Source organism: Salvelinus namaycush, chromosome 20 (genome assembly GCF_016432855.1).
Source record: "Salvelinus namaycush isolate Seneca chromosome 20, SaNama_1.0, whole genome shotgun sequence".
Lineage (NCBI taxonomy): Eukaryota > Metazoa > Chordata > Actinopteri > Salmoniformes > Salmonidae > Salvelinus > Salvelinus namaycush.
This window is the reverse complement of record NC_052326.1, coordinates 32,954,747-33,098,925: the sequence shown is the minus strand read 5'-3', so window position 1 is coordinate 33,098,925 and position 144,179 is coordinate 32,954,747. Positions and strand designations below refer to the sequence as shown.

The 144,179-nt window shown below is 40.6% G+C and overlaps 6 protein-coding genes and 1 non-coding gene across 9 annotated transcripts; 5 read left to right on the top strand and 2 right to left on the bottom strand.

The window, feature by feature from the left end:
• The first annotated feature begins 22,867 nt into the window (after positions 1-22,867).
• On the top strand, positions 22,868-24,947 carry LOC120064585 (homeobox protein Hox-C9a-like). The gene is made up of 2 exons (XM_039015178.1): positions 22,868-23,411; positions 24,703-24,947. Exons 1-2 carry the CDS (start codon positions 22,871-22,873, stop codon positions 24,945-24,947), a joined length of 786 nt encoding a protein of 261 aa, XP_038871106.1. The 5' UTR covers positions 22,868-22,870.
• A 5,025-nt stretch (positions 24,948-29,972) lies between these two features.
• On the top strand, positions 29,973-31,357 carry LOC120064584 (homeobox protein Hox-C8a-like). 2 transcript variants are annotated; one of them, XM_039015177.1, is made up of 3 exons: positions 29,973-30,408; positions 31,005-31,219; positions 31,256-31,357. In XM_039015177.1, the coding sequence occupies exons 1-3, from the start codon at positions 29,973-29,975 to the stop codon at positions 31,355-31,357; spliced, it is 753 nt and encodes a 250-aa protein (XP_038871105.1). The 2 variants fall into 2 exon arrangements, with proteins under 2 accessions (XP_038871105.1, XP_038871104.1); XM_039015176.1 differs by having other exon boundaries at positions 31,005-31,357.
• Positions 31,358-48,518: 17,161 nt separating this feature from the next.
• LOC120065271 (homeobox protein Hox-C6-like) lies at positions 48,519-49,841 on the top strand. 2 transcript variants are annotated; one of them, XM_039016134.1, is made up of 2 exons: positions 48,519-48,918; positions 49,465-49,841. In XM_039016134.1, exons 1-2 carry the CDS (start codon positions 48,519-48,521, stop codon positions 49,761-49,763), a joined length of 699 nt encoding a protein of 232 aa, XP_038872062.1. In that variant the 3' UTR covers positions 49,764-49,841. The 2 variants fall into 2 exon arrangements, with proteins under 2 accessions (XP_038872062.1, XP_038872063.1); XM_039016135.1 differs by having other exon boundaries at positions 48,519-48,915; positions 49,465-49,763.
• A 2,588-nt stretch (positions 49,842-52,429) lies between these two features.
• LOC120065270 (homeobox protein Hox-C5-like) lies at positions 52,430-54,197 on the top strand. Its single transcript, XM_039016132.1, has 2 exons — positions 52,430-52,937; positions 53,905-54,197. The coding sequence occupies exons 1-2, from the start codon at positions 52,430-52,432 to the stop codon at positions 54,117-54,119; spliced, it is 723 nt and encodes a 240-aa protein (XP_038872060.1). The 3' UTR covers positions 54,120-54,197.
• Positions 54,198-65,040: 10,843 nt separating this feature from the next.
• On the top strand, positions 65,041-66,533 carry LOC120064583 (homeobox protein Hox-C4a-like). The gene is made up of 2 exons (XM_039015175.1): positions 65,041-65,549; positions 66,119-66,533. The coding sequence occupies exons 1-2, from the start codon at positions 65,111-65,113 to the stop codon at positions 66,508-66,510; spliced, it is 831 nt and encodes a 276-aa protein (XP_038871103.1). The 5' UTR covers positions 65,041-65,110; the 3' UTR covers positions 66,511-66,533.
• Positions 66,534-93,544: 27,011 nt separating this feature from the next.
• trnar-ucu lies at positions 93,545-93,634 on the bottom strand. Its single transcript is given in 2 exon segments — positions 93,545-93,580; positions 93,598-93,634. It is a non-coding gene; the product is annotated as a tRNA-Arg (tRNA).
• A 13,942-nt stretch (positions 93,635-107,576) lies between these two features.
• smug1 (single-strand-selective monofunctional uracil-DNA glycosylase 1) lies at positions 107,577-109,954 on the bottom strand. Its single transcript, XM_039015173.1, has 3 exons — positions 109,920-109,954; positions 109,411-109,711; positions 107,577-109,081 (listed from the first exon to the last, which is right to left on the bottom strand). The coding sequence occupies exons 1-3, from the start codon at positions 109,940-109,942 to the stop codon at positions 108,554-108,556; spliced, it is 852 nt and encodes a 283-aa protein (XP_038871101.1). The 5' UTR covers positions 109,943-109,954; the 3' UTR covers positions 107,577-108,553.
• Positions 109,955-144,179: the final 34,225 nt, after the last annotated feature.

Here is a 144,179-nt window from a genome sequence, read left to right as displayed (position 1 = left end):
AATATGTTTAAACAGTGAAAAACCACCAAAATAGCATTCTGAAATCACCACTAAAAATGACATCACCATAGTCTCCAGGCCGTGCCGAGTTCAACGAGATGCCCCGCTTGACCGTAGCTTGCTCGGTCTGAGCGCAGCGACAGTGACAAGAAGATGACCCTTGACCTACATTTCAAGTCTTTTGCTTTTGGGAGACAGAGGGAGAGCTGTTAAGGTTTAGAAGCACAATTTTACCTCAGGAACGTTCCTAAGGTCTCTGTGCAAGCCTAACCTTGACCGTGTGGCATTAACCCTTAACAGTTAAAAGAAGGTGTTTACATCAAACAGTTTACAATGACATCTCACCCCATAGGAGCTCATTGCCTGCACCCTTAAATTCAACCTGAAGCCTATGTGGGTTATGAATGTCTTATGAACCTGTCTTCAATGACAATCCACCAAGCCACTATGAGGTCTACCTGTGTTGATTCTAAGCTTCCTGGAGCAACCGGAAGTGATAAAATCACCCTAAAAGTGTTGCCATACCCAACCAGCAGTTTGTGATATATAGTGCATTCAACCCTGTGTAAATCAGTCAGTTCTTAACGTATAGACTTAAAACTCAGGATTCTGTAAAAGCATACCCCGATCAGGATATGTATTTACTTATAGCTTCCTGTGCCAACCGGAAGTGCCTTAAAATGGGGTCATAGGTGCTGTTTCGAAGGTTTAAAAAAGTCAGATCTTTCCAAAACTTTAAATGTGTGAATCGGTCAACCCTCATGAACTGTAAATCAGTCATTTCTCTAAACAGATGTCAAAGAAAAGCTCTCTCACACACACACACACACACACACACACACACACACACACACACACACACACACACACACACACACACACACACACACACACAGCAAGGATGGAGTGACAAAGTATGGTGCTTAAAGACACACAGAGCCTTAAATTCTTTTAGGGGGGATCCAGACTTCCATACCCGCTCTGGGAGCACTATACTACCGCCCCAAATCAATGGGTGCTGGCCTGAGTGATTTATGGAGGTTTTCAAAAAATATTCAAACTTTTCGTGCACCTGGTATTTTTTTGGGGTTACCAGGCGTCATTTTTCAAAACGGTTGAAATTGCTTTTAGGGGGCATCCAGAGTGTCACATGACCGGATGAGGTAACTATTCTTGTTCTTCTTGTAACTTTCCGGTAGGCTAGAAGCTTTCCGGTGTTTTGCTGCTCCACACAGGTCGACGCAGGTATTGCACTTGATTTATCGTTATCGTAACCGTAGGTGCAGCCAAGTGGAAATACGAAAGGTTTCTAGCTATTTCGCACTGACGGTAATTTGAACACAAGAACGTTTCTAGTGAAAAGGTGTTTACACTCAGAGCCATGTATTTACATTCAGCCACCCTAGCCTTATTACGGGTTAACGTTTTGGTAATTTTGGTTGGCCAACAAAATGTAAGACTACAATAACTGCATACGTTTCCCCAAATGTTATACGAAAAAAAAATGTTTTGTTATTGATGGACAATGGCAAGGCTGCCATTGTATTTTCAGTTACATTCTGGTCAATAAAAATGGTTTACACGTTTGTTTTTTAAGAAATACATGGAACTACAACCGAATAAAACACCATTAGCCATCATGCATTGCATGATTCATTCTATACTGAAGTCTGTTCAGAAAAATCGAAAACAGTACATATAGGCATAAAACCACAATGTTTTAATAGGGATTAAATAAAGACAATATATATATAACCTCTTATGGTTATATGGTTAAAAAAAAGACAAAATATCTATATATTCATAACGTAAAATAAATAAATACAGGCGATCGCGTCTATGGTTGTTGCAACGGCTTGTGTGTCGCCTACTGGTTAAATTCGTGTCTTTTCGCACGAATTAAGTAGCACAGAAATTCGTGTATTTTCGCACGAATTAAGTAGCACAGAAATTCGTGTATTTTCAAACGAATTGAACCACCCCAAAAATGCACAAAAACGCACGAAATCTGCTGAAATACATTTTGTACATATATGCGCGAATTGAATGTGAGGCTGGGCTGCACTCAGTCACATAACTTCTCTTGCTCCTCACTGTCAGCCCATCCTCTTTAAAAACGTCATTGATATCAAGTAGGCCTACGCTCCAGAAATGGGCTACATACCCTTTTTTGTGATCTTAAGAACCAACCTCTGAATGTAATCCAGTTCCTGCTATTAAACTCAGATAGCCTCTAAGCCTACTCACCACACTGAACGAGGCGGGATCTCTTAACAATCCTTTTTTAAGATTGTAAAATGAAGCCTCTGTGCGCTATAGGCAGGCCGGCTATAGGCCTAGCTGTTTTGTTTTATTTCATATAAACATAAGGACGCGATATTATCAATTGTAACATGGACAGCCACATCACCATTTTGTATTGCTTTGAAATCAAGCTCACTCTCAAAGGGCTGAATTCTTATTTTAGAAACGGCCAAGTACGGGTTGTTTCGCATAAATCATGTCTCTTTATTGATATAAATGGGCGATTTAAGATGCGTGCAGATATAGCCTAGCCCTACAGTTATAGGATTCGACCAGCATAGCCTACATTCACTTTCTCTCCCCCCTGATCCGTGTTTAAATCGTTAGGCTACATCATAACATGCTGTGAAAAGGCTGGGTCATTGTCAATGACCTCTCTTTCGGCGCCATTGAGGGCAAAAATCGCAGGTAAACAAACCAGGTAAACAAACCAATAATTCTTAGATGGTAGGCTATAGTTTACTCATTTGTGGATTACATTTATTTTTAATTGCAAGGCTCTCTGGCAGATTATGACAGCGACACGTTAACTGAGAAGTTAGATCAAATATAGGCTTATATGCATATCTGGAGAATGTAATGTTATGTTGTATTTTCTAAATCTAGAAGAAAAAGAAACGCACACCTATTAGGCGAGGTGCTGGCTAGCGGAGTGGAAAACTTGAAAATAAAGGAGAGCAGCACTCTCTAGGAGCTCAGATGCAAAAATTGAATGTCCAACGTTTCGACAGCCAAGCTGTCTTCATCAGGGTATGATCAAACACTGCGGTATGACTCGTTTATATAGTGTCAAAAGACACAGGTGTCTGTAATCATGGCCAAGTGTGGCCTAATATCATTGGTTAATTATCAAATATTAAAATGGCATACAAAGAACAGCATACAAAAAAACAAATGGATAGCATACGATCATAGATTCATTTTAGACTACACAAGCTTACAAACAATTACAATGGCAGTCACAATAATCACAAGAATGGCTTCAGATCAAAGTCTACATTTGAGACCGAAGGGAGCAAGGGTCTTTAAATTAAATATCCAGGCAGCCTCTCGTTTTACCAATAAATTATCAAGGTCACCCCCTCTCCTAGGGAGGGTGACATGTTCGATGCCAATATAACGCAGAGACGAAATCGAGTGGTTTGCTTCCAAAAAGTGGGCCGCAACTGGGTAAGTAAAGGTTTTGCACCTAATGGTGCTACGATGCTCTGCGATACGTACTTTTAATTCGCGCTTTGTTTTAGCCACATCATTTTTACCACAAGGACAAGTTATAAGATAAATAACTGCCTTAGTGGAGCACGTGATAACACCTTTGATTGGGATCGTATGCTATCCATTTGTGTTTTTTTGTATGCTGTTCTTTGTATGCCATTTTAATATTTGATAATTAACCAATGATATTAGGCCACACTTGGCCATGATTACAGACACCTGTGTCTTTTGACACTATATAAACGAGTCATACCGCAGTATTTTCTAAATCACCATGGATTATGTAGGCTAGGTCAACAGGAAGATAATTTAACTAAGTAAAATATGAACGATTCGGATGCACAGTATAGTTCACCATATATAATACATGCCACCAGCAGACTACATTTTGTTTCTGTAAGTGATCTTTGCGGGAATTGAACCCACGACCATAGCATTTCTAGCAGTGTGCTCTGTAGGCTACTTACTGAGTCACACAACACAATTAACACTTACCTGATTGAATCCAATGATTAAGAATCAGCGAAGAAAACTGAACACTCAATTGCCACTATATTATTTTTTATTTACTTATTCCAAAGTCTCTTCTGTAGGTTTTCTCATGCTATGGGGAAACAGATAACTCTCTATGAAATTGCCTCTCACACATTTCCTCAAACAAGTGATGGCAGTAAGTTTTACAAGAATTGGAAATAGATTAACCATGATAAAATGGGTTTATTTAAGCAATAAGGCCCGATGGGGTGTGGTATATGGCCAATATACCATGGTGACGGGCTGTTCTTATGCAGGATGCAACGCAGAGTGCCTGGACACAGCCCGTAGCTGTGGTATATTGTCCATATCCCACAAACCCCCGAGGTGCCTTATTGCTATTATAAACTGATTACCAACTTAATTACAGCTGTAAAAATAAATGTGGTATGCGTGTGGTATACGGTCTGATATACCACGTCTGTCAGCCAATCAGCATTCAGGGCTCGAACCACCCAATTTATTATTAAACTGTATAATGAACATTACGTTGGTAACCAGTTTATAATAGCAATAGGGAACCTTGGGGGTTTGTTGCCAATTTACCACGGCTAAGGGCTGTATCCAGGCACTCCGCATTGCGTTGTGTTTAAGAACAGCCCTTAGACTTAGTATATTGGCCATATACCACACCCCCTCGGGCCTTATTTCTTAATTATATCATGGCATTGATGAAAAATCTTTCTGATTGGATTGAAGAGCATTCTAGAGTGCTCGTTATTTCCCTGTAACGCACGGTATATCAGTTAAATGGTTATAGTTCATTCTTACATGTTCTATTGAGCTGCTTTTGAAAGCAGAAGTCGAATTGAAAACATTTTCTGGCATTGAATTCGATTTTCATAATAGCAAGCTAGGACTGATAGTTTGGTTAGCTAAACTAGCAAGTCTGTTTGTTTAGTTACCAAGGCAACTACTGTAGCTTTCAAGTAAACTTGCTAGCTGCTTCAGTGGATGTTGACCACATTTCTACCTGTGAACAGTGCTTGACTTGGGCAGGCGCTCACTGGAGCTGAGTACAGGCACCTCAAAGTGTCTACTGCTTGAGCTCCTGTTTCTCTTATAGAATCTTAGCTCAAAAGTATTGTGGAGCTCCCGCCCCTAAATATAAACAGTACCTGCACCCAAAATGAGTACTGGAACCTATTTCAGTCCAAGTCAAGCACTGCTTGAAAATGAACACATTTCTAGTGACAAATGTGTTAAATTATAGCCATGGTTTAAAAGGGAGAATCAACTCGGGGTTCCATGCATCCTCTGGAAAATATTGAAACACCGTGGAAGGTGAGTTTAACTCCCGTAGCGCATCGTGGAACACACCTTCCACGTCGTTCATTATTTTCCTGAGAACGCATAGAGCCCCGAGTTGATTATCCTTTACATAATTAAATAATATCATGATGCAAATGTTTGCATCACTATTATAGCCACTATTGTAGCCTATAGCCTATATGTGGTTCAACTATATTGATATTTGATTAATGCCAAAAAATGTCCAGTAAAATTAGATTTTTTTAAAACATAAACAATTCAATGGTTTAAATAATTGTAATTAAAAAAAGGCAAACAAAAGGGGTAGTAGTCTTTTGCTTACTTTTGAATTACTTGTCAGACAACGACTGTCTAAGTGTATAAAAACAAATATAAAGGTTTGCACACAAAAAAAGAACAGGCTTTTGATAACAGGTTAATGCATAGTAATGTGAGAAATTCTCTAAAACACATTACAGTACCTTTTGGCTATCGATAATAGTGTTTATAAACCTTACATCCCTGATACACTTTCTCATTCCACTCCTTTCTTTATCACTCTGGCACAGCCTATAAACAAAGCTACTGCGTTCATCAATTGTATTGTTCTTTCTCTTTTATTATACCCTACTATTACATGCCATTTATAAAACTCTATGAAAGAGACCTTAAGTACTGCCATGTCCAGTTTTAATGAACTACAAGAAATATAAACAACAGATAATGTTTCGTTATTACCTTTAGGAAACATAGTTCTAATAAGATCAAATCATACAACTATTTGGCAGTTGATATTTCAAGAATCATTGTCAAAACGTTTGTTTTTGCTCTTGATGCTTTTAAATGAAATAAATAGCATGAAATAACAATAGTCTTATTTTTTTGGAGTGCAGACCCTCTACACAAGAATCAAAGACAGCACTTATCATGATGTAATGTCAGCCTACATGTTGTGCAATTTACATAACATTACATTTACGTCATTTAGCAGACGCTCTTATCCAGAGCGACTTGCATACATTTTATTACATTTTTTACATACATACATTTTTTACACAAGGATATCCCTACCGGCCAAAACCTCCCTAACCCGGACGACGCTATGCCAATTGTGCGTCGCCCCACGGACCTCCCGGTTGCGGCCGGCTGCGACAGAGCCTGGGCGCGAACCCAGCTCAGCCTGGGCGTGAACCCAGAGACTCTGGTGGCGCAGCTAGCACTGCGATGCAGTGCCATAGACCACTGCGCCACCCGGGAGGCAACATTACATATCTTCTTAAGGTTTATCCTCTTCTTTTTTGCCAGCTCCATTTCTCACTTTTGTTTTCTAGAACACATAATTCGATAGAACACTATTTTAATTAGTCTCTACTACTGTATGTTCAAGAACTTGCGTCTGTACCCTATCTGTATCTGTCCTGCTAGATGGCGCTCTTACTCTGTCATAGAGCTAAAAACTCGACAACTTGCCCCTAGTGTCGTCATGGCAGTCTGGTGCATCACGGCCACTTTCAAACACCTATTGGTCTGAAAGTCACGTGGCATGCCTCGTACGTCCATAATTATGTTGATTAAGTTTTTTTGATGCTCCACGCCCCCGACTCGAATATGTCAGATTCCTACCCGACTATAATCCTCTACGAGGGCTCTGAACAGTGGTATCAACATAAGAAATATAACAATACAATGGAATGTCCAAATAGAATCCCAGCTTCTAAATTCCATGTGGAATAGTTGGTAGGAGGATCCTCTATGTGCAGAGATAAGGGCTATTTTGGCAGTTCCGGAATGCAGGCTCTTAGAGGTTTCGACTGAGTATGACTGTTCGACGGTGAGAGATGATGGAATCGCGTCTTCGCCTCTTTCCAAAGGACCAGGTGCGCCATCTCTGACAAAGACGGCTCTCACCACCTACCATCACCAACATTACCTAACGCAGCTAAATGCTTTTGGGGCTGAAGATAAAAATGCATCCCAGATAACACAGCCTGTTATCAGACCACTGTTTCCATGTTCTTTCCCATCAGAAAGTGTGAAGAAGGACTCAATGTGCGTCCTATATAGCGGGGATCCAAACGGACGCACGTAGACTGTTGTTTGACCTTGTTCCTACAAGAGGATGGCTGACAGACGCCATCACAGTCAAATGCACGAACATTCTCGTCCGGAATCGCCTACAGCCAGTCAACGGTACCTGAGAAAGAAGAATGTGCATGGCTTCGGCCCATATAGTATCTTCTCTGTGGTCGAAACTGGGACAGAGAATCCAGAAACATTTAACTACACCTGCGAAACCAATCAGGGGGCGTATCTGGCAGACAGTAAACTCGAGGAAAATGACAGACCAACGAAACAACTGTCTGAGAAAGATATTGTCCTCAATACGGACGGAAGCACAGACAACTCAGACAGTGAGGTTAAAGGTAACATACACACGGATTATATCACATAAACAAGCATTATCAGACCACGCTGATTAAGTAGACATTTCCCCTAAATTGAGTAGCCTAAGCCATACACTTCCCTCCCTACTCCATCTTTATAATTATAGAATCTCCGATTCTTATCTCTTTCCTAAACATCTCCAAATAACATTCACACAATACCGGTTAAGCACAGGCCTGCCTGTAGGCTACTTTTCGTTGTTTATTTCACTGGACTACGAGGGTGATCTGGAAGGGTAGACTGCGTCTGCTCTTTACATAGCCCATTTAAGCAACTTTATTTCGTTCCCAAAACTGCCATGCCATTGCCAATTTTCTGGGAGGAACATAATCCGTTAACCATTGAACTACATTTTTGATTTTGAGAAATGAAATCGCACACTGCATAGCCTCAGATACTTTGCAGTTGAGATGGAGCTCATTCATTCTTATTTTGAGAAGGTTTAACAAATGAGATTTGTTATGTCTAATTGGTGGTCATGACAATAATAATAATCAGATTGGATAGACCTACTATAGTCCCGATGTCTCGCTTGGATTTTTTATAATAAAATAATAGGCTACTAGTAAAATGGGAGGCCTATCCAAATGAATACACAGTAATTATATAGTTACGGCAATTAATAAAATAAAGCATAATTCACGTTGTTATGTGCTTCTAATGTAGCCTGGTTTATATCTCATTGGATTTAAACAGAAGATGCTGGTTTCCCAGACACAGATTCCTAGACTAAAAGCATGTTCAATGGAGACTCACTGTTTAAACTGTATTTAATCTGTGCCCGGGAAACCGACCCGAGAAACCGACCCGAGAAACCGACCCGAGAAGACATAGCCTACAGACAAACTGTGCAGACAAAAAAACTAAAAATATAGGCTTTTGCTTATGAAAGTTTCCTGGGAGGTGAAGGGTAACGGAATGGGTGCTTGTATGATTGCTTATGTTTTTGCAGCTTGTTCGCTTTTGAAAGTATAAAACAACAAATATAAAACACATATAACCTCAAGTTATGACATTTTATTTTGTAAGTTCAGGAAAGAAAAATTGTTATAAAAACAATTGTAGGACACACTGGTGATTGGTTTATTATTATTATTAGGACTATTATTAATATTATCATTATTTATGTATTCTTCTTAGGCCTGGTATTGAGCATATGTGACCACGGCATGTGCATCCGAAATTCACGCCAATGCTTGCACAATTAATGTTTTATTTATTTAACTCTTGTTTAAATCCGGCAGATATGGTGCTTCTATTTCCATGTAATTAAAAACAACGTAGAATTTAGGGCGAAATATTAAAAGTTGCTTCAGTCCTTAATTTCTCTCTTCCTTAAATCTGACAGATTCGTTACAATAGGCCCTACTAATAACTTGCTATTAAAATATAGCAATATATACTTTTATCCCACATTCTAAAAGACTAATTCATCAGTAATTCACTGAAAAATGATAAAAACACTGCGCCGTTGAATTACTAGCCTTTATGATTTCCAAGTTTTGTTTTCCCCATGTGAACAGTGTGATTGTTTAATTATTCGTGCCCGCTGCGCTGCACCATGTAGGCCTAATCAAGACAGAAACTCCTCCGGACTCCTTTATGGATAGACTCGACTATACACCCCGGACATCGTCCGTGGTATACATCCCTCTTACCAAGACCTGTATTGCGGCATTAACTAATATCTACATTTAATGTATCTCTTATGCTATTTATGAGGGGATTGAAAGAACAGAATGTAATTCTTATCGCCAAAAAATACACAAGTTACCCATATGAATTAACAGTGTATTTTTATTAGCCTATGTGCCTGATGAGATCAACTCACATTTTTCGTGGACCCTGTGTTGCTATATTGTTAATTGTTTCAATTGGCCTTGATTGAGCGTAGGCTTCTCCAGATACGCAAATAATGCAGCATTAGTTAAGCTATATTCTCTGAGAAGAGGTAATTTATCATCTCACTAAAGACTATGATTAGGCAATACCTCCGTGCATTAAGGCATCAAAGACAACTACATGTTATGACCTTTATATAACCTTGAAAGAAAACAATTGGAGTTGAAATTATATATATTTTTCCACTGAGTTGCATCATTAGCAACTCCATTAAGCTATAGGCCTACAGTGAAGTTGTAAATACAATGGCCAACAGATAAAAATCCTGTAATGATATTAAATGACATGGCATTCTTGGTAACCTGATTTAGTTCGTGTTTTATCAGTGGTCTGAGCAATGCTTTTCTACACATTTTGCCATGAGGCTGAGAGAAAATGTTGCTTTTTTAAAGCAAATTTCTTGTAATTCTCCACATATTGCCATGGGGCAGAGAGAAAATGTTGCAGTTTTATAGCTAATCTCATATTATTCTACACATTTTGCAATGAGACTGAGAATTGAGCATTTTTAAAGCTGATTTCCTGCAATTCTACACCTTTACTGTGAAGCTCAAATATAATGTTGCCGTTTTATAGCTAATCTCCTGCTATTCTACACATTTTGCAATGAGGCTGAGAGAACATTGTGAAATTTTAAAGCTAGTTTCCTGTTATTCTACACATTTGCCATGAGGCTGAGAGAACATTTAGCACTTTTACAGCTAATTTCCTATAATTCTGAACATTTTTGCCATGGTTTATGACGTGTGTGGGTGGGTGTATGGGGGAGGGGGGCTACCTCCAGGGGGTCCCCAACCCTAAATGCTGCGGAGGTGTAACGGCAGTCTAGCTCTTCCTCCTCCTCGGACGAGGAGAGGAGAGAAGGATCGGAGGACCAATGTGCAGCGTGGTAATTTTCCATGAATTTAATAAACACAAAGACAAGATACTGACAAACTAATACAAAACAACAAACGACCGTGAAGCTACAAACGAAAGTGCAATACACAAGCTACTAACGTTAGACATAGACACGATACAAAATAACAAACGAACTAACCGTCACAGTCCTGTGTGGCACAAACACTGACACAGGAAACAACCACCCACAATCCCCAACACAAAACAAGCCACCTATATATGATTCTCAATCAGGGACAACGATTGACAGCTGTCTCTGATTGAGAACCATATTAGGCTGAACACAGAAACAGACGAACTAGACACACAACATAGAATTCCCACCCAGCTCACGTCCTGACCAACACTAAACAAGCAAAACACATAAGAACTCTGGTCAGGACGTTACAGGAGGTGTGTGGCATATGCCAGTGATTATTATGTTCTATCACAAATTAGGCTACGTTTAGGCTATAAACGAATAATTATGTTAATTCAACTAATTCCTTTTTTTTACAGGGGACACCAGATTGGAGAATTGCATTGGAAACTGGATCATAGCTAAAAGTGGACGGAAAAAGCGTTACACCAAACATCAGACTCTGGAACTGGAAAAATAGTTATTGTTCCACATGTATCTGACGCGAGAGCGCCGCCTGGAGATAAGCAAGAGTATTGACTTATCTGACAGACAGGTGACTACACCTGGTTTGACTACACCTTATTTGAAGAGAAAAACAACACTTAGGCTACACATAAGCTAGCAGACTAAACTCCACTCCATTCTTAATGAAGTTTGCTACACATATGCAAACAAGGCCCAGCTTTGCACACGCTACACGCATGCAGGAGAAAGCATCTAGAGCAGGTTATAAATTGAGTTCATGCATGGTTTTGTCAAATGTTTCAGTTTTTAGGACTTGACAGTGAAATGCTATTAACCTCTCCAGATGCACATTGTTTTAAAACGCTGGACATGAATTGTTTAGAAAAATGTCTTAAAGTGACAGTAGTGCGTTTGAATTGTTTTCCATACACTTTTGATGAATTTTGATGTGTTTACTTGGTCTCTGACTTTCTTTCGTTTATGTTGCTTTGTGTTTAGTTGTTTTTTGTTCATCTGAACTTGTCCTGTGCATTACAGCATCATAAAGTCAATGTTCTTCCAAATAATTATCGCAAACAGTATGTCTGGACGTTTTGTAAAGATAGAAGATAAGCATATACAAAAAATAAACAACATGTGTATGGAGCATAATTTCCCCTTGCTGTCCTTCTCCTTCGTTTCCTTTATCGCTTGCTTTGAGAAAGAGAAGGGATAGGGAAAGGGCGCAATAGTGGGAGTTTTAATGTGAGTGGAAAGACCGACCATATAGCGGTGATTTAAATAGCCAGGTGACCACAATAATTCAAGGTCATAAAATAGTAACGTCATGATGGTCGGAGTACAGCGCTAGAAGTGGTTTTTATGATCTGCAAGTATAATGTGCACCGCAGCAGTAAAGATGCGTTTAAAGGTGAGGAGGAGGAGGTCTATACCCACGGAGCCGGGCTAAAATGGGGTTGGTTAAACGGGCGCACGCCACTTCTTTCACCAGATGAGGGAAATGTGACCTTCTCCAATGGATGATGGAGCAAATGATGGAACAAAAAGAGACCGGGTGATAACTTTAAATGAATGGATATGATGGAACAGAGTCAGCAACTACACGACTGCAGGAGCATGGCAACGGATCCCCGCATGCAACCTGCGTTGAAGGTAGGACTAGCCGCTGGCATTTCCCTTCTTTGCTTTGATCACGTCTGGCTCTGTTCATTTGTCATATTTGCAACAGGCAGCACATTCATTTCCATAACACCGAAGGTATCTCGTGTTTTTCTGTTGCTCTATTTTAACCTCATGCAGACATTCCAGATCCGACCAGTGATTGGATGGACAACGATGTTTTGTCATAGAATGAACAGACGACTGTGAACCTGAATGTGTTCATGGAGCATGCTATCCTATTAACAAAAAATAGAATATTACAAAGAATCTTACAAAATGTGATCACTCCTTGCTGGATATGCATTCAAGTCGTGGATATCATAATATTAGGCCTATCTTGCTATTTTCAAATATGACTAATATGCGAAACGACATCAAGCATATCAAAGGAGTCATTCGTCCAGTATCCTATTGTCGAAGTTTAACAGGTAGGCCTAGATCTAATTGATGAACATGGAAACGCAGCATAGCCTAGTATCGTTAGTCCTTGTCTACATATGCAGCATTTTTGTTATTCTTTTATTTTCTATAGATTTTTTCCCCCATCGGTACATAGAAAAACATTTGACTATGAGATACGTTTGATATTGTCTCTAATTCTCAATGGATTGACCTTTCACGTTCATCTGATGCGTGGTTTAGGTAGTTTCATGTTGTTGGGATTGACTTCCTGGCTCGGCAACAAGAAACTGCCTTGATTACGTCAGTTAGCCTTCATCAAGGGCGTCCATTTCTGCAAGATTACACACTCGGCTCAGGAGTCGCCGCAAATGGCATCAATATCCACGACGAGACCTTTTTTCTTAGCTCTTTGGCTTTATGTGGTGGACACTAAAAGGTCTATTGGTGCAGTGGGAGAATTTGGGTTGTAAACATCACGGGGTAAAAAATCCTTTTCAGCTTTGTGTTGTTGCGCAGAGACTTTAGAGGTCTAGCCTTGTAGACGGGATTATTGACCGGAGGTATTTTAGGGATGGTACTCAGCATTCCAAGAGAGTCTCCAGGTGCCATGGGACATCTGCCAAGTAGTAAAAATCCCAGTCTAATCTCTGGACTCATGCTTTTGTTGTAATATACATATTTTATTATATTACTTGTATGATCATTGAAATATAATCAAAGAACATCAACATGACCATTAGAGATTATAATGGTTTGTTTTAGGCCTATATTGTTCGTCATTATGGTGGGCTTGCTTTCTCTTTTGCACTTAATCTCGGCTCAAATATAGCCTGCACAAAATGTTTGAAATTTAACATGGATTGCAATATAAACCATTTTGAAACATTAAATTCAGTCGACATCACAATACAGTATATTGTTTATCGAATGGTCACTGAACAGAAATGTGCAGCACGCTAAAACGTGCCACTGGAACCGATTTAGTAGCCTAGATCTGGGCCTTTCTGTTTTCTCAAATTTACCGTTATGAATTTACCTCAACATTTTTGCTACATATAGCTACTTATCTTCGTTAGATATGCCAGTAACTTGATGAGAAGCTAGAAAACAGGCAGAATGCAAATTATTTCGTAAAATGAGACATTCATAATTTATCCAAAAGGCTAAACCTTGGCTATAGCCTGTAGATAGGCCAGTTGTAGTTGTAAGTAGCCTAGCATATGTTACATTTGAACAAATATATGTGTATTTGTTTATTATCGCCTATTAAAGGGCTATTGTATTATGCATTATTTTGGATATTACTAGCGTAATGGGTTCAAAAACAATTACATCCGGTTTGAGGCCGGTAACACTAGCCTAACTTCAATATTTGCCATTGCATGATATCAGGTACTCGCTCTTTTGTCTTAATCACCACTAACATTACGTAGACAAAATGTAATTAAAATCCTCCATGAACGACATACATAGAAATTGACACAAAAATGTTAGCCGCAAGAGCAAATCTTAGCCCATGAGTGCACATGCATTGATGTATTGTCTCTTCCCTGATCTGTTTATTTAGTATTTTGTGTATGTCATGGCTCACTTGTAAAATAGGCATGTGTCTCAATGTGACTCCCTGTATAAAATAAGTATATAGATATAGATATAGATAGATATATATGGGTCCACCTTTACCTACGGACCACAATCACACATAGCCCTACGCAGACGCTGTCATTGACAACATGGCCTGTCTATCTACAGGTTTGCAATGCCAACGCTAGGACTCAATATGACTCATTGGAATATTATTAGGCCTTTACTTAATCCGCCGTGTATGGTGGCCATCTCCGATGTCAAATATTTTTTTGCAAATATATAGTCTTCAAATTTGAACCCTCGTAAGAGAAGGTATAGGCCTAGGCAATACTGCTGTCGTAATAGGAATGCCTTTACGATCAGAGCTTTAATCAAACGTTTCCAGTCAGTAAGGCCTTTAAGTGGTCTTTAAATGTGTTTACGAGTTCGCAATGTTACTCCAGTCCACTCCACGAAATTAACGTCAGTAATAAACAGTATTTTTCCAATCCGACTACTCTCAATTTTTAATCCCACGGCATAGGTATAAATGTATGTTATGCACTCTATTGCTAGCAACATTTTATTTAACTAGGAAAGTCAGTTAAGAACAAATTCTTATAATACAATGACGGCCTACCCCGGACAAACCCTCCCCTAACCCGGACGACGCTGGGCCAATTGTGCGCCCCACGATCACGGCCAGTTGTGATACATCCCGGGATCGAAACAGGGTCTGTAGTGACGCCTCTGGCACTGAGATGCAGTTTCTTAGACTAGGCAAGTCAGTTAATACAAACCCTAACGACTTTGGGCCAATTGTGCACCGCCCTATGGGACTCCCAATCACGGTCGATTGTGATACAGCCTGGAATCGAACCAGGGTCTGTAGTAACGCCTGAGATGCAGTGCTCGGGAGCTTAGTCCCCTGAGCCTTGATATCCAAGAAATAACGTAATATTTGTATTTATATTTTTGGCTTTTTGAGAGTTTATGAAAGCTTTAACCAATATGGCGGTGTTGAATTAGGATAGGCATATACAATTGAATTAACGGAGAAATAGCTTTATCTTATTTTTACGTCCTTTCTCACACACACGTAAATCACCTTCAAGATTAATTTTAATACCACCTGCGCTGTCAGTCTCTTAGCTCGTTTGTATTCATGTTCTTAATGTTATTATTAATGGCATATATATATTTTTATTGGAAATAACAAGAGTATTGATGATGTTATAAACATAAACAGCATTTTTTTCAATCCTCTTACACCGATAAAGGTTTTGTGGGCTGAAACGTCTATATTTTTTTATTAACTAATGAACGATAGTCCCGCCTATCTTTGCAAATAGGCAGGAACCTAGGAAGAAACCTAGAGAGGAACCAGGACCTGAGGGGTGGCAAGTCCTCTTCTTGCTGTGCCGGGTGGAGATTATAACAGTACATGGCCATTTAAGGCCAGTATGTTTTTTTAATGTTTTCAATAACGTTTTCAAATGGCTAATGTTTTTTAAAATTCATTATGACCATTATTCAGTGATCAGTCAGTGTAGCCTATACTTTACAGCTTAGCTGAAATACAAGTAGGCCTATATACCATTAGCCTACTGCTGGCAGTGATGATGTCACCTTAAAATAGGCCTACTAGGCAAATGATGAGCTTAGATCGCCTGATTCGCATTGATCAACATTCGTATCTATGTGCACATTCATATGGTTCTTGTTGTAGGCTAATTCTTCTTAGCACGTTGTTGAGTGTTTTAACACTCCCAAGTTACTAAATAATAAAGCCAATATAGCTGTAACAGTGAATAGAAGTCAAGGCCCCATGTTTACATGCCTTGTACTAGACTGTGGAACAGTGATGTCACCGGAGTGGACCAGCGTTGCATGCAGTGTGGCTGTGTGTCATTTCCATTTTCTTAGCAACCGCATGGTGCTCAAATGCGCTTGACGTGGGTGATTAATCAAAGTAAAGCCTCCTATGTAATTTAAGTGTATTGTTGTTATGTAAGTCATAAAAAACGTTGTAAAAAATAAATACAAAAATATCTTAATGGAATCAATCAGTTGCAACTGGTCTACATTGTGCGTGTGTGTGCGTGTGTCTGTGCGTGTGTCTGTGTGTGTTGGTTCAATTGGATCTTCCCAATATTATGTCAGGGTTGTTTATGTCAATTTCATTTCAGATACATATATTTTATTCATTAAATGAACTGAAATGTAAAATATCCATCCCTGAAACGTATATTTTAGAAGATCTAGGATATTTTATAATGTGAGTTGTTTGAAATGGAGTCAACACCTATTTTGACTTATTTCAAGAAATTACAATGGACACAAATGCTCAATCATCATTGTTTATTTGTTCAGTTTCAAGGTAAAACAAAGAAAAAAAGCTGGCGTGGAAATGTGACAAAAAACATTTGAAGGCTTACATTGATGTAGATTCGTCCATAACTAGAATATGGATGATGTTATATGAGTGCAAAACTAGTCCTACACCGTTACAACTCAATAAAGCCGTAACTAGAACACGGTACCCAAATCTCTCCAAATACGCCCCAGAGCCGAACGTGTAAATGTGGGATAGGCCTATGCACAAACATCTGTAATTCTATATCCTAAGTAGCATTCTCAAATATTACACACATGTTGATTGGCCAATTTAGGGAACATACAATTTTAAAGGTTGAATCATGATTTATATGTAAACTACTGTACACTTACCAATGAGATGGTAATCACGCTGATTCCTAAGAAAGATTGTTCGATTTGGCTGTACCGAAATTAGAGATGGAATTTATGGATTTCTACGGAAGTGCTTTGCTATAGTTGGCACTAAAATAACAAAACAAAAAAAACGATATAGATAAGGATTGCCACTACAATAGAAACAACTAATCAAAGAGAATGGAAAGATAAGCATGCAAAAAAAACGTATAATGTATCCTGTATATAGTTTGGCCTAGTTTGAAGTTGTAATGTGCAACGTCAATGTGTAACCAAATTAGTAGACACAAAAACATACAGGTCGCAGTCTGGGATATATTTTTCATTATTTTGTTGCATATTGCTGATGCAGAGGAACGTATGGATAATTTTCAGTATATATTTATTTACCACCTATTTATGATTTGACAAGTATATGTTTATAGAATATCTGAAATATCCCTAACACCAAGATCATGAAACAGAATATCATGATAATATAGTCAAAGTTTAGGCCTATAGGAAATGCAAATAGCCTAGTATACTTTTACGCGTGACATATAGAGTTTGCGCACACGAATAGTAGCACAATTCAAAACCAACGCTCATGTTAAATGTTTGGCTTTGAAATACATTCTTGTTTATCTATAAATTAAAAGTTAATCCAGATATTTTGATGTTGTAAAAATATATTCTCAAAACGAGCAATTCAATTATCGATAATAACATAAAATTGAATATAGGCCTATCAAAAGTTGCATTTTGATTGACTATTGACGGTTGCATTGAGAATACTTTTGAGATGATCTTATTCATAAAAATATACGTAGTAATTTCTTGTCTGTGTTAGTGGTTGGGTGTGTAGGCCTACTGGATGTCTTCTGGCATTAACATTGGTTCTCAGACGCCAGCAATAGATAGCAAGAAAAACGAGTATCAAGGCTATACAACAGAACACCCTATCGCCTCTTGTTATAAACATTTCCATACTTATCCATTTGCATATAAGGTCATGGGCACCCCAGTCCGTGACCTATATATTCGAGCCCATGTATACGTGCAATTTGGATAAGAATCTAAACCAAATTCTAATGTGTAGGCAGGCCTACATTTTATTGTGATTGATAGGTTCACCAAATGAACATAGCCTACAGCCTAGACCTACTTTTTACAACATTTTGTGTTTTATATACCAGTTAACATAGCTTTTTGATGTTCAGCATGGCACAAGGCTGCATCATTTCCAGCAAATTATATTTGAACATGGATCTTAGGCTGATCATATAACAAAGGAGTCTGATTCAGTTTTGGATTGGAGACGGCGCAACAAACAGTCTATTTGTTTTCTCAACAACAGTCACAGAGTCATGTAGCTAGTCTGTAGTTGTTAAATGTATTGAATCGATTAATCCAAGTGGCTTAATTCAGTCAGCCATCTTTTCCATTAGGTTTCAAAAGACAGCATTGTAAAATCTTAAAATACAGGTGTTATTGCATTTTTAGTATATTGCATGTGTGAATAGAATGTGATTTGAGCCTTGGTACCCTATTCTCAGCGAAAAGAGAAAAACGCAGGTTGAAGTGTTGTGGCAAAGGGCTTAACCCAGACTGAACGACAGAGGCTGCGTCGAGACAGGCAGCCGAATTCTGATATTTTCTCACTAATTGGTCTTTTGATCAATCAGATCAGCTCTGAAAAAGATCTGATGTTAAAAGATGTGATGTGATTGGTCAAATGACCAACTAGTGGGACAAATATGACAAATGGGCTGCCTGTCTAAATGCAGCCCAACTGAATGACAATGACTGGTCATCCGACGCCCAGACACTGCACTGCACTGCAGAGTTCCCTAGTATGCATGCCTCTTCATCTTTGGAGAAGTTATATATCCAATTTCCTAAGCCAATATAGGCTATACATATCCCAATGGATCATCATGTTACTAACTTTCCAGATTTAGGCTACCCATACCAAACATTTCTTAAAGAGATAATGTGGCAATTGTAGGTTTCTTATTTTGGTAAGGTTATTTAATTTACTCTTGTAAATTGTTTTTGTGCTTGTTTTTATATGAGACGATTTTACGAGTTTCCCTGACGACCACAATTTAAAGTTTGAGGTTGGGAGATGGATAGAGCATGCACATACTTTGTGGGGAGGTTGTTCTTCTAAACTGACATGTTGTTTTAAGGTGGTCATACTATGGATCATTTAGCTATTTGATTTTAGGACACCTGTAGGTATCCCCAAAAATATAAAAACATTATTTGATCAAATATTTAATTTGGGCTTTACTACTATAGCCCATAGAAACGCATTGAATAACACATAAATAAATGGAAAAACAGCCAGTAACAAAAAAAATCATAAGGAATAAGCTCAGGAAATATTTTCGTTTTTTGTACACATATGTAACCCTTTTTTTGTTGGCACAAAACTACCTCCATAATTCCATTCAGTTTTTAAACCAGTACATGGTTACCTTCAGACGAGTTCTGTGAGAGTTGTGGGGGGTCGTAGAGCAACACAGACAACACCATCATGTTCGTGTTCATAGTAGGGTCACATTAGTTTGTAACCCAAATGGTTCAGACGCTACAGAGAGAAGTTGGCATGTTTTTTTATTTTTATATTTGACTAGGCAAGTCAGTTAAGAACAAATTCTTTATTTACAATGATGGCCAACCCCGGCCAAACCCTAACCTGGACAACGCTGGGCCAATTGTGCGCTGCACTATTGGACTCCTAATCACGTCTGGTTGTGATACAGCCTGGAATCGAACCAGGGTCTGTACTGACGCCTCTAGCACTGAGATGCAGTGCCTAACACCATGCCCAGACCGGACGCGCACTTGCGCCATCGTGCGCCATCGTGCGCAAATTGATTTTGTCTCCCTACACCAAACGCGATCACGACACGCAGGTTGAAATATCAAAACAAACTCTGAACCAATTATACTAATTTGGGGACAGGTCGAAATGCATTAAACATTTATGGCAGTTGCTAGCTAATTTGTCCTCTTTAGCTAGCTTGCTGTTGCTAGCTAATTTGCCCTGGGATATAAATGTTGAGTTGTTATTTTACCTGAAATGCAGAAGGTCCACTACTCCAACAATTAATCCACACACAAAATGGTCAACCGAATCGTTTCTAGTCATCTCTCCTCCTTCCAGGCTTTTTCTGGTTTGGACATTTTATATGCGATTGGCATCTAACTTTCATAGTATTACCACAACGACCACAATCTCAGTTCATCTTTCAATCACCCACGTGGGTATAATCAATGAGGAGATGGCACATGGGTATCTGCTTTTATTAACCAATGAGGAGATGGGAGAGGCAGGACTTGCATCCTTTCAGCGTTGCAAATAGAACTGACTTCTATTTTAGTGCTTGGCAACGCAGAAGCTCCATGGCAGTGTGGGTACAATGATTGAATAACATGTATGTGTACATTTATTTTGCAACACGAGTGGTGTGGTCACCATGTTAGACCGCTGCGCCACTCAGGAGCCATGTGTCCTCAGTCCGACTTCAGACAAACGCCATTGTGTTCATGAGAGTCTCATCATATTAGTTTGTAGGCTGGTTCAGACTCTCCAGAACGATTTTCAGGATGTCTCCTGGTCTGACAAACAGTGCTGTAGCTCTGACACTTCTCCACTGCAGATGCGGAAGGCCAACATAGGCGGGACCAAAAAAAACATATACTGTATCTCTAGCTTAAACTATTATATTAATTAGTTTGACGCGCGGGTGCATCAGTAGACTCTTAAAGATTTGTGCACACCAGATAGACCGCAGTATTACCACTTAAATCCAAACTAAACTGGGTTTACTCCACATGGCAGTTTGTCATATTATTACTAGTGCAGAAGTACGAGACTGGAACATTAGACTGCACATTCCTCACTCAGTAGATGCGCAATTAAAGGGGAATTAAAATAGTTTTTTTCTGGTCTTCTGATGTGATTTAAGCATTAACATGGACTCAGAACATCCAATCTCGTTTTTTCTCTATGAACAATTGTAATTTTGAGAGTGAAAAACAAAAAAAATCTAAAACCAGGAAAAATAAAACTGAGAAAACATAATTTTGGAAAAAATAAAACTGAATTTGGGAAAGACATCACAGATTTTATTGGGCCCCCCTTAGAGTTGTTTGTTAACCATTATTTTACCAGGTATATTGACAGAAAATATAGTGCACTACTTTCTCTTGTACACTAAGGACCCAGGAAGAGTTACAGGTGAGAGGAGAAGAGAAGAATGTACCTATTTGAATGCTAGAAAAAAATAGTAGCTCGGACACGTTTAATTTTTCTAAATGTAGAATGAGTGCTAGAAAAGGTTGGAGACCCCTGGCCTACATGATCAAAAACACATTGTATTGTGGTAGGCCTATAGGCTACTTGCTGTTATCACAACAAGCTCTCAAAGCCTCACGTCAGAATTAGACGTTCATCCATGTTTCTCAAACATAACATTTCGAAGTGTTTAAGGTTAAGTTTAGGCATTAAGTCCACATTTTTTAGGTTACAGTTAAGTTTAGGCATTAACTCCGAATTCTTATGGTGAGGCATTAACTACGAATGGTTAAGGTAAGGGTTCAAGTTTGGGATAGGCTCAAAACAACATGTGAACATGCAACCTTTTGAACCAGAGGCAGATGCTAAAGCCCATCCGCCATCCACAACGCCCTAGCAAAACAGCGCTCACTGTTGCCTCTAGTGGGCGGTTTCCACGTCATCTCCCGACATCCTGAGACATGGATGGACGAATACTGACTTGCATCATGGGTGACCTGCCTGTTTATAAAGAGCTTTATCCTTTAAAAAAAATATATTCACCCACAACTATCCAACCAACTTTTCATTGTAGGATATGTCTATAGGCCTATTTCTACTTTTGACTGTCGCTCAGACCAGTGATGCCCAATTCCATTCTGCAATATGGGTTAAGCATGTTTTTTTCCCTGCATAACATTTTTGTTGAATGTTGTTTTTATATAACTCCTGCCATAGTTGTATTTCGCATCTTGCTCTTTTGGTAATATGTTCGTTTTATGTTTATGTGATATGAATAACTCGGTTGAGTTTTTTTTAATTAACCACACGTTTATGAACAATCAAATGGTTCTCGTAAACATTTATTGAGGGACATAAAACATGAGCGACCTCTCTCCGAATTAAGCTGCAGTGGTGAGCAAGTGTTCCGAATCTCTACACAGTCACAAAGTTTTACAATATGCACCGTGTATTATGTGTTTCTACAATATAAAAGCCTCATGTGAATCACACATTTTGGGTATATTATTATATTCTTCGATCTTTAATCTATTGTTGCTATTGTGCATGTTACAACAATGTTATACCCATCGAAGTCTATACAATGCATTACGATTGGATAAAAACTCTAAAGGAAAAAGGAATTCTTATTTTCCAAAACTGTTTTACCTCAAGAATTATTCAAATTGTCGACAAAGACAAATTACATCGATAAAAAGTCTTTCATGCATGCACTGTGATCAACGTACCTCATTCTCCAATACGAGGGGATAATCCGTTTTCCATGCTTTAAGGACAACAAGGAGAAACGAAAACATTATAGGTGGTGAATCCTTCTTAATGATTGCTCATATAATATCCTTCTTGTACATAAATAGCATTCAAAGGTCTGAGGTACACACACCCCTGACCTGTGACTGCTTGCGCATTAATCCACTGTAACATTTTGGGGTAAACATAATCACGTGTTCAACAGTGGCCAACGAGAGTCAAAGACCCCGGGATAAATAATTACCTGCCTTGATTGTTCTAGGGGTAAAATAAAAGTACGCATACACTCCATATAATAATCTGATGCATGTAAAAGAGACCAGAGCATCGCCATGTCGACCACGGGTCCCATACGCAATTATTATGTGGATTCTTTGATAAACCATGAGAGCGAGGATGTGCTGGCGTCGCGGTTCTCAGCCCCAGAGCTTCTCCCCATCCGCTCGCGTCAGACGACAGTAGTACCAGAGTGCTCCGATTATCCCTCCTGCAGTTTTGCGCCGAAACCTTCTGTCGTTACCTCCTCCTGGGGCCCAGTTCACTCCCAATCCTCAGTGGTCTACCACCCATACACCCACCAACCTCACGCTGGAACGGACTCGAGGTATGTTCGCTCATGGCTGGAGCCCATATCTGGAACAGTATCCTTTCCAGGCTACCCGGCTAACTGCAGACACTACGGACTCAAACCCAATGGTTTCCCTCAGCCCAGTGCCAGAGACTGCATCACCTCCAACAGTCGCGGATACCCAGACTATTTCTACAACACCTGCGTGGACATCCGAGACAAGGCCCAGCAGATCGTCCCTTCTCCAGCGTCGGAGGTTTTGGCTTCCGGGAAGCACAAAGACGACAAGACAGAATTCGACCCAAGTAAGTGGAAGCCATGCCAGTCTATAAACGGGTATAGGAGTCGTGTGTGTGTGTGAGGTGGCGGTGTTTGTCATCCATGGGGTTTTTGCTCGTGGTTGTTGTCCCGCTATAAAACGAAATGGTCGTCTCTTTTCTCTTCCCTTTGAACAAGAGGGGAACTGGATGGGCTGTTAGACAGTGTTAGCCAGGACAAACGCCAATCCCCTTAAGGTTGTAAAATATGAATTAGCTATAAAACAGCTATACAATGGGGAAATTGGAAGCAAGCTTTTCATTGGCGAGATCAGATTCTCTAGTAAATTCCACTCCACTGTCTTCTTACATGGCCAAAACTTGTGCCTAAAAGCATTTTTTGTGCGTAAAAGCATATTTTATTTTACTTATCGAGACATTTGATGTTGTATAATTTATACACAAGAGGTGTGGCCTTATATAGGCTTTGTGTTATAGTGGATTATTATTATTTTATTATTTGTTATTATAGCCTTCGATTTAAATGCACACCCAGAAGCCTAAAATCAACCAACAAGCTAATTCACATGATCCATGTTTACAGAAAAGTTTGCAGAAACCACCAAGAGTCACCATGGTTTTTATCTGCAGTATGATTATAATGGCTAATTTCATTTCATTCAATGTAAACCTATACTTATTTATTGCCCCGTGTTATTTAGTCAATAATGGCTGATTTTTCACGTGATTATTCAACTTTTTGCTACAACCGAAGCCGAGCCAATCACAAAACATAACTTTGCTCAAATACAGCCTATTCAGCAAGGACCAAAACCATTGATATGGAAGTTTCTTCATATCAGTACTTATAAAAACATGACAACACCGAGCTAACGCCCTACAATAAACACAGAAAATAATATTTTAGGCCACAACAGGAATACCAGGGTGAAATGCATCTAGCTGGCTCGGTTGCAGACCTGCGGAGACTTGAAGTTAAAGGCTTTTAAAATATTTTATGGGCCAATAAAGCAAACGGGTGCACTCACAATTTTATGACTCGGTCCTTTTCTAGCACTGTTGAAGATGGATCATGTCTATAAGAGAGATGATTATTTATAATTATTAAGGAAAACATTGATGACGCATTTGACAATGTACATGGATTATATTGAACCAAAGACTTATTCCCCCCAAAAATGTATAAGAGAGTAGGCCTGCTCTCCGTTTGGTCTGTTGTTTGTCGAAGTGTTTATGATAATGATTTTGAGTTATACACTGGAAAAGGTCAGCAAAAGTGCTCAATGTATTTACTTTTTTCTGATTTATAATTTTACAGGCAACCCGGTGGCGAATTGGATACACGCTCGTTCAACGAGGAAGAAACGGTGTCCTTATACAAAATATCAGACTCTCGAACTCGAAAAAGAGTTTTTGTTCAATATGTACCTTACCAGGGACCGTCGATATGAGGTCGCTCGGGTTCTTAATTTGACTGAGAGACAGGTCAAAATTTGGTTCCAGAATCGGCGAATGAAGATGAAGAAAATGAATAAAGAGAAGACAGAAAGCAATGAGCAGTAACGTGCTGTATGGTCAAATTGACTTGTACACGTTCAGAAAAATGTCACTCGTGTTCTCTCCTCTCCAATGGTCTCTCCTCTTGAGAGCTACTGTTTTCCTTTTAGATCTGATATAATTGACATCTATAGGCCTATTCTTGACAAAGTAGCACATTGCAAATTGGGGCCACGTCTCTCTGTGACAGTATGCAGCTTGTTTTGACTATTTATCCTTTATTACTGCTTCATAGTCAAGACACGAATAGGACATTAGTAAAGAAATGTATTGGGTCAAGTTGGATAACTGTGTATAACAAAACCTGTGTATTTTTGTAGATGTTACATCTTTGGCCTACTCAAGTTTAAATGAATGTTTTGTACACGAAGTACATGGAACGAGTGTCTTGTGTTTCGTCTAGGCCTATGTGGATATAGATTTTGTTGTATGGTTTTTATATTATTTTCTCTCGACGCTACAAGTTTACGTTATACTGCAGATTGTGCTCATCTTTCTATCCGAAATAATCTCCTTTCCTGTCTTTGTTGGGTCATTATTAAAACGTTAGAACCTTACCTTTATCATAAATATTAACACTTGCAAAAATGACATTCTGAGATGGCTTGACAAGACAGTAGGGTACAAAAATATAATTCGCAGTTGTTGTTGGGATATTAGTAATTCAACAATTCCAATAGGCTACAGACTAGCATTAGATACGGACTACTCCTTATTGAAAGCAGATGTGTCTTTTAACTCATTAATCTTCTTTTTCTATTTCCTTTTATAAAGGACGTTTCCTGACCACTTCCAGCCGCTGTGTTTTCTGAAATGTGAATGGTTCTGGGGGAAATAAGGTCACATTTGAGGCCTTGTGTAAACGCATTGCATCGCGTTGTTTACATTATACGTGTTATCCAATCATAATCATTTAAGATTATTGTAACTACTGTATTTCAAGGAAAAGCTTTAGGGTATTATTCTGACACTGAAACGTTTTCAGTCCGTAATCTGTCCAGGCCTGGCCATATTTCTAATTGGTGGTCATTTAACAAAACATGCCACACATAATAACTTGATTATTGCGATTCGGTATAACGGAGGTGGGCATTGAGAGTGCATTTCGTGCAACAATGTGGCATAGGCCTATCTCAACGTAGGCCTATCCGTGCGTAGTTCTAAACAACGTCGGCTAGTTTACCACGTGAGGTGTTTTATAGTTTTTACTTAGCCTTCTTGTAGCCTAGACACTCCACTATTTTATAATACAAAATGTCGTCTATATGAGTGTTAACACTGGGCACACACTGGTTGAATCAACGTTATTTCCACGGCATTTCAATGAATTTACGTCGAACCAACGTGGAATAGACTTTGAATTGATGTATTTTCCCAGTGTGTTGTTTCCATATCATAAATCGCGAATATAGGGCCTAGGCTACACATTGTTGACGTTACGAAATAATTTGTAATAGACTAATGCAAACTTTCGGTCACTGATTTGAGGCTGTTGTGAGCCGAGCAGTGCGCTATATTATTTTGGTCTAGCTGAGTTGGTGCTCTATGTTGTATTTTAGATGGGTCATGCTGGCCATGTGTCGTGGGTATGTAACCCACAGCAAACGGCGATACAAGTGTTCCCCTGTGTCATGGTGCTATTTTTTGGACACCCTCTGGACGCCACACTAATTTGCCGCGTAATCTTTTGCATCTTTTAGCCGATCAGTTCATTTGAGGTGTGTGAAGTATCTTTTCTGGCGTTTATTTTTCTTTCTTGGTCGCTGAACTAAATACGCTTTCCCTTAAGTGTCAAAAACAATACTGACAGGATGCAGAGATTTTAGAGCCCAATATAGTTGAACATTTCCGTTGTGGTGCACAGAGAAATGTGGGGTTTTACGACCCTGCTTCGGGCAGCACTGTTCGTCATGAATGCAATCTAACAAAGCAAATCTAGCAGAACTGGCTAGACGTCTAGGCTAAATTACTTTATTGTTCTTATTTCGAGGTATGGTTTGCTGGTTTCAAAGGAGGCTTATTGCACTTGTTTTTGTCTGCTGCAAACGTGACTCCATCCTCCTTTATTTACACACTCTGAATTGTGTGGCAGAAGGGGAAAGAGGAACACATGAAAGGCCCCAAATTGAACTTCCTTTATTCCAAATCTATATGAACAAAAATATAAACGCAACATGCAACAATTTCAAAGATTTTGCTGAGTTACAGTTCATATAAGGAAATCGGCCAATTGAAATCCATAAATTAGGTCCTAATCTATGGATTTCACATGACTGGGCAGGGGCACAGCCATGGGTGGGACCTGGGAGGGCATAGGCCCACCCACTCGGGAGTCAGGCCCAGCCAATTAAAATTATTTTTTTTCCCACAAAAGGGCTTTATTACAGACATAAATACTCCTCAGAACCCCCCCCACCCCCATCCCGGATGATCCCGCAGGTGAAGAAGCCCGGGTGTGGAGGTCCTGGGCTGGTGTGGTTACACATGGTCTGCGGTTGTGAGGCCAGTTGGACATACTGCCAAATTCTCTTATGGTAGAGAAATTAACATTTGATTCTCTGGCAACAGCTCTGGTGGACATTCCTGCAGTCAGCATGCTAATTGCGCGCTCCCTAAAAACGTGCGACATCTATGGCATTGTGTTGTGTGACAAAACTGCACATTTTAGAGTGGCCTTTTATTGTCCTCAGCACAAGGTGCACCTGTGTAACGATCATGCTATTTAATCAGCTTCTTGATATGCCACACCTGTCAGGTGGATGGATTATCTTGAGAAAGGATAAAATGCTCACTAACAGGGATGTAAACCGATTTGTGCACAAAATTGAAGAGAAATACACTTTTTGTGTGTATGGAAAATTGCTGGGATCTTTTATTTCAGCTCATTGTAGCACAGTGCAACAATATTCTATTGGAACACTGGCACTGTCCCCTGTCGAATGGCAATCTCCATTATTCTAAAATTGCCTCGATTCAATCCAACCCATACCCATGTGTCTTTATGACTTTGTCTTAGGCTATATATGACTACTGTATACATGTCCGTCATTTCAAGTTTTTTACTATTGGGGCCATATGGCAAAAATTATGAGGACCCCTGCGATTTATAGAGATTTTATTAGAGTTGTAACAGATATAGGTATCCTCATTGCTCATTATTAAATGGTTATTATTTCTACTTTCACTATTAGGCTATAGTATTCTTATACTATATCCCTTACGAGGATTGGCATTTTAGCAAGCTAGCAGCACTAGCAGTAGGCCCAGTAGTGGCAGAAACATTCTGTTCATATGATTCATAGTATGTATTTTAATTATTGGCTACTAATTAGGCCTATGGTTTAAAATCTGTCGCCGATCCAATCTTCCACTATCATGATATGCCATACAAATGTGTAGGCCTAGCATATATCTCACGAAATAATAGCCTCTCATGGTTATGTGAAAGTACTGTAGGTCTAGAACTAGTCCAATTAGTGTAGTACAAATCACAAAAAAAGGCCACTGGATGTCGCTGTTGACTAAGTATTTAACATTTTCGAGCCCATGTAGCCTGTTTACCTTTTGTATGGGAACTTTTGGGGGACTGGAGAGAGAAAATGTTCTTAAAGGCTGTTCTAGGGTTACTAGTCACATGCGTAGAGCTGAACAACCAACAACGTCCGTTTTCTCCAAAACCTATTATTAATCGTCTGCATATAACTTTTACGGATAATAATTATCTTTCTTCTCTAGCCTACACTATAGGCAGTAGTATATCTGTAATATGGGAATATTGTATTATTTTTTTAAGTATCGATATTCCAATTTATTTAGCCTATGTCTATCTACACCCATTTATTTTGTCAGTGGGTCTCTATCTCTGTCTTGGTGTTGTATTGTTATGAAGAACAATTATATTAGTTATAACTGATCAATTATCTTTTACCGTTGTGTTAATCGATAGCCTATGTTTAGTGTTAAGTAGCATAAGGTAGGCTACATCTACTATAGGGCTCAAAAGAACATCAGAACATGTAGGCCTAACTTAATGTCAAAATGTATAGTCTGTAATTGTGAAACATATATTCATATTTGTATTATGTTTGCTCTAAGTAAAGACCAAAAATTCAACCAAACGCGTTTATTTCACTTTTATTTTCATTAATAATCATGTAAATCATGTACAATAATTAATCAATGTCATCAACGACTATTAAGCATTCTAAAATAATTCTGGTAACATAAAAAACATATCAAACCAAATATCTAGGCTGTATTATTAGAAAATACAATTTTGCTGCATATAAACATTTTCGATTAAAATATTTTAATTCAAATAGGCTAGGCTACAAAACATTTCACAGCCACTGGGTGTGCGCGTACATGTGTGCGTGAATGGAAATCATTGACGTAATGCATAAACCTTGCTTTCACATAGTCACTTTCTTAAGGGCAATCAACGGTAGGCCTATTAACTAGGGAGGAAGGTCTAGAACACTACTCTTTCAAATAGACAATGTGTATAAGACTAAACAAAATGATAGTCGACACCGAGTCTAAGCTACATAAAATATTCAAAATGTTATTGTATTGTAAAGCAAAATGCACAGTCCCTTCCCGTTTGCCTGTTTCATGGTTTAGACGTCTGAGTTCTCAATGAGAATGGGAGGGGGTTGAAGGTTGGTGGGGAGTGGGGAGGGGGTCGATGTCGTGAAGGGGGGGGCAAAAACGCTAGTAACTGTGTTGTCGGAGGGGCTAGCCGCTTTAGCTATATAGCACACATCAACCATGCATGACATAAGAAGCTGATTTGAAGCTCCAAAATGAAATAGCCAATAAAAAGCAAAGGACTTCCTTTGGTAGCAGGGCAGTGTTTTAACAAGGGAGAGGTGGATAAGGAAACAGGCTTTATTATCTTATTCCTTAAACCTGTCTCTATGATTTCGTGGTTTCGTTCGTTGTATGTGTGGGGTTTGGAACAAAACTAAGGCAATACTTGGAATTGTCGTAAACTAAGTTCTTCCACTGTAACATTGTAAACCGTAAAACATGAGCTCCTATTTCGTGAACCCTCTCTTTTCCAAGTGCAAAGGCAGTGAAACGTTGGAACCAACTTACTACAACTGCAGGTTCCCTCAAGGAGTCACCCGGAGACACGCGCTGGTGTACGGTGCGGGAGCGGCGACGACGGGATTTCAGCACCCGCCCCATCACGTCCAAGACTTCTTTCACCATAGGACGCCGGCGATCTCCACACCAGGCTACCAGCAGAATCTATGCGCCTTGGCTTGCCATGGAGATGGCACTACATTTTATGGATACGAAGCCCTTCCAAAACAAACGCTTTATGGTACCCAACAAGAGGCAAGCGTGGCGCTATACCCAGACTGTAAATCGTCAAATGGCACTAACCTCGGAGAAGGACAAGGCCACCTAAATCAAAACCAGTCTCCTAGTCTCATGTTTCCATGGATGAGACCCCACGGTTAGTAGGCTACTTGTTTATATGTGCATTAGTGCAATTATATTGGCTCTAACATTATAAGAGTAGGCTACAGTTAGGCTTCTTGTGTGGTTATTTTGTTGTAGTTTTCATGGCATGTAGCCTACATCCGGTAACATATGATAACGTTTTCGGAGCTTCACTTATCACTCAAATTCGTCGCTTAACCGTGGCACAATGAGTCGCTCTCATCAGATCTTAGCTACTGTGATTACAGGCGTATACATACCAGTAGATCTGCGTCAGTGCTGTGCCATTAATGGCGGCTCAGTTGATCGCTAGTAGATGAGAAAATAAGCAGAGATTAATAACAACGGTAAAAACGAATTCAGTGAAAGTTCACCAGAATCACTTGGCATGGCGTTTATCTTCACACACATCCGGACAGCTATCCAAGGGTAGAGGGTATGTATAGTCAAACACACAAACATACACACACACACACACACACACACGGGCACGCACACACACAACGCACACACTCAAACAATTTATCTTATATTTCAAAAACAATAGTGAACCAGACACAGTCTTGCAACAATTCCTGCTTAATTGTAAGTTCTATTTCCATTCTATAGCCCCCGGAAGACGGAGTGGCCGACAGACCTACAGTCGATACCAAACACTGGAGTTGGAGAAGGAATTTCTATTCAACCCTTACCTCACCCGTAAGCGTCGGATCGAGGTGTCTCACGCTTTAGGACTGACGGAGCGGCAGGTGAAGATTTGGTTCCAAAACCGAAGGATGAAGTGGAAAAAGGAAAACATCAAGGACAAATTTCCGTGTCAAAGAGTAGAGACGGAGAACGAGGGTAATGGTGATGGTGAGGGAGAGGGCAAGGGAGAGGGCGATGATGAAGGCAATGATGATGGTGAAGGAGAAGAGGGAGACAAAAAGGAAACGGGAGATGAAGAGGAGGCGAATGAGTGATTTTTATTGCTCTTTCTTTTTATGGTTATATGGCTTACAAGTTGAAAGATGGTCCCGGGAGAAGGAGATCACATTTTATCACCACCGTTTTATTGAGTCAACAAGATGAGAGAAAAAAACTGTTCTGGATTCCAGCAAATGGCTCTCTCTATGAGGATAATAACTACTAATAATGTTTAGCTTATACAGTCTCCAAACGCTGCAAAGGTTCTCATAACATAAAGACCTAAAGCACTTGCAAATCATATTGTTACGCATATGTCCATATCACAGAATGCACAAGAGGATAGGATGGCTGGAAATGTTTAAATGTTCCATCAATGTTGTCATTCGAGGAGAAGGGTTCATTATTAATACAAATTCTTTGTACTTTTTTTTCCTCGAGTATTTTTTATGTGGATTTGTGTGTGTGTATTGGGATGATGGGACTTTTATTTGATTCATAACTGCCAGTTCCAAAGGTGGGAAAATGGGTGGCAGTTGGCTCAGTGGTTAAATTCGTTCGGCCAGTAAGGGATATTTCATGTTGTTGTTTCTCAAATTTCAATCTATACGCCTATTATTTTCACAAATATAGGCCTACTATTGTGTATTGTAATGTAGCCTATATTTTGTAAACATTGTGAGCGCTGTCTGTTCTTTTGATCGCAAATGGTCCCGGGCCTATTCAATCTGATATCAAAACAAAACAAATCGGAAATTCGACATATGTAGAATATTTCTTGATTCTTGACCTGATTCTGAAAAATGTAAGATTCTAGAAGGCAGTAATAAGTTATGTTTATGTGATTATTAGCCTATATTGGTTTTAATAGACCGGGAACTCTTTACTACCTAAGATGCACTTGGAGGCGATGTTAAAATCTACCAAGAAAACGGTTTTGTCATTAGCAATGTTGATCTATCCATTCTCACTGAAGGGACAAGCCAGTGCAATGATAGGCCTATAACACATTATATTGCATTTGATTGCACAATACTTATGGTGTTACTTGTGGCGGTATAGTAGGACCTATATTGATCTTCGAAACAAATGTCTCTGCGCCATACTACCTAGCCAGCTAAAAGACGGTGTAACAACAATTGGTGTCCCAACAACTTAAACTGCCTTAAGTAATGCACATTTATTTAACCAATATGTTATAATTGAACAAAGAATTGTACTTCAGCTTTTAAATACCATTAGCCTACAATATTGTACTGATGCAATAGACTCGTTTTTTATTGCACTGAATATGACCTCTGTATGTCTTCGTATTTCTTGTTGTATGAATCAGCTTGATTTCTTATGTTTCAAGTTAAAGGAGGGGAGGTTGGTTGCGAGTGCACACACACTTGATTTCTTATGTTTCAAGTTAAAGGAGGGGAGGTTGGTTGCGAGTGCACACACACTTGATTTCTTATGTTTCAAGTTAAAGGAGTGGAGGTTGGTTGCGAGTGCACACACACTTGATTGGCATGAACATGTTCAAATAAATGGAAAAACATTTGAATTTCTCTTCCTCATTCTTGATACCATTTCGCAATTTCTCCGAATTGCGATAGACCAAAACACACACACACACACACACACACACAAATTAGGTAGGCAATCCAAACATCTAATTATGGCTGTTTTGTAATTTTATGATGTTTACCTAATAACATCAATGAATTCTAAGAACATTTAATCACAATATCTTACACCCAAACAAAATGACATTATAGAAAATATTTTTTATCATGACTTGTTTTCAGTCAGACCAATGGATGAAGGAATGGATACGCCTGTATTGATAGTGGTTCATAGACATTTTTAGTTTTGAGACACAAACGCCTGCAACGTAGTTTATATTTGATAAGGGAAATATCATGTATATAAGGAGTTATTTTACCAATAAGCAGAGTGGTTTTATGATGTAGAAGCCCCCCCTTACCTAAACTATTTCGTAGGCCTACAATTCGAGTGCACGTAAATATGCGATATCCATTTGAGTACTTAATTTATTATATTTATTTTACCTTTATTCAACTAGGCAAGTCAGTTAAGAACAAATTCTTATTTACAATGACGGCTTACCCCGGCCAAACCTTCCCCTAACCCGGACGACGCTGGAACAATTGTGCGCCAACCTATAGGACTCCCGATCACGGCCTGTTGTGATACAGCCCGGTATCGAACCAGAGTCTGTAGTGACGCCTCTAGTGCCTTAGACCACTGCGCCACTCATACTTCCAAGCTATCTTATAGGTGCCCAAAATACAGTATAAATGATTGTACAAGTTAGTGTGTGTGTGTGTGTGTGTGTGTGTGTGTGTGTGTGTGTGTGTGTGTGTGTGTGTGTGTGTGTGTGTGTGTGTGTGTGTGTGTGTGTGTGTGTGTGTGTGTGTGTGTGAAAAAATGCAATCCAACATGTATTTTTTTTTATGGAAAGAGAAACAGGTGAGTAGGCTTCTATGTGCATCTTTAATCTCTTGTAGTCAATACGTTATTATGCAACGATTAGAGTATGCTACAGTGCCTTCAGTATTCACACCCTGACTTTTTCCACATTTTGTTATGTTACAGCCTGAATTTAAAATTGATTAAATATAATTGTTTTACTGGCCTACACACAATACCCCATCATGTCAAAGTGGAATTATGTTTTCGAATTTTTTTACAAATTAATAAAGAATAAAAAGTTGAAATAATATGAGTCAATAAGTACTCATACTAAGCCTAAATGAGTTCAGCAGTAAAACATTTCTTAACAAGTCACATACTAAGTTGCATGGACTCACTCGGTGTGCAATACAAGTGTTTAACATGATTTTTTAATGACTACCTGTACCCCACACATACAATTATCTGTTAGGTCCAGTCCCTCAGTTGAGTAGTGATTTTCTAACACCGATTAAACCACAAACACCAGGGAGGCTTTCCAATGATTCGCAAACAAGGGCATCTAGTGGTCAATGTGTATAAATAAAATAAATACAGACATTGAATATCCCTTTGAGCATGGTGAAGTTATTGCACTTGGTTAATTAATACAGGCGTCCTTCCGAACTCAGTTGCCAGAGGAAGGAAACCACCCAGGGATTTCAGGGGCCTTGTTCAGGGGCAGAACAACAGATTTTTACCTTGCCAGCTCTAATCTATGGCAAGGCCTGAAAATGGTTGTCTAGCAATGATCAACAACCAATTTGACAGAGATTGAAGAATGTTGAAAAGAATAATGAGCAAATGTTACACAATCCAGGTGTGGAAAGCTGGTAGACACTTACTCAAAAAGACTCACAGCTGTAATCACTGCCAAAGGTGCTTCTACAAAGTATTGAATCAGGGGTGTGAATACTTATATAAATGAGATATTTATGTATTTCATTCTCAATACATTTTTGACAAAAACACATTTTCAGTTTGTCATTATGGAGTTTTGTGTATGGATGGTTGAGATTTTTTTCTATTTAATCCATTTTGAATTCAAGCTGTAACACAACAAAATGTCGAATAAGTCAAGAGGTATGAATACTTTCTGGAGGCACTGTACAAGATGTTTGCGATGTGTTATTCTAGGTTATTTAAATTCAATCAAATCATACTCAGAGTAGGCGATGTAAGAAATCATATGCACATAGGCCCATTACAGTCTGCAGGTTACAGGAAATAAGAAATGTTCATATTTAAATGTTAAGTCCTTTGAGGCCTATCGGTCTTGTCTAACATTTTCCCGAAACCTTTCAGGGATTTGTTATTTTATGGAGGCTAACCCTTAAAATAAGGTGACCAAATATATTCGTAACCAGCGCAGTGTGGCAATTGGAATATGGTGCATATCCTATGCATATTTAACACCACACAGGCCTAGCCTAGACTCAATATATTTTTTAAAACCATCTCTTGGAATAAAATAAAAAATGCCACATATAGCCTGCATTAGGTCTAAGTAACATGACTACAAACAACTCAAGAACAGCTTGTACAATGAGAAATAAAGATATCCCGAGTGGCGCAGCGGTCTAAGCCACTGCATTTCAGTGCTAGAGACGTCACTTCAGACCCTGGTTCGATTGCAGGCTGTATCACAACCGGCTGTGATTGAGAGTCCCATAGGGCAGCGCACAATTGGCCCAGTGTCGTTAGGTTTTGGCCGCGGTAGGCCTTCATTGTAAATAAGAATTTATTGTCTAGTTAAATCAAGGTAAAATACAGAACAATATCCTTAACATGTACATTTACAGAATAAAACTCACCTTGTCAATCAATGCCGCCACAGTCAGATGTTCAGATGCCTTCTTACCTACACTGGGCCCCTTATAGAAAAAACTCTCTTGACTTGAATGTCTCCGGCTAGATTTAGCCAATTCTATATGCTGTTTACTGCCGAAATTCCGGAAGTTTTCTGGAAAGTGACAATTGTCTGTGAGCATTGTCTACCTGTCTCCCTTTGTACTTTATATTGTCATGAGGGGAGACCACTTCCGTAATAAGGTCGTAACCACCTGTTAACTTTATGGACGGCAAATAAACTCGACAGTGTCTCTGTGTTCTGACACACTATAGCCCTCAAGCTCAACTTTGGACCTCGAAGCCAGTTCCACTGCATTTTTTCATTGTTCCCCTCTAATCACGGAACGATTTAGACATGGGACACCAGGTGGGTGAAATTTATTATCAGGTAGAACAGAAAACCAGCAGGCTCTGGACCTCATAGGGTAAGAGTTGAATACCCCTGCACTAGTATACTGGTGCTTTCAGTGTAGACCTCCACAAACAATACGATTGTCTGGTTTTCTCTTCTTTGACCAGTTGTTTAAAGAGGAAAACCTAATACACAGCCATATGGACAATTAAGTCTCATATTTGTTCTTTAAAAACTTTAATTATTAGATAGCCCAACTTTAATGTATTTTACCGACTTATTTAAAGTGTACTGTGTATAGGCTACATATTCAATTGCTAGAAATGTTAAAAGGAAATGTAGTAGGCTTACACGCTACAATGTAAAGAATTCATAGAATTGAAAAATAAATCGAGGCTCAACTCTCTAGGTATAGGCTATCCATTATTGTGTTAAGTGTAAACAATGATGGCCAATCTTGAGTTATCCTCCATTGCTAATTAATTGTGCACACCAAGAATGTTCTCCATTATGGCGGACATTTTTTTCCAATAACTAAAATGCAATCCTCAATTATATTTTAGTGGAAAGAGGAATATGCATCATGTGAAGGTGGCTTGCACCTTTATTCCGTTGTGGGCAAGTGATCACCCTCATTACATCGCTTAATAATAACAGGTAGCCCTTTCTTGCAGTCAAATGACCTTGTAGCCTCATTTGTGGAATGTTATTAATATTTTTCATAATTTCATAATTAATAAAAAACTAAAATAATTAAACAGACGATAATCCGTGTTTCTATGTCAAAAAGTTTTGTTTTTTTCAGTCTTCTGTGATGTATATACAGTGTATTGTGATGTATACAAACAAATATATACATTTTAACTCTATATCTGATATGGTATAGGTGTCTTCTTCTTTTTAAGCCCATAATTATGTGTGTGAGGTGTATACTTTTGTTTCAAAGTAGATTTTTGTTCAAGACTCCAGCCACCCTAGTCATAGACTTTTCACTCTGCTAGTGCACGGCAAACGGTACCGAAAAAAAGGTTTCTTAACAGCTTTTACCCTCAAGCCATAAGACTCCTGAACAGCTAACCAAAGGGCTACCCAGACCCCTCTTTTACGCTGCTGCTACTATCTGTTAATTATCTATGCATAGTCACTTTAACTCTACCTACATGTACATATTACCTCAATTACCTCGACTAAACGGTGCCCCCGCACATTGACTCTGTACCGGTACCCCCTGTATATACCCTCGCTATTGTTATTTTACTGCTGCTGTTTAATTATTTGTTACTTTCATTTTCTATTTTCTACTTAACATTTTTTTTCTTCTTAAAACTTCTTAAAGCATTGTTGGTTAAGGGTTTGTAAGTATGCATTTCACAGTAAGGTCTACCTACACTTGTTGTATTCAGCGCATGTGACAAAAAACATTTTGTGTTCACACAGCAAAGATCTTGAAAGTCATCAGCCACTTGTTAAAATAGTCCAAACCACAAGGAGGCAGTAGCGTTGTTTTTTTTATATATATATATATATTTTTTAAAATACATTTTATCCCCTTTTCTCCCCAATTTTTCGTGGTATCCAATCGCTAGTAATTACTATCTTGTCTCATCGCTACAACTCCCGTACGGGCTCGGGAGAGACAAAGGTCAAAAGCCTCCGAAGCACAACCCAACCCGGCCCGCCACAGGAGTCGCTGGAGCGCGATGAGACAAGGATATCCCTACCGGCCAAACCCTCCCTAACCCAGACGACGCTAGGCCAATTGTGCGTCGCCCCACGGACCTCCCGGTCGCGGCCGGCTGCGACAGAGCCTGGGCGCGAACCCAGAGACTCTGGTGGCGCAGCTAGCACTGCGATGCAGTGCCCTAGACCACTGCGCCACCCGGGAGGCCTTGTTTGTTAACCTCTTGACGCTAGGGGTCAGATTTTTTTTTTAAAATAACGTTCCCAAGGTAAACTGACTATTTCTCAGGTCCAGATCGTAGAATATGCTTATAATTTACAGATTAGGATAGAAAACACTCCAAAGTTTCCAAAACTGTCTAAATATTGTCTGTGAGTATAACAAAACTGATTCTGCAGGCGAAAACTTGAGGAACTCCAACCCGGAAGTGCTTTTTTAAAATCTGTGTTTCCTTGCCCGTCTTTCTTCCATTTAAAGGGGTATCAACCAGATTCCTTTTCCAATGGCTTCCTCGGGCTGTGACCAGGCTTTAGACATAGTTTAAGGCTTTTATTTTGAAAAATTAGCGAGATTTTTCAAAAGTAGTCAGGTGTCCTTTGATTAGTTCCTGCGCGCGAGAGGGGTAGCTCTCCATTTTCTTTCTCTCTTTTATTGAATAGGTTACGGCCCGGTTGAAATATTATCGATTATGTTTTTTTTTAAACAACCAGAGGATTGATTATAAAAAACATTTGACATGTTTCCACGAACATTACGGATACTTTTTGGAATTTTCGTCGAACGGAACGAGGCTTTGGTTTTCTGAACATAACGCGCAACCCAAATGGCGTTTTTTTGTTATAAAAGTAATATTTATCGAACAAAAATAACATTTATTGTGTAACTGGGAGTCTCGTGAGTGCAAACATCCGAAGATTATCAAAGGTAAGCGATTCATTTTATTGCTTTTCTGACTTTCGTGACCAAGCTAACCAAGCTAATATAACTCTTACTGTTCTAGCATTGATTGATACACTCACAAAAGCTTGGATTGCTTTCGCTGCAAAGCATATTTTCAAAATCTGACATGATAGGTGGATTAACAACAAGCTAAGCTGTGTTTTGGTATATTTCACTTGTGATTGCATGATTATAAATATTTTTAGTAATATTTTTGAATCTGATACGTTTGGGAATTTTCTTCTGCCTTTCAGGACCGGAACGAGGCTGTAGTTTTCTGAACATAACGCACAACCCAAATGGCGTTTTTTTGTTATAAAAGTAATATTTATCGAACAAAAAGTACATTTATTGTGTAACTGGGAGTCTCATGAGTGCAAACATCCGAAGATTATCAAAGGTAAGCGATTCATTTTATTGCTTTTCTGACTTTCGTGACCATGCTAATTTGGGGCTAACTGTTCTAGCATTGATTGATACACTCACAAAGAGCTTGGATTTCTTTCGCTGTAAAGCATATTTTCAAAATCTGACACGATAGGTGGATTAACAACAAGCTAAGCTGTGTTTTGGTATATTTCACTTGTGATTGCATGATTATAAATATTTTTAGTAATATTTTGCACCCTGCAATTCAGCGGTTGTTTAGGAAAATGATCCCGCTAAAGGGATCCGTAGCGCAGAGAAGTTAATGCATATCCGTGCGTATTGCTTATGGTAGATTCCAAGCTATCTGCTTTAATGTTTCTATTTTGTAGAAAGCCTTTGTTGATACTAGCCAGATGGCCACAGCTAGTTAACTACCTAGCAAGAAGACAAAGAAACAATTTAATTCACTCGCCATAATCCCATACTGCCAGTGCCAGCCCATAGACAAATGTTTAGCTAGCTAGCAAACGTTTGCATATTCACTAGCACAACATAACTAGCTAGCTAACTTGGCACCTAACACAGGCAGCTGTTTCATGGAAACTAGCTAATCCATTGTGATTTAATTATAATGTCAATACTAGCTACAGTGGTTCACTAGCTTGTAGGAAGTATTTAGTGTTGTGTACATTGTGTCTGTGCACTTAGCTAGCTACCATCCCATAGCCTACATTGCATATGAAGTGTGACTGGCTCATCCATGGATGTATGGAGAAAACACCCTCTTTTATCCTTTTTTTGGGGCTCCCCCAAGTGGGGGTTCATGCTCTCCAATTGGCTCAAAGTCAAGTTGGTGGCCACTGACAAGCATTGTGTTGGTTCGTCACTAACGTGTCTGCACGTAGCAAGTACTGCTTTTGTTCTGGCAAGAGAAGGTACAGCCTCCCACTGTGATAAGTACCTATCGGCAGTTTATCTGCAGTGAGATTCTCGGTGTGTTTCATGTTTTAGAGCTGTTTGAAAAGACCGCATGAAATTTCAGCCTGTTTTGGTGGGATGGAGTTTTGGCCTTCCATGGTGACATCACCATGCTGTAAATTAGTTAATAGACCAATAAGAAAGATAGTTCCAAACCTCTCTGCCAGTAACAGCAAGTATTAAACAGCTGCATTGGACCTTTACGAGCATATCATAGCCTATTACAATGTGCTCACATAGCCAACAACATGTAGAGAATGAAGACAGGAACGAATACCAGGGCGGTCTCACATTAATAAGCAAACTATGCTGTCATCAGAATTATTTTAAAATGGTATACAGACCATCTTACAATGTACTCAATAGGATTATAATCAAATCAATTGGGCTATTTCTATTGGCAGAGTTAGACAATCTAATCCTGTCGTCAAATCAATTGATAACATGAATGTGTCTCTGTCTTGGAAATATATGTTTTCATGTAAACAAAGGTCTAAAACATGTTTTATAGATATATTTTATAGCTGATCTCCATCATGTACAGAATGAGCTGCTGCTGCTGACCTGGGATGAAGGTACAGCATGCGCGCGCACATGTTTGGTGACGCTATGTTTACCCGCATGACTGCGCATGTGGAGGAGTGGTTGGTGCATCTGCTGGATACATCCGCCGTGTAAATGCTGTATTACGCCCTGACTAAAATGTAGGCTATGTGACTGATGTTTTCAGATGCAGAAGCAAAGAAAAACAGAACTATATTTATCGATGGAAATGTAAGTTGGCATATAGGACTCTACAATTGCGTAAAGGGAGGCACATCAGTATGGAACGAATAAGCAAATTATTAAGTAGACTAGCTTTCATCGACACATACTGAATGAGATGTGAGTTTCTGGAGTTGTTGACCTTATTCCATAGATAGTGTAGTGTCCTTATGCAAAATGAAAGATATAGAGAATGGGTCGGCCAGGCAGGAAGGAGGCGCAACGCATTCCTGGTTGTTTAGTGGAAAATTTACAGCTGAGTAATAAAACTTTACGACTGAATCGGAAATTGGATTGGCTGTAACTTGACATGTGACTCTCTCTCCATGAACATGAACTTTATACTGTTGTCTCCCCCTGATTACTATCTTTCTCAATCGGTACACGACCTGGCCGTTTAAGCGACAGCATTTTCCGCGTTCTATACAGAAATGTGTTTTCTTTTGCAGCACACCTACATGTTTGCCATTCCATTTGACTGCTACTCCTTCTCCCCTCCCTCTCTCGCTTTGTGTCTCTCCGTCCCTATCCAGTGCTCCCCCTCACTCTCTCTCTCTATTTCTCTCTCTCTTCCCCTTTCGCGCTCATCGCTGTTAGTGGAAGTGGAACTTGAGTAGATTACTCGGATCCAGGTTGTGGATTGTGATACTTCAGAACCTGAATACCTTTAATTTCGTTTTACAGCATTGAACAGAATACAAGCGACATATTGGATATTAACAAGTTGGGTTCCTCGGTCTCCTTGGTTTCCCTCCAGCGCTGGTAGCTGCTGGACCAGTGGATGTACGTCACTGTAGCAGCAAGGAGAACGTGGGTAAGTTTGGGTTTCTGCGTTCCTTATTGGTTTACAATTAATCGAATGGTCTGTGGCCTTTGGATGTATTTAAATATGTAACATATATTTTGCTTATTAACGGGGGGAAAAATTCAGAAGTTTACCAAATCATGCATCTAATGTATCTTAATGTATACTTGTATTGACACTGTAGGTCTATGGTCTATGGACATAATGTTTTCCCCTGATATAGGTATAACTATTGTAACGTCATTAGACCTGTTTGTGTAAACATCAAATGCACAAAATAAAGGTATAGTGTATATATTATTGTTTAGTAATAAGCTACACACTCTGTCATTGTAATAAAATAATTGATCGTCTAAAGGCTTTATCTTGTTCTAGAATTTTGGTTAGTGCAGGTAAGTTGCCTTTTTAGGACCTGAGCCTGTGTTTGTAAATTTAGTAATAGGCCAAGCTATATATTCTGCAATTCATCTACAAGTGGGACTGGGGAACTATTCCTGATATTAGTAGTAGCTCGCTGTAACCCACGTGAGCAATCATTTTGATTCTGACAGAAATAGGCAAGAGGGCCTGTGTGCATCACCAGGACTAGCTTGTGGCAACGCTTCTTGTACCAGACCATGTAATATAACTGGTACCTGTGGGGTATAGAGCCTGCTGGTTGGTGCATTGATGCCTGGCATGATTTACTGTAATGGTTCCGATCAAATTTGAGCTATTTCATTTATTTAACTCTTGAATTGTATGTACATGAAATATCCAGTGTGATACATTATGATACCCAGTCAAGCATTCGATGTTAAAAAAGGGAACATCTATTTCATTACTAACCATACCTTACTACCAGGCCAAGGTTATTGTTTTGGCTTTAATGTTTAGGACCGATGTCTCTGTGTGACAATGTATTGCGATGGGCCAAGCTGTAGCCTTTCTTATAAACCTTACAATGATATTATACAGTTAGGTAAAGCTGCTCCACATGCGTAAATCAAAGACCCATTGTTCAGTTAGTTACTTATCTGAACCATATTGCAACATGAGCAGGCAAAACAAAGTTAGTATTGATGGTTGGTTGTGCTGACGGTTGTGGTGGTGTCATCATTATAACATTGTGCAAGTATTCGTTTTGTTTATTGAACTGGTACACTAATGTATAATGTGTATAATCTACATATCAGCCTGTACACTAATGTGTATTGTGTATAATGTACATATATATATATAAATACACACTTCATCATCATGGATCACCAACGCAAACACTTTATTTAGTTACACAATGGATAGCCTCACGCTTCGAACACACCGACAGTGTATTGTGCAAAATAGTATGCAGCATCATCTGGATATGTACGCCACAAAAGTTAAAAATGCACTTTCTGCTACCATTTCTGTCAAGCCGTCTACTCAGACAGTTTGACGCATACATTCGATAAATCCAATGTATGCACCACACCGAACGCACTGCAACTTCCTCTGCAACGCAATGCTGCAAGGCAAACGCAGCTTTTCATTGGAAATGAATGTAATTCTGGTGTAACAAAATGCAACAGCACTGTCGGTGTGTTCGACGCGTAAGTCAATAACGCATCACAGCAATATAAAATCAAACGTGTGTTTGTCATGCACAGCATTTGGCAATAGACTACAAATTCAGGCTCAAACTTTGATTACCTCTTTTCCCACACCTAATATGTATTACAGTCAACACTGCCATCTAGTGTTAGATCGCAGCACCTCAAAATCCTGTCACTGGCAATACTACTGTGTGATCGATAATGCGAGAACATACATACAGTAGGTCTATGTCAGTAGGGTGTGTTCAGTCACTTTGGTTTTATCTAATTAAATGTTAGCGTTGACACAATATAGGACAAAATAGCAACATTATGTTGTTTGGATAGCCCACAGTAAGCTGCACGCGGTGTTGTTCGTAATGCGCCATACATATATTGTGTCATAGTAGGGCCTATTGTAAAGATTCACTGTTAGGAACCTATATGACACGTGGCAAAAACTTTGTGACCACACTGCAGCAACCAACAACCCAATGGCTTTACCGTACTAAAGTGCCATTCCTCGCCAACATTGAGGGTTGTAGACTTCTTTCTATTGAAGATGTATTATTAGTATTATTATTATAGCTTCTGTTGTTGCTGCTTTCCCGGTTCTCTACAGTGAGAGCCAGGTGTCGCTTGGCTTTGTTTGGGATTGACATTTTATGGATGCATAGTCAACAAGTGAGGAAACTCTTTGTAGGCCTATAAGTGAACATCTTTCATCACAAAAGGCTGGCATGCATGCCTGGCCTATAGTGAATTTAATCATAGACAACAGATGTGTAGGCCTATAGCCTACGTGTGAATAGCCTACTAGACTACAACATTTCATAAACATTCTAGCTACTCAAGCTCAATATGAAAAATGAAAATCAAGTACAACATTAAGACTAAATATTTATTCGAGTCAGCAAATTTCATGCCACGATAACATTTTGGGCGTCTAGACAGAACCTGTGCGTAATATTTGGTTGAAACCCAAAACGCTGCACCTAAAATGCACGGGCCTACTAGAAAAGCCATTGATTTTCTATAGGCGCACTCTGTCTATACTGTGGTTGTTTTCATATCAGTTTAATGTTCATTTATTTTGCTGTAAAAGCAGGTAGGGGGTTGCAGGAGAAAGTTAACTGGTAATGCGCTTGTCTTGTCACCTTCACTGGCACCTAATCAGAACATTTCTAAAAACTGCTGAGGGTTTTAGAGAATGGCATAGGGTAAAGTCACTTTTAAAAGCTTTATACTTACAGGTGTAGGCCTTCGATATGTTGCTTTATTTGGTGATACAAATCTTTGAAACTACAAAAAAAGTGGTTCAAAGTATTTAGAGATTATTGGGCATATCGCAAATGTAGGCCTGAATCTCTTTGGTAGGCGATTGTCCCTAACATTCTGAAGGCTATGTTGCACATTCTGCTTTGTGCTTTATTAAAATGTTAGAAATATTCTGAATAATTATGTTCTACAATAATAATATGAAAGTGCATTGAAACAAAAGCCTTATCGTTATAATGTGAGAGAGACTATTGTAGCCAACTTATGTGATCATTTTGGACAGCTGCTTTTCTTAATTTATTTTAAATAGCCTACGTTTAGGGTTGTTTTGCCCATATAAGATAATATTGTAATTTAATGATGGTTTTATATAATATTTAATCTTAGACCAGTAATATTGAATATAACCCATAACCCTGATACCATAATTGTTATTATTAGTGTAGTATAGTTATTTACTAACCTATTCTCTTCGTGCTACTGGCGCATAAGACAGAGTTAGAGTTGCAATAGTTTGTTTTAGAATGCATCATTTTGCTACTCTTGTATGCTTCTAAGGCTTTGTTAGACTTGCTGTGTCTGCCATAGAACACCATTTTAACATTATCTGTAACGCTCGTCGTTAGGTGGAAGAGAGGAGGACCAAATCGCAGCGTGGTACGTTTCCATATTTATTGGAACACTTATTAAACACGAACAAAACAATAAACAGAAATGAAACCAACAACGCTACAGACCTGAACATGTGAACCTAGTGAAAACAAAGAACGCAATGAACAGGAACAATCACCCACAAACAAACAGTGAACACAGCCTACCTAAATATGGTTCCCAATCAGAGACAACGTAAAACACCTGCCTCTGATTGAGAACCATATCAGGCCAATCAGACACACCTAAACCAATGAGACACAAAACATAGAATATACCCACCCAGCTCACGTCCTGACCAACTAAACAAAGACTAAACAAAGGAAATAAGGTCAGGAACGTGACATTATCAGGACGACATGGTTTTAGTCCGATTCGTTTTTTGTCTGGTTCAAATGTTAGCATATAGGCCAGTACCTGCAGACCTCAAGACCTCCAAAGGTTATAAGTGACCAGTTGTTTTTGCGTGCAAATGCCAGACTGTCTTCCACAAAGGGTGCAATAATACACTTCCTCATACACTTCCACTTCCATAGTACAATAAAACCGCTCTCTACATCTCCCCAAACCCAATTCACGTTTCCTTCACAGGTAGCGCATCAACAACATATGTTTTACGCGAGGACTAGAGAAGCACTATTAAAGAGATAGATATAGGTTACTCAACGTGTATAGTCTAATATTGTGTGTATGAGGAGGGGGGGGCTCAATTAATACATGTATTAATTATGTAAAGTTGCATGACAAACAAGGCTTACAGAGATAAAAGGTTCCATGTAAGTTCTCTATTCAATTTACAGAAAGGCTCACCGATAACATCCTACTGCATTCCAACTGCTGCGTTTGTCATATGGCCCGCATTAAAGCAATAGCCTTTTAAAAGCGTTCGGATTTAGAGATCAAAGGCTGTTTGGGGAACACCACGTTTGTATCCGACAACTTCTGCCAGACCCGTGAGCTCATTAGTTCGATTAAACTGAGTGCTGAACTTTTATTTGGAAGGCAGAGTAAGATTGATTAGGCTATGTGGATATCAATCGAAATCATCAAACTTGTCATAAAAGTCGGTTTTATCTTTCCCATGTTACTCCAAAAAGAATAGTCTACCAATGTCTTGTCATACAAATAACGTTAGATAGACCTACGTTGTTTGTGTGGAAGTCTAATATTCTGAGTTTGATATCGAGGCCAAGACAAAACGCCACAGACCCATTTGAAACACATATTAAATATGTTTAGTGGATATTTGAAAATCAAGATGTTAGCTATATTCTTTTTTCATTCTTTATTTTGTATTGCATTGTCCTACAATAGACCTATTCCGACAATGATTCATATTTTCCATCTCCACACTGGCTTCGCTATTTCATCAACAAATTTCATCAACATATTACAGTTACAACCCTCTAATGTTGCACTGCAGTACTGTAACTTAGCCTAGCAATAAATGTTGCTCTCTTGCTGTTGCATTTTATGCTGTAAGGTTTAGGCCTGTAGCCTTCTTTGTAGTAATACACGTTCTTTTTAAAGGCACCACTAAATGTCTTTAATTAAAGTGTATCTTCTTTCCATGCTCTAACGCTAAAGCCTTCCATTCACTAGTGCATTTAATTTATTTGTATGGGCGAGGATTTCCCACACGCGGATACACACAGTGCATGCAGGAGAAGAGTATAGACTAGAATCCGTCATTTGTCTGGTTTTATGACTTCTGTTTTATGACACAGGCGTTAAGACATTCTTTCGCTGTAAAACTGCCATAACCCCCCCCCCCCCCTTCTGCCGGAAGAATAATTACTGAATAAAGGTGTAACGCAGCTAAAAGCCTCTTGTGCCAATATAAGACTTTTCTTACCTCTTCGAATACGTTTCTCGAATTTTGTGCACCAGGTCTAATTTAATTCTTTTAAAACGTTGCATATATCGGGCAACCTCACACGCTATCAAATGTAGCCTAGACCTGTTAGCTTTTTGATGGAGAAGCCCCAAAAGTCATGCCCGTCTATCCACAACAATATATACATAACTTATTTTTATGGCTAGCATTAGCAATAAGAGGAGGCTTCTCTTGCCATAAGCAACAGTGAACCCTTTGCATTTTCGTGTCATTCCAACTCTAATGAGAAAATAGGTGTGTGTGTGTGTGTGTGTGTGTGTGTGTGTGTGTGTGTGTGTGTGTGTGTGTGTGTGTGTGTGTGTGTGTGTGTGTGTGTGTGTGTGTGTGTGTGTGTGTGTGTGTGTGTGTGTGTCGCACACTCCTGTGTTCAGTTTTCCTGCCAGCCTGTAGCCTTCAAACAAGCCTGTGTTAGGATTTATTTTATGTCAAACTGGATTAACGCAATACTTCCTATTTGGAAGTATTATATCATTGTGTTATGGGCCTTCATATTATCAGTACATCAACATTCAGTCCATTCATATTAGGCTAAAGCATTCCCTATCTATCTATTTGTTGTTATTATAAATAATATAATTAAAAGTCACCCAAACACGTTTTTTTGACTCTATTTTAACAACTGGATTAGGCCCGCCTAATCCTCTTTTTTCAACATAAATCATGCTTTTTAATCCGTTTAGAAACTATGTAACTCACACCGAAGAAAAACATATTCATCGATTTAAGAGGGCAATATTGTCAAGCTTTTTCGAACTGAATAATTCGATCACACTGTATTGCGGTTATAAACCCTAATCATGTTTTCTCAACCGCGAGGGGTATAGAAACATAACTCCCGCTCTTCTTTAAGGTCCAATCTTTTTTTTTAATTACAAGAGACTGGACTCAAGTCAAATAATTTAAATAGAGCATGCTTGTCTAGCGATGGCATTTATTTCTCTCAATAATTAAATTCCACATTTAGGCTAATTCATTATTGTGAATGTTTATTGCTAAAGGCCTGTCTGATTTAATTCATTCACACACTGAATCTTCTTTATACCTTTGTGAACAGGAGTGTTATTACGTTGCTATGGGATAGTACTGTACAACAAAGAATATGCGTTGCAGGAGCAGATTGGCAAGAGGTGACGTGTGTGTGCGTGTGTGTGTGTGCGTGTGTGTACGTGCGTGCGCGTAAATGCTCCCTATGTATGTATTCCTTATTCGTGTATGTGTATGTGTATGTATGTATTCCTTACACCTGTGTACATGTGTTAGCTTGCGATGGCGTGTGTGTGCGCGCGCATATGCGAGAGTAGTTTCGACTGAGAATTTTTTTAAATTAAGTTACTTTTTCTCCCTCAGTCCCTCTACTCCCTGCTTTTTATTGGAGGAAATTTGGTCAGCTGACATTGTCATCTTGTCCATCCTAGAGTGAGGCTTTAGCAACAACATTCGGCGGTGCCTTGTGTCTTTATTGGCGTCCAGAAATACATTATAAAGAAATCATACAGCGTGCCTGTATTAAAATATAGACTGACAGTGAAAAAAAGAGATTGACTTAATGAGTGTGAGAGAGGGAGAGAATAAAAAGAGAGCTGATATTGAAAGGGAGGGAGGGAAGGGAAAGAGAGGGAGCAAGGGAGAGAGGGAGGTATGAATTCTTATTTCGCAAACCCGTCGCTCTCATGCCATTTAGCTGGTGGTCAAGAGGTTTTACCAAACGTGGCCCTAAACTCAACTACCTATGACTCAGTTCGACACTTCTCCTCCTACGGAACCGCTGTAGCCCAAAACCGGATATATTCCTCGCCTTTCTATTCTTCCCAAGACAACGTTGTATTCGGCTCGACCAGGGGACCGTACGAGTATGGATCCAACGTGTTTTACCAAGACAAGGACGTGCTGCCCAGCTGTAGGCAGAGCAGTTTGGGACAAGGTTCACAAAGCTCGCTCGCGCAGGATTACCCGTCTGATCAAGGCAGGAACTGCTCACAGGAACAAAAGGGGGACATTCAGATCTACCCGTGGATGCAGCGGATGAACTCTCATAGCGGTGAGTAGGCCTATTACAAACTCCTAGATATGAATTAAACGAGCTGGTCCGTTTTACGACTGGGGAAGGTACTTTTTATCACCCCATAAACCATTGCTACAGCAGCACCCTGTCACATGCAATAAAGGCCTTTTATCTTCGTAGGAAAAAGTCTCAGTCACAGTCCATCCCCATGTCCCTCAAAACAAAATAGTTTATATATTTTAAGCTAATCCTTTTGTCACCCATATTAAAGAGTTCACGGTATTTCAATACGAATAACCTATAATATCTTCAAATATCACTCAGTGGACTGGGTTCCCCTGATAGCGAAAGTGTGTGTGTTGCGTCAGTATGCACCACCACTGTTGTTGATTATTTAGATAATTGCAAAACATAGGCTAGCATGTAAGAACTGACACGATTAGGCTATATCCTAGACATTCTTTCCGTGTTTTTTTTTTGTGATTATGTTTGCGCGTGTGTTCGGCTAGTGACATTGCATATCCTACGTAAAAATATTGATTATGCCTGATTATGATAATTCAAAATTGTGTTTCCATTCAGGAGTTGGATACGGTTCTGACAGGCGAAGAGGACGCCAAATTTACTCCCGATACCAAACTCTAGAACTCGAAAAGGAATTCCATTTCAACCGCTACTTGACGAGACGCAGACGTATCGAAATCGCCAATGCACTATGTCTCTCCGAACGTCAGATAAAAATCTGGTTCCAGAATCGCCGGATGAAATGGAAAAAGGAAAGCAATCTAACTTCTACTCTCGCCGAAAGTGGTTCGGCCGGGGCAAGTCAAGACACAGGAAAAGAGGACACAGAAGAGGCGACAGAAGAGAAGAAAGAATGAACGACTTCATATCTTAGCCTACTATATGCATCAATCCGCCGTGATGTGAGAATAACTTAACTACCTAGCAAGTACCTAGCAACTATTTTTTGGTACAATAAAAACACTAGTGTATTCAAAGATATGGCTGCGTTAAATGCGATGTGGATGCAAGATATCTCCAGACGTCAATGTTTGCCTTTTTCATTTTATTCTGTATTGATATGAACTTTTCACGGTGACCACAGAATTTCTTTCCTTACTTGACATTCCCTCATATAGCCTACCCAGACTGTTTGTAACGCGAAGACGTTCATTATTGTATTTTCATAAATGTTGTTGGACAACGATGCAAAACACATGGTTCTCAGATGTCTGTACACCTATGACGAATATGTTTTTCCCAAAATAATTGTCAAAAGAATATGTGATTGAAACTACAAGCGTTACATCCACTTGTGTGAAGTATTTATGTTTTTTGGTTTTGCTGTTCTGTTGTACGAAAAGACTATGCTGAATAATAACGACCCACACTACCTAAATCGTTTATACGTTTGTATATATATATATATGTGTATCTGTTATACATGCCTTAGCCCTGTGAGAGCGTTTGTGTGCAACCCGCAACTTTTGTTGTAGTAAGTAGGCCTACTTTATTTATGTTTAGATATGTACCAGTAGCCTACATTGAGTATGTGGTCAAATAATAATTGACCGATGTGGCTTAGATTGTAGCGTTAGATGAAAATCTAAAAATAAACAATAACAGTGATGTATGACATTTACGTCAAGTCATATTTAATAAAACTGTTAATAAAAAAGTTGTCCATGTCTTTGCGCCCACCATACCAAGTTAGTCTCGTTCTCAAACAGCAGCATTATAGCCCTCCATGCAGGTTAAATGTGTACACATGTCATTGTTCAAGTTTTTTATCCGTCATATAATAGACCCAAAGCCAGCTACCCACCCATTAATGTTTTTTTGACGTTCTTTTTTCTTATTCAAAGCTTTGCCATTTAAAATAAATGAATGTTCTGTGGATCTCTGATATTTGTCTGTGGCTCTCTGTGTTAGGGCTCACTGAGATGTTAAAGCAATTCAATTTACCCACATTTTTTCAAAGCCATGCAGTGAAATCTTTGAATAGTCTAGTCATTTCAAATAGCTACATAAATATTGGAAAATGTGGATGGGGAGAGGAGAGGAAACGCAAATCACACACAATTCGATAGAAAATCACTGTGTGAGGCCTGTCTAATTTCCTAGTCTGAATATACTTCCATTTCATCTTACACTGTATGGTTTACGGTTGTGATTCGTGTTATTAGGTAGGCCTATATGTAACGTAATACCAAGCATAATACTAAAAGGCCTTCTCAGTCACACACAAGCCATTTCAAACCATTGCCAGGCGATGTTACGCCGTTGTTTACGGAGGACATTCTGTTTGCCTTTGTCTTTTCAGATAAACCAGTGATGCAACTTCAATAAAGACAACTTGGGGTTTCATTTACTCTTATGAGAATTATTATGTTGGCATTATCATAATGTTGGCATTATCATTCTAAGAGTCGTTGTAGGCTATACAAGTACTCAAACTTATGAACGACTATTTCGATTTCTGCCATACCTGCCATATCGAGAAACTTGTTGCTAGTGATCAGTCAAGCCATTTAGAAAACAATTCCAGATACAATTCAATATAAAACATATAGCCACAGTGAAATAAATGCGAACTTACAGTATAGCGACCCAAAAAAGTAAGCTCAAGTATTGCTAGTACGGTGACTGCATAACAGAAGGCCAAAGTCATATGCCATAGCAATTGATTGTTTAGCCTTCAATTATTATCATTATTATTATTAGCAGTTTATGGTGGAAAAACAATTAAAGAAACCCTACTGACAATTGCGTAAAACTGTGGTCAGACATTATGTAGCCTGACAATTCTATTATAAAGGAGGTTGAAAATTGACCTTGTATTGTTTGGAGACCGACTGCCTGCTCTACGCTACACACTTTTAAGGCTAATTTTAAACCTATAGAGTCATTTTACTATTGTTGATTATGGTGGTAATCAATTAGCTGGTCTGCAAGATTAGGCCATCAATGCAGTTCTATCCTACGAAATAACAATATTCTATGTGCGCACATGCCTCGATGCGCATAACTGTGTAGTTGTTGCCAGGTAGATCAAGACATAGTGTGGCAGAGAGAAGGAGAGGGTGCCCTATGCCCTTGTGTGTTTTATGCTCTTATCCGTCCCTGGCACCAGATGACGCTCTCCGCCTTCCGTCCAGCCCTGTACCGCGAGTGCCCCACCAGGGTCCCCGATGCCCGGATATCAGGCGTTTCTCCTATTGTCATTAATAACCTCCAAGTGTGATCTAGCCAAATTTATGACTGGCCGATACGAGCACGTGATTCTTTTTAGGCGTCCCATATTTGGGCAATGGATAAAAAAATGTTTTTTAAAAACCCACCTATAAATCGTTGTCATTATTAGGATAAAACCCCATGAACTTCAAAAGAGCTACAAATCAAACGCAAACGCAATAACAATACCACACCGTTATAACTGCTATCTGTACATATTTTACAATTATCGTGTTACGTCAAAACTTTAATGCAATAATTTAGTCCGTATAAATGCTTCCATTTCGTTTCCTTAGCGTTTTTTCTTGAAATGAGCTCTTACGTAGCCAACTCGTTGTTTAAGCAAACTCACGATGCGTCAGCTTTCGCTTTGCACAACCATGGCTACGGATCTAACCCCGAACTCAACGTGTCCGGCTACAGTGGTTATGGAGGGCATGATCACCGCGGGTCATTTCCGTCCCCACGGTCCTCGAGTTCCATTGGCATGGGAGAGATGAACGCTGTGCTGCGTGGCAATCCTGGTGACCTTACACCACGGACAGAGTCTTCCACAGGAGACGCTACCCAGAGACACCTCATGAACGAGCAGACAAGCGGCCAGGGATCTCTAAATCTGGGACTGTATCGTCGAAAACCAGTGACGGACTCAGATTTGAGCGAAATGCCCATCCGCAAGACACAAACAGGAGAGATCAAAGTCGGAACTTTGCAACCCGTCCAGCCAGTAACACTAGCAAACCATTCGACTCAGCCACAAACCAGCGAGCAGCAACCACAAATATATCCCTGGATGACTAAACTACACATGGGTCACGGTAAAGTTTGATGTTTCTTTTCGCTTTATTTTATACAGAAGGGAAAGTGTCCCTCTCACCCTCTTTCCTCCATGTGTTCTATCTTTTTTAACCTCTTGAGTCCATTCACAGTTTTTCTTTGAGTTTTATAGGTCGTATTCGTAAATAATAAAACTCGCAGTCATAAATTGTATGACAAAGGCATCAATTGCTCGTAAAACTGTCCTGTTACAACGAAGAGGCGATCTGCGTCCAAATTTATGACAGGGTAATTGGATAAGGGAGACACAAGTCTCTGCAAACCCTCAACAAACAATGTTTGCGTTCTATATTTAGAACCAAAACAACGTAGTATGATAAACATGATCCATATTTTGAGGATATTTGAACTGAAGAGTGAGATTGTGGATTTCACTGTATACTCTTTAACTGAACGTTTCTAATGTAATAAAATATGTATATAGGCTACTGGCCTTGGCGAGTTATTGTTTTTTATACAACAGGGCACGTAGACTACTTTAGAGGGAGAAATGATATTTCTGTAACTGTAATGACTCTTGCCCTTATTTTAGTTATTGTTAAAAAAAAAACACATTTGCATTATAATAACAATACAATTATTAGTCATAGGCCTAATTGTAATACAATCACTGTAGTTTCATTGAGTAAACCCGAATGGCCGCATTTTGGTAACTCATACAGCTCTATATTGATGATCATTTATCCAGCCATCCAGCTATCCTTACGTTCATTAGGCCATACAGTAACTTTAAAACTTTAAAGTAATCTATTGACATGGGGATATAGTCACAGAATAGTGACTTACAGGCTGTGTTTTGCTATTCATTCGTATCTATTGGTAAACTACAAGTCATTGCATGTCCATTGACAAGTTAAGATATATTTTAAGTGATAATGTTTACTCTGTTTTTATATGAATATTCACATTTCCAGTGCGGTCACACATTTTCTCTCAATTACACCACAGAGGCTGACGGCAAAAGGTCAAGGACGAGTTACACACGCTACCAAACTCTGGAGTTGGAGAAAGAGTTCCATTTCAACCGGTATCTGACGCGTCGTAGGCGCATCGAGATCGCGCATACGCTCTGTCTGAATGAGAGGCAAATCAAAATCTGGTTCCAGAACCGACGAATGAAGTGGAAGAAGGACTCAAAGCTTAAAATGAAAGAGTCCATCTAAAACAGGGGGGCATTTTCAAACGATATCAACGTTTCTGTTTGAGATGACATTCAAAGACTCATCACCACCTGTTTCCAAACCGTGACTTTTGTGATGCGATGTTTCAGTGTGATAATAATGAACATTCTTCGATTATGGATCTGATGATGTAATATACCTGTCATTTTGTTTGAATATTGTACTGTTTTATTTTATACCTTGGAATACAGAGTCCTATAGAACTTGTGAGAATGTAAATGCTTGAAATAGATGAATTATAGAAAATGTTACTTTAATCATTTTAACGTTTCATCCCTTCCCCTCTTGCTCCTTAAATTCATTTCAAGTTGAAAGTTATTGATATTATCGTATTCCTGCTGTACTATCACCATTGTTTTCTCCGTGTGAGTTTTCTATTAATTTATATAAAACACAACCACGAAAGCTAAATTCATTGTAGTTAGCCTACTCTTCAAACTTCTTGTATATTTCTGTTCTGTTCTGTTTTGTGTTTTTATTTTATTTGTATCAGGCATGTTTAAACAACCAGGGATCTTAAGATGTAACAGACACATTTTAGTAAATTGCGGGGACTATATCATTCTCAATGACGATATTGTATTTGAAATATTCCACGTAAAATTGTTGATTTTGGCAACAGTGTCGTGAGATCAGTGAGATACTCGTGCAATCTAAATAGTTTCGATAAAACATTAAACCTTACTATACATTTCGTAGTTAACATCTATACTGTGAATGGTTTCCTCATATGAAAGGTATATTGGAATACATAACTTGCCAGTCGGCAGGAGATTCATATTTGGGGGAATTTGGCTTGATTGTTGACTAAGATCTGACTCAATGTGCCAAGTATGATCATGGGATGAGTTTTTTTTAGCCACAGCATTACATTTGTGACAAATCATTATTAACAATGTAGAATATATTTTGTAAAACACGAAAAATGCATGTAATAGAGGATTTCTGCTGAGAATTGGGCAATACATGGACCAGTGTTCTGGTCATCCTACATTTCCGGCAAATGTCCCATTATTTTGGAACATGGAAAAATATACATTAATTTGCCCAATGTTTGAAAGTGAAGAACACAGAACAGGCCACCAACTAAGGTGAGATGTTGAGTTCACATAAATGTTGTCATGAGGCAGGAGGCTCATGTCCACAATGAGTAGCTAACAATTAAACAATGTCCTTCTCACCCTCGTTTCCAACGTCTGCCACAAAACAGTGTTATGTCAACCTTTTCTCATACTCTGCATGGTTATAATTGCTCACAAAGAAAACTTTGAAGGCCTTGTAGGTAAAACGATTTCACATATTACAGTTCACATTTTCTTGTCAAATCCCTGTTTCACTTTGTGGAAATAATCATGTATTCAGTGGTAGAATGGGGGTTGATCCTCTGAAACAAAATGCACTTGAATTATTTAATGGCCTATTCATTCATCTAGAACAGTTATCACCATGGTAGAGCCTATACTTTAAATTGCTCACCTTGTTAAGATAGCTGAAGTTTTGTCTTTGAAGTGGACTGAAATCTTGAGAAGAAAGGCATTCGTTAATGTTTGTGTTTTAAATAATGAAATAAAGATGGCTGAACATGTGCTTCATACCACTGTCTTTTGACGATGTCACGGGGAAAACGGGTTGTGGTGGGGAAGCATAAGGGTGTAGGCCTATTGGAATTTTATGCAGCCAATTCAGTAGTCGTTTGATTACTCCAAGAAGAAGTGGCTGTTTTTTTACTCTTTGGCCCTTAGCAATTCTCAACGTGGTCTCAGGTTTTGATCCCGGTTCTCTGTCAGCCTCCACTTCCTCGGTAATTATTTACAGTACACTACAGACGGATGCCTGTAAAACTTTATGGCCCTGACGCATCATAAAACTTTACAGCTCTCCCTAACACCTCTCAAACAACGAAAATTGTTTAACGAAACAGATGCACATTCAGCACGACTCTTCAATCTGAATACATAAGAAAACGCTATTTCCATTGAATGTAGCCAATCTGTTCACTTAGATAAAATAATAAATGAATCACGCAAGGTTGATGAAATGAATATAATTTTCCCAAGGAAAAGTAAACTTTTAATCAAAATCCCAAGCTGCAGTTGAACTTTTGAAGTACTTTTAAAATACGTTCTACTCCTAGGCTATTTCCAGAAACATTCAACACAATATCTAGGCCTAACAAACTTACGTGATAGTGTTTTCTTTAGTCGTTTTGAATGATCCATCAGCGGCAACCTTGTACCTGAAACGATCATTTATCCGTAACAATCAGTTCACACGACTACCGGTACTCAAAACAGGTCCAAACAGTTCTTCCACATGTTGTCCATATCTATGTTTCTGACATAAATTTCTACACAACACACATTTAAGGAGCCACTTTGGATGGAACGTCCACTAAACGTAACTTGTAAAGTTGAAACCGATGCATCAATCATTTTCAAAACCTCTGTTCAAAGTGAATTCTAGTTTGGTTACATTTTTTGTGTCAACTACCATGTCGTTCCTGGAATAGTACCTACATGCCTTGCCTCCATGATGTCATTGGATGTGTCCTACACCGGGAGCAGTATGAAACCAAGTAAATCCCCTTAAGAGGAACTACTGGAGCCGTCATCACACAGCATCAACCTTACTGTCTCAACCGTATCAACACAGGCAGGTAACAGTGCTGGACAACCCCACCCCACCCCTCTTCATGCTCTTTCACTTTTGAAGTAGCCTTTCCATTATACTAGACTAGAGGGAAAGCTCTTGTCTAGCTACGCAGTCCTCTGCGACTTCTTGGTACAGTATTTCCCAAACACTATTTACACGTCAAAACCCCTGCTTCCACGTGGGAGAGAGAGAATGAAAAAAACATTACTCACCCCTATGTTATTGTGGTTATAGTTCCCCAGGACGTCCTGCGTCTGACATCCCTCTCGGATATGTCAGTTACAGGCTTACCGCATGGAGTAGGGTTGATTTGGTATTGGATACTTTTTTGTTTCCGTCTGTCTTTTTTTTTTTTTACTTTCAAACTTTTGGAGGTTGTGTATGCTGAAGGCCCTAGGGCGCTGACCCTGAGTGGCTCACGGAGAACACGTGATGTCATTCAAGTACATTTTATGGTTTGGGAGAGCTGACAAACCAGCCCTCAATATATTTACATCATATATAATCTTAACTGTCGTGAATCGCAGCTGTTGGGTCCTTTTATCTGAGTGGTCGGAGGAGTATGAGGCTGTTAGTGAGGATTATCTAGCCCCCGATGCTCTGCACTCACATCGTTCGACTCCGGAAAATTGTTCCCAGACGGTGCAGTAAATTAATACTCTTGTTTCTCTTGCTTTTTAATGAAATAGACACATGCCCCTTGTAACACCCAGCTAACATTAAGTGAATGCTGTAATTTAATGTTAGCCTGAGAAATGCCTTGGTGATCTGTCGCTAATGGTTCTCAATTAGGCTCTTGACATGTTGTCATTTTCTCTAAACTCAGATTACCTTTAAAAGTAGACTAGTTGCGTGTGATATGGATGTGATGCTATGGGGGTTAACAGTTCAGTATAGGCTATGTGCGTTTCCTTCAGTTAGTGTAGCGTGTAGCATATCGGAAGCCCCCTGTGTTCTCCTGACGTGGTTGTCATTACATAATTAGACTTCAACATTACAATGTTTTTGTTGATCCGGCAGTCAATCAGCTTTGATTCAGCAATCAACATTTATACTGCATTTATACATAGGCAACTTGAACACAGAACAAAATTAAATGAAACATGAAATCATGGCAATTGTAGGCTATCAATTGTTGGTTAATTGTAGGGGGGATGCCAGGACTCCAAAATTTGGGCTAGTTAGAATTTATTTTCACCTTCTGGTATGAGACAATAGCTCATACAATGTCGACTGTAGACTGCTCTGCAATTCTATTAGGCCTATATCATTGTACTGAATAATCCAACCCAAAATGTGTTTAAAATGTGTATGATAATGGTTCGAATGTGAATTTTGCAGCTGAGAATTTTTGGAAATATTTCATACTTCAAATTAAGTATTGACTTCAGTAGCAGAGTAGGCCTACGGCCATCCCCATCCACAACGCCCAAGCAAGACGCAAGCATACTTGATGGTAATAGCTCTCACCATTGCCCCTAGTGGCCGGTATTAAAGGCATCTCCTCCTGGGCGAATGTCGAATACAGCATTGGATCTGGTTTGACTTGGCTGAGCAGGCGACTCAGAGATAACAATTATTCCCTCTCAAATTGTATTAGCGAAGATAACAGCAGGTTGGACCATTAAACCCTGTGATGCCTGCCAGTATAGTGTGAACCCCATTCATTCATTAGAGACTCCTATACTGAACACAGGAACAGATTGTGGAACTCTAATTTTCCAGACCTCTAAATTTAACTTTAAAAAGTTCCAGCTGTGTTGGCTTCGTGGTTTCCTTGTGTTTTACGTTAGATGGCAGCTTGCTTTTAGTTCAATAGACAGTTTTCACAAATGGTGATTTGTTTCATTCTTTGTTTGATGTTTGTTGTGAATTGTACCTTGAATACCCTAGATTAGGCTTCACCAGTAGCCTAAGAAATGTAGACACATGTTCCTAAGAGCTAATTTATGAATCAATTGAATATCAACAAGCATTTAAATATTGCTGGAATTAAAATGTTACATGACAGATACAGTCAGAGCCAGAGCAGGTGTACGGCTCAGGATATAACCTAGTTTTATTAGGTCACGATTGGGTCACGTGACGTCATGTCCGATTGACAGCTCTAACCAGACTGCTGCAACTCATGGCCTCATTAACATAACATTGGACTGGCACCTGTGATATTCAATATTATAATAGGTCTAAAAAAAGGCCTACAGGCCACCCCTACAGGCCACCGCTACAGGCCACCGCTACAGGCCACCGCTACAGGCCACCCCTCCAGGCCACCCCTACAGGCCACCGCTACAGGCCACCCCTACAGGCCACCCCTCCAGGCCACCCCTACAGGCCACCGCTACAGGCCACCGCTACAGGCCACCCCTCCAGGCCACCCCTACAGGCCACCGCTACAGGCCACCGCTACAGGCCACCGCTACAGGCCACCGCTACAGGCCACCCCTACAGGCCACCGCTACAGGCCACCGCTACAGGCCACCCCTCCAGGCCACCGCTACAGGCCACCGCTACAGGCCACCGCTACAGGCCACTGCTACAGGCCACCCCTCCAGGCCACCCCTACAGGCCACCGCTACAGGCCACCGCTACAGGCCACCCCTACAGGCCACCGCTACAGGCCACCGCTACAGGCCACCCCTACAGGCCACCGCTACAGGCCACCGCTACAGGCCACCCCTCCAGGCCACCGCTACAGGCCACCGCTACAGGCCACCGCTACAGGCCACCCCTCCAGGCCACCCCTACAGGCCACCGCTACAGGCCACCCCTACAGGCCACCCCTCCAGGCCACCCCTACAGGCCACCCCTACAGGCCACCGCTACAGGCCACCGCTACAGGCCACCGCTACAGGCCACCGCTACAGGCCACCCCTCCAGGCCACCCCTACAGGCCACCGCTACAGGCCACCGCTACAGGCCACCGCTACAGGCCACCCCTACAGGCCACCCCTACAGGCCACCGCTACAGGCCACCCCTACAGGCCACCGCTACAGGCCACCGCTACAGGCCACCCCTACAGGCCACCGCTACAGGCCACCGCTACAGGCCACCCCTACAGGCCACCGCTACAGGCCACCCCTACAGGCCACCGCTACAGGTCACCCCTACAGGCCACCCCTACAGGCCACCGCTACAGGCCACCCCAACAGGCCACCGCTACAGGCCACCCCTACAGGCCAACGCTACAGGCCACCCCTACAGGCCACCCCTACAGGCCACCCCTACAGGCCACCCCTACAGGCCACCGCTACAAGCCACCGCTACAGGCCACCCCTACAGGCCACCCCTACAGGCCACCGCTACAGGCCACCCCTACAGGCCACCGCTACAGGCCACCGCTATACATTCGGAATAATCTTGACTCTAAAAGGCGATGTTGAGTGTTTTATGAGGTTTCGCAGAAGTGTAACCTTTGTGTTCATATTGGGGATGTTAGCTATAGTGTTGTAAAATGTAAGCAAAAAAAACTGCTGGCTTGATGTTTACTTGATCATAGCACTCAGCCTCAGTCTTCATGGCCATAATCACTGTTGGTCTCCTTTATCTCTCTCTCTCTCAAATGTACCTGATTAATTAGGGTTATCAATTGACTGGAAGGTGATAACCGGGTAACATAAGCCTTAAACATATGCTAATTGAATAGTAGGCTATGTAATGATAATAATAATAATACAACATCAGGCCTGAGTCAATGTATCTGTGGTGCATGTAGTTGGGTCACGTTTGATGAGATCTGGTAGGCCTAGCTATTAAATTGCTATTTGTGGAAGCTAAAGCAAATTGATATCGGATCTTGATAGCGACCATTTAACTGGAAGGAAATAGGCCTATGAGTAGAAAGAATGCCTCCCCTGTAGGATGGCCTTTTTTTAGTAATAATTATCAGCTACTTGGAGAGAAAGATCCTGGAATTTCAACTCTGATGATTAAAAAAAGGCAGAGTGTATCTATTTAGTTTGAAAATATGATGATTCAAATTTTGCAACACATATACAGTAACTAGGATATTATTTAGTTATCATTCCATTAGGGAACTAAATGACATTTTACGACAAAATCCTGTTATCCACATTTTCAGAATCTTAATGCGGAAACAGTTAAGAGGCAGTATATATCATTGTTGTATGTACTTCAAATGCCTGGCTACAGAACCCACTTCTGAAACTATTACATTGCTGATCCCACACCAAACGTATGATTACTGTGATTATGATATAGTCTACATTTTATGCTACCTCTAACAATGCTGCAATACTGTTGCACGTCCATATCAATTCCACCAGACTCAAATCAGTGTTGTACCACCTCAATTACTTCTACTCTGAAACATGTGTATTAATAACATTATGTCTTTACTGCATTTTTACAACAACAACCCCTTAAACTACCCCTTAAAATGAATGATGTGCATCAAATTACAGCTCCCATCTGGGTCACATTTCTCCTGATCTGGCTTCCTCTCAATTCAAAAAAATCCTACCATGCTATATATTTATTTCGTCCACATAAATATAGGACAAAACACACATCAAGACAAGAGAGACAACACAACACTACATAAAGGGATACCTAAGACAACAACATAGCAAGGCAGCAACATGACAACACAGCATGGTAGAAACACAACATGACAACAACATGGTAGTAACACAACATGGTAGCAGCACAAATCAAGTACTATCTCACTCAGCTATTGCACCCCAAAACAATCACTGTCCCCTTCCACTTTTACTTTTTCAACTTTTACTTTTACAACACTTGTTAACGGAACTTCGTATTGGTTTATATAGTAGCTTCACTTCTTGATTTAACATTGGATTGGATTGCATTAGCTTTACATTCTGTGGGTTTCAATACTTAGTTCTAATAATTATTCAAACCATATTCCCACTATTGTAATGAGCTTATTGCTTTAACAAACGATCACAATATAAACGAATCATCTCTGAAGATGTGTCATCAATATCGATCTCGAGTACACCAGTCCTTGCTAGGCCAGCCACACACTAATGACCTTGGGGTGAACTCTCGTGCAAGCACAGGGTATAATTGATTTGAGTGCACGAGGGCACGGCTGAGGTCACCTTAATGTAGGCAACATGATACATCTCAAGTAGTGTATGTGAAGGAACTTTTAAACTAATCAAAATGCAATGAATAGACAGAGGCTATGTTATGTTTTTCCTAACATCTAACATGAGCAACAAACATTTTGATTGTATCTTATCTTATCACATTTGATTGCGAAACTGAGGTCATGCCTTGTAGAGATAACTTTTGGTGAAAACTATTGCAGGGAGCTGTAACATCCTGACTAGAAGAATTTGAAAGTACCTTAGTCTTCCAACTTGATCAAACGGCATCGACGAGAACTGAAAATAAATTCCAAAACCTTGCCCTGGGATTAGTAGTGCTGATTTTTTCCAAAAGCATGCGTTGAGTTGAAGTAGCGTACATATTGCAACAGAGCCCATATAGATCCAAGGAACTTAATTTTGCCATAATAAAAATCTAACACGATTTAAGATTTGTTTACTCAAGGGGTTAATTTTTCCATCTCTACCTATACTCAGTTATTGAACGAGGTAACAGATCTAAATGGCATTTGTGTGGAGACTAATTTCATTGGTGATTCTTCATCAATAACTCCTTGGCAGTGAACTATTGGAACGAGTCAAATGCAAGAGGTGAAACACCAGTCAAGCTGTCTAACTAATATTAAAATGAGCCTTCAGCGAGAGAGGGTGAGAGAGAAAGAGGACTGTGGGGGATGGGAAATAAAACGATAGTTCCCCCCCCCCCCCCCCCCCCATAAGTCTATAGGAAGTAGCTTCATAGTCACGGGACTCTTAGCCTATTCGTATCAAGGTTATCAAAGGTTATCAAATATGAAATAAACACATATAGACGACGGCATATTACTTATTTTTGAAAATGTTGATTACTGTTATTCTTCATATTAATATTGTTATTGCTCTTGAGGTTGATCTTTTTTCATTGTAGCTTATATTCAATGTATTTTTTCTGGGGAGTTCACTTTTGATATCTTGCATAGGCATAGTCTATTGAGTACGTTCAGCGCGCCACACTCGGGTTACCCAACGGTCAGTATGGTAATGAAGAACACAATATACCTCGGGGATAATAGAAAGTTATTTTTCATCTCTACTGTCACGTGGCCGCTTTGTGTCCTCCGTTTTCCCAAACTGAATATTTATGATTAGGAAGGGGTACCCGCAAGGTTATATTCAGGGACATATCGAATGACATTTGATTATACATTTGACTTTTGCATATTCACTTGTTTGTTGTGTGTTTTGGCTACTTCTCGAAGTTCCTTTGTGTAGCCTATATATTCCAGGTGTAGGCCGAACATAGGACATTCAGCTAGAGGCATACATTTTGTGCAATGAAAGATGTAAGTCTTGCCTCTGCTTAATCATTTATGGGTCTAATAGACACTAACCGCGTCTCACAGTGTGTTGCGGAAATTTCTCAAATGTTTTTTGTGTGTGTGTGCATCAGGTTTAGATGACACTATGATGACAGAAATGTTAAATTCTATATAATTATTAACACTTTACCATCATGTGCACCCATTAATAGCCTATAACATATTCAAGATATAGGCCACTATGTGGTGTGTTATGTGTATTGACGCTTCATAACCTATACGCTAGGCTGTGAGAAAGTTTCTACGAGCTGAATACGTGCTATCTCTAAAATATGCCCGCATGACATTGGCCTACTTATTATTCTGAGTGGGATTTATTAACAGTTATTTCCAGTTTTCACAATCACAGCTTGCAGCATTGGAATGCAGTTCAAGTCGTCTATATGCACCCTGTAGAACCGAATTTGTGTTTACAATTAACAACCGCAAATTCGCCTCTACGGGAATATATGGGCGATTTCAATACCTCTGTGTCAGATAGAACGTAATAGCCCATCAAGAACATCTGATAATGCTTCAATGGATGTAAGCAAATGTCTAACCTTTGGAAGATGGAGAATGAGAGGGAAGGTGGGGCAGCAAAGAGAGAGAGTGGGAGAGACGGAGCGAGATAGAAACCTGGAGAGAGAATGTTCTAGGAAACCGTAAAGCGCGCGTGCGAGCGAGCGGGCATCATTTGAAGCGATTGATTTACTGCATTTACAGCCTAATAAAACTCGAACAACAAGGGGGGTTCTAATAAATAAGCCATTCTAACTTTTATGTGTCGTTTTTATTTTTATCCAATAAAAACTGACACGGCAATGATGCCTGTTATTTAGGAAGTAGACAGTTAACCTGGAGGTTCAGCTCTCAGTCTCTCTGATATAGATCGTGAGGGGGACTCCGTCTGTAATTCGCCAGGCCATTATCACTCATAGGGTCACTATACAACCATAACTGCTAGTCCATTGCAACTACAGTTGCCAACTACTCCTTATTTTACCACCAATACCACGACCTAATGCTATATTCTAGTCTTCGGTTTACACAAGATTAAAAATTGCAATGGCAATATTGTTGTTGTTATAACAAGCCTACAATAGGATATTAATGGCCTAATAGCCTATTAAGCATATTAGTATAATTATTGGCCTATTCATATCGTGAAAATCAGCATTAGAAGTATTCTATTATCATATTAGTAGCATTGTACTGGTAGTAGCATCATCCTCATTGGTTTAGAATGGTTGAATTGACCCTGTGCGTAATGGTCTCCAAACGATTGGCTTGTCAATGATCAATACGGCCCAATTAATTAGACGTGTGTTATCGTAAGAATGTTGTCCTCCTTTTCTTCAGATATCTGTTATCTTATATCATTGTTAGCCATTGGGTGTGATTGTGAATGCATTCTGCTGTCATGGTTTAAGAATGGAGTGGTTTATCTGTACTTAACCGCATAGTTCACACCAATTTATGCCATTGTTACTTTGTTCTGTTTGTTTTGGTGTGTATTTTTCCGAGTCATGTCACGATACCTTTGCTCTCCTCAGTCCCTGCCTGAGATGTGTGTATATATGACTTTCTGTTTCCTCACATAGCCTCCAACGGATCTTCACCACTTTCTGCCCTATTCAGTCATTTCATACTGATCTTGGTCGAAGAGCCGAGGCCTTGCCTCGAGAAAACACTCTCACACAAAGGCAACAAAAATATTCGAATAAATGTTTGGTTCCTTATCCGGGAACTACCTCGCCAGCTGCCATTGGACTGCTGTGTCACGTGGTTAACGTAACTTTACAGGGTCGCTTGCTAGTAGGAGGGCTTTATGGACCAGAAAAACGACAAAGGTAGAAAAAATATTTTTCACTCCAGAAATTAATGATCATGAGCTCGTATTTGATGGACTCTAGCTACATCGATCCGAAATTTCCTCCTTGCGAGGAATATTCACAAAATAGCTACATCCCAGAACACAGCCCTGAATACTACAGCCGCACGAGAGACACCGGCTACCAGCATCACCACCAGGAGTTGTATCCTCCGCGAGTGACCTACCAGGAGCGCCCGTATAACTGTGTAAGCATCCCCGAGCCCGAGCCCCAGACCGGCCATGGGCTCACACACTCGGGGAATATGCTTGCGGGGAAGGCACATACATCTCCATGTGAACCCTTGCCACTGTTACCCACATCCCCTACCACCCCACCGGTTGCGCCGCCTGCCTGCATCCAAGCCGCCCCGGAGCAACCCACCAGCTCTGCCTTGGCTAAGCAGCCTGTAGTGTACCCATGGATGAAGAAAATCCACGTCAGTATCGGTAGGCAATCTGTGTTGTTATTCTCTTTACTCGCTCTCCCTACCTCTCGTCCTCTCTCTTCCCCTCTTTCACCCCTATTTTACCTATATATCGCCTGACCTATAACCGGCTCGTGCTACGTACGTTAAGAGAGCAGCCCCTTTGAAATGGCACATATGATGTGGATTTACGAGTCAGCATTGGCAATTACACCCGCCATAAATTTTATAGCGGAGGCACTAGTCTGGACAGTTGTATTGCCATGTGGCTTTTTCTGTTATGTATGTGTCAGAGGGAGGAGAAAGTGAGCGAGGGAAAAGAGGGCTAAGGATTTTTTTTAAATATAATGTAGAATAAATTATTCAGCTGCTCTCTCGCAGTGGAGAAAGTGCTACCCATTATAGAGCCCACGAGTCGAGTCACTGACTGTGAAATATTTTATTGGGGATTAGATAATAGTGATTTCATTCTCCATTCACATCTCTATTTCTTTTCATATTTCAATTCACGCCAATCTTGCTTCCCTCCTATTTCTTCTTCTTTTCCTTTCCATTTCTCCTCTCTTCTACTGACCTCTACAAACCTCTCAGCGAATCCCAATTACAATGGAGCAGACGCAAAGCGGTCCAGGACTGCTTACACTCGCCAGCAGGTCTTAGAACTGGAGAAGGAGTTCCACTATAACCGCTACCTAACTCGGCGAAGACGCATCGAGATCGCCCACACCCTGGTTCTCTCCGAGCGCCAGATCAAAATTTGGTTTCAGAACCGAAGAATGAAGTGGAAAAAAGACCATAGGCTACCCAACACGAAAGTGAGATCTTCCTCCTCATCCAACACTAGCGCGACCTCCGGGTCCAACACAGCGTCCACAACAGCCAGCACTCTCCCGCGTGCTGTGGGCTCCAACACCGTGCCAGCTTCCCAGGAACTCTCTCGAGTCTCCGTAGTCGAACGAGACCAGGATATTACAAGGTTATAGACACAAAATAGTATCTGACAAAGAGGATGAAAAAACAACGGATTATTTATTTTAAAAAAAATATATTCTTTTTATATATATATAATTGTTCCTATAGTGTTCTTGTGCGTAAACGGGTTTTTCTTCTCAGTCCACAGTTATTCAAGTATGCATGTTATATAGCATGGATTACTGCAGATACTGTACCAACGGATTATTACGGTTATCAGGGTTTATTTATTTATTATATCATTTTTTGTTATTTTTTAGTAAGTTGTTCTGACGAATAATATACATTATCAAAGTATTTGCCTGTGGCAGAATACGTAGCTGTCAGCAGACTTATACAAACACAATCGTTTTATTTATTCTCTGAAAAATAATGTTAGGGTAATCTATTTATTTAGGCTATTCATCTCAGAGGTGACAGTAACAATAGCCAGTTTTTATTTTGCAATACATGTGAATCAGTGAAATGTTGTGATTTATTTTTCAGCACAACCTCTTATCAAGCAAAGTCAGTGAGGGTAGTGTGTTTTGTGATTACATTTTGTGATTTGGATTTATTTTAATTGATCATTGTAAAATGCAACAAAATACGTTTAGTGTTTTTGTGATAATCGTAGTGCTCAATAAAACCGTGTCGAGTAGTTTAGAATACGTTTGAGTCATCTTTATTTACGAATTCAGCATAAAAACTAATATTCTATTTACATGTGACCTACACCATGTTTTGAAAATGTATTAATGTAAGAGATGAGGAACCCTTGAGCGTCCCCATTGCAAACGAAGAAGTGCTCGGACCTTAAAGTGGTAGGCCTATATGTCATCGGATTAACTGATTGATAACTTCCCTTAGAGCAGTTCCATTCTTCTATGAGTAAGAGGGGCAGAGGTTTTTCCGAGTCATCTCACATGAATAGCCCTTTCAGAGTTCACCAAAAGGTTGAAAATGTTTTCCCCAAATTCAAATGCACATTATGCATTGTTAAAACTTAAACTAATGCCATAGAATGTTTTTGCAAACAAAGTTTGATTCATACGAGCACAGGTGACGTGTTTCAAGCAGGCTACCAACAATGTTATGGACCTGCGTGCGCATTTCCATAAGCCTATGTGTAACTGTTTTGCACATATGGACTATTAAACATAACTAAACCTATGAAAGCCTCAACAAATTGGCTATAACTTAAAAAATATGTGTATATTGTATTATGTTATTTCAAGACACATTTTTAATTGTAGAAAACAATTACAAATATTTTAATTGTAGAAAACACCGAATTCGTCTAGTTATTCTATAAAAAACTATTCATGCACACACAGTCGTACCCCAAATCAAACCAGCTAGTATGTCTCTTCAATCTAAAGTGATTTTAAAATGTATAGGTTAGACTGCTATTAGCAGCGTTATAAAACTCACTGCAGCTTCGTAGCCTACAGATTCACTTTCAATCTACAATTTGCAAGAGTTGTATTCCAAGCCATTTTCACATGCAAATAACACTTGATATCTTCTATAGGTTATCTGTAGTGCTCAAGGGGATGACATTCCAAGCAAAATACTTTTCAAAACTGTTAACAAAGTCTTATATGACAACAAAATCATACATGTTTTGTTATAATATGTGTATAAGTTAATAACAGCTAGATGTCTACAGATTGTGGCGTTAATTGCCTGAGGCCCAAATACTGCTAGTGAGGATCACCGTATAGACTGAAGTTGTAAGCCTTGATATTCTAAGTCTTAAAGGAAAATACCACTCAATATCTTTTGGTATTTGTTTCATTAGTCCACTGTTGATACATTCCCAAAATGTTTTGCATGTCAGTAATTAAGTTTTCAAGATATAGAACTGTCAAAATACAGAAAAGGTCACAGTATGATGAGTTTGGCAGTTTTTGAGTGGAATATTCCTCTAATATACATGTTCCTATCTTAGCATGGACCTCTCAGCTCTGTCTTATAGAACAAAGCGACATGGGCCTTTCGGAGTTTCACTTGGCCATGACTTTCGGGGAGAGTGGAACCCCTCCAGATCCACCCACCGTTCTGGCTGCCATTATACTCCCGGACACCGGTGAGAAATGAGGGTGTATGCATACCAAAATCGCTGCCTCCCAGTGATCTGTTTTCCATAGCCTACCACTCTGTCGCCCTATAGCGCGGCTGAAAAGGGCAATCGTATTGATTTTTTTTTCAGGCGGACGGTATAAAAGACTGGGGTTCAGGCGGGGGACACGTTTTCTGTGCCATTAGCTTAATTCCAGTCCGGGATGCTCGACATTTTCAACGGCCTGACATGCCCGGTCAAGCTCCCTCGACTTGTAACTTCGACTTGTAACTTGTGTGTATGTCTTCATGGGGTTGCCTTGATTGTGGATGTTTGTTCTACGTTAATTGACCTGTGGAGAGTGTGTGTGATGTGATTTGTTAATTGCCCTGATGCTGTAACCTATCTGTGACCTCTAACTACAAATATGAAGCCTAAAATCTCATTATGCCGTAATACCGTAAGTGCGTGAGTAAAGTCTGAAATTAATAGCCTATAACAAAGCTTAGTTTACGATTATTAACATGTAATACGCCTGAGGCTATTTAACACAAAAAAATGTCGTATAGGCCTGTATAAAAACATACAAGGTTTATGGGGAGAAATTGGTCCTGTGCTGCAACGTCAGCATCGTGGGTTCGATTCCCACTGGGGCCATCCATACCAACATGTTTCTAAGCGCTATTGTAAGACACTTTAGATAAAGTGTTTACTAAATTACTAAAGTGTATTTTTAGGTCTATACACTGAGTGTACAAAACATTAGGAACACCTTCCTAATATTGTATTGCACCCCCTTTTGCCCTCAGAACAGCCTCAATTTGTTGGGGAATGGACTCTACAACGTGTCGAAAGCGTTCTACAGGGATTCTGGCCCATGTTGACTCAATTCTTCCCACAGTTGTGTCAAGTTGGCTGGATGTCCATGGGTGGTCGACCGTTCTTGATACACACGGGAAACTGTTGAGCGTGAAAAACCTAGCAGCAGCTGCAGTTTTTGTCACACTCAAACCGATGCGTCTGGCACCTACTACCATACCCCGTTCGAAGGCACTTGAAACTTTGTTCTTGCCCATTTACCCGCTGAATGGCACACATGCACATTCCATGTCTCAAGGCTTAAAAAACCTTCTTTAACCTGTCTCCCCTTCATCTACACTGACTGAAGTGAATTTAACAAGTGACATCAATAATGGATCATAGCTTTCCCCTGGATTCACCTGGTCAGTCTATGTCATGGAAAAAGTAGGTGTTCCTAATGTTTTGTACACAGTGTATATTTAGCATTAAATCGTTTTTTATTACTTTTGGTTAAATGATAAATAGTACAGCTAGTAGCCTAGCTTTAAATTGTGTTTTTAAATTTCAATATTTATCTCAATGTGTCATCCTCTCAGTACAGGCGTTAGCCTACCAAATATATATCCGAGCATTTTAGCGTACCAAATATATCCACTATTTTCAATGGGCCTATAGGCAGCACACGTGTTCATCCATCTAGTAGGCTAAAACTTTTACAGTACCACCTCCTAATACTTCCCAAGTGTCTTTGACGGGACAGAGAGAGATGTGTGTGTATGTCAGGATTGAATTGATAGGCTACATCATCGGGTTTCTGCACTTACGTTGACATTTCTGAGCGATCAGTGTCAGTGATGAATACACGTCCATTCCATTTTCATATTCATATTCATATTGGCAAAAATAATCGATATCTATGACTAACATCATTGCATTTGCTAATGAAAAGGCTGAGTCAGAAAAGTGTTCAGGAACAATTGATAGGTTGTAAAATGAATTTCGATGTAACCAGCAACTCCAACAACGAAAACACACAATTGTCGTGATAAGAACCTAGAACATGCCTATTTTCTCAAATACAACTATTTTGTGTAACAAATACTTTACCAAAAGGATGTTTGCATTAGCTTAATCTTTTTGATTTCAGTGAATCCTTAAGTGTTTCAGAATGTCTTGAAACGGAATTGGCCTTTTTTGTTTTTGAATCTTTGGTGAGTGAACATAGGTGGGGTGTGTGGACTGTATGTTTCTGGCGGTAGGGTCAAGTCTCTGGATTTTACTGCTGTTTGCGAGCAATGATAAATATTTAAACACCCAATGACATGTTTACTTGTGAGTTCGTGTCTGGCAACGAAAAGGGTCATGACCCTACTTGAGACAGGGATGGACACTTTAGAGGAGAGGGAGGAGAAGAGGTGTAGCAGAGACCCACTCAGCGCTGTGGTATGGGTTATGGACCACTGGCTGTATTGGCACCGAACTAGGCTATTATGCAGGTGCAATGGGCATGGCAAACGGACAGACATTTCCTCTCAGGTCAACGAATCCTTCATTCAGATATGATGCGAGGAGTGATGAAGGACTGGATCGAACTTTGTCTTTTTGTAAAAGGATTTAGCCTATAAACAATATGTTTTTAACTTTGAAGTTTAAATGGTTTAGTAGTATGTAGTATTTAGACTTTTCGTGTAATTTGGTAGCCTACAAAAATCCGTGTGTAGGCTAGGGGCTCGAAATAAATCATTATTTCTTAAGCCTAAATTTCCCAAAATGGGTCTTTATGACGTGATATTGTCATATCTTAAACAATACATCCGTCTTCAATTCAGACAGCCTCATGTTGGCAAGCACCCTTGATAGTTGTGTGTCTACAGGCCTAAGGCCGTTTTAATAGGCTGAGAAAAGTGCGATCAAACTTGCAATTAGCCCTATAGGCCAATTGGTTTAACCATAAAATTACTCAAAACATGATGCTTTGTGTAATTCAGTGGGCTTATATACAGCTTTCTGTGTCGCTGCATGCCTGGAGGAGTCCCCAGCCCCTGGGCTGTTTTGGAACTGTGCAGTGTCTTTCCAGCATTCCTCCTTCTCATTCTGATTTATGGCAAGTTTTGCTCTCATGTCCCTCAAAAATGCGGAACTCTTCCACAAGACATGGAAGGGTTTTGGAATAGGCCAGGCTATGTGGGAGGATATATAGGCTACAGCTGCAGCCAATGGCTTCCTAATTTACACACGCACGCACGCACAAGCACACACACAAATAAACACACACACACGCGCGCACGCATCCGGGGAGAAGGGAACATCTGCTGTGCTTCGGAGTTTGAATAAGGAAGCGGCTAGATTTATAACACATCACCAATGAGAGTGCCTCCCTTTTTATTCAATAGCCAGACGACCTCTGTTTCAACCCTGGGCTCCTATACTACCGCCATGATGCACATAATACTCTCCTGCACACTGGAACCATCGGCGAACTCCCAATAGAGACGGAATCAGCTAAGCTACCGATGTAAAATCCAAATGGTAAACTATTTATAGAAAATATTTTTCTAATAACTTGGTCATTTGATAAAATGATCACAAAAAGGCTGTGTCATTTAGGACCTCTCCCTGTAACCTATCACACGTGATGTGATGAAAAATTATTCTTTAGCCTACATGAAACAAAACTATTTGCATATTATCATGTGTTATCCGATGTACTTCATATACATTGTAAGGAATCATTTTTGCGAAAGGTGGCTAGTATTTTCATATAGGTCTACAAGTCCCCTCACAAATCACATACACACCCTTAAGGGAGTTTTGCAAGTCAAATAATCTGTTGGCTGTGTCAACATGTTCTCTCAAAAAATATGTGGTCTAAGAGAATGACAGATTTATATTACTTGCTACTTTCAAGTTTACAAAATTGTAAGTTATTCGCCAATAGCCCGTTTTAAGTCATGTGATGGATGACAAATAGGATACTATTGCAAAACAAAATACTTGGCCAATCTTCAATATCTTTCCATGTCAATTGTCCTTAAGATTATATGCCTGAAGGCTAATTAAACACTTTGGTGGAATTTTATTTAGATCCATTTGTTAATTGTTTTATTTTGAGGACTCAATGGAATGCCAAACATAAGGAAATTCAGTTGCATGGTAGCCGCTGGTCGTTGGTATTCCCTCAATGGATCCTCTGTCCACATGTGTCTAACTCACACTTTACACTACAACTTTGCTTGTGGGTAGGTTATGGGTATACTATTATATTCCAAAAAGGATTGTTTACATGAGGGTGGAGGTTGTGTTTCCCGAACCTTAATTCCAATTTAATACGGCTTATTAGGAGGATCCACAATTATGCCTTGACAAATAAAGTCTTGTTTGACTCTCCCTCCAGGCCCATTGGTGGAGAATAATACACAGTCCCATCTAGTCCAATGGACAAAACATTTTACTATTTGAGGAGGAGGAGAATATCAAATGGGAAATCTCTATGTGAATGAGCAATACAGTGAGGTCAGTCAGCCTATTCATCCTATCCAGTCACAGATGCAGTGTGAAACATGTCAAAGGAAAATGGCACTCAGAAGATACTTCCACTTCAGATGTATGGGTGTCAACAGTAATCAACAGTAGGCCCGTGCTCTGATACATAAAGCTTTCCCCACACAAACAGTCATGACTGTTTCATCACCAGTGATTATTCTGTCTTGTCAAGAGATTGAATGAAGATGGTGTGTGCTCAAGGCTCCAGCAGGTACTATGACCTCATCATTAGATGGGACAGTAGGGCTAACAGGCTAACCACTTGCCTTATCCACGTACCTTGCCTATTCACGTCTCCCCAGCTCGCCTCTTGCCTGCTCTCACCCTCAGGTCAGTGTGTCCCCTATATAGACTATCATACCATTTGACCCCAAGGAGAGTGACTGTGTTTGCATGGGGCTGAATCAAAACGTCTTATTGATTGTTTGTATAGTTCATAAGTCACTATCTGCCTGATAAATTCACTAAACAAATTAATAATAAACTCATTGTAAACTCAGTGAGCCTTTTGTCTTATTGACTACATGCCTATAGTTACCAGCAGCACACAGCCAGTTTGACTTATTTGATTCAAATCTTCTTCAATATTTAATTGCAGTTTTTTTCTAATTCCTTTTTATTGATATTTCTTCTCGATATCCCCTGGAACAGCTCAAAGGCAGGGACTAGACATTATAATGGTTTGACAGGGTGAGCTAACGGCAGGCGCGAGTGATGGGAGAGAGGAGAGTAAAAAATGATTTATTGTCGCCATCCCAGTTCACACAGAGTTCACGAGGAGCTGCAGCCTGCTTGTGCATGAAAGGACAGGAACGGCTTGAGCTAGTTTAGCTCTCTGAAGAAAGAGAAAAACAAAATAGAAAAAATCTTAGTAAATTATTACAATTAAAATGTTAGTTTAATGGTGTCATACTCTGTAAGTAATAATAATATTATTAATAATAATACATTCATAGTTTTTGTCAGTGTGGTCAAGCAGAATTGAGAGTGATATGGTAGAGTAGTTTTGCTACAGAATGAAGAGATTGCGGATTATATAATTGTACAATATTTGCATGATTTCTTTAATAAATCCAAGTGTTCAATTTAACAATATGATATATTTAGAAACTTTTGCAAAATGTCCGAAGGCTTTGAGAAGGCACAATTTTGCATAGAATTATAATAATTTGACATTTGACTTCTGATAAGCTAAATGTTAGGCAAAATGCCAAGAAAATGTTACAATATTGACTTTGTTTAGGCCTATGTCTTTTATGGTGTTCATGGCACATCAGTTATGAGGATTATTTAACATGGGAAATTGCTGTCAAACTTGCCTCTCTTTTGTCTAGGCAGAAATGCTTGTGGGAAATGTATTCATGGGCAGGGCAATAGCAAGTGCAATATCATTTCAATTTAAAATTAAGAAGCGTTTGAGTTGTGTGATTAACATATGTAAAGACTTTTTATAATTAATTTGCATATTGCTTCTGCATACTTCTCCATGTAACTATTTAGCCCATACCTATAATTTAATTTGGTGCAATGTAGGCCTATTGTCAGGGCTGTTGTTATTGTTTGACGACCTTGCTGGTATTGCTTTCCTTGTTTAAATAAACCTGCCCAGCTTGTACTTACTCACCTGTTCTATCTTGGCAACTTGACAACACTTTAGAAATCCAAATTAGGTCTACTGATTACAACAATAATACAAATCACAGCAGAATATGTACAGTAGAAGTACATCTTGGCAATGTTCTTTTATAATCTCCACCTGGCACAGCCAGAAGAGGACTGGCCACCCCTCATAGCCTGGTTCCTCTCTAGGTTTCTTCCTAGGTTTTGGCCTTTCTAGGGAGTTTTTCCTAGCCACCGTGCTTCTACACCTGCATTGCTTGCTGTTTGGGGTTTTAGGCTGGGTTTCTGTACAACACTTTGAGATATCAGCTGATGTACGAAGGGCTTTATAAATACATTTGATTTCATTTGATGACATTATTTTCTGGAATTTTCCAAGCTGTTTAAAGGAACAGTCACCTTAGTGTATGTAAACTTCTGACCCACTGGAATTATGAAACAGTGAATTATAAGTTAAATAATCTGTCTGTAAACAATTGTTGGAAAAATGACTTGTGTCATGCACAAAGTAGATGTCCTAACTGACTTGCCAAAACTGTAGTTTGTTAACAAGAAATTTGTGGAGTGGTTGAAAAACGAGTTTTAATGACTCCAACCTAAGTGTATGTAAGCTTCCGACTTCAACTGTGGCCTAGTCTTATTTTCTATATTAATGACTGTCATTGCCTCTTTATGACTGTATGAGTACCTCTATGGGTAAAGGAATATATCCTTCTGTTTATATTATGTTTAATTACATTTGCATTATTGTAATGGGGCAGATGTTTGACTATGTTTGACTGATGTCTCAGGCTATTACTAAACTAAATATTGTGGAGGGATATCTGTAAACACATCATTCCCCCATTTCCATCCAAATGTAAGACAGGGAACTATATTGTGTTTATTTTTCTGGCAAATGTGAAATAAATGCAATTTAAGTTTTTGAAGGTCTATGGTTATGCAAAGACAGAAAACATCTCTCAGTAGAATTGACTAATTTAATTTGTTGCACTTTATATCAACAAAACATCCTTCAAACCACTTTAGAGACTAAGAGAGTATCCTATTCTCTTCAGTGTGGAGGCTACAGGCATTCTCTTCAATGTGGAGGCTACAGGCATTCTCTTCAGTGTGGAGGCTACAGGCATTCTCTTCAATGTGGAGGCTACAGGCATTCTCTTCAGTGTGGAGGCTACAGGCATTCTCTTCAGTGTGGAGGCTACAGGCATTCTCTTCAGTATGGAGGCTACAGGCGTTCTCTTCAGTGTGGAGGCTACAGGCATTCTCTTCAGTGTGGGGCTACAGGCATTCTCTTCAATGTGGAGGCTACAGGCATTCTCTTCAGTGTGGAGGCTACAGGCATTCTCTTCAGTGTGGAGGCTACAGGCATTCTCTTCAGTGTGGAGGCTACAGGCATTCTCTTCAGTGTGGAGGCTACAGGCATTCTCTTCAATGTGGAGGCTACAGGCATTCTCTTCAGTGTGGAGGCTACAGGCATTCTCTTCAGTGTGGAGGCTACAGGCATTCTCTTCAGTGTGGAGGATACAGGCATTTTCTTCAGTGTGGAGGATACAGACATTCTCTTCAGTGTGGAGGATACAGGCGTTTTCTTCAGGGTGGAGGATACAGACATTCTCTTCAGTGTGGAGGCTACAGGCATTCTCTTCAGTATGGAGGATACAGACATTCTCTTCAGTGTGGAGGCTACAGGCGTTTTCTTCAGTGTGGAGGCTATAGGTGTTTCCATTTACCTAACATTGTGACTCAGGGGGTGGAAGGCAAGCTATATGTGGCATGAAGTCTCCTAAATATGCATTCAATAGTTGTATGAAAGTGGCAAAGCAGGGTAGCTTGTCCTCTAACTGTGGTGTTGGTTCAAGGCCCTGGATGGAAAAAAGTATTTCTAAAAAACCTAACTAGAATGCTTTGTTAAATGTGAAAATGTCTGCAAATACAAATGTTATTTTCTTCTGTAATTACAATTTTTACAGAAATTGTGTGTGAAGCATTGCATTGCATCATGTCACCAAAATTGACTGATAGTCCATAATTTCTGGTTTTGTATATGTAACCTCAACCCTATGTGTTTTTCTCCCCTGCTTTCTATCTCCCTAGGAATGTCACCTGAGAGGCAAAGTGAGGTGGATCCTGTTCAATGACAAAGACAGCAGATGAGCCTAGCACACCTGTTCCTCTTGGACGGCCACATGGATGGATGCTGTGAGGAACCTGGCTCTTGGGCTCCACCTTGATATGATTCTCTAAGGGAGAATATGACTGCAGCAGCACTTCACTCAGTGCTCTGACAAGGACCTAAGTGTAGAAGCTATGGCCTGCACCCACCTCACTCCTGCAGAAAATGGTGCATCCTCTGATCCCCTATAGTAAACAGAGCTTCAGCGTTGGGAAACAAGAGGAGAAAACAAGGGGGATCGTTGTTGGATCAGCAGTGATTATGAATTAAGTGATGTTGTCCGTAAGCACATTAAGTTATGATCAGTGAGGGCCGTTGAGAGCAGAGTGCTACACCTCTGAGGACTGTTGTCGACCGGCATGCTAGTGAACTCTCCAGCTCCACGGACCCTTACCTGTTCCAGTCGGGTTAATATGATATGTGATGCTACAGTTGGGACATTGGTAGAAGCCTCTCACTATGACAAGTACCTCTGATAAGATTGTTCTGAGGACATACACACACAAAATATTTAGCTATTTTGCAAACTACCAATATCTGGAGGCCCATTGTGATTCCTCAAGTGAGTTGTTTTCTCATTGCTAAATTAGATGAATGCATTAATTGTATTTTGCTACAGTGTATTAAGATATTCATATTGAATACTGAAACAATTTATATGTTAAACATATGTATATGTGTTTTATACACCTGTGATAATGACACACCACCAAATATTATGGAAGCCATAAACTATGGAAAAAACAGATTGAAATTAAATGTGTTGTACAGATTGTGAAATTGTTTATTAAATGCTTTAATATGAGAGTTGATGGTATTTCTCTAGTTTGTGTCTTTTGAACTGAGCAATGTAAATGTGATGCATGTTCAAATTAGAAATGCAAATAATAAGATGACATACTGTGAAAGAGAGGGATTCATTACCAGTGGCAAATAGACAGTCTGTGTTCCTTGTTGTATGGAAAACACACTAAAAACACACAATACACATAATTTCCTAGTCCATAAATTCAATGTGAATCATTCCCAAATTAGGAGAAAGAAGCGAGCCATGCCTTTGTCAGCAGACTGCTGTGAGATCAACACCATTTTCTTGCAAATCAAATCAAATGTTATTAGTCACATGCTTCGGGAACAACAGGTGTAGACACAGTGAAATACTTACTAACGACCCTTCCCAACAATGCAGAGTGAAAGAAAATAGAAAAGTAAAACACGTAATAATAAATACACAATGAGTAACGATAACTTGGCTATACTGTATGTACATATAAGTAGGAATAAGAGATAATAAACAGTAGCAACAGCGTATGTGATCTATCAAAAAAGTTAGTGCAAAAAGGGTCAATGCAGATAGTTAAACAGTTATCCAAATAGCTACCCTGACAAAGTATTTAGCAGTCTTAAGGCTTGAGGGTAGAAGTTTTTCAGGATTCTGTTGGTTCCAGACCTGGTGCATCGGTACTGTTTGCCGTGCAGTAGCAGAGAGAACAGTCTAGGACTGGAATCTTTGACAATTTTTAGGACCTTTCTTTGACACAGCTTGGTATAGAGGTCCTGGATGGCAGAGAGCTTGGCTCCAGTAATGTACTGGGCCGTACGCACTACCCTCTATAGCGCCTTGCGGTGTTGTAGCAAAGCAAGATGCTCTCAATGGTGCAGCTGTAGAACTTTTATAGGATCTGAGGGCACATGCCACATTTCTTCAGCCTCCTGAGGGGGAAGAGGCGTTGTCATGCCCTCTTCACGATTGTGTTGGTGTGTGTGGACCATGATAGATCCTTAGTGATGTGGACACTGAGGAACTTGAGCTCTCGACCCGCTCCACTACAGACCGTCGATGTGAATGGGGGCGCACTCAGCCCTTAGTTTCCTGTAGTCCACGATTAGCACCTTTGTCTTGCTGACGTTGAGGAATAGGTTGTTGTCCCTGCACCACACTGCCAGGTCTCTGACCTCCTCCCTGTAGAACACAATGTTAGCTCCTGCATCAGTGCATAGTAATATTATCCCTGCATTGCAATAAAATCCTGCTTTGTCTTTCTGTTTTCATCCTAGCTTAGTCTGATACGCTTTGAGGTTAAACGGTTTTTGCCAAATAATGACTACAGATTATAATAATAACATTTATGAGAATATGTAAATAATTATTATCAAAGAATTACAGTGAAGTGTATTTGATATTTGAAGTGTTTATTTTTCTCTCATCCATATTACTCTCTCTCATTCTCCCTAACCCTTTCTTTTCCCCCTCAACCTCCCTGTCTCCCTCCCTGTCTCCCTCCCGCCCGCCCTATCTGTCTCTATGTCTGCTTCTCTGATGGTGTTTGCAGTGGCTGGCTGTATGCTGTGTACGCGGATGCTGTTATTGTAAATACGCCACTGCATTATCATCTGTCACCCACGCAGTCAGAGAAGTGGGCTTAATGGTCGAGTTGGCCTGCCAATGGCCCCTGTTTGTGACAGTAGCAAATGCCAACTCTGTGCTACACGCCTCACGCTCTGCCATTCTAATTCTGTTATTACTGTCATATGACTATTAATCACAGCCACAGGAGAACAAGAGGAGGGGGAGAAATACACCAGCGCAATTAATGCAACTCAATCTACAAGAACCCAACACATGGAGACCCTCTCTTTATGCAGATTTCACATATGGAACTTGAGAACTTCAATTGAGGTCTTAGCGAATAGAGAATTCTAGAAATTGTGTTGAAATTACTCATTATTATTCATTGAAGGTTTTTCATAACCCTATAGTAAAAAAGAAATGAAAACTAGCCTACTATTGTGAATTACAATTATGTTTGTTTTTCCCTTCATCATTTAGCATTACCCTGGAGGCCCTGCACTGCAGTACTGGAGTTACAAGATGGAGTAAACAGCATAACCCAATGACTCCAGAAGCCTCATCCAGACACCAGGGAAACAGCTTACCCTATGTTCTGTGTTACATTACCTGAAAGGGTCATGCTGGCGGCCCAAGTCATTGCTGAATAACGACATTTTGGTCTAATCACACTCAGATTGAAATTATGTAAATGTGGGAACAGATGCAGATGAGAGAGCATTTCGGCGACACATGGCTCCAAATCCCACGGCTATTACTCAAAAGAGGAACTCCAAGTACTGGCAGCAATGCTGGAGGAAAGACTCAATGACCCACACCAAACAAGTGGTTTCTCTGCTTGCCTGTTTTTGATTGTGTTTATTTGTTATTGCCTCTGGTGGTCCAACCAAGCCTGCTGTTCAAACTTCTCACTTTGTTCTTCCGTTTTTCTTTTCTTCCCTGCATCAAGTAATGCTGTGGTTAAGAAATGTAGAGTGTGAATACGCTTAGTGATTGAATAATACTGTGTGTCTGTGTGTGTGTGTCTGTGTGTGTGTGACTTCTGAAGGCGTATACATATTATCATTAGCTCTATTTTATGCCTCCTAGATGTGTCAAGATCCTTCAAAAGATGTGAAAATCTCTCAGTGATTGAACAACAGCTGTTTACATGGAATATGTTGACATTAAATCAAGTAGTGTCTTGCAAAAGAATCCCCTTGAAATTCAATCTCCTTGTGTGCACTTGACACACACACACACACACACACACACACACACACACACACACACACACACACACACACACACACACACACACACACACACACACACACACACACACACACACACACACACACACACACACACAGTTGAAGTCGGGAAGTTTACATACACTTAGGTTGGAGTCATTAAAACTCGTTTTTCAACCACTCCACAAATTTCTTGTTAACAAACTAGAGTTTTGGCAAGTCGGTTAGGACATCTACTTTGTGCATCTACTTTGTGCATCTTTTTCCTCCAAACATAACGATGGTCATTATGGTCAAACAGTTTTATTTTTGTTTCATCAGACCAGAGGACAGTTTCCAAAAAGTATGATCTTTGTCCCCATGTGCAGTTGCACACCCTAGTCTGGCCTTTTTATGGCGGTTTTGGAGCAGTGGCTTCTTCCTTGCTGAGCAGCCTTTCAGGTTATGTCGATATAGGACTCGTTTTACTGTGGATATAGATACTTTTGTACCTGTTTCCTCCAGCATCTTCACAAGGTACTGTACTCTATACCATCTACTGAATCTTGCCATCTTGATGTAATAAATGTATCACTAGCTACTTTAAACAATGCCACTTTCATATGTTTACATACCTTACATTACTCATCTCATATGTATATACTGTACTCTATACCATCTACTGCATATTGCCTATGCCGCTCTATACCATCACTCATTCATATATTTTTTTATGTACATATTCTTATTCATTCCTTTACACTTGTGTGTATAAGGTAGTAGTTGTGCAATTGTTAGGTTAGATTACTTGTTAGATATTACTGCATTCTCGGAACTAGAAGCACAAGCATTTCGCTACACTCGCATTAACATGTGCTAACCATGTGTATGTGACAAATAAAATTTTATTTTATTTGAGGTCATTTGCTGTTGTTCTGTGATTGATTTACACTTTTCACACCAAAGTACGTTCATCTCTAGGAGACAGAACGCGTCTCCTTCCTGAGCGGAATGACGGCCACGTAGTCCCATGGTGTTAATACTTGGGTACTATTGTTTGTACAGATGAACGTGGTACCTTCAGGCGTTTGGAAATTGCCCCCAAGGACGAAGCAGACTTGTGGAGGTCGCCAATTATTTTTCTGAGGTCTTGGCTGATTTCTTTTGATTTTTCCATGATGTCAAGCAAAAAGGCACTGCGTTTGAAAGTAGGCCTTGAAATACATCCACAGGTACACCTCCAATTGACTCAAATTATTTCAATTAGCCTATCAAAAGCTTCTAAAGCCATGACATAATTTTCTGGAATTTTCCAAGCTGTTTAAAGGCACAGTCAACTTAGTGTATGTAAACTTCTGACCCACTGGAATTGTGATACAGTGAATTATAAGTGAAATAATCTGTCTGTAAACAATTGTTGGAAAAATTACTTGTGTCATGCACAAAGTAGACGTCCTAACCGACTTGCCATAACTCTAGTTTGTTAACAAGAAATTTGTGGATTGGTTGAAAAACGAGTTTTAATGACTCCAACCTAAGTATATGTAAACTTCCGACTTCAAGTGTACATATACACTATCATTCAAAAGTTTGGGTTCACTTAGAAATGTCCTTGTTTTTTAAAGAAAAGCTAATTTTTTGTCCATTAAAATAACATCAAATTGATCAGAAATACAGTGTAGACATTGTTAATGTTGTAAATAACTATTGGAGCTGGAAACGGCTGATCTAGGCAGAGTTGCAAAGAAAAAGCCATATCTTAGACTGGCCAATAAAAAGAAAAGATTAAGATGGTCAAAAGAACACAGACACTGGACAGAGGAACTCTGCCTAGAAGGCCAGCCTCGCCTATTCACTGTATTCACTTTAATGAAGCTGCCAGTTGAGGACTTGTGAGGCGTCAGTTGCTCAAACTAGACACTCTAATGTACTTGTCCTCTTGCTCAGTTGTGCACCGGGGCCTCCCACTCCTCTTTCTATTCTGGTTAGAGACAGTTTGCGCTCTTCTGTTAAGGGAGTAGTACACAGCGTTGTATGAGATCTTCAGTTTATTGGCAATTTCTCGCATGGAATAGCCTTCATTTCTCAGAACAAGAATAGACTGACAAGTTTCAGAAGAAAGTACTTTGTTTCTTGCCATTTTGAGCCTGTAATCGAACCCACAAATGCTGATGCTCCAGATACTCAACTAGTCTAAAGAAGGCCAGTTTTATTGCTTCTTTAATCAGAACAACAGTTTTCAGCTGTGCTAACATAATTGCAAAAGGGTTTTCTAATGATCAATTAGCCTTTTAAAATTATAACCTTGGATTAGCTAACAAAACATGCCATTGGAACACAGGAGTGATGGCTGCTGATAATGGGCCTCTGTACTCCTATGTAGATATTATTATTTCTTTTTTTATCAGCCGTTTCCAGCTACAATAGTCATTTACAACATTGTATTTCTAATCAATTTTATATTATTTTAATGGACAAAAAAAAAGTGCTTTTCTTTCAAAAACACAGACATTTCTAAGTGGCCTCAAACTTTTGAACGGTAGTTTATATATCCTAGTAGTATCAAATTGGAAACATCAAGAAACAATTTTACTTATTTTTACTCATACTGAAAACCAACAGCTACATCAAAGTTTTTTTTTTAAATGTCCCTGAGAGCAACACATTCTCTTGGTCAGATATTCCCTGGCTTGGTGAGACACGATTCGTCTCCATCCACCAGAGCCTGTTCACTGGGGAATGTTAAATATCCCCTTTCCTTTGTCACCTTTACAGCTCTTATTTATTTGTCTGCTTTATTATAATGGTGTTGGGGACAGAGGCATCAGTAAGGTAGATGGGTCGTAACTCGTAACTCACCTAGGGACCATCAATCTAGGTAAGTTGACTCCCTGTATTGCTTACAACTGTTACTGTCATATTAAAGCAGCACATTATCAAAATCAATGAGGATTTAACTGCACTCCAGTTAAGTAGGTGATTGGTGCCAGTTAAAGCAAAGAGGTATGAGGAGGCTACAGGTAAACACAAACAACAACTCCAAACACACAACTTAAGGGTCACTTGATTGTCATTGTTAATAAAACTGTCAGCTAAATCAATCAAAATAACTAGTAAGATGCCATACACTTAGAAAAACGGTTCTGGATAGATCCAAAAAGGTTATATTGTTTGCTTCATATATGGCACCCCTGAAGGTTCTATGTAGAACCCTTTTGTATGGTTATTTGATCAGAACCCCAGGGGTTATTCTTCACTGAACCAAAATTGGTTCCATATAGAACCCTTGGGTTCAATATAGAATTCTATATAGAACCTTTAGGGATGTCATATGAAGCAGGCATAGAACTGTTTTTGGTTAAATCCAGAACCTTCCTTTCTAAGAGTGTGTGTTTGGGAGTAGAGAATCATTTGGAATACCATCTACATAAAAATAAAAAAATTCTCTGATTCATGTAGCTGAATTTATTCTTGAAATCAATGCCTTGATAAAATATCCCTTGGATTTTAACTAGTGATATGAAATCCCTGTCAGTGTGTTAGATCATGACATGGCTCACTCTCACTCAGCACCATACTATGCTTCCAGGCAGGTGTTGTCCACGGCACTGTCCATTTAGATGGAGTAAAAGATCCCTCTCTCAATCTTACTCTCTCTCCCACTCTCTCAGCACCACTCCATACTCTCACACAGGTTGGCTTGTTTGAATGTGTTGAATGTGTTTGAACAGGTTGGCTTGTTTGAAGCAAGCTTGCACCAATCATCCTCTCTCCACAGCCCAGGCAGCAGCCCAGGCAGCACTAGCTCAACTTCAGCGGTGCTCACTGACCTCTCCTCTCTCCTCCCCTGGCGGTGACAGTCATCTGCCAGCACCAATTCATCCCTCTGGTGCTTCCAGGGTCGAGAGATGAACAAATAACAACGCCTCCCGCTCCTCTGCGGTCAAACGAGAGGCCACCAGGCGCTGCATCATTTCCTAGGGCATTGTCAGGGGTAGTGAGGAGGTAGTGAGGAGGTAGTGCGCTATGGGGAAATGCATCCCGGTCAAGTGAGGCTCACTACATAACAGCCCTGACCTCCCCATGTGATCGTTCCGTTCTTAAATACCAAGGTGATTGGTATGTAGTTCATCATGAGGTGAGCAGATATGATGCAGATGAAGGCCCGGGACGCGGTTATAACTCTTCATGTAGCTAACACAGGAAAACACATGAACCTATGACCTGATGTTTTCTGAGGGCCTGAATTCAGGGATTCACTTTACATACAACGTAATGTGTCAAACATGATTTTATATTTCAACACTGTAATTCAGAAATCACTGAATTTCATCCTCCCCTAATGTTTGAGAGGAGAGAACAACCGCCACAGTAAAATCATGTTATTATGTGGAGAAGGTACAAGAACACAGTCAAGAGGAAGCATAACAAATTGTTAAGAAACTGTTCAAGACCTTTAAAGACAATGGGTTAACACGCTTTAACCTGAACTCTAAAATATTAGTGTGTGTGAGAGAGAGAGAGAGAGAGAGAGAGAGAGAGAGAGAGAGAGAGAGAGAGAGAGAGAGAGAGAGAGAGAGAGAGAGAGAGAGAGAGAGAGAGAGAGAGAGAAAATGTTGAGGTCAGAGAGGCGTGTCCACTGCTTCGAAATGCTACTACTTGTATCAGCTCAACAAGCAGTTAGGGTGTTTGGTTCAGTTGTCTGGCTGTGCTTGTCTCCACAGTGTTTGAAGGGGTTTCAGCATGCATTGATTCATTACATGACAGCATTATCACTTGACCTATGGGTCACTTCACCTGAGTACCAAGGTTGAACAGGCTCACCAAGACCCATAGTTCACCACTGCGCCAAGGCTCACCACTGCACTTAGCAGGTTTATCAAGACACCAGACTTATGTGCTCTTATATGATAATTAGACAGACAAGGGAAAAGGCTATCATAGAAGATAAACCAAAAAACGGGAACACCAATTTCCCAGTAAACTCAACTGCATGAGTAGGCTATGGACTGTTGGATGAGGTGCATGGAATCACTGAGACATCATGCACATTTATGATCCAATTTTAAACACAGTTAATGACTAGTAATTAATTATTTCATGAATTACAATGAGCTGAAAATGAGTTCAGACAAAAAATATATATTATCCTCCAACCTAGGGAGTTGTGTATGTTGGCAAGATGCAGGTCGGTTTTAGAGGTATGCAGTGCTGAGATAATTAAACAGAAAAAGGAAGGATGAGGAAGGAAGGACACTTTTTTGTCCCCTACTCCAGATGCAGGCTATTACAAATGCATGCTGTTTCCTGTGTGTCTCTGTGAGGCAGCTCCGCTATCGACTGTGAGTAAATTAATATTCAGACGGTAAAAAAAAGCTACCCGTAGATGTATTAATCGAGCTCCGGGTGGGAGAAACAGTAGCGGGGATGCAGGTGAACCCTGGACGACCCCAGGAGCTGTCACACAGACATATCTGCCTATTATGCAAATGTAAGGAGTGAGCTATTGATCCCAGCCTGTAGGATACCATTAGCCCGCCCAGCTGGGACCAGGGATATGTCTCAGTGTTGTACCCATGCACACTGCATATTGCTGATCATTTGCAAATATATATAAAATGTGCATGAAACAGCCTCCAGACACTCAATGCAAACAGACCATATCCCATGAAGGTGACACTGGGAGGAGGGGTGATGATGATGAAGATGATGATAATGGCGATGAGGATATTGATAATGATTGTAATTCTACAATAACAATCACAAGCAGTAAACACATTTTATCCATGTTTATTGATGATTAATTTCCGTTTCTGCAATGGTAATTAGGAATAGGGATCAAGTAGGCCTCCTGTACATATATATATCAACAAATGAAGTAGGCTACACACTGTATCTTAATTGGGTTCTCTACAGATCTTTATTGTATTCTCTCTAGCAGTCAAACACACAGGATTTGACCACAAGCAGAACACAAATGCTAACACACACAAATAAGTTTACAGAGGAGACAACACAGCTGGATGAAGAGGAGCACAGGCACGGCAATTCATTTACACTTGCCTGATTATCTTTCACCATCCAGGCCGCTCCACAACTGAACCACACCTTCCAGAGTTGCTCTTGCACTTGATCCCTACGGAAAACACACATCAAAGGGTTACAGCAATTCAGCTATCAATCATAGGAATCACTGTGTGATCGGAAACAGACCCTGATCTGTTTATTATGAAGACTTATCTCTATTTGCACACTGTCTCTATCCATCTTTATCTAGCTACCATTCTCCACATCACCCAATCACATCAATCAATAATGAGAGTATACTGTGGTATTGGCTTGATGAAAAACGGACAGTAGCAAAAGAAAACAAAAGGAAGAATGGTGACAAAAGATATGTATATATAAGATACATTGTTTCTTCATACATTGTTGGTTGAATTCAAAGCTTTCCGACTGGACAAAAACTTGTTGAATCTACATTGTTTCCATGTCATTTCAACCCAAAATTGAACTTTCCCAAGTACAAATTCAGAGATCAATGAACACTGATGCTAGTGAATAGACACATTACAAACACTCAAGTGTCAATGGCGTATACCGAATGCCCCTGTCACTAGCCTACTACAACGCCTTATACCTGCTCTATGTGAGTGAAGACAGACATGGCATCTAAACACCATAATTAAAGGAAGTGGCTTACATAAAGAAGCTCTGTATATTTGTGAATTATTATGAGTATTAATAGACTGTGCTGGATATTTACAAATGAATGACTGTTATAAATGCATCCATTCTGTTGGAGCATGACATATTATTTGAAAAAGATAAAACATTCAGAAAGAAATTAGTTTCTCAAAACCTAAGAAGACAAATAATGATTAAGCATATATTTTGAGATTATTTTTTAAGGGTTAAGCATAGTAGTAGCATGCTTTATCTCTATTTTTTGTTTTAGTTTGTCTCTAAAAGACATAGCAAACGAACAACAGCCACAATTGACCACATTAATCTGTCCACGTATAACCAAATTAATCCAATTTAAAGATTTAGGCTACAGAAATGTGTGCTCATGATGAATTTTCAAGGTTTCTGTTCAGAATGTATGGGAGTCAGGAATTCCAATTATCAAAACGTGTTGACAACGTTCTGCAAAATTGAGAATGTTCAATCTCTTTTGCTAAATAGTTTGTCAAAATACCTACCTTAATTTAATTGTGTTGCTAGATCTCCTTCGATTTGAGGATGGATCTAGTGTTTTCAGTAAAAACTGAGATTTTGATTGTATGCTGTTTTTTTCCTCCGATAAAATGTTCTTTATTTTTGTGATTACAGTTTGGAAAAGGTAGACCTATATTAGAAATCTTAATTAAGAAATATTTTTGGCAAGCATGATATAATAAATATGTGCGGAGTCTTATACTGCAATATACCGTAAATGGCACAGTGGCACAAGGCACATTCGAATGGTTCTCAAAACTAACTTTGAATACATAAATGGTATAAATCCTAGATGTGCAGGGTATATTTTAAATGTTTTATGAATGTGCACCTCACACAAAAATATAAACACCACCAAAATAGAAGTTTGATCTTCCATATCCTTACCATTCGAGCCCACCCGCATCATGCAGCTTGCGCAATTATCAGGAGTCCATAATGAAGTCACTAGTCCACTACGGATTATAAATGGCTTTAGATCACCTCAGTTAGTCGGCAAAGGGTTTTTTCCGAGTTGATATATTTCCTTTCAATATTAGATATTCTAACAGAGCAATACAAAGTTGAATCCTGCTGTTTTCCAGATCATGAAAAATTTCCATAAAAGTTTTTACTAACTTAGACCGTCATTGTAAAGAATAATTTGTTCTTAACTGACTTGCCTAGTTAAATGAAGGTTAAATAAATAAATAAAATGATTCGATCCTCAACTCGAAGCGAGGGGTAGGGTGCCATTGCAACGACAAACCTAGGGACCCATCTATGCAGTCTATGTCATCACAGGTCGGTGGATCAAATTACTTCTGAAATGTAGGAAGAAAAATAATACAAATAAACAAATAAAAACTTCTGAAATGTAGGCTGAGGTTGTGACTGAAGTCAGGCGCTTGACAGGCCAGCCTGTTTCAGGTAAGCCTATGGGAAACCAACAGCTCTGGTTGTTTTTTATGTTTAAAAGTATATTTTAAACGAGGAGCTCTAAATCATGCATTGACGTCAATGGGTAGCCTAATGTGTGAAAATTCGAGTTACACACGTGCGTGCTCTAAGTTCCCTAACATAGTGGTCTCGTATAGGCTAACTAATAGGGTCAACTGTGCCCCATTGCTATCAAATGAGCTGCTGTCATAAGACACTTGGTCAGAGCAATCACGATAGAATCACATTTTGGAGCCATGTTGTCCAACTACAGGCTAAACTCAGTTCTAAGAGAGTTTAAGGGTCATTGTAAGGTCTTCAAGAAACAATTGGCAGAGGTATATTTTTTATTTATTTAACTAGGCAAGTCAGTTAAGAACAGTCTTAATTACAATGATGGCCTACCCCGGAAGACGCTGGGCCAATTGTGCCCCGCCCTATGGGACTCCCAATCACGGCATGGAATCAAACCAGGGTTTGTAGGGAGGTCTTTAGCACTGAGATGCAATACCTTAGACCGCTGCGCCACTCAGGAGCCCAAATATATAAAGAGAGAGGACCAAGGTACTTGCTTTCAAGTAGTGTGACATGTTTGTCTAAACAGTGATAAAATGTGAAGGCTTGGTGTTGTAAAAATATGTTCTTCAATAGCCTATAAATGGCATTACATTTTAGAAATGAACTTAGAGAAAATCGTCAGAGCTACAGTCGAGAGAGAGGTCACAAAGGACAGAAGAAATGGATGGAGGAAGAGATAAAGAGTGAGGTTGAGGTAGCAAAGAAAGGGGAGATAAAATAAAGAGTTGGAGAGACAATTGAGAGAGAAAAAAGAGCACAGGTGATAGAGGGAAAGAAAAAAGGAGAAGATAAAGAAGAGAGAGATGGACCCAGAAAGAGAGATGGCTCTGTGTGCACGGGCCAATCCTATCATTTATCAGAGCCCTGGAAGATCTACCATCAGAGCACCTCTGAGTGATGTTGCTCACTTGCCTCCGCCTCCATCATACCAAACCTCAGTGGGCTATGACTGCAGTTCCACGAGCTCTGTCAATTTTTATAAAGCTGTGCTTATAAAGCTTCATAAAAAAAGCTTTATAAAGCTTCATTTTCATAAAGCTGTGCTGATCTAGGGTCAGTTTTACATTTTAGATCATAATAAATAAGAGGGGGACCTGATCCTAGATCAGCACTCCTACTCTGAGACGCTTTGTCAATAGGGGCCCTGAGCTACTCTCAACATCCCCATGTAGGCTAATAGAGAGCGCAGTAACAGGTCAGTAACATGAACATTTCAACAACTTTGGTAGTCAGCAAAGAATGATTAGAATACAGGTTTCATTATGTAGGCTAAATAAGGATGTACACCTTCAAAGCACTCAAAAGCAAATGTAACATTAGGTAAAGGGTGTCAAAACGGGTATGCCACATGTGGCCAAGCACAAGATGTATGGACGTTTTATATCACCCATCATCACTTTTCTAATAAATTGTTTGTAAAGCATCTATGTAGGTCTCGTGATGGGTTATGATGGTTTCATTAAGCCCAAGAAGTTAAACATTCATTTAAACGATCCTTTATAATACATTTTGATACAATGGAAATACTAATTTCAAGCTGAACAAAGATATAGGCGTTTCCTTCATATTCCCAATGTGTTCTCTATTACAGATGTCTTGCGGGTAACATCTTGAAAAGGTCTAAAAGCAGCTCCCGTGCGTGAAGAATATCAGGAAAAAGTGGCACGTGCTGGTTATTTATGCAAAGGAAATTAGTTATCGTGTAGCCTAACACAATGACTAATGTTTTTTTGTGTTAAATAGCCCAGATAAACTATTGGCACCATACTTGAACAGGATAATAGGCTACATGGTAAACCCTTTCAATTAAATCCCATGGAAAATGTGTTCGACACTGTACAAGTTCAATGCAATCGAAATGCATGCAGAATGGCATACGATGATTATTGTCTGATTATTGACCTCGACGTTCTGGTAATAAATACGCCTACATGTACGTGAGTAGGCCTACAGGCTATTAGGACTGAGAAAAGAAGAAAATATATTAGGCTAGTGCAACTTGAGAGATATGATTTGGTAAAATTAGCATATCAATCCCTTACAATCTCAGAGCCTATATAATGACTAACATCTAAAAAACGTAATTATGAAACTGGCCATTCAAAAAAACAAAAATTATCCCACTTTAACAACACACCAAAAAGGATAACACATCATCTTTAGCCAGTTCTATAACTGCCTACAAAGAAGTAGGCTACATTTAATTGACACAGCAAGTTCTGTTCTTGAAATTAATTTCCGATAATTTCTCGATAGGTTTCATCACTTTTATCAGCAGTCCTTCTGCTACAGAATTCAGTGAGCATCATGGTTAAAGGAAAAAAGCAATTAGCCTAATTCAATTAAAAACGATAAACTTTCGAGGTTTAAGTGCAGCCAACAAAACATGTTTTAAAGTTGGGCTAGATCTATATTAACTTGTGCAACCGTGCAATATTTTTCCGTCTCTTAAATGAAGTTTAACACGGTAAATGACTGCTGGCAAGTTAATGTCGGCCATAAAAAAATGTGGATTATGGTGGAAAACAACAATTGACTAGTCACTATTGATTTCGGCATTACGCTGCCATGTTTTTGGGGGAAACAAGGGAGAGAAGTGAGAACGGTAGTGAGTGGGGAGAGCACATCTGGTACGTTCAGAATCTGAAAGTTGCTCACATTTGTCAGATATTGCTTGAAAAATAAACAATTACAGGGCAAAACAACGATATCAGAACGCTGAAGTATAGCCTACACGTTAAAAAAAATAAACGTTAAGAAAATACAAATGTAAGAAAATAGGTTTCTGCTGCATCGGAATGAATTAGATTAAATTCAGGCTAAAGTGGGGATAATGTTATTAACAGTTTTACAGACCATTTCAAATATTTATTTTTTCACTCGTTGCAAATTCACTTCAATTAGAAACATCAAATTGCATGTTTACTGGTGTTATCAGCTCTTCACTTACTCCTTGACTACATTGCTTTCCTTGGGTGATTGGAACTTGCTCCCCGTTTCAACTTCGACCTTTAACCTCTGACTCTCCTTGGGCTGACTCGGTCACCGGGTTGGAGAGGCAACACTCAGTTGACTAAATATTCAAAAAATTCTCTCAATCGATTACCAACAAACCACTCCAACTCCACTTATCTGTCACAGGCTATACTGCAAATTGAAATCGGCCTGGCGTGAAGTTGAATACGTTCTGTTATTTTGTAGAATCACCTCAGAATAGGAACTTGCACATTTAACAATGATGCGTGCCCTTTTTTTTTACTGACTTTGAAATTCAGGGTGTTCATTTATTTTTGTATAAGATTGAAAACATGTTAAATCATAAAGATTATTATTAACATATTCATAAAATAATGTTTGTTTATAAATTAAACTATATTATTATCATGACAATTGTATGTTGTTGTAATGTGTAATTAATATGAGCAGGTATATTATTCATATTAATTTTATTAGCCTTAGTTCACCCGGTGATCCTTGGCATTAAGTGTAGGGACACATACTTTTAATGAATTGACTCGAACTTTAGTTTGTTAATGGACAAATCACTTTGTATAAGGGCTGGTCCCGCTATTTACAGAACCATGAGCTTGGGTCTGAAACAATCGATGTTAGCGAAATAGAAGAATAATGAGCACCCGGTTACATTAAGATCATTGATGGTATAGGCATATACTTTTTATTTATCGTTTAGGGAGGGCACTTCATAATATCAACTTGGAGAGATCCGTTATTTTAACGTGACCATCATAACATAAGGCTGCCGAAATAAAGGTAACAGAGCTCCCTTACAGTTTATCCTCAATGTTGTGTAACATAGTAGATATAACAGGCCTGCATGCCTGATTCATGTCGACGACAAATGAAAATGAATGATTCTTTCCATCTGAACAGCCTATGCAGAAACAAAGGGCCCATAATACTGGGGTATTCAAACTCTTCTCGTTCTTTGTCTACCCTATTGTAGCATATCATACTACCTAATGTAAAGTAACATATCATACTAAATGGAGTGGGACGGATTTTAGTCAAATATAATAGCCTATGTTTAGTTGTGAGACCACAGCCAGCGTACAAAGAGGCTTCAATCTAGAGCGAGCTGATGTTGCAAGTCTGTGAGAGAGTGAAATATTGTTTTCAGTCTGATTGAACGCAAACATGCAGCTTCTCTCTGCCTGCCAGAAGTTAACGTCTCTGCAGTATAAAATAGCAGCATTCAAACGCAGAATTGCCTAATCCGTATTTAAGTGTTTTGCCTTGTTATAACCACAAAATTCAATTGGAAATAAGAATAGAACCAAATGTCACCTCAAGAACAACGTGGTCAGTATTTGCTAATACATGACGGCATACCTGTTTATGTTCTGGTATTGATACTACTCAGTAGTAAACCTCTGTTAAACGTAATACTTGATGAACTACACTGGGAATTCCTAGTGGGATATAGGCTATCCAGCCAATGCTTTCTATTTATGGAGATTCTATCCGAGATTGGGGCACCATTGCGTGTGTTCAATATCTGCTGTTCATAGCGGAATTATTCTGTTGATTATGTGTTTTTTAGCAACCTACTAAAGAAGTTCTATGTTTCATGGTGACTGATGGGTTTTCATTGCACTTCTCTGTTCCGACACTGTATGCCTGGAAGTATTTTCCAGCACCAGCTGCCAACTCCGAGTCCACACCCACTATGCCACGTGCACTGTTACGCAGGCCTTCAGGCTGCGTAATCCTGAACGAGCACGTCGAGAGCAACAAGCAGTTCGCAAACAACTTTTGCCTGCACAGTATTTTAACATGTTTCAAGATTGTATGCATAGTAAAGGATCGCATATTTGGTTATTGACTATGACAGCTACCCGACATCTGACGTTAATAAAAGTATACAACTTTCGGTGAATCTTTCTTGAATTTCCGCGAAAGATTATGCTACGGTGTGTGTAGATATAGCCTTTCAGCTTATCAATGGATATGAATAGTCGGGCTATTATTATAGCTGAGGTTAAGCACATTTTGCGTATTCGCAAATGTTCATGTTTCATTGTCATTCTTTACTCATGTTTCACTATCAACAGGTCAAAAAATTCGACTCCGGTGGGACTCGAACCCACAACCTTTGAATCACCACGATCTTTAACCTAGAAGTCCAATGCGCTATCCATTGCGCCACGGAGCCACTGAATATTAGGGAAGTAGTTTCAAATACGACCCTCGGCCTTGAAACATGCCCATCTTTTTACCTACACACTATTCTGTCAATGTTAGGGCAGTTACGAAATAGGCTGCACACGATTTGAAGTAAAATCCAAAGTCTCAAAAAAATCCATCAAACGCTTTTATTTTGGGTGGTTTCAAAATAGATGACCCAAGCTGTAGCCTACAATAACTCAAGTTTTTTGGTCACATATTATTAGGCTACATAGACCCATTATAAACTCAACACAACCGTTACATCACTCCAGCACAGTCACAGTACCATCTCTTACATATTATAAAATTGATGGTCTTTCGTTACAATATTGTACTGGCGGTTTGAGACAGTCAGTCGAGGACATTTCTGGTAGCGAAAACCAATCATATCCCTGTTCCTACCAAGAAGTTACGAAGAATTGCCCTCACCAACCAATCAGAGACGGCACCGCTACCAAGACGTTACCATGAATTGGCCAATGAGAACAGAGCTGTGGAACACCGCTCACACAGCGATGACCGCTGGCCTTGGCGCGGTTCATGACGCTTCCACATAAAATTGGCTTATCAGAGTAAAAGTAGATAGATATTTGGTTGAGTGAGGTTCCCATTTATTGCATGATATAACATACATAGTTTCCCTGCAAAAGATTACCTTAGAAAGGATGCAGAGACGTGTATTCCATGTTGTTCTAGTGAGGCGGAAAGAACCGTATGCTCTACTCTCACCTGTGCGAACACTTTCTTATTGTATACATACCTAGGCTACACACAGTCAGGTGAAAAATGATTGGCACCCTTGATAAAGATGAGCAAAAAAGACTATGAAATAAATAATTCAAATACTGAGCTATATTGTATGCAAAAAAAATTATATTATTATTTTACATTAATACAATTGCTCAGAGAAGGATATTTGGTTTAACTTTGTTTTTTAAAATGTGTTAAAATGATTGGCACCCCTGTTTTCAATACTTTGGCACCCTCCCCCTGCAAAGATAACGGCACTGAGCCTTTTTCTCAAATGTTTTATTTGATTGGAGAACACATTAGTAGGCCATTCCTCCATACAAAATCTTTCCAGATGTGAAGGATGTTTTTTTCTCTTTTTAACAAAAATATATGCCTTATAGAAATAGGACATGTTAATCACAATACATAGCGTGACTGCAGAAAAGCTGTTGTTAATCTAGGGTGTCGACTGTGCAAACCACAAGGTTGAGACAAGATGTAAAAATGCTGAATAACAAGAAAACAGGAACTGAGGAATGTGTAGAAACCGACAACTCAGCTCAATCTTCACAAACACCATTCCGGACATCTGAATCCTGAGTGCTGTGGGGCTGGGACCAGCTTGGGCACCACCGATAGGCTAGCAAGTTTAAACCACGCTAAGCCTCTTTTATACTGTGACAGAGGTAGTTCCAACTTTAGAGTTGGCCTGTCACAGTATAAAAGAAGATGTCTGTACTATTTCAGTCAGTTCTCTGCTTTACCCTGCGTGGTGATACAGTGAACCCGTATATACGAAAATTGCATTTACCATTTATCGCTTATGTTAAATAAAAATACTTAAAGTATATTCGGTGACTCTGAATCACATTTTATCCTGATACCAGATTCGATTGACGCAACCCTTTACAAGATCAGATATGGCCATTGCAAAATGTTTATTTTGTGGTAAACTAACCATTTCTTTGTGGAGTTGGATGTGTGCTTGGGGTTATTGTCTTGCTGGAAGATCCACTTGCGGCCAAGTTTCAGCTTCCTGACAGAGGCAACCGGGTTTTTTGCTAAAATAACCTGGTACTTGGTAGAATTCATGATTCTGTTGACCTTAACAAAGGCCCCAGGACAAGTGGAAGCAAAACAGCCATAAAACATCAAAGATTCACCACCATATTTTACAGTAGGTATGAGGTTCTTTTCTTCATCCTTCCTTCGACACTGGTGTGTGTGGCCACTCATGTTTTACTATCAACAGGTCAAAACCTAAACTCCAGTTGGACTCGAGCCCACAACCTTTGAATCAATTCAACCCTTTACTTAGAAGTCCCATGCACTTTCCATGACAAGGATATTGTTCATCAGTCGAGGTTGTACAACTAGGAATTAATAATTGTAGCGAATTCACCGGGAATTTATTTTAAGCAAAAATGAACATACTGGCCGACACGGTCCTGAGATAGCTGCTGTATTTAGCCTAGAATTGTGTTTCTTATGCTTTCTTTTCCTTACTTTGAAAACATGAGAGTAGAAAAGCATTGGGCTTCTGCCAACATATATCATCCTCCATAACGTTTTAATATGAAACCTGTCTATTTTTGTCAAACCACTCACTCTCGTCAGGATTTGAACTTGTAGAAGGGTACATTAGAAGGCTAAACACCACAGGAGTTAAATCTTGTTTATCCCAATTTTAGAGAAAGGGCTTAATCTATAAATGTAATATCATGATCCCATCGAAAACGTAATGTTAGCTAAGTTATTTTGATTGTAAATCAAGGAAGTAATTGAAGACAACATAATTGGAGGAAGATGTGAGAATAAAAAAATAAATAGAGTATATTTGTCAATCAGTGCACAGCACACACTCAGGAAAATTAAATAGTTTATACAATGGCGCATTCAAAGACTGACATTAATTGATCAGAATGTAATTACAGCATTCAGCTAAGGGGTTTTGTGCTCAGAGTAAATTAAGAGGAAGGGGAGAATACTGTTGACTAATACATCAATGAAAAATGATGCTGTATAAGCTTGAAAAATAGAGGATCAGTCGTGCACAGGTGTGGAGGTCATAAACACCACAGAGGGACAAACAATTGAACACAAATAATTACAATTTTGTATAATTAACTTAAAATGGAGAGAGACTGATCGTTGGCTCCAATCAGAATGCCCAGCCGTAAGGAACAGAGGACAAGGAGCTGACTGAGGGACAACCGAGCATAGATGTGGAGAATGGACAGAGGCCCAGCCGGGCACAGGTGGGGAGGTCCCAGACAGAGGCCCAGCCAGGCACAGGTGTGGAGGTCATAAACTCTCAGTTCAATTCCATTACACGTAAGAGTCATTGGACGAAGGCGTATTCTGTACGGGAAGTTGCTAAGAGCCCCGAAGTTCGGTCTGAACATTAACGCGCACCGCTTGCAGTACGGTTTTGGAACCATAAGGACCTTATCTTTCACATACAAAACAAAAAACAAAAGGTTAAATTGATACACACCTATATGGGGTTAGTCTTACCACAGGGCCATATCTCCATGTTACAGCTTGTGTTTGCCAGTGGCGACCCGTCATTCAGGGCAGGTGGAGCAGAGTAAATAAAAACATTTAAGAAATAAAGTGCTTTCTGTGGTGGTGGGGCAAGCCAGCAGAAAATACGGAGCATTGCGCCGTGATTGGCTCAGTGTTCTGTCAATCATGGGGACACTACGTCACCACCAAGTCTAAGGGTAGAGCTCGAAAATGTAAACCCCTTGGGTGCTTCCACAGAGTTACATTAGAAGTGCCCATCCAAGAAAGCTCAAGGTCATTGGCCAAAGATAAAAAGACATCAAATCACGTTATATCTACAGTAGCTTTCTTACTTTCAAAACCTTAGCTAGCAGTCATCATCATGAATCAAGTCGAAAATCTACTGACAAATCCTTTTTAATCCTTGTCATATGAAGAGAAATAATTAAGTGAAATTATAAATAAAACGTATCGGTGCTCATCGGTCATAAACAACACAACAAGTTGGAAATCACAAATTCAACAATTAGTGGTTTGGAAGGAATCAGTGGCTAACTGCAAGCATTGCAAAGCAATCATTAGCCTGCTATTCAGTGGAGTGGCTGTGTGGTCCCAAGTCTAAGATTAAGGGTCTCTTTTCCTAGTTTAAAATGATTGACATTCCACATTGGCCATGCCGTCAATGAAGCATGATTTGTGCCGCGCTCAAAACAACTGTTAACTCGGAACTGCAAAATCTGACTTTAGTGAGTTAAAAACAACTGGGAACTTGGGAAAAACGAACTACGACTGGGAAAATACGTTTGAACTTTCATCCAACTCGGAATTGTAAATCGGGAACTCGGGATCTCTTTCTAGAGCTACGACTTGAAGCTCACTGACGTCATCATGATTCAACCTTTAAAAAAAGAGAGTTCCCAGTTGTCTTGAAAGCACCATGAATCCAGAGAATGCCAGACTTTGATGACAAAATTTGCCCACGAAGGACCGCCACACCACCTTCCTGTTCAAGTGAGCACAGCACAACAATGTGAGTCCAAAAATGTATTGTACTGTATGCTGCTGCATAAATTATGTAATATGCCAGGGAGATATGTATACTGTAGCTAAGAAAGTAATACTAAGTGAATGTTGTATAGTAAGCTGTTAGTAGCCCATGTGCCTCACCCTAATAATTTGGTCTATTTTCACCACTTAATTTTGCCTACTGTTCTGACTTGGTGGTGCACATGTTTTTGTGAAATGTAATCATCGAATATTGTAAGAGCTTTCATTGTCTGCTTAAATGCCCCCTTTATTTATCCTACGTTTCTGACTTGGTGTACAGGAAGAATACTGTAAGAACAGCCCATGTTCTAAATTCTGTCGCTGTACATTTCAAAAGTGCTGAACAAATAGTTATATTGACTACGTCCATCCTAGCTCGCTCATTAATGTCTTAATCGAAATTATGGATTGCCTCTTATCCGCTCGTCATCCCCTTATGCCATAGTTTGTACATCTCAATTGTCAGCAGAAACCGCGTTTGTTTAAGTAAGTCAGCCATATCAGCAATGTTTTTTAAAAGGCAGTAAATGAGGCTGAATTAACTGTTTTGCTACCAGACAAGACTCCGCTGATAGCTAGGTGTAGCAGTAAGGTGTTGGGACTGCTGTTTGGACTCTGCTGTTGGGACAGCTTTATGTAGGACCTAACAGTTTGTGTTGGCACTGCTTGTCACCGTTATAGTGCAATTAATGTATTATTTAGTGTTGTGTAGCGGCTTTGATGGCATGCATCCCACTTCTTTTTTTTTCCCCCACCAAGATTTACATGCTAAAATCGCCACTGGTGTTTACGGAAAAAAGACAGAAGACAAGAGCCAACTGACTACCTGTGCTAATTAGCTATATGCGTCTGCTAACAGCTGTGTGTAAACGGAAGACGGATGCCACAAATGTGTCACTGAAAAATACTGTCGGCTGCAACTGTGTTAAAACCAGTTAAAACAGTGGTTACAGTAAGTGTGTATTGCATTTGTGAAATGATTTTGATGTGATGTGAAAGTAGAGGGATTTATGTTTCTAGAACCGTACCGCAATTGAGAATAGATTCACGTTTAGATGGAGTGTTTGGTTCTTTTGGCTTCCAGAGCCAATTCACCTTTAAACAGAACATCCAAGATCCTTGGACTATAAGGAGTAATGTTAGGCTCCTTTAGTCTATTATTGGGCTATCTCTCAAAAGTAGGAGTAAAACTAGCAGTAACAGTATGTAGTATGAAATGTGCTATGTCAACAAGTAGATAAAGTGAGCAGTACATATAAACAGTAATAAATAATAGCAGCAGTGATGGTAGTGCGTGAGTGAGTGTGCATGTATGCATGTGCAAGAGACGCGGCTTTTGTGGAGCGATAGTTAACGATGCTTTGTGGGTGACAAGTTGTAAAAGTGTTCAGAGGGTCCCTGAATCGAGCCCAGGTTGAGGCAAGGACAGGGACGGAAGCAATGCTGTTACAGAGAGTCAGTGGAAATAGTCTCTTAAGGTGCAGGTGAACAGCAGGTTGTGCAGGTGGACAGCTAGGCTTTTCAGCAGTCATCCTATGGCATGGAGGTGGATGCTCTTACCATCTGCTAGACGGAAGCGGAGAGAACAGGCCGTGGCTGAAGTTCTTTGCGATCTTCCAGGGGACGGCGCAGCTGCCTTTAAAGGTGGGGATGTAGCAAGACAGGATGCTCTCAATGGTGCATCTGTAGAAACTGGTGTCTTTCAGGACAAGGCTCCCATGTGGCAACTTTTTGAAGATGGGTTGCTCCATGTCTGTTATGGAAATAACGGGAAAAGATTGTAATGGTGAGTATAAGATGTAAAATGTAATCACAGTGTGCAGATTGGATCTATAGATGGAACATTAAATGAATAGTGCCTAACCTTTACTTAACATCTCAACACAATAGGGAAAAAAAGTGCATGTTTATTCAATATCACACAGTAAAATTAGTTAAGGATTATTATCTAATAGTTAACTGGGTGTGACAAAACATAGGCCTACTATAAAATCACACACTTAATGATTTTAGATTAGTGTGAAATTATTGGGACTGACATTAGACTATTTTGACAATCTGTCAAAATACACTGTTACTGCAAGTATTGTAGCTAGTTAGCTCGCTAGCTAGCTAAATTGTTAGACAACTGTACTAATGTGCCTAATGCACTGATCTTACCTGCTAGTGCTAGATATTCTAATTGAAAACAGCAGACAACAAAACTTCTGATTTCAGAAAAAGATAACGTAAGCAGCAAAAACTTTACTGTTGAATGAAATGTTCACGGTAGAGATGGAGAGGAAAGGCCCCTATTCTAGTGCCAGCCAATTCTATAGCTCTGTTCTCATTGTTCTCAATTCTTGCACTGGGGTCTCGGATTGGTTGGCGAGTGCAAATCTTTGTTACGTCTTGGTTGCAGACGGCGATATGATTGGTTGCCGCAACCAGACATTTCCTCGACTCACAGTTGTCAGGGGGGCGTCACAGAGCCACTGGGGGTGTAGAGTTTAGGGAGGTTATGAAATATGCTGCACACGATTTGAATTAAAATCCCAAGTCTCTCAAAAAATATCAAATGCTTTTATTATTTTTGGTTTCAAAATAGACCATTCCCAAGAGACTATTGGAATGGAGGTGGCATTTAATTGTAGATTTGGAGACTTGGTGACCAAAGATGTTGTAAAGGAGTGCGTAACTGGCTGCAGGGAAGTCAGGCGCAAGAGAGCAGAAATGGGTAGCAAACGGAGCCCTTATTTGAGGCGAACAAAACACGGTACTCAGAAAACTAAACACACACGGGTTACAATAACCCGGCACAAACCAGCCTGGAGTACACATACATTTACATATAACAATTCCACACACAGACATGGGGGGGAAACAGAGGGTTATATGCAAGATGAGTAATGAGGGAATGTAAACCAGGTGTTCGGAAAACAAGACAAAACAAATGGAAAATGAAAGGTGGATCGGCGATGGCTAGAAGACCGGTGACGTCGACAGCTGAACGAACAAGGAGAGGGACCGACCTCGGAGGAAGTCATGACAGATGTTCGGTAATTCTCCAACTTTGGCCCTTCAATTTTCCTTTGCCTCCCGAACCATCTTCCTGGTAGCGACAAGATACACTTGCGTCCAATACCAGGCAAGTTTACCACTGTTCCAGTGGTTTTAAGCTTCTAAATTGTTGCCCAAATAATGGTAAGTGGTAAATTTGTCGAATTTTTTTCTACCCATTGCCTGATCGTTTAGTAAATACATGAACATGAAAATGTACATGAAAATCAACACATTTCAATTGTCTTTTCTGTTTCTTAAATCCCTCCATTTCATCCCTCCTCCTCAGTCTCCAACATGTGAAGATCTCTCTCTCTCTCTCTCTCTCTCTCTCTCTCTCTCTCTCTCTCTCTCTCTCTCTCTCTCATTCTCTCTCTCATATATATATATATATATATATATATATATATATATATATATATATATATATATATATATATATATGACCTGAGAGGGAGCCTTCACCCTGGAGATGATGGATGGGGATTTTAGTATCTATTTAGAATGAATCTGTCCCCACCGCTCTCTAATTACCCACTCCCTGTAGGAGGCTGCTGCCCCACTTAATTGCTTTTTGTTTGTTGACCTAGTTGAGCCCTTAGATGGATCGGTAAGAGAGAGAAAGATAGAAAGACAAGGAGACCTATAACCCCTACCGGCCATTACACTTCTTTATTGTCCCTGTCTGATCTGAAAGGTTTTAATTGGTATTGGTAGGATGTTAAGCCCAGAACACTGAGAGGCAGACCAGTAGCTGAACGTTTGCTGGTTCAAATCTTGGGCCGGATGATGAAGGTGGGAACTGAACTGGAAACCAGAGTGCTACTGGCTTCAGATGATAGCTACCATCCACTGTCGTTGTGCCCTTGAGAAACGCATTAACCATCCACCCTCCAGGGGAACAGCTGATATGTGTTGTCGAAGGAGAATAGGAGTAGATCAAGAGACACATTTCTGTAGTAATGGATGGACTAACAAAGTACTATTCTATTCAATTTACCTCCATATTGCTTACACCTATCCAGAAAGTATTTTCAGATCTTAAGGTATATGAGAAGGATGTAGTGGTGGACCGTAGGTTGATTCGACATACAGTATTTGCCAGAGTCATGAATATGCCTTTAAAGTTAATCATATGACTTAAAATGTACCTTTTTCACAGCATCCTCAACATCTGGCAACACACATATGAAGGTTGTCACATTTGGCAGAGGCAGGTCTCATATTCAGATCTGAATGTGTTTTTAAAAGCTGCACTCACAGTGGAATCACAGCATTTCTAATTAAGTGAGGGATTGGTTCGCCCTCTACCATCTACGTGCCACCGCCATTTCTCATCCATCAACCCAATCACAAGTATCACCTGAGCAGGGCAGCAACTTATAGGTGCTCTGTCAGTTAGACAGCTCATTGCTCAGAACAAATGAATAATTTTAAGCTGAAAAAAAAGAGGAACAGACTACTTCAGGAATACCATCTGTAAACTCAGAGAACAGAATCTGTCATCATCGCTTACCACAGCCAGTACCACAGCCTCTGAAATACCACAAAGAGTACTGGCCGCACCACAATGCACACTGCTCTCAACCCATAGAGACTTGAGACAAGGCAGCAGGATATCTGTCTGCTGTATACAGTCCTAAGGCTTGTTCACACATAACTCACTGAGTTTATCCCACTGCCCCCGCCCCATAAATAAGTCTGCCTTCTTTTGATAATGTCAGCTTAACATTTAGTCAATAAACTCTTCTCTGCTGGTGTGCTTTTACCAAGGCTGCTTTTCCCCAATATACAGTATATCTTCAAGTATACACTCTTAGAAAAATAGGTGCTATCTAGAACCTAAAAGGGTTCTTTGGCTGTCCCCACACTTTGAAGAACCCTTTTTGGTTCCCGGTAGAACCCTTTTGGTTCCAGGAAGAACTATTTTGGGTTCCATGTAGAACCTTTTCCACAGAGGGTTCTGCATGCAACCCATAAGAGTTGTACCTGCAATTATACATAATGTGGAGCGTTTTCCTTTGCATACAATGGCCATTTCTATCAAATGTTTCAACTTGCTGCCTTACACACACGTACACTACACACACAAGCACACACGTACACACAGTCGGCCCAGTGTCTAATTTATTAAAGACATTCTATTCCTCTCAGTAAGGATTGGAGAATGGTTGAGAACTGAAGCATACCTTTCTCTATAAGCCTCTGGGTAAGACTCCACTGAACCTTCACCTGCTCATAATGATGACACAACTTATGCATCAGCAGATCTACTAGCATTAGCCAATAGTCTCTTGGCCTCTATGTGGACAGTTGAGGACAGTTTAGGTCCGGTGGTGAGGGAACTAGTTTTTCAGGCCAACCCAACCTTAACATCGACAAAATCCACATTTACTGAAGGAGACAAACTGGGTTAGACTGGAAAACAAATAACTTGTAGCTGATAAAATGTGGGGGGTGGTTTAAATTTGTAGAGGGAGGTAGGCCATGACCAAGCCAGAGAATTACCATAGTAAGTGAGTGAGAAGCAGTGTGGTGCCTCTACATAACCCAGCAGCACGCTCTCTCCTAACGACTCCAGAGGTGTAATGAAGACAAACTCGGGCAGAAATTAGCAGCGACAGTAACTAAAACATTGATAAATAAACCACTAATAAAAAAGAGCAGTGGGGGCGATGGAGGGGGTAGAGAGAGGAGAAGGGAAGTGACTAGTACATTGCATGGTGCAGAAACGTGACAATTTATCTGTCTCGTCTCGTATTTTCTCGAGACATACTGAAAACAGCAATGGCCGATGGTAAATGGATTTGCCTAGAAAAATCAATCTCCCATATGACCGTGTGCATGTACGTCCGTGTCGTAACCGCACGGTGAACCCTCACTGTTCTTTTCCCCCTGCTGATCCGACTAATATCCTGCGCCTGTATGACTTATCTGTGTGTACCGCGTGAGCACCGTCCCACTCTCAAGAGCACGCCATGATTGATGGGCTTTGCAGCCACAGAAAAAAAGAAGAGTTCAAGAAAAATGGGAGTCACACAAGACTTATTAAAACAACAATTCTTATGATAAGCAAAACACTTAGGAAAATTAAACTTCTACATTCAAATTTTCATTAAATTATTTTTTAATGAGAACATTCATCTTACGAGAATCTATCCAATTAATTTCACAGTAACCTTTTCTTATAAGCAGGACATTTTTTAAAATAATCTATTTATATTTTCTAGATTTTCCAAAAACATGAGGCTGGATAAAACTGCACATTTAAAAATCTGAATATTCCAATAGAAACCCCAGTCATCTCAACACTGAAGGCCAAACGGAATGATGGGAATGGGGAGGAAACAGCCTCAGCAGAGGGGGGCAGAACTGAAGGTTCCATAAGGGGGGTATCAGTAATGTGTACCCCCGCCTACACTTCCTCAACCCCCTTTCCTCCAGTGTGTGTGGACTGTGTGGAGGTTATCAGTTAGGTGTGCCCCTCTCGTGCCCTCGCTCTCTCCGTATGGGCAGCCCTGGAGGATAATAAAGAGGGATGATGCTGATGTTGTGCCATCCACCTACCTCAACATCCCCCCCACCTCCTCTATGCTCTCTTGCAGAACCTTTCGCCCCTTCATTTATCACCTCTCCCCCTCCTCCCTGCCTCCCCCTCCTCCCACCCTCGCTCTAATTCTGGTTTAATAACCACCACCTCCATTCATCACAGAATCGATGGCTCTGACAGGCCCACGTCGGCTAACGTTAGCTCCCCTGTCCTTTCCTCACGTATGGCCGTGGGGTCACCGGGAGGTCAGGCTGTCAAGAAGTATGTCCTGCGCCATTGTTCCTTGGCGTAAGATGCTGAAATGCACATACAAACACCCACACATCATCAGTCAAGTGGACTGTCATGTTTGAAAAGCAACAAGCAAGACACATATACCAAGTCAAACACACGTTGAAAGGATCAGTCTCAAAATTGAAAATGATGCACCTGAGGAACATCAGAATCGATTGAAGCATCAAACTGGACTATCTTGAGGGGTTATTGTCTTACCCCGTTTACTATATGCTGAATACACTGTACATAATATGTTCGTCTTACCTATGAGCAACATTTGTGTGTCAAAATGGGTGGATGGAACACCGTGACACAAAAACAAACCCCTCTATTGTCAGCCTCCATCATGCCAGGCAGTTTGCTCACCACATCACAGCTTGGGTTTGTGGCAGAGAGACAGGACAGCAGCTGAATTTCACCTAGACCCACATCCAGGGTCCATGACAGTACACAGGAGGGTACTTGCAGAGGAGTATGCGTGTTGTACCGCAGGACTTTAATCCACAGAGCGGGTCCTATTGGCAAGGCTCATTGAGCTAATTAATAATGCGGCACAGAACAGAGAGAGACGGGAGTCATTAGGAAACTGTGGCTATGCTCTCCGCCCTTGGTGGAGCGCCATTCTGTGTGTGTTTGCATGTATGAGAGAGATAAAGAACACAAGGGAGCTTGTGTGCTTGTTTGCAATTGTATTATATAGAAGTGTGAGAGAGAGTAGGGGGGAAGTGAGAAGGAATGTGTGACTCTCGCTACATGTGTCACAGCAAAGACCAGAGTTCAGATAGAGTGTGTGCATTTGAATACGTGTGATTTTGCCTATGCTGCTCGGCCATCTCTCATCCATATATTTATATGTACATATTCTCATTCACCCCTTTTAGATTTGAGTGTATTAGGTAGTTGTTGGGGAATTGTTAGATTACTTGTTAGATATTACGGCACTATTGGAAGCACAAGCATTTCGCTACACTCGCATTAACATCTGCTAACCATGTGTGTGAAAAATAAAATTTGATTTGATTTTGAGTGTGCAGGTGCTCTGAAGTCAGAGAGTTTTTGTGTGAGAGAGAGCGAATGTCCATTATACAGACACCAAATTTGGTGCAGTCCATGAGGAGGAGATGCACTGAAGTACTTAATGCAGCTGGTGGCCACACCAGATACTGACTGTTACTTTTGATTTTGACCCCCTCCCCCTTTGTTCAGGGACTGTTAGTCACATGTCTGCAGAACTTGTTCAGTTTATGTCTCAGTTGTTGAATCTTATGTTCATACAAATATTTACACATGTTAAGTTTGCTAAAAATAAACACAGTTGACAGAAAACATTTTTTTTCTTTTTATTAGTTTATTTTTTAAACACTAACATCAGGTACACACTTAAGTGCATTACAAGGCAATAGCATAAGATTAATTCCATGCATATCTTAAACGATCTTTCTTATTAAGGGACCACCTGATTTAGGTTCACACATGGAGTGGCACACAGAAAGCTTGATCACCTGACCTGTGGAATTTTGCCTGAGGTGTATAGAATGTTGTGTAAGGGAGGAAGCATCATCGGAGAGAAACCTGCAAGGGGAACACTTTAGTCCCTTTTCCATTACAAGCTTAACCTCCTGCAGAGCTGAGTGGTATAACAGCATGGTGCAAGACCATTTGAGTGCCATGTATGTCAAGGGCTTCTTCTAATTATGCATGACCTATTGGGGCGTCGTCCCAGTACAAACATTATAGAGATGGCTTTATACCTAGCTATGCAGTAATGTGGGTATAGGACCTTGAAGGTCAGAATTTTGCTTAGTAGTAATGATAAGATGTCAACACGTTAAAAAACTTCTTGCCGCACGGATCACTTTTACGGGATCATTTTCGTAAACAACCGCTGAATTGGCAGCGCACCAAACTCAAGAATAATACTAAAAATATTTATAATCATGGAATCACAAGTGAAATATACCAAAACACAGCTTAGCTTGTTGTTAATCCACCTATCGTGTCAGATTTTGAAAAAATGCTTTACAGCGAAAGCAATCCAAGCGTTTGTGAGTGTATCAATCACTGCTAGAACAGCTAGCCTTAAATTAGCTTGGTCACGAAAGTCAGAAAAGCAATAAAATTAATCGCTTACCTTTGATAATCTTCGGATGTTTGTACTCACGAGACTCCCAGTTACACAATAAATGTTCTTTTTGTTCGATAAAGATTCGTTTTATAACCAAAAATCGCCATTTGGTTTGCGCGTTATGTTCAGAAAACCACAAGCTCGTTCTGGTACTGAAGGGCAGACGAAAATTCCAAAAAGTATCCGTAATGTTCGTAGAAACATGTCAAAGGTTTTTTTATAATCAATCCTCAGGTTGTTTTTAACATACATATTCGATCATATTTCAACCAGACGGTAAACTGTTCAATTCTACAGAGATAGAAAATGTCGAGCCAAATCTCTCCTGCGCAGGAACCAATCAAAGGACACCTGGTCATCCACTGACGCGTTTTGATAAATCTCGCTTAATTTTCAAAATAAAAGCCTGAAACTATGTCTAAAGCCTGGTCACAGCCTGAGGAAGCCATTGGAAAATAAATATGGTTGATACACCTTTAAATGGAGGAGGGGCAAGCAATGGAACAAGTTTTTTTATTTTATTTTTTTAAAGCACTTCCGGGTTGGAGTTCCTCAGGTTATCGCCTGCAAAATCAGTTCGGTTATACTCACAGACAATATTTTGACAATTTTGGAAACTTTAGAGTGTTTTCTATCCTAATCTGTCAATTATATGCATATTCTAATATGAGCCTGAGAAATAGTCCGTTTACCGTGGGAACGTTTTTTTTCCAAATATAAAAATTCTGCCCCCTAGCTTCAAGAGGACCTGCTAAGATGTAACAGGTAAGGGCAGGGCATTCGCATGCATAAAGCATCAGCCAAGCAACAATGGTTGGCTTGAGCATGTACTAAATTGACCAAATGAGAAACATTGCTTTAGCAATGTTGTTACAATGGGCCAAAAAATAAGAAAACTAGCCCACATTCACTCCAAATTTGAAAACCACTGTCGAGAAAGAAGAAAATAAAAAAAACTACTGCAACATGACTTATTTCTCTTGTTAACAAATTACAACACATTGTCATTTAACAGTGAAAATAACTCTGAAGAACAAACTAAAACCTAATCTAGACTAACTGGTCAGTTACATCACCAGAGTCTGATAGCAACAGAGCTGTTAAAAGACCTAAAGCAAGCTCCTCCTAAACCTGTATACAGTATCTACTGTAATCCTGAAAATACTTAATCTTATAATTGTTGTAAATTATATCATTTTAAAAAGTTTTCATTTCTTCATTACAGTCTCTGGAACTATTTCCAGGTAATATGCTACAGAAAGTCCTCACAAAGGTCAGAGATGAGTACCTGTCGACATGCTGTGAGGCAGTACACACCACAGTAAAGTACATACAGACATAATGTATCTTCTCTGTAATGGATATAACAGCATCTGAGGAGAGTAATTGTGATGCAGTATTTCTTCGCATGGCCTATAAACATGAGAGCTCGGGGGGGGGGACAACTGCTGCTCAACAGGGACTGCTGTGTGAGAGGGCCTGGGTGATGTGTTCTTCTCCCTAAAGATGAAGGTCAGGATTTGGGAAGGGTAAGCTGACCCTAGATCTGTGCCAGCGGACAACTTATACCCCCCAGGCCAGCATACAGCAAATACAGTATTCGCTCATGGAGGCTGATTAGCTAGAGGTCACATGGTCAGCAGGGATAGGACACCCAGTTCCTCCAGCTTGGCCTTGGCTACTGCCTCCCAGCCCTTATTGGCCAACGGGTTCCTGGGGGATGGGTGCATGATGCCCTCCACCCGTACCTCCATGCCCGCCGCAGAGAGGGCTCGCCGCGCTCGCTGCTCTGCCACTCTGCCAACCCCAATCACCATGGTGACGCCAAGGGCAGCCACAGCCTGGCACAGTGCCATGTCACAGAGAGCCAGGAGGGCCTCACGTTCCCCAATGACCAGCTCGGGGGGTGTTAAGTTCTTGCCGGTGGTACCCATGAACATAAGTGGGCACAGGTTATGTACGAAAAAATGGCGGAAGAACACATCTGGCTCACCACACAGCTTGCGGAAGAAGCCCCAGAAACGGGCGCCACTCACTTCACTCTGAATGCAGGCCAGGCCTTTGATTAGTCGCTTTGGGTGCTCCGAAGGGGGATGTCCAACCTCCCCAGTGATTTTCAGCCAATCACGGACATAGTTTACCTCACCAAAGGGTACCTGAGAGCAGAGGAGGACTGATGATTAGGTGGAAAATAATACAACTCTATTCTACCCTGACTTTGATCAGATTCAAACAGAGTGGGCAATATTGACTTATTCATGTGTACGCCTTATTCCAGACATTTCCATTCTGCAATGGTGAATATGAGAAAGTGGTAATTCCCAGTATTCACACATGATAAACGTTTATATTATCCTCTATCAACCAAAAGTTCTAGGAGGCTACTATTTACCTTTTGCCTTGAATGGAAGTAGGCTAACTTAACAATGTAGCTAACAAGTGAGAGTTGTTGCTCTCTCTCTTTGGCCTGCCTGCACATCCTTACCCCGGTCTGAGCCATGCCGAAGGGTCCCGGGTTCATCCCCAGGAAGAGAATACTCTGTCCGCCGCGACAGTACGTCTCAACGAAGCAGCGGTGCGGTTCCCAGGCATACTCCAGCGGGTTGTAGATGTAGTGCACCGGCTCACTGAACGACAGCCGGCGAAGGTGAACATTCAGCTCCAACTCTACGTGCAGAAAACGAGAGGCTACCGTGGAACCATCCAACATCAACCCCGGACCTAGAGTGAGTGAACAAACGTTGTTCTCATCCGGTTCGTGTTTCTCCGCATCTCCCTCTCCAACCCTGCGGACAAATAAATAAAACAATCCCGGTACATAGATTATCAATAGGATTGCTAACCCGGTTAGCCCTCAATGTCAGCGGATATTAAATTGCTGAGCCACAGAGTTATTTTAAAGTAGGCATAATATAATGCACATGTCCCCTTATAATAGAACGGCTGCATTAATGTCCTTAAAACAGCACATTTGTCGCTGTAGTTGCACTGTACCTTTTGAGTTCATGTGTGTCCATTCTGAGCGGATGTTTTCCGGAAACAAAGACCAGCAATTGCATTCTGGGAATAGTAGTTCCACGCAGATAGGCGACCTAACCTTCTTATTATACAGTAGCGCAGTGCTACCAACCAACGAAGGTGATGGTTTATGTCTTACACGGAACCCAAACCGGCTGCGCGCGTGCGCCATAGTGCATACATTTATTTTGTCCCCCTACACCAAACGCAGGTTAAAATATCAAAACAAACTCTGAACCAATGACATTAATTTGGGGACAGGTCAAAAAGCATTAAACATGTATGGCAATTTAGCTAGTTAGCTTGCACTTGCTAGCTAATTTGTCCTATTTAGCTAGCTTGCTGTTGCTAGCTAATTTGTCCTGGGATATAAACATTGAGTTGTTATTTTACCTGAAATGCACAAGGTCCTCTACTCCGACAATTAATCCACACATAAACGTTTCTAGCCATTTCTCCTCCTTCCAAGCTTTTTCATCTTTGAACTTATATGGTGATTGGCTTATACCACGACAACCTGCAAAACATTTCGTCTTTCAATCACCCACGTGGGTATAACCAATGAGGAGATGGCACGTGGGTACCTGCTTCTATAAACCAATGGGAGAGGCAGGACTTTCAGCGCATCTGCGTCAGAAATAGAAAGGAGTTCTATTTTAGCTCTTGGCAACGCAGACGCTTGTTGGCGCGTGCGAGCAGTGTGGGTGCAATAATTGAATAACATGGATTTCTAAATTTATTTTGCTACGCTCGGGTACGCGACGTGTCCGGTCTGGTCAGCATGTTATGTAAACAGCTCCACCTATCGTCGACTGCACTAGCACCAAATTGCATGTTTCTACGTGAACACAGAAGCATGCGTATTTTGTTCTGGGTCAAAGCGCAATGTTCAATGGCTTTCCGTCTCTGTGATAAGAGTCTCCTATGATCTGCACCGTGAGGGATTTGACAAAAATAAACACATATCATGCACCTGCACAGGGTTGGGGAGTAACTGATTAGCCTACATGTAATTAGTTACATGTAATCTGATTACTAAAAACGGTACTACCTGTAATCAGTTACTTTACCAGCAAAAATATTGGAATAAGATTACAGATACAGAAAAACAAAATAATTACTTATTGGATTACTTTTAAATTCAGAAAGGATGTTTGGTGTTTTGATGTTTTGTGAAAAAATACATTATGACACCTTTCTGTTTCCTCAATGACATTCAATTCAGCATTGAAAAAATGTGCAAGTTTAAGTTTCTTCTACCTGAGCGAGCCTGACCACAAGTCAGAGACTACTATGATGACACACCAAATGCATTTGATGGATCATTTATGTCTTCTTCTAATGCCTCTTAAGGGAAAGGTAATACAAAAGTAACAAAGTAATTCCGTTACTGAGTTTGGGTAATCTTAAAGTTACATTACTGATTACATTTAGAAAGTAACCTACCCAACCCTGCACACACACACATTTAAATGGGTAACATTACATACACACAAGCTTAAAGGAGTGGCTATAGTGAATAAGGTAGTCGGTTTACTTAGAGCCATCCCATCCTCTCTCTCTCTCCTTGTCCTTTGCATGACATCAAACATGGAGAAAGTAGAATTAGCAAAGCTTTGACCCTCATATCAGACGAACACTGCCACCGATCTTCGATGTTACTAATGGGTAATTGGTTATCACTGACGTGTGCCAGTGTTATCTCCTGTCCTCTGAGACTTCAGGTCAAAGGTTTAACACGCTGCTACAGTTTATTTTTAATTAGTGACATTTATGTAATTACTGTTTGCATTAAAAGCTTCCTTCAAAGGTTCGTAGCACAGCTATATTGCACAAGCTGACTTCCCACTTTATTCAATATTTGTCTACAACATCCCCTAACCATTTCATAGGCCTTCTTGGCTATCCGTGGCAATCCTAGGTGAAATTTGATAAATGTTTCTACAGCACTTTATTAGCACCTTGATTCATCTCATTGGTCCACAGTTATTGAACAATAATTGAACCGCAATTAAAGAACAACAAACACTTAACACTAATGGCATATGTTCAAGGGTGACGTATTTATTTTCCGTATTGATGATTTACCAGAGTTTCCTTGTGTGTGTATATTTATCATGGTTCTCCTTTCACTGCAGAGCTCAACAAACTGGAGAAAGAATGCTGAAGATAAAATGAAAGAGAGAGATACACCTGGAGGAAGAGTAGGAAATGGTGGAAATTTACAAATAGAAAGAGAGAGGGGGAGAGAGGGAGAGAATGCGGTAAGGATTGAGTGGGAGATATGACAGGAGTGTTACATTTGAGACCGGGACTCCAGCTCCTCTGTGCAGCCAGTCTAGTGCTGTTGCCATGGCAGCAGCAGCCCTGTATCTGCAGCGCAGGCAGAGAGCCTACAGTCCACAACAACACACACACACACTCACACCCCTCCCACGCCTGAACTGCAGCTGAACCTGAGTGAGGTTATAGGTTGGACAGCTGGGAGCATATAGGTGACAGTGAGCGATGAGTAGGGGATAGAGAAAAAGAAGGTGCAAGTGAGGGAAAGAGGAGGATGTGCCACACAGATGGGGCGAGGGGAGACTGAACAGGATCTAATTATCATACAGGGGGAAAATAAATTATTGACAGCGGAAGGGTTTTGCTTGTTTTGCCATGAAAAAGGAGGGTTCCCATCTCCTTGGTTTTTTATTATTCTTCTGGGTGGGGGACCGCTATTTTTGCTTATTCTTTATTTTGTATGGAAATGTGGGTTTAACAAAGGATATCAAATACAAACGCTTCATAAATTTCACCATGGATCATTTCACTCGTGCGTGGTGTGTGCATGTATCTCTATGAGTGTGTGTTGGCGTCTTCTTGTTGAAGATGAGTGAGGTTTGAGGGAGTGTGGAACTTGTTCCTGTTTGCGAAATGAGTTTGCCTGCATGTCTGTGTGCATTCTGCATGCATTTGTCTTTGTGCAATGCCTCACAATGGTGTTAGACACAACACGTGTTTGAGCTGTGTGTTGTTCACTCTACCTGTCCTGCCTGCCTTTGTACACACTCTGTGTGTGCATGTGTGAGTGTGTATTGTAAGTGTGTTTGCATATCTGATAGATGAACTCACTTGATGGATGGTATTTACACATCCCCCTGTAATTTCCCACATCATGCTCAGGGTGTGTGTGTGTGTGCGCTAGGTGACTGTGTGTGGGTGCATGCATGGTTTTGTGTAACCTGGTGCCACAAACCTGGTTTATGTTATATTCTCAATTTCCATGAAGTACAAGCATAGTCAGGTACTGTAAACACAGATCGTGATGTGTCGTGTCTTGGCTTCTGGTATTTGATGGTCAAGGTTACTGGCAGCTTCATTAAATAGTACCCGCAAAACATCAGTCTCAACATCAACAGTGAAGAGGCGACTCCGGGATGCTGGCCTTCTAGGCAGAGTTCCTCTGTCCAGTGTCTGTGTTCTTTTGCCCATCTTAATCTTTAATTTTTATTGGCCAGTCTGAGATATGGCTTTTTCTTTGCAGCTCTGCCTAGAAGGCCAGCATCCCGGAGTCACCTGTTCGCTGTTGATGTTGAGACTGGTGTTTTAAGGGTACTATTTAATGAAGCTTCCAGTTGAGGACTTATAAGACGTCTGTTTCTCAAACTAGACACTCTAATGTACTTGTTCTCTTGCTCAGTTGCCATTGGAACACAGGAGTGATGGTTGCTGATAATGGGCCTCTGTACACCTATGTAGATATTCCATTAAAAAAATATGCCATTTCCAGCTACAATAGTCATTTACAACAGTAACAATGTCTACACTGTATTTCTGATCAATTTGATGTTATTCTAATGGCCAAAAAATGTGCTTTTCTTTCAAAAGCAAGGACATTTCTAAATGAGACCAAACGTTTGAACGGTAGTGTAGTATAATGGAGTAACGGTCTCTGTCAGGGTTTCTAACCGTTCTAGAGGTCTTGATAGGATCTTATCCAAGAGTGACTTGGATACAGTGGGGTCAAATGAGTTCCCCGTTGACCCCTCACCTTACTAAGGGGTCAAACAGTTGAGGTCATGACTGCAGGTCTGTTTGTGAAGTGTCCTAATATTTAGACATACACAGTGTTACCATGGATTTGTAAATTAGAATACACTACTTTTTTGACAAAAATTAAATGCTCATCAGAAAATAAAAAATAGAATTATCATTGTTATCACTGTTTGTCAATATTGGCATTAACAACAATATTGATACTATTAATAATAATATCATATTGTTTCATTATCATTAGTAGCAATAATAGGAGTGGTATTTAGTCAGTTTTTGATTACTAATAGCTGCTGTAAAAACAAACATTACAGACATTTTTAGGAAACAGAGAGAAGAGGATAGTATACTGGAGCCTCCATAGAAAATGAATCACAGAGTGCCCTCTAGTGGCACTGCTGATATCTCATTATTACCTACAAGGGCTGATTGTTAAGTGGTATGATGTTATTGCAACACATGCAAGTGTCATAGAAAATGTCATGTTCTCACAAAATATTGTCTCTGACGCTCTCTCTCTTTCTCATGAACTCGATGCCCCCCCCCCCCCCCCCCCACGCCACCTGATCCTCGGTCACAGCCTGTAAACATATTAGGGAGGTACAGGCAGACATCTACAGGAGCCTCTCCATCCATCAGAACACAGCCAATGGCTTTTGCAGGGCTCCCTGGGTCCGGCTGGGATTGGTGTACACTGAAATGTACAATGACACATTCGTAGAATTGATACACACACAGACACACACACACACATACGCCTCATTCCAAGGCATCTAGCAAGTGCAAAATGGTGCTCAAACACACGCTAACACTGAGCTCTATATTCTATATGGCTAGAGGCTGGATCAGGGCGGTGAGGGTCATCATCCGTTCTGCCTCCTCGTTACCATGCCGTGACTCCAACCTCCACACACACACAGACAGACACACACACACACACACACGCACGCACACACATTACCCCAGACAACTCTCCCTCTCTCTGCACCCCAGTCAAATCTGTTTTCCAATATCGATTGTCTTATGGTCAGAAGTGGTAAACCAATACTTTTACTCTCTGTATTGTAATATACGGTTTTGAAAAGCAGGTGTATATGTTACTGGGATGTGGTAATGTGTAATCTGATTGAAGTACTATAATGCTTTATTGTTGATTTCCCCCTGTGTATCTCTTTTTAAGTCAAGACTTGGGTAACAGGAACTAGGTTTTCCCTTGAGCTTTCAAAGAGTGATTTCTAAGCTTTTTTCAAAAGTATTTCCCTTTCTACCTAAGCTATCATATGAATTAAGCCATTATATGCTATTATACTATCATTTTCTGTGCACTGACTATAGATAAGAGCAACAGCTAAATTAATAAATATACAATAAGAGCATCAGTGAGGTCTGATGTGATTTCCAGGCCAGGCAGACTAAACTAATGCAGATCCAGCCTGGTGCCTGGTGCTGTGAGTACAGGATGTGAACCACATGCTCTATCTGATGATGATTAGGCTGTGCTCCTGGATTACCCTGTCTGTCACACCACTCAACTCCTGCACCATCGAGCCTCTGTTTCATCTTCAAGTGTCTTCCGCTGCCCGCACTGGGCTGCGAGTACCCTCGGAGTGTGTGTGTGATTACTTTGGGAGTACATATTTGAGTGCGTGCGTGTGCACGTCTGTGTCTTCCTTCCCTGTCTCTGTGCACAGCTGTTCCATACCTCTTCATCCTTCTTTCCCTCACCTCAGGGTGCATACAAAGCTGAACCAGAAAAAATTATCTCTCCCTCCATCTCTGTTTAGCCTTTAGCATATCTTTCTCTTTTCATCTCTCGGCTTCCCTACCCTGCCTCCTCCGCTCTCTTCCATTCTTTAATTCCCTCTCTCTCCTGTTTTGCTTTCTCTTTTTCTCTCCATCCTTTCCTTCCGCTCTTTCTCTTTAGCTTTCTTCCTCATCTCTCCATCTCTATCTCCCTACCACACCTCTCTCTCATACACTCCCTCTCTCCTCTCTGTCTGATGGATCACCTTCCCCTCCCGTTGAACTCCTCTGATAATCCAGGGGAAGCAGTAAGACTTCATCCATCAGCAACGCTGACAGAGCCGCAAGCTGGTGCAGTCTGACATACCACCACTCTGTCTGTACCGTGTGCGTGTGTTTGTGTGTGTGTTTGATGTGTTTGCTTGTGCTCTTCGTAGCAGAACGACTTGGCTGACATGTTATGAACATGCGTGTATATGCATGTGTGAGTGAATTAACTCAGGGCTCCTGTACGGATTGTTGTTTTGAGGGTGAAATTTCAACCACAGGATAATGTCATCATTGTAACCAAATTTCAACATAGACAAATCTTGTATAAAATATGTTGAATTTGTACCTTTAAAACAACGTCATACTTTTACCCCTTTTTCTCCCCAATTTCGTGGTATCCAATTGGTAGTTACAGTCTTGTCTCATCGCTGCAACTCCCGTACGGACTCGGGAAAAGCGAAGGTCAAAAGCCGTGCGTCCTCCGAAACACAACCCAGCCAAGCCGCAATACTTCTTGACACAATGCCTGCTTAACCGCACCAATGTGTCAGCGGAAACACCTTACACCTGGCGACCGTGTCAGCGTGCATTGCGCCCGGCCCGCCACAGGAGTCACTTGGGCGCGATGGGACAAGAACATCCCTGCTGACCAAACCCTCCCCTAACCCGGATGACGCTGGGCCAATTGTGCGCCGCCCCGTGGGTGTCCCGTTCACGGCCGGCTGCAACAGAGCCTGGACTCAAACCAGGATCTCTAGTGGCACAGTTAGCACTGCGATGCAGTGTCTTAGACCACTGCGCCACTCAGAAGGCCCCAGATTTTCAATGTTATGTCCGCTATCAGAAGAAAAAAAACAATAGGCTGGGGAGCACCTCCTACTGGAGAATCGATCGATCTACAGCTACCTTTTGGTCTCCCATCAATGGTTTTAACCGAGCCCAGCCCTGCATAGCTAGGATATTTGTCACTGACTATTGAGTACCACAGTAGGAGTCATAATACCCATAAAACCTAGCGTTTCGTGTAGGCTTACCCTGGCATGACGTTTTCATAAACAAGGTAACTTTTATCAATATATTCACCTGTAATTGCCCCTTAAAAATGAAATGCTAATTAGCTATTAATGTTGCTATCATACAGAACTGCACATCCTGACGCAAACTTTGACATACTGTAATCACTCAATGCAGGGTGGGAAAAACTTCCACATTTTTCTATGCAAACTCATCAACAAGTAGCAAGTAACCTAGAAAGTAGATTTTTGTTTCTTGTGTAAATAATTAATATTGCGTATTTCTCGCGTGTATTCTTATTTAGCATTTTTAAATTACCCTGGCCTTTGTAGCTAACTACCCAACCTTAGGTCTCTCCGTCAATCAGAAGCAAGGATGGTTATGTGCTATGTACCGGATTGTAACCACTACTACGATAACCACACGATTGTTTTCTGACCTTTATTAGCGAGTGGCGTCACTGGAGCTGTGTGAGTGGCGCAGCGGTCTAAGGCACCGCGTCTATGTTCTAGAGGCGTCACTACAGACCCTGGTTCGATTCCAGGCTGTATCACAACAGGCCGTGATTGGGAGCCCATAGGGCGGCACACAATTGGTCCAGCGTCGTTCAGGTTAGGCCGGGGTAGGCCGTCATTGTAAATAAGAATTTGTTCTTAACTGACTTGCCTAGTTGAATAAAGGTTCAAAATAAATAATAATAAGGTAAGCCCTGTTTGCTAGCAAGCTATTTTGGTTAGGTCAAAGATCTGTGGTTAGCTAGATGCTTTTGAAAATAAGCTAGATATCCACCGACTGTAGTTACTTGTACAATGCACTTTGCCTTCCTTACAAGAACCAGTATAGGCTAGCATATTGACTGTTGTGACCTTTATTATTTGTGAGCTAGCCAGATAATCTGTTAGCTCACAGTTTGTGTAGTCATACTTTTTCACGTGGTGACATGCTAGCTAATGTTATCCCTCCAGCCAGGGCAGGGATATAGCTAGCTAAATATTCCCTGGTGGGCTAGCTAGTTAGGCACTTTGGTAGCTAACGTTGCACCATATCACCGTGGTGTAGTCGAACTTTCCTGACAGGAGGTGACATGCCAGCGAATGTGCCTAACGTTAGCGATTAGCGCTAACTAGCTAATGTTAAATATTTCTGCCGTGGTGGACTAGTTAGTATGTCACCATCTGTGGGGTCTGGGGAAATGTCTGACTACACAAACGATGAACTAACGTAATTAGCAAGCTAAACGTTAGCTAAATATCCCTGCCCTGGTGAGCTAACATTAGCTAGCATGTCACCACATGGAAAATGTGTGACTACACAAACGGTGAGCTGACGTTAACTAGCTGGCTAGCTACATCACATAGGACTTGTGGGCCCAATGTTTTCCCATACGAAACACAAACGGTTTTGTTCCACAAGTACACCTGTTATACATCAAATGTACATCAAATGATCTGTGAAGTCAGTTAGCTATACATGTCAGCAGGGATGGAAATTAAACTAGTCCGAGGCTAGTACTTTTCAGACTGGGCTAGTAGACAATGTGCCAAACTAGCCTGACAGCAGTGAAATAGCTAGTAGAAAATGTGCCAAAGTAGCCTGTCACAGCAGTGAAATTTTGCCTTTACAAACATCGCATGCCACAGATTTAGGACCTGAATGTTACCATGGCTAGTAGAAATCGTGGTCTGCTGGCCAGTGCCCGAAATCCTTATGTTCCATTGCTGCATGTCAGTCCCTTTCAGATGATCCCCCTATCACTGTTGGTCCTCCTCAGTGACCTCACGGCTGAGGGTTTTAACTTTCCTCTTGAGAATTAGAATCAGAAGTACAGTGTAATAAATACCATTTAAAATAACACAAGCATATTGCTATTACATTGTTATAACTAACTTCTTTCTAAGCAGGGTTTCTCACACACTTATAAACAGATACAGAGACAGACAGACACACACCCAAGGACAGAGGGCTGACGTAAACCTTTCATAAACACTGATAAGGAAAGGCTTTGATCAAAAGAGTGCTTGGGTCCGCATTTCACGAAATAATGAGACACACACACATAACCAAGGACAGAGGGCTGACTACGCACACACAAAATCTCCTGCTTAGCTGAACATTTGATAACAAAGAACTTTTGCTATAAGACTCAGAAGGATGACGCCCAGCTCATCAGGACCAATCTGAGAAGACAACAACCTGTCCAGAACCAACCAAAGGACCAGAACTTCCAGACTCAACCTACTTTCTGTGTTGTATAAAATGTCTATGCATTTCTGTTATCTGGGCTTTTTCTGGAGGTTCTCTATGAGCCGAAGGAACGAGACCGTATACGCTTGTACCAGATATCTTCACTCTGAATAAAACTGTCACTTGTCATACAATTTACCACCTTGTCCGAATCGATCCTTGACCGGCTCACCCTTCTCAATATCCAATTATCAACAAAAACATGGTAAGCAGAGGATGGTTATCTAGATACCCGGTCCAGAGTGGTTGATGTGGATGTGAGGGGGCGAGTTGGTGGAAGGACGGTTCGCGGAGGACAGGTGAAATCTTTGGGGGGAGGTCAACAATTCTGCTCAGCTCGGGGAACTGATCTTCTGGTCGACCAATAAACAAGGTAAGCAAGACCTGTTAAATCAAACTTTGCATATTGTCGTATAGTCTATCCAAATTTTGATCAGTACTACCGAGTGTGAGTATGGATTCTTGAGTAAATTTACATATATAAATGACATGTGAACGACAGTGAAGTGAACATATGTGGGAATAATTTGTAAGTATTAAGATCTATTCATATAGTCCGGCTGTGACCGGTGAGGAATAGGCTTAATTTGTGATAAAAAGAACTATTCGTATAGTCCGGCTGTGTCCGGTGAGGAATATAGTAAGCACTATTCAATAGTCCGGCTATTCAGTCGGTGAAGGGTAGGCTTAAAATTGGGATAGGGATTATTCAATAGTCCGGCTATTCAGCCGGTGAAGGATAGGCTTGTTCCATCCCCATCCATATAGTCCGGCTGTGACCGGTGAGGAGTGGGGTAAAGTTTGTCAAGACCTATTCATATAGTCCGGCTGTGACCGGTGAGGAGTAGGCTAGACTTATTCAATAGTCCGGGCGATTGTCCGGTGAAGAATAGTCTATTTGTGTTTGTAGGCGCCAGGTTGAAAAATGTTCAATGTTTAAGTGTAATGTTTTTAATGTCTAAAGTCTAAGTGTTCAACGTCTAAAGGGTAATGTTCATAGTGGGAAAAATGTAAATGTTTAATGTATACATGTAAAAAAAAAATTGGATTCTGGATTTTATCCAGTGACGGGCTAAGTACAGTCGGATAGTCAAACATATACACTGATATACGCACACACATTACCAAAACTATTCTGTACTAAATTCCACTGCATTAAAATAAAATATGACGACCCCAAATACTCCAAAGCTAAAATTTAACGATTTTCTAGATCAGAAGATACAAGACAAGTAAGGGGGAAAAGAACAAGACTGGAAGAGTGGCACCCCAGTTCTTTTGGTATGTCTAGATATGGCATGGAACACGAATGTAGGTGTAACCTTTTGACCTATTTTCATTGCATTTTCATGTGGTTTGATCACCCACAGGGAAATGTAGTGAGGATAATGAAATCGTGGTCATTTGGAATACTAATTTTGAGATAATAGAGTTTATAACTCTTGACCATAATTGCAATTAACCACAGAGGAGTCAGGTTTCTGGTTTTAAACATTGGCTATGACGGTTTTGAATGGGCTGTTATTGAATTGGTTTGAACAGGAGATATTTTAAGCCTATAGGGCATGGAAATAAAAGTGATAGAGAGCTTATTAGTAAAGAAAGGAATTTATATGGTTAGCATTTGTTTTGGCCATAAGAAGATAGAGATAGGTTTATTAAGGTTATGTAAGGACTTTAGAGATTGACACTATAAGACATGTTGTTAATTTTAAATCCATGATTTTAGATAAAGTCAAAACAGTGAGACACTTAGTTAATGTTTGGGACCAAGCTACAGACAGATAAGGGAAAGGGCAGACAGAGTGGCCCTCCCCGCACTGCTGAGACCTTGAAGGTTTGAGAGCAGAGAAGGGAGTTTTGGAAGGGGCGCCAGGACAGAGATAACAGAATGGGTAGATAACAGTTACTGAATGGAGACAAAAGGGAGAATTGGACATGTGGAAAATGAAAGGGGCGGTCTTACATAATAATGTAGAACATAAGAATATTTTACTAAGTCATTATTTAGAATAGGTAAGGTTGATACCTGGGCAGAGCCAGGTATCAAACGGGGGAGGGGTACATTGTGGTCTAGGATAGGATGGGGCCTATTGGATAATAAACTAATTTTAAAAAAAATTCTAGCTAAAAAATAGGCATAGAAGTTAAATATATAATCAGATAGAACAAATGACAAACTGTTTATTAACCAAACCTGTATGTCCAAGATTTTATGCATTACAGGTGAATTAAAGGAGAAGGTGATTCACCCGACCTGGGGGCATATCGCACTTGGAGGGTGAGACACACTGACACTGCCGAATGATCACAGAGTTAAGGAGAAGAACCGTTACTAATAGAGTTCGGGGATCAACTCCTTAATGAAGAATTCCCTGCCCCCGACCTTTCCTCACTGTGTTTGTTCATAGAAGTGAAAGTGTGTCTGGCTTCTTGCTGATGATGTTTTCTCTGGGAGAGGGTGGGGCTTTACAGGATTGCTTGTAGTCCTGAGTTGTCTGTTTAGGATACGATGGGGATGTTACCATCGCAGTGCTGCCAGAACCGCCACCAGTTCCGACAGACCAGGTTCAGCCGGCCTCCTCCACCACTTCAAGACCAAGTCCTACGCCATCACCTGAACTCTACAATCTGGTATAGGTAATAAATGTAAAAGACATCTCAGATAGTGACCAATTGGGGACTGAAACCGGTTATGAGAAAAGGGAGAATATGTGGTTGACCTACAAAACACTTAATAAAAAGGACTGTGTCGTATGTGGACATGCCAGACCTATTCTGGCTGCTCACCCATTTGCCCTAAGTAAGGGGGAAGGTTGGATGTGCATATTGGAAAGTTTAAGTCAAATTCAACCCTGTGTAAAACTCTGAGTCTTGTGTTCCCAGAAGTCCGTCCCCAGAAGACACCATGGGGGGTTAAGGCATATGGGGGATATTACAGCTGTAACACTGGTACAGGTAGAGGTATGGACTATGGGAGGTTCCCTACTGCTGCCTGCATCACTAATGTCACTATTAACTAGAGGTGTTGCTGATGTATGGTGGATGTGTGGACCTGCCAGGCGGTTGACCCCATTTTGAAAGGAGATTATCAGGGAACATGTGTTTTGGCCAGTCTGATAAACACCATTGCCTATTATTGAGGTTACAGCTAACCAACTTTTGGGAGCTGCACATGACAGAGGCTTGGGACCAATCCAGGAGACGGCAGAATCGTGACGCTCCTTGGTCCGAGGGTACAGATAACATTCACACCAACCTGTTGGGGGTCCCAATAGGGGTCCCCCACGAATTCCAGACATTAAACAGGAAAGATGGCCTGTGGCATCTGATGCCCATCATTGGCCCAGCTATTGTTGATGCTAAACAAAATGCCTGGGTCAATTATATCTACTATAATTAATAATGATTTGTTAAATACACCCACACAGCACTTACAGGGATGGCTGAACAATTGGATGCTACCTCTCAAACCAGTAGACAAAATAGACTAGCACTGGACATGATTCTGGCCGACCAGGCAGGTGTATGTAACAATACTAGTCCGGATGGGAGAATTTCAAAAGCTCTGAGTGGGTTGGCAAGGTTATCAGTGGAGGTGGGGGGTCTTGCAGGTGTGGAGGAGAGTGGACTGGTCCCTTGGCTGGGTGGTTGGTTTGGTAAGTGCACTGCAGTGATGATTACTGGATTTCTGACACTAGTTGTTTTTCATTTCTGTGCTGCCTGTATCATACCTTGTTTGAAGAAGTCTGTTACAGATGTGGCAAGGGCCTCTGGTATGATGCTGCTGCTTGATGCTCCAGTAGGAGAGGCTGATACGGAATCAAGCTTTCGCAGGAGAGTGTGCCTGAAAGAGGAGGACCCTTGGTTTGCTGTAGTTGATGTTGTCGAATGAATAAAAAGTGATGTTTGTCCTCCCTGTTGTGAAGGTTTGAAGTTCCCGGGTGGCGACGAGCCCACCTGATACAGGTTGTATAGAGGGATGGACCTGAGGGTTTAACCTTTCAGTAGTTCTTGGAGTGGTCTCCTTTTGGTCCTTGCTCATCCTTATTGGTGACTGAGGAGGCTGGAAAGGCCACCCACCAGAGCTGTGTGGTATGTATGGGAGCCCGTCCACTCCTACGCATTGTACCGGCTACCCTACCTGACGTATGTCTTCTTCCTGTTATGAAACATGACAGCCCAACTGCCAACTGCTCCGTATGGGACAAGTTTTACCCTATTGTTAAAAGTACTAGAAAGGGCCCCGATGTTTTCTTCTCGGGTTGCCAGGGCTAATTTCACTTGTATAAATATGTCCCTTGGCCCTCCAATGCTGGGAGCATTACCTTATGAATGGTGCAATAACACCCATAATCCTAATGCCCCTTTCCAACCTGTGTCTAGAGCTGATGTCTGGTGGTGGTGTGGAGGAAATCATCTATATGACCGCCTGCCAGGGAATGCCACTGGTCTTTGTGCTCTTGTCTCTCTGCTTCTTCCTGTTTCAGTGTATCCTATGGAAGTAAAGGACCTGATGGCCCGTGTAGAGAGGGACGGGGATTTATCCCGGTCCAAAAGATCAACAGGAGTGGATCCTGGAGACCCCACCTATATTGACGCCATAGGAGTCCCTAGGGGGGTGCCAGATAAGTATAAACTCGTAGACCAGGTTGCAGCGGGTTTTGAATCATCATTTTGCTGGTGGTGTACAGTTAATAAAAATGTGGACCGAATCAATTACATTAATTTTAATGTCCAGAAACTGGACAATTGGACTCAACAAGGCTTCGAGGCGGTCCATGGCCAATTGGAAGCTACTTCCCTGATGGCATTCCAAAATAGAATCGCGGTGGATATGTTGTTGGCTGAACGCGGAGGTGTTTGTGCCATGTTCGGAGAGCAATGTTGTACTTTCATTCCCAATAACACAGCAACTGATGGTAGTCTTACTGTTGCCTTAGAAGGTCTTCGTACACTTAATGAGAAGATGAAGCACCACTCCGGGGTTGACACCTCTATGTGGGACTCTTGGATGGATGCGTTTGGGAAATATAAGATGCTTGTTTCCTCCATACTGGTATCTATATCTGTCTTCACTGCGATACTGGTGCTTTGTGGATGCTGCTGCATTCCATGTATTCGAACGCTGACCACTAGGATCATAACTACTGCTATTGATCCCAACCAGGCAGAGAAGGGACAGATGTTTCCTATGCTTGCCCTGGAGGATGCTGAGCCAGGCTATTGGACTGATGACTAATTAAACGCCATTCATAGTTTATGTCACGTCTCTTTGGAGACGTGAAGAGAGGGAATTAAAACTTTCTCTCTGAGAAAGTTTCCCTGGTTGTTTACTTTTGCTTTTCTTACTCTTACCTAGTTTATGTCACGTCTCTTAGGAGACGTGAAGAGAGGGCATATGAAACTTTCTCTTCAAGAAAGTTTCTGCATATACTACTCCTGCTTGATCCCATGTTTATGTCACGTCTCTTAGGAGACGTGAAGAGAGGGAATCAAAACTTTTTCTTCTGGAAAAAGTTTCCCTTCTTGTGCCCGGATTCGTTTAAAGTTTATGTCACGTCTCTTGTGAGACGTGAAGAGAGGGAATCAAAACTTTATCTTCTGATAAAGTTTACTCTAATTTTGCCATTTATAGCTTTTGTCCTAGCTTTTGTCACGTCTCTTATGAGACGTGAAGAGGGGGATTTGTAATAAATACCATTTAAAATAACACAAGCATATTGCTATTACATTGTTATAACTAACTTCTTTCTAAGCAGGGTTTCTCACACACTTATAAACAGATACAGAGACAGACAGACACACACCCAAGGACAGAGGGCTGACGTAAACCTTTCATAAACACTGATAAGGAAAGGCTTTGATCAAAAGAGTGCTTGGGTCCGCATTTCACGAAATAATGAGACACACACACATAACCAAGGACAGAGGGCTGACTACGCACACACAAAATCTCCTGCTTAGCTGAACATTTGATAACAAAGAACTTTTGCTATAAGACTCAGAAGGATGACGCCCAGCTCATCAGGACCAATCTGAGAAGACAACAACCTGTCCAGAACCAACCAAAGGACCAGAACTTCCAGACTCAACCTACTTTCTGTGTTGTATAAAATGTCTATGCATTTCTGTTATCTGGGCTTTTTCTGGAGGTTCTCTATGAGCCGAAGGAACGAGACCGTATACGCTTGTACCAGATATCTTCACTCTGAATAAAACTGTCACTTGTCATACAATTTACCACCTTGTCCGAATCGATCCTTGACCGGCTCACCCTTCTCAATATCCAATTATCAACAACAGTCATATAGCTCATCACAATACTTTATCTCTTTGGGCAAATAGTATCCTACACTGTCCTGATCATCTAGTTGAGCATTCCAGATAATTCCTCCATCTCAGCAGAAATGTCCCATCCACATAGTAGGGTTTTAGATGTGCAGATAGACCAAAGCCCAGTCTATTTTACCATTACTATAGTCTGTGGGTTATGGCATTTTAATATAGATGTTACCATTTTAGTTATCAACTTGGCTACCTAGTAAAAGTAACTTTTTTTTGTCTTTCAGATGGACGGACCAAAAACACAGTAACAACACTTTGTTCTGCAGCTTCCATTTTCCAATGGGAAAGAGAAATGGCCCTGTATTTCCAAGAAAAGGTAGCTCATCCACCTTGGCAGAAGAGGAAGATCCAGACTGTTGACTGGTGAACAAGAACAAACAATGAGGATTGGGTGTTGAGGGACCACTTGTCACATTGTCCAATGTGGGTTTGTGTTATGATAAACAATGCATTTTCTGTCCAGATAAAGATGTTGATACGGCATTGAAAAAGACCCACCACTGACCAAATGTCTCATTGATTTCCAGTCCAATAGGAGTGCATCCCTCAGACCATGCGGTGCGTGAACATCCTGTGCCAGTGTGATCCGAGACTACAGCAGATCAAGCCTGTGGACGGATAGGTCAGTAACTCATCACATATGATAGCATACTGAGTAAAACAATGAATTTGTATATGCATAGACATTTTGACTTTATGTCCCCTTTTCCCCATGTTTTAGACAAGAGGCGTGACATGCGGAACATCAGGCTCACCCCACGAGAAGCAGTGCATGATCAACGCCACCCTCAGCAAGGCAATCTGCTGGAAGTGATGTACTCTCTCTCTCACTCTGGGGGTAAGACTTATAAATTCCCACTGTGCCCATGATAAAATGCAATGTGAATGGTGTTGTACTACTGAATGAAACTGTTAGGAGATGCACTCAAAATGTAACTTACGTTGACTACATTACTTTAGTTTTCTACTTTGAGCAAAACTTGAATGTAATATAACCTATTGTTTGTGTATGATCTGTATTCATTGTTCACTTGTTTTCAACAATGTTAGGTCCAAGCACTCGGGCCTTCAGCAAGTAAGACACAAGGGGTACAAAATAATTTGTACATCACAGATATAAATTCCCACTGTGCCCATGATAAAGGTTAACTACATTACTTTAGCTGGCTGCTTTGAACAACACTTGTATGTAATATAACTAGGGCTGTCATACAATTTTTTAAAAAAAATCATGATTAATTGCATTCAATTCTGTAGTTAATCGTGATTAATCACTCATTTATTTTTTCAAATTTGTTCCCAAATAAAGAAACAGTGTATTGAGTTATAGACATGTAGGGACTGAAACACAAAAAATAATCTGTATCAGAATGTTTTTAATGGCATATTCACCATAAACAATTTAAGCAATACAAAAGTCCTGTAACTTACTAATGCTCCCTCATACATTTTCTTGAAGTTGTCAATGAGAAATGTGGAAACTGGAAGGAGCCGCAGTGAGAAGAATTAGGGGTGGAGTTGGAGGAGGGAGAGGATGAGGAAGAGTTAGTCAGGTAACTCTTTTCCCACTATACAACCATTCATGCACACAAACGCACACACACACACACACACTGTTAAAGCTTCAGCCATTACAAATTATTGTTCTCCCAATTACTGATTGGAGGGTTGGCTATAATAAAAAATAACTGGCTCTATGGATGCAAAGAACAAAGAGCATAAACTTGTCCAACAATGTAATGAGTTCCACAGAACATAAACCTGTGACCATACACTTCAGTCGTCCTCCTTTTTCTTTTCACTGAGCCAGTTGCAAAGACAAACAAGCATGTTGACATTTTCAGATGATAAAGCTGCTCTCTTCTGTACGATATGCTCAGAAAGTGAAAACAACCTCCCACAAGTTACTGATGTGGCAGGCATTGCCAGGTACTGTATGTAAATAAGGTATTTCTGTTTTTTATTTTTAATACATTTTCCCAAAATTATTGGGTATTATGTGTAGATTGAGGAAAAAAACTATTCAATCCATTTTAGAATACGGCTGAAACGTAACAAAATGTGGAAAAAGTGAAAGGGTCTGAATACTTTCCGAATGTACTGTACCTTCGTGCAATGCAGGCCAGCCTGGTGTGTGCCCCTGCATGCTGTGACCACCACTGTTGTGGACAGTCCTCCATGTAGATGCTGGGCTCTGCTTTGTAACGCTCCACACATTTCTCAATGGACTCATATTCTTCAACAGACTCAGAAGAACTCAACAAGAGGGCAGCTTTCTTATTTGGTGGATCTGACTCTGTTGCTTTATCAGGTTGCTGTACAGACCTCTCTTCCTTCAGCAAGTTGCTGACCAAAGCCCTCACCCCTCTCAGGTCTGGGAAGGCACTTCAGGTCCTTAAACCTTGGGTCGAGTGCTGTGGCGATCTTCAGCCATGTGAGGTTGGTGTTTTCCTTGCATTTCTTCAGGTTTGTTATGAATATTTGCTTGAAACTTTCCACGTAGGCAGGGTCATCATCGGAGCTCTCCATCACCCAAATGAGATGGCACAAAGCAGGCAACACCACTGAGCAGGAAATGTAGTTCTCTCCTCCCAGAAGTTCAGTCAAGTACCTGCAGTGGAAGATAATTCAAAATCATTTAAGTCAATTGTAAGATACTTGTTATACACAGACACATATTCTCTCTCTCTCTCTCTCTCTCTCTCTCTCTCTCTCTCTCTTTCACACTCACACTCACACACACACACAATCATATTATAACACTAATAGTGTGATAAAGAAGCTTACCTTCAGGGCTCCAGCAGTGCCTACAACTTCTGCAGTTTCTCCAATTCAGCTGTGGTTTGCATGGTGAAGTTGGTTTTCTGTTGAGCCAGAGCATCTCTGTGGTTGTTGGTTTCTGTGGACACACTTTACCAATTCCTGTGTGGAATTCCATCTTGTTGTGACATCTTGAACGAGTTACTCCTTCTTTTGCCCATTTGCAACTTGCTGTTGTCCTAGCTCTGCAGCGTTTGGTGGGCTGTGTTTGAAATGCCCAACTATTCTTCAGCATTTGGCTAGGGCATTTTCAAACCTGCTGTTCTGTATGGACACTGTGATGGACCTTTGGAGACTGTGAGCGGTGCAGGGTGTTCAAAAGGCAGATGTCTCGCAGCTGCAATCATGTTCTGTGTAAAGTGTTTTCAATGTTCCACTGCTTTGCTACATCCATGAAATGCTTGGCACACGTTTCAGCATAGTGCCTCTCTTCTGTCTTCATTACGGCCAGAGCGTGTGGTGCGCGGTGAGTAACATTTACATTTTTACATTTAAGTCATTTAGCAGACGCTCTTATCCAGAGCGACTTACATTTTTAACCTTTTTTTAAAATTTAACTAGGCAAGTCAGTTAAGAACAAACTCTTATTTTCAATGACGGCCTAGGAACAGTGGGTTAACTGCCTTGTTCAGGGGCAGAACGACAGATTTGTACCTTGTCAGCTCGGGGATTTGAACTTGCAACCTTTTCGGTTACTAGCCCAACGCTCTAACCACTAGGCTACCCTGCCGCCCAACAAGGTAGTTGTGATTACTCGCCGAAGTCCAGTGGTCTCGTGAGAGCAACAGCCATTACATGTTTCAACTACTCCGCGGACCATTGGCTTCCCTGAAAACAGGTACTGACAGGTGGAGCAATATGAGTCTGTCAGAGGTCGTCATGCTGGATGAGGATGGTGATGGAAGCTTTGGTGGTCCACACAACGAAGAAGCAGGTGAACCTTCCAGTGATAGGGAGCTGACCTTGGACCTGGTGCCTGTAAGGATGGTCTTCACAGAGGCTGTAAGACCCTCCCTCCTTGATATAGAAATCCTTTGACGTCACTGCCTCTTCAATGGTATGGTCCCTTGACTCATAGGGACATTTGACCTCTACCACTGCTGTGGTGCCCACCAGAACATCCAGTGAGGCAGCCAGGCTCCCAGTGCCCATGACCCAAAGCCCTGACTCCTGCACATTCATCCTTGTAGCCATTGTGAATGCCTTGATGCCCTCCTATTCGTTATCGGTGCCCCACTTTACACACAACAACCCATCCAACGACTGTGATCTGAGGACCCTTTTTAGCAGCGACAGAGTTTTGCGCTTGGTACTAACCACTGCTCCAAAATTGCTGGCTGTCAACCTCCCTCTCCTCATGTTGTGCCAGTTGGGGTTGGTGCACTGTCCATTTGTTGCCTGCTGTATCGCCTGTTGCGGCTCCACCAACAGCGCCATGCCAGCCAGGATGCCTGCATTCCCCAGGTGCCCTTGTACTTTAACAATATCTGGTACAGACAGGGAGGATGGCGGTTGTTCTGGCTCAGGTTCAAGGAGACATGCCATTCCACTTAACCTGTCCCGGAAACTGTCCTGGAAATGGTACCTTAGCCACTAAAGATCCTGTTTTGTGGCCTTCGGGACAGATTGTATTGTGAACTGCCAAAATAGGCTGCATGGCTACACTTATGAGCTCCACGGAGGCATTCGCATGTGGTATAGAGAATACCCTGGTCACCTATAGAGACCTGCAAAGAGGAAGGATGTTAAGTGGCACATGCCTTTCAATGCATGACTTTGAACACCTTGAAATGTTTATGCTGTAAGAAATGTGCTATATACACTACCTTTCAAAAGTTTGGGGTCACTTAGAAATGTCCTTGTTTTTTGAAAGAAAAGCACATTTTTTTTGTCCATTAAAATAACATCAAATTGATCAGAGATACAGTGTAGACATTATTAATGTTGTAAATGATTATTGTAGCTGGAAACAGCAGATTTTTAATGGAATATCTACATAGGAGTACAGATACCCATTATCGGCAACCTTCACTCCTGTGTTCCAATGACACCTTGTGTTAATCCCGCAAAACACCAGTCTCAACGTCAACAGTGAAGAGGCGACTCTGGGATGCTGGCCTTCTAGGCAGAGTTCCTCTGTCCAGTGTCTGTTCTTTTGCCTATCTTTTATTTGTATTGGCCATTCTGAAATATGGCTTTTTCTTTGCAATTCTGCCTAGAAGGCCAGCATCCGGGAGTCGCCTCTTCACTGTTGACGTTGAGACTGGTGTTTTGCAGGTACTATTTAATGAAGCTGCCAGTTGAGGACTTGTGAGGCGTCTGTTTCTCAAATGAGACCGTCTAATGTACTTGTCCTCTTGCTCAGTTGTGCACCGGGGCCTCCCACTCCTCTTTCGATTCTGGTTACAGACAGTTTGCGCTGTTCTGTGAAGGGAGTAGTACACAGCGTTGTACGAGATCTTCAGTTTCTTGGCAATTTCTCGCATGGAATAGCCTTCATTTCTCAGAACAAGAATAGACTGATGAGTTTCAGAAGAACGTTATTTGTTTCTGGCCATTTTGAGCCTGTAATCGAACCCACAAATGCTGATGCTCCAGATACTAGCTAGCTAAAGTGTAGTCAGGGGGTACCTAAGACAGAGAAAGGGGATTGAAGAAGTACAACACTTTATTCAATTTATTTCAATACAGCACATGGATTCATCATGGATTAGGCACTGGTCTCTGATCACGCTGGTGAACGGTAGTGGACAGTGTCGGTAAGAGATGACATGCATGAGCTTCCTGAGGTTTTCTCTGTTAGCATTTAGAATTTTTTTGAGTAAATTGAGGCGAATATATTGAGAGAATTACAGTTATCAAAACGTTACACAAAGGTAAGTCTAGACCAAACACATATTTAATTAAATGAACGGTGAAAAGACGATTGGAACCATTTCCGTGTTTGACCACTAGGTTTTATGAGTATTAGGACGCATCCACTGTGGCGGGCTATTACCAATGTGGTATTGTGAGAATGATTGTTCAGAGATCTTCACCTAAAAACTAAATAGATTCACTGTTGCTATCGAAGTCATTCCAAGGGTAGGTTTAACAGAGCAAATGAAATGTGGCCATACTTTATCAATCCTCAACGATGCAATTTAGGCCTATATATCATTTGCAAAGTCATTAGTAATTGTTTGAATTCAACTAATACTGAACAAAAATATAAATGTTAAATGTAAAATGATGGTCCCAAAACTTTTTCTCTGAAATTTGATGCACAAATTTGTTTACATCCCTGTTAATGAGCATTTCTCCTTTGCCAAGATAATCCATCCACCTGACAGGTGTGGCATATTAAGAAGATGATTAAACAGCATAAACATTACATAGGTGCACCTTGTGCTGGGGACAATGAAAGGCCACTCTAAAATTTGCAGTTTTGTCACACAACACAATGCCATAGATGTCTCAAGTTTTGAGGGATCGTGCCACTGGCATGCTGACTGCAAGAATGTCCAACAGAGCTGTTGTATGTCTGTCTGTAATAAAGCCCTTTTGTTGGGAAAAATTAATTTTGATTGGCTGGGCCTGGCTCCCAAGTAAATAATAATTTGTTCTTAACTGACTTGCCTAGTTAAATGAAGGTTAAATAAAATAAATTAAAAAGTGGGTGGGCCAATGCCCTCCCAGGTCTACCCATGGCTGCGCCCCTGCCCAGTCATATGAAATCCAGAGATGAGGGCCTAATGAATTTATTTTAATTTACTGATTTCCTTCTATGAACTGTAACCCAGTAAAATATTTTTAATTGTTGCATGTTGCATTTATATTTTTGTTCAGTGTAAAAAAAGACAATACAATAAGCCTAGGGTTTCAAGCTCTGGTTGATTTAAAATGTAATGATATTTAGTCAATGCAACCAAATATCAACATTTTAAGGAGATGTAGTAATAATAATAATAATATATGCCATTTAGCAGACGCTTTTATCTAAAGCGACTTATCTTCTGCTTGGATAGTTCCACCTGTGCCGCTGATTTAGTCTGCCTTTAATTCCAATTTGTGTGCAAATTAATAATTGCTATGTTGGATTCACGTCTCCAGCTCAAGCAAAAATCTAAGTTAAAGAATAGGACTGTACAGGTGTGCCAAGCTTGTAGTGTCATACACAAGAAGACTCAAGGCTGTAATCACTGTAAAAGGTGTTTCAACAAAGTACTGAGTAAAGGGTCTGAATACTTATGTAAATGTTATATTTCATTTTTTATTTGTAATACATTTGTCATTAAGGGTTATTGTGTGTAGATTGATGAGGGGAAAAACGATTTAATCCATTTCAGAAGAACGCTGTAAAGGAACAAAATTTTGAAAAAGTCAAGGGGTCGGAATACTTTCCAAATGTACTGTAGTTAAGTATGCCAAAAGTTCCCAGATGCCATGCTAAATTAACCTAAATACAAAATATACAAGCAATTTCTGTGCTTTTTTTCCAATTCTTCAGAAAACGGGCATGGCTTCACAACATTTTCAGATTTGAAGAAAATGGCGGAAAATATGCAACCGAAGTCTGACGAGAGCAGGTATAAATTCATTGCTTTAACTAATTATGACAATGTAATAAAGTAAGGACTTTTCACATTTTGTTAGCTACACTAGCCTTACGACCCGCATAGCATATCATTATAGCAGTTGCTTATATGTTAGTGAGCTATTTAAAGTTAGTTGGCTACTAATACATCGAACTTGCCAGTATATTAACTATATGCTATCAAACTAACTACCCAACGTTTGGTGACTTGATTATTCACGTCATTCTTAGCTTAGCTAAGTGGTATAGTCGTTGTGCCTTCTCGATGGACATTGTTAATGTCGTAAGATGTCTAGCTAGTAATTTGTTATGCTAACAAGTTAGCAAGAAGTTGCATAGCAACAGCATCAACTTCCGGTACACAGGCAAAGCACTAGTACACTCAACTGAAAGGATTACATTCGTTTACAGTATACTAATTTTAACTAATAGTATGTAGTATAGACTCATCAAGTATGTAGTATACAGTATGTTAGTATGGGTATACGAACACAACTCTAGTTTCTCCTGTTCAGGTCATGTGGTCAGGACAAAATCAGGCTCCTACTGTTAGTGGTTTGGAGGATGTATACAGGGCACTCTTCTTAATTTCTGAGGAGTTTCCCATTCCCCTGGTTTTATGATGGGGACAGTGTAGGCTACTGTCCAGTTGCTGTTTTTCAGATGTTCAGTTTAACCTGTTGATGTTTTATCCAATGGCATCTTTGTCACCTCATGGCTGTGTAATTTCCTGGCTGTCAACCTGATAATTCTCATAGCCATCTGATCATCACCTGCCTCTTAACTGTCTTCATCGGTCTCACCTCTCCACTCCCATAGATTGGGGATTATTGAGTAGGGTAGAATGTCACAGATAATCGCATTCTAATGTATTATGCAGAACAGTCACTGTTTTCTGTCATGTCATATAGGGCATCATGTTAGCTCTATACATGAGTTCTTTCTGATACATTCAGAATGTTCACCCCACTGAATATAGTTCCCTGATGTGTGTTGACCTGTACGGCGGCCGTACATCACCCAGGTGGGTGTTATACATTGGTGGTGCACCCCCTATATGCAGTTACTGTAAAGTACCTTGAGACCTAGCGAACAACATTGCATGACCTCAATCCATTATTATAAACTGGGTGGTTCCAACCCTGAATGATGATTTTTCTGACAGCTGTGGTATATCAGACTGTATACCATGGGTATGACAAAACATTTATTTTTACTTCTCTGATCTTTGGTACCCAGTTTATAATAGCAATAAGGCAACTTGAGGGTTTGTGGTATATGGCCAATATGGCCAATGTATCCAGGCACAGCGCGCTGTGTCGTGCATAAGAACAGCCCTTAGCCGGCCATATACCACACCCCCTCGTCTAATTAAGCAATAATGCACCTCTTAATCTCTCTGCATTCATTTCAGTATAACAGTATGTTGTTATGATGCATTCATATTCCCAGGCAGTCATTTCAGCCAGAGCGTCTTCAAGCCAGGTTTCATCTCTCTTCCCGCTGTGTTCAGTCCTAAAAGGAGCAGGAAGCCGGGTCTCATTTAGCTCTCCATGCGGCAAAGCCATTTCCATTTCCATCTCCATCCTCCTCTCCTCATCTTTTTCCCATCAAAATAACAACAGCCCAAAATATCCAAACCACAGTAGTCAGTAAAGAACCCTTTGTCATCAGAACACTGCAAGCGCCATCAAGTGGTGGAAATGTAATATTGCATGTTCTGCATAATTCTAGAAATTGTCACAAATAACCACAAATGGCTATTGATGTGGATGGGAAAAACAAAGAGTAGGCTACTTCAATGCAAATTGTGTACAAATTGACCAATTATGTAGATGGGAGAGTCAATGAGCAGACAAAGAGAGTGGAGTGGAGCTGCTTGTGACCCCATGCACAGGGAGAACAGACTCTTCCAAATCAGAAATGATTAAGGATATACAAAGTGACATGACTAGAACACACACTGGGTCCATTAGACCTGATCAGGAAAAACGCTAGGCCCTTATAAGTGCCTATAACTAGGGCCCAGAGTTGTCCTGCCCATAATGATTGCTGACATGCAGGTATGTAGGCTACAGTATGAGTCAGTACATACCTCAAGGCCAACAGCTACCTGACATGATGGCAGCTTCTAGTGATTATAATCAAGTAATTTTGACTGTCAGGATCATCATTATGTGATTCATTGCTCTTAGTAAATGGAAACTATCAGGTACCTCAATGGAATTGCTGGTATTTTTATAGAAATGCACGTCAGTGTAACGATCTTCTTCATCTGAGGAACAGGAAAGATCGGACCAAAACGCAGCGTGGAAAGTGTCCATGTTCATTTATTACAACTGAACACGAAATACAAAATAACAAAGTGAAACAACAAAAATCGAAAAAGTCCTGAAAGGTGCTACAACACAAAACAGAAAACAACTACCCACAAACACCAGGTGGGAAAAGGCTACCTAAGTATGGTTCTCAATCAGAGACAACGAAAGACAGCTGCCTCTGATTGGGAACCATACCAGGCCAAACACATAGAAATAGAAAACATAGGGAAAAAACATAGAATGCCCATCCCAACTCACGCCCTGACCAAACCAAAATAGAGACATGAAAAAGGAAATAAGGTCAGGGCGTGACAGTCAGTTATGTCACGAGTGAACTATCTGAGAGTATTGAAACATTTGTTTGAACATGATGTAAGTGTTTGTGCATTTGAGTGTTGATTGAATAGTTAATTTGTGCATTGCTTGTGCATGTGTGAGGTTGAAAAATGTGCATGTACAGTTGAAGTCGGAAGTTTACATACACTTAGGTTTTTCAACCACTCCACAAATTTCTTGCTAAACAAACTATAATTTAGGCAAGTCGGTTGGGACATCTACTTTGTGCATGACACAAGTAATTTTTCCAACAATTGTTTACAGACAGATTATTTCACTTATAATTCACTGTATCACAATTCCAGTGGGTCAGAAGTTTACATACACTAAATTGACTGTGCCTTTAAACAGCTTGGAATGTTCCAGAAAATTATGTCATGGCTTTAGAAGCTTCTGGTAGGTTAATTGACATCATTTGAGTCAATTGGAGGTGTACCTGTGGATGTATTTCAAGGCCTACTTTCAAACTCAGTGCCTCTTTGCTTGACATCATGGGAAAATCAAAAGAAATCAGCCAAGAGCTCAGAAAAATAATTGTAGACCTCCACAAGTCTTGTTCATCCTTGGGAGCAATTTCCAAATGCCTGAAGGTACCACGTTCATCTGTACAAACAATAGTACGCAAGTATAAACACCATGGGACCACGCAGCCGTCATTCCGCTCAGGAAGGAGACGCGTTCTGTCTCCTAGAGATGAACGTACTTTGGTGCGATAAGTGCAAATCAATCCCAGAACAACAGCAAAGGACCTTGTGAAGATGCTGGAGGAAACAGGTACTAACATAACTATATCCACAGTAAAGCGAGTACTATATCGACAGAACCTGAAAGGCTGCTCAGCAAGGAAGAAGCCACTGCTCCAAAACCGCCATAAAAAAGCTAGACTACGGTTTGCAACTGCACATGGGGACAAAGATCGTACTTTTGGAGAAATGTCCTCTGGTCTGATGAAACAAAAATAGAACTGTTTGGCCATAATGACCATCATTATATTTGGAGGAAAAAGGGGGAGGCTTGCAAGTCAAAGAACCTCATCCCAACTGTGAAGCACGGGGTTTTAGCATCATGTTGTGGGGGTGCTTTGCTGCTGGAGGGACTGGTGCACTTCACAAAATAGATGGAATCATGAGGTAGGAAAATTATGTGGATATATTGAAGCAACATCTCAAGACATCAGTCAGGAAGTTAAAGCTTGGTCGCAAATGGGTCTTCCAAATGGACATTGACCCCAAGCATACTTTCAAAGTTGTGGCAAAATGGCTTAAGGACAACAAAGGCAAGGTATTGGAGTGGCAATCACAAAGCCCTGACCTCAATCCAATAGAACATTTGTGGGCAGAACTGAAAAAGCGTGTGCAAGCAAGGAGGCCTACAAACCTGACTCAGTTACACCAGCTCTGTCAGGAGGAATGGGCCAAAATTTACCCAACTTATTGTGGGAAGCTTGTGGAAGGCTACCTGAAACGTTTGACCCAAGTTAAACAATTGAAAGGCAATGCTACCAAATACTAATTGAGTGTATGTAAACTTCTGACCCACTGGGAATGTGATGAAAGAAATAAAAGCTGAAATAAATCATTCTCTCTACTATGATTCTGACATTTCACATTCTAAAAATAAAGTGGTGATCCTAACTGACCTGGAAGGTCTGTTATAATGGTACTAATGGACAGAAATAATAGTTCAATGTCTCCCCCTGGTGGTACATTTTTGCTCTTCAATTATTCTCATGGACTAATATACTCAAATCAAATTTTATTTGTCATGTGCCGAATACAACAGGTGTAGTAGACCTTACTGTGAAATGCTTACTTACAAGCCCTTAATCAACAATGCAGTTCAAGAGAGTCAAGAAAATATTTACTAAATAAACGAAAATAAAACAAAATAACAATAACGAGGCTATATACAGGGGGTACCGAGTCAATGTGCAGGGGTACAGGTTAGTCGAGGTAATTTGTACATGTAGGTAGAGGTAAAGTGACTATGGATAGATAATAAACAGCGAGTAGCAGCAGTGTAAAAACAAAGGGGGGGGGGGGGTCAATGTAAATAATCTGGGTGGCCATTTGATTAATTGTTTAGCAGTCTTACGGCTTGGGGGTAGAAGCTGTTAAGGAGCCTTTTGGACCTAGACTTGGTGCTCCAATGTCGTTTGCCGTGCGGTAGCAGAGAGAACCGTCTATGACTTGGGTGACTGGTGTCTCACAATGTGTGGTGCCTTCTAAGTTATATAGGTCCTGGATGGCAGGAAGTTTGGCCCCGGTGATGTACTGAGCTGTACACAATCCCCTTTGTATAGCCTTACGGTGGGATGCCGAGCAGTTGCCATACCAGGCAGTGATGCAACCGGTCAGGATGCTCTCGATGGTGCAGCTGTAGAACTTTTTGAGGATCTGGGGACCCATGCCAAATCTTTTCAGTCTCCTGAGGGGGGACTCAGCTCGTTGTTGTGCCCTCTTTATTGGTGTGTTTGGACCATGATAGTTGTTGGGGATGTGGACACCAAGGAATTTGAAACTCTCGACCCGCTCCACTACAGAGCGACTCTGAACTTACAATGGCTAGCCCCAAGTTGTTTATATATATTTTTCTTGTGCATTTTGCTATTTGCCTCATGACTCCTGCATGCTTTGTTGACTATGAAGTTTCTTGTTTAGCCAACCGTGGGAGAGACTGTTTGTTCCCACACTCGGGACTCTGACTCTCTATTGGTTACACAGACTCTTGGCCTACCATTCTACTCTAACCACCTCTTGCAGGCTTTGCATTCATGTTACCTGATGAAATTGCTGTACAATATGATCTTGTTGCCATCTAATGCACATTCAAATGTCATAAATCAACACTGCAGAGCTCTCCCTGTCCTCTCCCGTGCCTTGATTGTATTACTGTTGATGATATCTTGAAATGTGCATGTACACCCTGGCCCATCTACTGTTGCTAGCCCCAATTCCGACTTGTGCTCTGATATCTGCTTCACTGTGTTCTGCTCTCGTAAAAGCCTGGGTTTTCAGCACGTTAACACTAGAAGCTTATTACCTAAAATGGATCAATTGAAAGTGTAGGTTCACAGCTCCAATCCACATGTGTTGTTCATTACTGAGACGTGGTTAAGGAATAGTGTTTTGAATATTGATGTTAACCTTTCTGGTTATAGCCTTTTTCGGCAAGACAGATCTTCCAAAGGTGCGGCAGTCCGTCCCCAAACAATTTGATTTGCTGGTTTTAAGCATTAAACTTTCAAATAGCTCTTTGTTGACTGTTGCTGGGTGTTATCGTCCTCCATCAGCACCGACCTGTACCCCAACTGACCTAAACTCTCTCCTGGCCCCTTACACTAAGTCTGAATTTATCCTGCTAGGTGACCTAAACTGGGACATGCTTAAACCACCTAACCAAGTCCTAAAGCAATGGGACTCCCTGAAACAAATAATCCTGATAGGTATCTGTCACGTTCCTGACCTTATTTTCCTTTGTTTAGCTTTGTTTAGTTGGTTAGGACGTGAGCTGGGTGGGCAGTCTATGTTATTTGTTTCTATGTTTAGGTTCATTGTTATTTAGCCTTATATGGTTCTCAATCAGGGGCAGGTGTTTGACGTTTCCTCTGATTGAGAACCATATTAAGGTAGGCTGTTCACACCGTTTGTTTGTGGGTGATTGTCTTCCGTGTCAGTGTTTGTTACCACACGGGACTGTTTTGTTTGTTTAGTCTGTACCTGTTCTTCGTTATATGTAAGTTCACATGTTCAGGTCTGTTGACGTCGTTTGTTGTTTTTGTATAGTTATGCAAGTGTGCTTCGTGTTCGTCTTGTTTAATAAATCAACATGTATTCTCCACAAGCTGCGTTTTGGTCCGATCCATGCTCCTCCTCAGACGAGGAGGAGAATAACAGTTACAGTATCAGTCTGGTGTTTTCTGTAATGACCTTAGTGATCACTGTTTTACAGCCTGTGCTCGTAATGGCTGCTCGGTGAAACAACCTGTCCTGATTTGTCATAGACGCTTGGAAAAAAACTTTAATGAGCAAGCCTTCCTTCATGACCTGGGCTCTGTAAATTGGTATAGAATAATTTGATCCCCTCTGTCCAAGACGCTTGGACCTTCTTTTTTGATATTTTCAGTGGTATTGTTAACAAACACGCCCCTATAAAGAAAATTAAAATTAAAAACAGGTTCAGCCCCTGGTTTGACCGTGATCTTGCAGAGTTACTCCACCTCAAGAATTGCATTTGGCGAAGAGCTCGGCACACGCATACTCAGGCTGACTGGCTCTCGTTCAGGCAAATGAGAAATAACTGCACTCAGGCTATCCGGAAGGCCAATGTTAGTTACTTTAAGGAGCAGTTCTCTCTCTGTGGGTCTAACCCCAAGAAGTTCTGGAAAACAGTTAAAGACCTGAAGAATAAACCCTCCTCCTCACAGCTGCACATGTCCTTTAAAGTTGATGATGTGGTTGTTACTGATAAGAAGCACATGGCTGAGCTCTTTAATCACCACTTCATTAAGTCAGGATTCCTATTTGACTCAGCCATGCCTCCTTGCCCGTCCAACATTTCCTCATCTCCCACCCCTTTTAATGCGACTAGCCCAAATGCTCCTCCCTCTTTTTCCACTGCCCTGGTACAAAGTTTCTCCCTGGAGACGGGACTGAGTCCGAGGTGCTAAAGGAGCTCCTTAAACTCTTGACCTCAAAAAACCATCTTGGTCAGATGGTTTAGACCCTTTCTTCTTTAAGGTTGCTGCCCCTATCATCATCAAGCCTATCTCTCCCCTTTTTAACCTGTCTCTCCTCTCTGGGGAGGTTCCCAATGCTTGTATGGCAGCCACGGTTCGTCCTTTATTTAAAGGGGGAGGTCAAGCTGATCCTAACTGTTATAAGTCTATTTCTATTTTGCCCTGTTTATCAAAAGTTTTGGAAAAACTTGTCAATAATCAACTGACTGGCTTTCTTGATGTCTATAGTATTCTCTCGGGTATGCAATCTGGTTTCCGCTCAGATTATGGATGTGTCACTACAACCTTAAAGGTCCTCAATGATGTCACCATTGCCCTTGATTCTAAGCAATGTTGTGCTGCTATTTTTATTGACTTGGTCAAAGCTTTTGATACGGTAGACCATTCCATTCTTGTGGGCCGGCTAAGGAGTATTGGTGTCTGAGGGGTCTTTGGCCTGGTTTGCTAACTACCTCTCTCAAAGAGTGCCGTGTATAAAGTCAGAACATCTGCTGTCTCAGCTACTGCCTGTCCTCCAAGGGTGTACCCCAAGGCTCAATCCTAGGTCTCACACTCTTCTCAATTTACATCAACAACATAGCTCAGACAGTAGGAAGCTCTCTCATCCATTTATATACAGATGATACAGTCTTATACTCAGCTGGCCCCTCACCGGATTTTGTGTTAAACTCTCTACAACAAAGCTTTCTTTGTGTCCGACAAGCTCTCTGCCCTTAACCTTGTTCTGAACACCTCCAAAACAAAGGTCATGTGGTTTGGTAAGAAGAATGCCCCTCTCCCCACAGACGTGATTACTACTAGCTTGAGCTCATACAAGTACTTGGGAGTTGAACTAGACGGTACACTGTTCTTATCTCGGCACATAACAAAGCTGCAGGCTCTGGAACAGGTTTTCATCAAGGATCTCTCTTTACTTTGCTCTGTTCATCTTTCCACTCAAACCTGACTAGTCTCCCAGTCCCTGCCTCTGAAAAACATCCCCACAACATGATGCTGCCACCACCATGCTTCACCGTAGGGATGGTGCCAGGTTTCCTCCAGACATGACGCTTGGCATTCCAACTTAATTGAGGAAAATAAGAATAATCCAAAATGTATTTTTGATACTGTCGCAAAGCTAACTAAAAAGCAGCATTCCCCAAGTGAGGATGGCTTTCACTTCAGCAGTAATAAATTCATGAACTTCTTTGAGGAAAAGATCATGATCATTAGAAAGCAAATTACGGACTCCTCTTTAAATCTGCGTATTCCTCCAAAGCTCAGCTGTCCTGAGTCTGCACAACTCTGCCAGGACCTAGGATCAAGAGAGACACTTAAGTGTTTTAGTACTATATCTCTTGACACAATGATGAAAATAATCATGGCCTCTAAACCTTCAAGCTGCATACTGGACCCTATTCCAACTAAACTACTTAAAGAGCTGCTTCATGTGCTTGGCCCTCCTATGTTGAACATAATAAACGGCTCTCTATCCACCGGATGTGTACCAAACTCACTAAAAGTGGCAGTAATAAAGCCTCTCTTGAAAAAGCCAAACCTTGACCCAGAAAATATAAAAACTATCGGCCTATATCGAATCTTCCATTCCTCTCAAAAATGTTTGAAAAAGCTGTTGCGCAGCAACTCACTGCCTTCCTGAAGACAGACAATGTATACGAAATGCTTCAGTCTGGTTTTAGACCCCATCAGGGCACTGAGACTGCACTTGTGAAGGTGGTAAATGACCTTTTAATGGCGTCAGACCGAGGCTCTGCATCTGTCCTCGTGCTACTAGACCTTAGTGCTGCCTTTGATACCATCGATCACCACATTCTTTTGGAGAGATTGGAAACCCAAGTTGGTCTACACAGATAAGTTCTGACCTGGTTTAGATCTTATCTGTCGGAAAGATATCAGTTTGTCTCTGTGAATGGTTTGTCCTCTGACAAATCAACTGTACATTTCGGTGTTCCTCAAGGTTCCGTTTTAGGACCACTATTGTTTTCACTATATATTTTACCTCTTGGGGATGTCATTCGAAAACATAATGTTAACTTTCACTGCTATGCGGATGACACACAGCTGTACATTTCAATGAAACATGGTGAAGCCCCAAAATTGCCCTCGCTAGAAGCCTGTGTTTCAGACATAAGGAAGTGGATGGCTGAAAACTTTCTACTTTTAAACTCGGACAAAACAGAGATGCTTGTACTAGGTCCCAAGAAACAAAGAGATCTTCTGTTAAATCTGACAATTAATCTTGATGGTTGTAAAGTTGTCTCAAATAAAACTGTGAAGGACCTCGGCGTTACTCTGGACCCTGATCTCTCTTTTGACGAACATATCAAGACTGTTTCAAGGACAGCTTTTTTCCATCTACGTAACATTGCAAAGATCAGACATTTTCTGTCCAAAAATGATGTAGAAAAATTAATCCATGCTTTTGTTACTTCTAGGTTAGACTACTGCAATGCTCTACTTTCCGGCTACCCGGATAAAGCACTAAATAAACTTCAGTTAGTGCTAAATACGGCTGATAGAATCCTGACTAGAACCAAAAAATTGGATCATATTACTCCAGTGCTAGCCTCCCTACACTGGCTTCCTGTTAAGGCAAGGGCTGATTTCAAGGTTTTACTGTTAACCTACAAAGTGTTACATGGGCTTGCTCCTACCTATCTTTCCGAGTTGGTCCTGCCGTACATACCTACACGTACACTACGGTCACAAGACGCAGGCCTCCTAATTGTCCCTAGAATTTCTAAGCAAACAGCTGGAGGCAGGGCTTTCTCCTATAGATCTCCATTTTTATGGAATAGTCTGCCTACCCATGTGAGAGACGCAGACTCGGTCTCAACCTTTAAGTCTTTATTGAAGACTCATCTCTTCAGTAGGTCCTATGATTGAGTCCTATGTAGTCTGGCCCAGGAGTGTGAAGGTGAACGGAAAGGCTCTGGAGCAACGAACCACCCTTGCTGTCTCTGCCTGGCCGGTTCCCCTCTCTCCACTGGGATTCTCTGCCTCTAACCCTATTACAGGGGCTGAGTCACTGGCTTACTGGTGCTCTTTCATGCCGTCCTTAGGAGGGGTGCGTCACTTGAGTGGGTTGAGTCACTGACGTGATCTTCCTGTCTGGGTTGGCGCCCCCCCTTGGGTTGTGCCGTAGCAGAGATCTTTGTGGGCTATACTCGGCCTTGTCTCAGGATGGTAAGTTGGTGGTTGAAGCTTTCCCTCTAGTGGTGTGGGGGCTGTGCCTTGGCAAAGTGGGTGGGGTTATATCCATCAAATCAAGTTTATTTTATATAGCCCTTCGTACATCAGCTAATATCTCGAAGTGCTGTACAGAAACCCAGCCTAAAACCCCAAACAGCAAGCAATGCAGGTGTAGAAGCATCTGTTTGGCCCTGTCCGGGGGTATCATCGGATGGGGCCACAGTGTCTCCTGACCCCTCCTGTCTCAGCCTCCAGTATTTATGCTGCATTAGTTTATTTGTCGGGGGGCTAGGGTCAGTTTGTTATATCTGGAGTACTTCTGTCTTATCCGGTGTCCTGTGTGAATTTAAGTATGCTCTCTCTAATTCTCTCTTTCTCTCTTTCTTTCTCTCTCTCGGAGGACCTGAGCCCTAGGACCATGCCTCAGGACGACCTGACATGATGACTCCTTGCTGTCCCCAGTCCACCTGGCCGTGCTGCTGCTCCAGTTTCAACTGTTCTGCCTGCGGCTATGGAACCCTGACCTGTTCACCGGACGTGCTACCTGTCCCAGACCTGCTGTTTTCAACTCTCTAGAGACCGCAGGAGCGGTAGAGATA

Excerpts from the sequence above, each read along its gene's own strand:
- LOC120064585 (XM_039015178.1), top strand. The coding sequence starts at position 22,871 with ATGTCGACCACGGGTCCCATACGCAATTATTATGTGGATTCTTTGATA. Across the intron at positions 23,412-24,702 it reads CAAGACAGAATTCGACCCAA|GCAACCCGGTGGCGAATTGG; the intron begins GTAAGTGGAAGC and ends ATAATTTTACAG.
- LOC120064584 (XM_039015176.1), top strand. The coding sequence starts at position 29,973 with ATGAGCTCCTATTTCGTGAACCCTCTCTTTTCCAAGTGCAAAGGCAGT. Across the intron at positions 30,409-31,004 it reads TCCATGGATGAGACCCCACG|CCCCCGGAAGACGGAGTGGC; the intron begins GTTAGTAGGCTA and ends TCCATTCTATAG.
- LOC120065271 (XM_039016134.1), top strand. The coding sequence starts at position 48,519 with ATGAATTCTTATTTCGCAAACCCGTCGCTCTCATGCCATTTAGCTGGT. Across the intron at positions 48,919-49,464 it reads GCGGATGAACTCTCATAGCG|GAGTTGGATACGGTTCTGAC; the intron begins GTGAGTAGGCCT and ends GTTTCCATTCAG.
- LOC120065270 (XM_039016132.1), top strand. The coding sequence starts at position 52,430 with ATGAGCTCTTACGTAGCCAACTCGTTGTTTAAGCAAACTCACGATGCG. Across the intron at positions 52,938-53,904 it reads TAAACTACACATGGGTCACG|AGGCTGACGGCAAAAGGTCA; the intron begins GTAAAGTTTGAT and ends ATTACACCACAG.
- LOC120064583 (XM_039015175.1), top strand. The coding sequence starts at position 65,111 with ATGATCATGAGCTCGTATTTGATGGACTCTAGCTACATCGATCCGAAA. Across the intron at positions 65,550-66,118 it reads GAAAATCCACGTCAGTATCG|CGAATCCCAATTACAATGGA; the intron begins GTAGGCAATCTG and ends CAAACCTCTCAG.
- smug1 (XM_039015173.1), bottom strand. The coding sequence starts at position 109,942 with ATGGACACACATGAACTCAAAAG. Across the intron at positions 109,712-109,919 it reads GACACACATGAACTCAAAAG|GGTTGGAGAGGGAGATGCGG; the intron begins GTACAGTGCAAC and ends ATTTGTCCGCAG. Across the intron at positions 109,082-109,410 it reads TCGGCATGGCTCAGACCGGG|GTACCCTTTGGTGAGGTAAA; the intron begins GTAAGGATGTGC and ends CTCTGCTCTCAG.